General features: G+C 42.0%; 2 protein-coding genes across 3 annotated transcripts in view; one reads left to right on the top strand and one right to left on the bottom strand.

Annotated features, from left to right (window-relative positions):
* Positions 1-14,621: 14,621 nt before the first annotated feature.
* SCLT1 (sodium channel and clathrin linker 1) lies at positions 14,622-127,448 on the bottom strand. The gene is made up of 21 exons (XM_036241553.1): positions 127,337-127,448; positions 114,425-114,492; positions 107,340-107,398; positions 106,698-106,770; positions 100,180-100,235; positions 98,792-98,927; positions 96,274-96,396; positions 93,683-93,748; positions 89,711-89,781; positions 75,815-75,905; positions 73,908-73,999; positions 67,902-68,079; positions 65,729-65,827; positions 62,518-62,589; positions 57,903-57,977; positions 55,526-55,671; positions 54,169-54,361; positions 49,637-49,833; positions 22,654-22,732; positions 19,685-19,780; positions 14,622-14,993 (listed from the first exon to the last, which is right to left on the bottom strand). The coding sequence occupies exons 1-21, from the start codon at positions 127,368-127,370 to the stop codon at positions 14,931-14,933; spliced, it is 2,067 nt and encodes a 688-aa protein (XP_036097446.1). The 5' UTR covers positions 127,371-127,448; the 3' UTR covers positions 14,622-14,930.
* Positions 127,449-131,234: 3,786 nt separating this feature from the next.
* CUNH4orf33 (chromosome unknown C4orf33 homolog) overlaps positions 131,235-132,682 on the top strand; it is a 14,714-nt gene continuing 13,266 nt past the window's right edge. For both annotated transcript variants that reach the window (XM_036240729.1, XM_036240730.1), the window contains exon 1: positions 131,235-131,353. The gene's annotated coding sequence lies outside the window, so the exon portion shown is untranslated. The remainder of the gene's footprint in view (positions 131,354-132,682) is intronic.

The raw sequence follows: 132,682 nt of genomic DNA, 5'->3' as shown, positions 1-132,682 counted from the left end.
GCGTCACTTGGCTCAGTGTCAGCTCCTCATAACAGGAGATTCTGTGGGAACTCCGCCCTGTCCGTGTCCGGCGCCGCTGCTGCACTGTTGTTACGTGTTTCACGTCAGGTCGCAGGGCCCGTGGACGTGGAGTGGGGACTTGCTGTGAATGGATCGATGGCACACGGAAGAAAAGTCTAGGGAGTCTCAGTGACATTCTTGAAGAGATACATAGTTTCAGTGGCATTAATTTATGAATGATATTATATATATTTTTCTCAAGAGGAAGTATTTTTCTGGCTGTATCAAGCTTATTAGAATTTATTTGTGGAACTTTTACGATAAATTCTTCTAAGTAGGGTGTCGTAAGTCAAAGCAGTTCCATTCAGATTCTTGAAAGAATCCATTGATTATTTGGACATATTTTAAGCTTGGGGTGTGGGGAAGGTGGGCAGACCCTCAGCCCAGAAGGAGCTGGTCCCCCCCACCCTGGCTGTGCCCGGGGCTGGGGGCTGTGCCCTGGGCTGGGGGCTGTACCCCGGGGGTGTAGGCTGGAGTTTGTGCCTCTGGCTGAGTTCTGTGATGACTCATCACCTGTGAAGACGAGCGTGAGAGTCACTTGCTGGGGTTTCACTACTCTGCATGGACGTTGCAGGCAGCTCTGCATTTCCTGGCTGAGGTTCTTTGGGTCAGTGGTTGCGACTCTGAGCCAGGCGAGGGTGTGACACCCGCAGGCTCCCTCCCAGCAGTCTGCTGATCTTCAGAAAAGGAAAACCGATCCGCCCTTCCCGCCGGATGCGGGCCCACCGGGTGCCGGGCCAGGGCAGCGGGCGACCCCGTGGGAGGCTCAGCCGGGCAGCGCCCACCCTGGAGGGTGCTCAGGCCCGTCCGTCCCCTGTCCTGTAAGACAGATGACCCCAGGGGGGCAGCGCGGACGCCCTGACAGGCGGGCCCTTCGGGGGCCTGGTCTGCGCTCCGCGGGGACTCAGGAGGGCGGGGCGCTGGCTGGGTGGGTGTCCCCAGTGGAGACGCTGCTGTGGGAGGTCAGACTCCAGAGACACAGGTCGCAGGTCAAGTGGGGAGCAGTGAGAGTTGGGAAACGTCCACCCGTCTGGCTGCTTCCCCACAGCAGGGGAGAAAAACACGCGTGGCTGATGACCTAGCGTTGGGGTGTCGGGAAAGCGCATTTCTAAGCCCGCAGGTTAGAAAACACCGCCTGGCTGGGGACGGGGCCGCGCAGCCGCTCTGCACCCCGGTGGTCGGTTCCCGCCCGGCCGGCCTGGGGCTCGGGGATCCCGTCTTCCTGGGGGGTCACACCCACCGGAGCCGGACCCGAGCGCCGAGGCCTGGCTGTAGGGGACTCAGCGGTGCTGTAGGGCCTGTGGGTGAAGGGTGGCCCGTCCCCCCAGAACAGGGGAAGGGAAGACGTCCCCACGGGACGGCCAAGCGCCGGGAGGGTGAGCTTCGGTGGCCCGAGAGTCCGTTCTCACTGGGATTGGCCTCAAGGGTGTTCGAAAACCTACTCTCATGTTGGGTGACGTTTTCAGTTTAATTGCACAAATGGGTTTTACATCTAATAGTAAACATTGTTTTTTAAAACATTCACTGTGTGTCTGCGCTCAGTTACACGTGTTCATCTGCGGGTACCCCGCGAGGGCACAGGCCTCCGCCGCGTCTGGCTGGGGGTGACGGGGTGACCGCGGTGACCGGCACCGCTGTCCGCAGCCAGGCGGAGGGCGCCTGGAGGCCGGTGCTGCGCGGACCCCCTTTGAAAGCCCGATCGGCAGTGGTGTGGGAGGTACGCCCCTGGGAAGATGCGACCGCAGCCGTGTCAGCGGACGTGGCACAGCACGTGGTGCGCGGCGCGGGGGCCGCCTCTCGGGCGGAGCGTCCCGGGACGTCGCGCCCCGGGCAGTGGGCGGCGTGGGCCCTGCGGGCGGCTGCGCCACGGGGCCTGGCCGGCCGGGACGGGCTGCCTGCGGTCGCTCCCGCGGTAACCCTCTCTGTGCTCTGATGTTGCAGGTGTGCCTTCTTCCGGCTCCTCCTCCCTGGAAAGCATGCTTTTGTTCAACAGCCCTTCGGTGGGCCCCGACACCCCCCAGATCGAGGACCTGAAGTGGCACTCCGCGTTCTTCAGGAAGCAGATGGGCACCTCGCTGGCCCGCTCCCTGAAGAAGCCCCACCAGCGAGCCCTGCTGCAGGGCCGCGCGGGCCGCCACGGGAAGGCGCTGCTCCGCCGGCCGGACCTGTGTGGGCGCCGGGCCGGCCCGGGGGGCCCCGGCAGCTTTCTCGCTTTTGAAAAGACCTTTGCAGAAGCGCGTCTCCTGTCCGCACAACAGAAGAACGGGGCGATGACGCCGGACCCCGGGAGCAGGAGAGACCACCGCTTTCATTGTGACCTCAGCAAGGGAGATGGGAAGGACAGACCTTTCAGACAGAGTCACAAGCCTCTCAGGTCCACAGACGTGTCCCAGCGGCACCTGGACGCCCCGAGGGCTGCCCCGGCCCCGGGCGCCAGGAAGGAGGTGGTGCCCAGGTGCAACGGCTCCCTGGTCCGAGGGAACTACAGCCAGACTGCAGCCAAAGTGCCTACCACACCTGCCAGCCCAGTGAAGAACTGGGGGGGATTCCGGATTCCAAAGAAGGGGGAGCGGCAGCCGCAGGGCGAGGCCCAGGAGGGCGCCTGCCACCAGCACTCGGACTACCCCTACCTGGGCCTCGGCCGCGCCCCAGCCAAGGACAGGGCGAAGAGCAAGTTGCAGTCTGACCAGGAGAACGACGGGTACGCCCCCGACGTGGAGATGAGCGACTCGGAGACCGAGGCCTCGCAGCAGACGTGCGTCCAGGCCGGCAGCCCCCTCGGCAGGAGGGCGGACATCATCAGGAGGAGCATCCTGGCCTCCTGACGGGGCTCCTCGCCGGGGTGCTGGGGGCCCCGCCGCGGGGGGCAGGCAGACACCCGGCTCGCCTGAGCTTCACAAACATATTAACTTGCAATTCAGATTGATTTTTTTCCCCCAGAGTCATTTATAAATCGTGAGAAGTGTGTGTTATCTGCAACTGGTTGAGGAAACACAGGAGTAGGTCGTAACCAGACGGCACTGCTGACCCTAGACGCTGAATTAAACACTAAGTGAGAATGAATGAAGTCGGTTTCTAGAGGGCAGGGCTTGCAGAAGCCTCGTGAGTGTTTATCGCTCTGTTTTCTTCCCAAAGCACAAACTCTTGGTTACCTGAATAGGCCGGATCAGACGTGGTTCTTGAAACCCTCACTTACATTTAATAGCCCAGAACACTGGTTTTCTAGGACAGGGGCCTCCAAAGGCTGTTTTTGTCACATTCTGGTGTACAGGCAGCAGCTCTGCCGCTTCGGGACTCGAGGGCCAGTGTGTAACTCCACCAGATGGGGAGGAGAGACACCGAGGTCGTCCCTGGAAGAGCTGAAGGGACAGGGCCCGGGCCCCGCGGCCTGAAGCCCTGGACACTGGATCCACGGGACTGGTGGAGCCGTTGAGAGGCCTGTGAGAAAGGGCCGCTAGGTCCCAGTTCACCAGTCCCCTTGACCTTCCTCTTCCCTAACCACTGCCTTGTGGGCCAGCTTGGGATTTCTCCGGCCACTGGCGACACGTGGCCACTTGGCTTCCATCAGTACAGTGGTCGTGCAGGTTCAAGCGGTGAACTTCAGCCTGACGACACCTAGTCCCCAGAGCCAGCCACTAGTGACTGTCAGGGAATCCGGGCTTCCAACCGGAACGGATTCCTTACGAACGAGGAAAAAAGGAACAGAAATAAAGGGGGGGGGGAGCGAAATAGGTTATATTTTTAAAACCAAGAGAGAGGCAATAAATTGCGATAACCTCTTACCATTGACCAAGTTTCTACAGGAAAGAGATTTACATGTAGGTTTTCTGGAGTCTGTTCTAGGCTCCGATTCGTGACTTGGACGTTCTAATTGCAAATGGCAATAACTCATAAGATATCAGCAATAATAAATTTAGCATTAAATTCGAGTCCAGCTCTCTGTTTCTGCACTCGCCGCAGTGCGTATGTATTAAGACAGTGGACAGTGTTCAGGTCCTGTTGATTTTCTTTGGAATTCAATGTCGTTGTGCATCAAACTCAAGAGGAGGAAAGTTTGAATAGCAATGAGATGAAGAAGTGTGGGCACTTGGAACGAGCCCAGCCTCCCCTAAATGACCCCTTAGTTTGTTGGTATCAGTGTTCAGATTCCCGACTCATTGATACACCTGTTTCCACGCGGCAGGGACGTTCTGATACTTAATGCTTTGAGTTCTGCAGTTCACTTTCAAGTCTTCCAGAGGACTGTCAACAACAGAAAAGGCTTATTGAATTCCACCTTGCTATGCAAGTTTTATCAGATGATCAAATAGTAGATCGGATGTATCCCCATTGTGTGTATGACATTTCCAAACGGAGTCTTAACTTTTTGAATACATTGCAGTAGCTAATTCAGGGGAGGGGAAAGGATGACCCAGGTTCAGATTGACTCTTTTCGAGCCGTGAGGCTCATTTTGAAAGACTGATGTCCAGATAAGCTGTTGCTACAGGTATTAGAAGTTTCTTAAGAATCCCAGTTGTACGTTCACTCTTAGCCTAATCTAAAAGTCAGATTTTTTTGCATAGGAGCGAAAACCTTTTGCTGAGTACAGAAGGTGGACTCCGTCTAGTTACCTTTTGATGACAGCGGCAGCTCTGGGTGAGAGTCGAGTATATGGGTTTGTCAAGCCATAGAAAGAAAACCTAAATTCTAGTAAGCATATGACCTCTCACCGTTTTAAGAGGTACCAGATTCATTTGCACTATTAGGAATGCTAGTTTTGTGCAAAAATAATGCCTTACCTGTTTCCCCCCCACATTTAGGTTGAAAAGCTTTCAAATGTTCCAAGTTATGCTGAACCAAAAAAAAAACAAAAACAACATAAAACAAAAAAATATATATAAAAAAACCCACAGGAAAACAAACCCCACAAAATTAAAAGGCCCACAGTTTTTTATTTCTGCTTGGAAATGCAGATGGCTGGGCTCCCGCGACAGGGGGTGATGGCTTTGAGTCTCCTGTCCCACGGGCCAGGGGCCACCAGCAGCAGCACCCCCCACCCCCGCCCACACTGAGCGTGGGGCCCTTTGCTCTTTCTTTCTTTCTTTCTTTCTTTCTTTTTTAAGCTTTATCTTTCCTTGTGCACCCTGACCAAGAAATATCTTTGATTATGATCAATGTATTATGTCAAAATGTAGGCTAGTTAAATTTTTGTAAAGTTGCCTGGAATGTCATTTGTTAGGTTATAAACACAAAATCTAAATGAAGGGTTCTATGTGTTGTGTACAAATCTTAATTATTTTGAAATGGACAAACTTGTCATTACATTTGTAACCTTGTACAGAGGGTTTTTCACTATGTGCCTAGCTTGGTGTCCATTCAGCTAAAATTGAAAAAAAAAAGGTGCATGAAGAGTTAAAAATCAGAAATTAAACAAAGTATATGTAGAGATGACTATTTTATATGACATGGCCCAATCCTGTATTTATTTCTACCCCCTTTTTGAAAGTATTTATAAAACTAGTTGAGGACAGCTGTATTTTTTTGTTGAACTATTTAGTAGAATTTGTGCCTTTTTGTCTGTCTGTGAATAAATGCTGTACATTTTGCAATACATTTTAAGTGTCATTTGGAATCTGCTTTTGCTAAACGTTAGAAGATGTATACTCCCGGTCCTGTAGCGGCGTGTGGCGAGGGTGACCCGGTTCGGGTGACGGACGCAGACTGCAGGGAGCAGGACGGAGTGGGCAGCACCCAGGCCCTGGGCTGTTCTCTGCTCAGCTCCGAGACCGACACACTGGAGATCCCGGCTTGAGTTCTGTCTCCCCGCCTGGATGGAGTTCTTTCCCGAACAGCTGTAGGTCTGAAAACAGCCAGTTGTTGAAGCAACTTAGACTTTAGGGTCAGAGAGACCGGCCGTATGATCTTGGCCAGATAGCCTGACCGCCAAGTCCCCATCTCCCGTCTGTGAATAGGGTAACGTCCTCCTAGGTTCCTGGGTGACTGAGACTCCAGCAAGTTCGCAGTGTCTCATACAAAGCCTGTCGTAGGCATTCAGTACATTATCAGGGTTAATAACAAGCCATTTCTCCAACATAGGGGCTGATGAGCCTTTTGAAGCAAAAACAACAACGAAAAAGTTACTCCTGAGTGACAGGAAGATGGTATTTGTGGGGCTCTTTAAAAAAATAATTTTTAAGAACGCAGTTTTATTCAACGCATTCTTAGATCTTGTCTGCATTCTACAAAGATGTCCAAGGTCAGGCCCTCAGGTCAGCAGGCTGGCTGTGCCCCGTCATCCCCAGCACCTGAGTGGGTTCTGCATTCTCAGGAGCCACCGTAGGGTAGCGCTACTGCCTTCATCTGTAGCTTCGTGATCATGTGGCCAGTGTTTTGTGTTTTTAACATGAATTGTTCATAGAGTTGGCTAAAAGTTTGTTTATTTCTCCTTGTTCTTCCTTGGTGACTATTTACTTCCATGTTGCTTGCTCTGAGTAAGACCCCAGAGAGAAATAACTGGGATTCTTCCTACGAGGTCTTCACGTTGAATAACCAGCATGGTCCCCCAGGGAAATGAAGTCCCCAGGAGCCACAGGAAAGGCTTAGCAATGTGGGAGGGGGAATGTGGCACCAGGGACTCGTGTTCATGCTTTCTCCCAGATCACTTCGGAGACATTTCCACCTTCGAAGCGTCAGCCATCTGTGCAGACTTCGCAACCAGCTCCCAGGTTGCTGTCTTCAACAGGGCTTTTGCACGCTCGAAGCAGCCTTCCGAATGGGGGTGGGGGTGGGGCGGAAGAGCGTCGATTGCCCAGTTACTGAAAGGGGGTAAGATCAGACCCATGGTCTACCTCCTTGGCTTAGGCTGTCCCGCTGCCGAGCTGATCCTGGGCGCTCCAGCTCCCGGCCCTTCCTCCTGGATGCACGCAGGTGCCGGAGATTCTGGAACCCACCCTGCCTTATGTCCTGCCTTAGAGAAAGCCACCAAGCCTGGCGTGCTGGGGGAGTCCTTCCTTTAGCTCCCACGGCCAATCGTGGTCCAGGTGTGGCCCGCACTAAATCTCTCTCCAGTACTTTTCCCTTCTCTCGACCCCACTTCCACCTGCCCTGCAGCTCGCGCCCCACCGTTTGGTGCTGCACCACTGCAGCGGCCTCTGGCTTCCTCCACTCCGGTCTCCCTTCCTCCTCCTTCGCTGCAGCCCGGCCCTCACCACCTCCGCAGTGGTCACTTCTGCAACCAAGATCTGGTTTTGTCGTTCCGTAGCCTTCGGGGGAACCTCCGGGCTCCTGCAGACATGACCAAGGGCGTTCGGATGGCAGGCGCCGGCTTTCCTGTCTGCCGGGGTAATCCTGTGTGAGGCAGTGTTGCCCAATCTGCAGACGAGGAAACAGGCACGAAGTCAAGCTGTTCGCTCAGTCAGCAGGTGCAGAGCTGGGAGTCAGTCCCCGGGGCTCTGCGGCCTCTCGGAATAGGGAAACAGTTCCCACAGAGCAGGTCGTGTGTTCCTGAGTGTCCTGAGGACGGCACAGGCGGACTTTAGGGTAAGGAATTTCCATAAAGTAAAGCTGATAACCGTGGCTTAAAACCTACGTTAATGTACTGGTTGAATGACTTTCAACATAACCCAATGCGTAATGATAACCGTCAGCCGGGGCCGGTCCCTGCCACGGGAGAAGGAATGCGCTCCCGTCGCTCATACACGTCTGTACAGCAAACACACACTCACATCGTCAGATAAAACACATGCATGTGAGCAGAGAAAACAGCATTGATGTCAGCAAGTCAATCACAAGTCTCTATCCTGACACGTTGCTTGCAAAGGTAAAAAGAATTATTTAAAGTCCCAGTTTCTTGATGATGAATCTAGTATTAGGACGAACGTCTAAAGACTTTAAATTGATGCTATGCGAAACCTCCAAATCATTATTTTTGTGATAGATGGTATAATAAATCCAGTTAATTTGTACAAATAAATCAAGCAATGCCTCGTTTGCCAAATTAAATAGCAAAGGTTAAAAAAAAAACAACCCAAACAAAAAACGTGTACTGCCATTTCTACTTAACACGGATGTACCCTGACATTCTTTCTCACTACTACGTGGCTGACACATGGCTGCTTTGAAAGTAGTACATTTAGAATTATGGACCAATTATGGTTATTTTACCTACTCATCTGGCTGGAGGTGAAACAATTTCACGAAACCAGTCTCTTTCTCTGGGTCCCCCCCAGGCAGCAGCCCCCCCGGCATGCCCCTCTGCACCAGCCTCACTGGCTGGATTGTTTGGGTTTCTTGTTCATATGAAATACCTGTGATCGTCTCTTTGCCACTACCAGTCCAGGTCCCAGATTCTGACACAGGGAATCACACAATATTATACCAACCGCTTTACACTGCTATACAAAATCTAACCTCGGTTCTCGAACGCCTTGACTTTCGACCAAATCGGTATTCGACCAGGAGATTCGAGAAACTTTTGTCTTGGAATCCGAACAAATATTTGGAACTCGAACTTCCGAGATGAGCCGAGTTGAGCCGAATGGCGTTCATTCGGCCCAGCGCGCCTTGCTTGCGTCATCAGTGTGAGTGCAGAGAGAGAGTCACGCTTTGTGGAGAGTCACGCTTTACACTGAATTTAACCCTTAGACATACTGTACACTTTTATTTCTTGTCGAGACTTATGTTTTTCTACATATTATATACAAATTAGGCCAGTAAATAGGCATTTTCTGGGGCTTGGAACGAATTAATCCAGTTTCCATTATTTCCTATTGGGTTTCATTGCTTCAGTTCTCGAACAATTTGGTTCTCGACCGTCCTCCTGGAACGAATTATGTTCGAGAACCGAGGTATCACTGTATAATTTTTGGCAGACATTTCAGAGGTATATTTTTATTTTTGGTGAAATTTCCACCACCCATTAAAGTAATCTGGAAATCTTCAAAGGAGGTAGACAAGTAAACAGTATAACTTTTTTTGCTTAGATCTATATTTTTCACTGAAGTTGCTTTACTTTTGAGATTATGACTTCTATGCAAAGTTTGGGGAAAAAAAACCCCACCAAATCCCACTATATATATAAAGATGCTTGTCTTATGCCCAGTACGTTTTCTATGTAATGCACATTAATTTGAGGGCCAGAGGGCTTCTTGGGTTAGAGTCAGAGTCAGGAAAGACAAAACAACAAAGGGCTCACAGCTCAGATTTGGACGTTTGATGAATGAAAAAGTAAAGGAGCTCTGGCTGTGTGGCTCAGTGGGTTGGGCCTCGTCCTGCACCCAGAGGTTGCTGGTTCAATTCCCAGGTAGGGGCCAGGGCACATGCTCAGGTTGCAGGAGGCAGCTGATCAATGTTTCTCTCTCACATGGATGTTTCTCTCTCTCTCTTCCTCTCCTTTCATCACTCTAAAAATCAATTTTTTTAAAAAGTGAAAGTAGAATTTTTCAAACCCTATTTTGCATCTGTATTTCCCATCAAGAACACGACCCTTGAACTGAGGACATAACCTAATGGATAGTGTGAGTGATACAGTCAGCTTGGAGCGATGCTGGTAGGTGCTCCGTGAAGTCTAGGATGAGCGAGGCATTTGCGTGACCCAGATGAATGACACCTCAGGGCACTCGGAGAGCCGAGAAAGGCGACTGCCAGCAAACGGGAGAGGTGTCCAAGGTGTGGGTTCTGCAGCTCCCAAGGGGCTGCAGAGGGGAAGGCAGCTGGTGTTGGACGGACCGGGTCTGAAGGCAGGACCACTTCCTGCCCTTGACTCTGGGCAAGCCATGTGACTCTTGTGCACCTTCTGTCTCAGGACAGGAAGACAGCATCTGCCCGGTGGGGTTGTGGGGCCATGTGAGCTACCGAGGGGGTGCCCGGCAGGGCGGCAGGTGCTGGGTGAGCGGGCGTCCTTCACACAGACCAGCGTGGTCGCTGCAGGCCCGGGACGAGTCTCCAACGGACTCTTCTGGTTACTTGCGGAAACGTGGTGAGAGTTTCTCTCATTCCCTTCAGAGGAAAGGAGATCTAGTCTCATATTTTTAATTCTCACAGATCTAAGTGCTAACATTTCCTTACATATCACATTATGCTCTGACAGCTTTTTCATTCTTTCAACAAAGGATGTCAATATTGAATGAAAACTTCCAGGCCGCTATATTAAAGGGCTTACGGGGTTCAAAAACAACAACAACGAAACATAAAAGGAACAAGCAGTAATCACTGGGACGCGGCCGGGATGGACTAGGAAGAACCCGCCTGACCTCGGCAGGAGCCCCAGGTCAGTGCTGGAAGGCGCCGGCCGGCGGTAGCGGGTCTGGGGCTGGAGGACCGCGCCTGGGCCCCGGTGAGTCACCCATGACTTGGGGTTGGGATGCTTCAACAGACTGACGGTCTCGTTCTCATCTTTTCAGTGATTTTCCCCAAAACACGGACGGCGTGTCCATACATCTGTAGATGACATTCACTGTCACTGAAACATGGTCCCGGGGCCAGAGATGCTGCGGTGCAGACACGGGCCCTGCGCGAGGCCGACGGCGCGGGCTGGAGGGCCACGGACCCGGCACACGCGTGACACCGTGGAACCGAAAGGGAAACGTGGCTGAGCAGCGACACCCCGGGAAGAGGGTTTCAGTCAACAACAGGCTGTGTCTGTCCAGCAGCGTGATGCGGCCTCCGGAGACAGACACCCCGATAATGCGGCTTCCGGAGACACCCCGGTAATGCGGCTTCCGGAGACACCCCGGTAATGCGGCCTCCAGAGACACCCGGGTAATGCGGCTTCCGGAGACACCCCGGTAATGCGGCCTCCGGAGACAGACACCCGGGTAATGCGGCCTCCGGAGACACCCCGGTAATGCGGCCTCCGGAGACAGACACCCCGGTAATGCGGCCTCTGAGACAGACACCCCGGTAATGCGGCTTCGGAGACAGACACCCCGGTAATGCGGCCTCCGGAGACAGACACCCGGGTAATGCGGCCTCCGGAGACAGACACCCGGGTAATGCGGCCTCCGGAGACAGACACCCCGGTAATGCGGCCTCCGGAGACAGACACCCCGGTAATGCGGCCTCCGGAGACAGACACCCGGGTAATGCGGCCTCCGGAGACAGACACCCCGGTAATGCGGCCTCTGGAGACACCCCGGTAATGCGGCCTCTGAGACAGACACCCCGGTAATGCGGCCTCTGAGACAGACACCCCGGTAATGCGGCTTCGGAGACAGACACCCCGGTAATGCGGCCTCCGGAGACAGACACCCGGGTAATGCGGCCTCCGGAGACAGACACCCGGGTAATGCGGCCTCCGGAGACAGACACCCCGGTAATGCGGCCTCCGGAGACACCCCGGTAATGCGGGCTCTGAGACAGACACCCCGGTAATGCGGCTTCGGAGACAGACACCCCGGTAATGCGGCTTTGGAGACACCCCGGTAATGCGGCCCCCGGAAAGGCCGACGAGGTTTAAGCTGCATCCACAGGAGTGTAGACTCGAGAGGGGCAGTTGTCGCTTCTCACCCTGGACACGAGTGAGAGATTGTGCGTATATTCCCGTGAATCTCTCAAGGCCTGTGTCCCTGAGAGAGTCAGACTACGGGGTGTGGGGGTCGGTAGCTCGAAGCTGCTCCCACGCGGGCAGCATCCCCCTCCGCCCAGCCCTCAGTACCGGGCAGCACAGAGCGGCGCGGACGCCCCGCACGTGCTTGGCCTGGGCAGGGCTCCCCAGCCCTGTGTGCAGCCGGGCTCCGCGGCTGGCCCTGGGGCGCCTGCAGGGACCCCAGGTGGCCCGAGGACCGAAACCCAGCCTCCGCGCACGGACGCGGGGACGCTGCCTGGTGCAGGGATGATTGTCCTCGCGGCTGACACCTGCCACGGGCCGGCGGGCCGAGGCGGGAGACCCGCAGGGAGCGCCAGGAAGGACTGCTCGTGGTCCAGGTGGAGAGCAAGTGCCCGCCAGTGCATTCCGGCCGCTGGGCTTCCTCACGGACAGCTGGGCTTCGGCTGGGCTTCAGAAGGCAGAGTGTAGCAGATTCAAGGCTGTGCCTAGCAGGGGAGTCTCGTGTGCCCCCATGCCAACACGCCGAGTGGGCGACACGGAGGGGGCGAGAGCCAGCCCGCTGGTGTCTGTGGGGTCGGGGCGCATGCGAATCCTCGCGGAGAGCCCTGGCTGGGCCTAGCAGACCCTCAGCGCACCTCTCCCGAGGGGGTGGGCGCCAGTGTTGTGGAAGATCACCTTCCTATGAGTCTGTCGTCAAGTACATGCTCATCTATGTCCTTGTTCCTTGTACAGGTACCGAGAGCACTGCACCACCACGCAAGCACCACGTTTACGAGGTTTCGGGGCTGGCAAGGGACAGATGTCGGGGGACCACGGGACCCAGGTGCCGGTCCCCTCTCTGTGCACACATCTGTATGTCTGTATGCACTTAAAGGTAAACTAAAAAAATCAGTCACTATGTTCGATAACATGTAAAACGCTCATTAAAGATTTGTTATTTTGGAAAATCTGATAAAACGCATTATGGTTAAAGAACAGAATTTATAGTAAAATGCTGCAAGTGTTTTTCAGGCTTCCTGGACTTGTCTGAGAGTTGGCTTGGCAGACGGTGCAGCTATAAAATAAGGCCTATTTGCTGAATAAACGAATGACTGAATCGTGGCTGATGTCGTCCCCTAGTCGGGGTGGTCACAGTTCTCACACCAGAGGAGAAAGGGGGCTGTTGGCTGCCCCGGTGTGCACACTGTAGTGAAGGGGGAGGCCGTAATCAATGCTCATTTCTTCCGCAGGGAGACACAAAGAAACACGAATAAGCAAAATGAACTCGCTGTGTTGGCCCCAACTTCAGATTTCTATCCATTTCTTTTTTCTCTTTCCTATTCATGTCCTGCCTCCTAAAACAGTTCAGAGAATGACTGATACTGTCCTGGAAACAAAGTCAGCACTGACCAACCTGAGAAATAGCAAAACCGGCTCTGCATTTTTTATATTACAAATCATTGACTGACAAACTTTCCTAAAAGAAAGGTAACCCACACAAGCTTGGTTCTGTTGCTAAACACAGCTTAGTTCTTCTGCGAATTCAGCACAGGTCAGAAGGCCTGTTATCTGCAGATGAGCAGCCCATCCTTAGAGAACATCTAAGTCTTCAGGAAGGCATGAGGGCGTTATTAACATTATTGACATTAAAAAGGAGAGAGTAAGTACCTATGGACAAAGTTTAGAGAAAGTGCTCATGTTGAAAGGTTTTTGCCTTGAAAAAATGAGGCCAGGTAGTTTGATTTTCTTTTTGAAAAACAATAATAATACTGTCCCTATGTCTAGAAAGTTAGTTTCGGAAGGGCTTTCTCCTACAGGCTCATTTTTTGTCAGATCTAATTCTACCATCACTAATTAAAAATTCTAAAAAATATATTCTACACCCCATAAAAATGAATATGAAAATAACTCTCATCACGTGGAAGTTGTTCAGTGCAGGGCAGGGCAAGGACCCAGAGAAGCCAATGGAAACGACCGAAGGAGTGGGAAGGGCAACGTGCCCCTCCACTCACCATCCGGCTGCCCCGGAACACTGGGCTGGCACTGCGGTCACCAGGGCACCGCCCCCCTCCCAGGCCCAGCTCCTCCGGCTTCACCTCCGCCTCGTGGCTCTCTGTTACAGCCCCATCTCCTTCAGACAGGCCTCTTCCTGGGCCTGTTCGTCAAAGGAAGCCCTTGCCCAGGTCCTGTCCTTCCAGACCCCTTTCAGCCGCACGGTGCTCGCTGAGGGCTGAGATCACAGACACGGCCCTGCTCTCAAGGGGCCTGCAGTCTGGCGGGAGGATGGCATTAAAGAAGAACACTCGGAGTTCCTGAGAAATGTCGCTAAGTCCGTGGAGGAAGCGCAGCACACAGGGCCTCACCTCTTCCCGGCAGTGCTGCCCAAGCAGTCATCCGAAGACAGAGCAGGTCTCAGAGCGTGAGCAGACCCTGCGTGGGAGAGCACGTCTGGTGGCGGAGGTCAAAGGCCATCGCTGGGGCGAGGGCAGAAGAGGAGGGAGCAGGGGCAGCCCAGCTCCGGTTCTCAGGTTCTCAGCACCAGTCCTCGCCTCGCCGCGGGCTGGATGCCTCCACAGCGCACGCGACTTCACGTCCCCTCCAACTCGGTTCGTTCTCTTTTCTCTGAACAGGCCAGTCTCCTCGCTCGTCATCCGGATGCGACCTGTCTGCTCTCCGCCCCAGAACGCAGGTTCCAACCAGGAGCGGAGAACAGCCACCTGCGTGGACCTGAGGCCGGCAGGACTGCAGAGCGCGGTGCCCACGCGCGCTCAGAGCCTAGCCCGTGGGACCCGACTGCTCGAAACCGCCCCAACCTCCTCCATTCTTACACATCAGCATTGATGAACACTGGGAATCATGTCCGTGAAACAGAGAACCACTACAATTATACATTAAAATACATGACAGCATCATTTTAGAACAGATAATTTATTATATTTATGAGTTCATAATAAAATGGGGACTTGGGGAACCTTAAAAATGAGTTAGAAGTAACAATCAGATGTAAAATTCTCAAATCTTGGAGACTGAAATATTAAAACTCTATCATTTCCTTAAAATCTCTGTCATGATCAGCACAGTTTAGGAAGTACGCTCTTCCGAAGGAAGGGGTAAAAATAGACACACTGATGGAGGCAGTGATTCTTCCCAGAGGCTTTATTCTCCACTGACGCTCAGCAGCGGGTCTGTTTTCTTGGCTCAAGGATGCTGTCACTGTTGTTCTCCGACAACCCCAGACACAGAATGGAAAATGCTTATGCAAACGACACAAGCCGTAACCATTCTCTGCAGGTTTTACCATGTCAACACACTGCTAGTCCACAGCTTTCCCAACTCGCAAGTTCTGGGAGCGAACCCTGAATACTTTTAAACATTTTCCAGATTCATCATGGAGGCTGCTTTTCTTCTCTGCACTGTAACCACACTGAGCTGCAATTGAAATAAAGAATCAGTAAGCAGTCACTTTTCCTGGGGAAACTCTTAGACTAACACACGGTATCACGCACCACACGTACAGTTACTGGGAGCACGCTTAGTGGGAGATGTCCTGTGAGTGGTCATCTTCTGTGCTCACGTCTACTTTACTCCCGAGATACCTACATGTCTGTACCACACGAGAGAGACACATGTCAAGTATGACATCCCACAGCTCAGTGATACACTGAGAATTCCGAGGCATGTTTCATAGATGGATGAAGAACATCTAGATAAAAGTTAATCGGAAAAGTGGCTAAAACACACACTGAGTGTAGGCCAGCACATCACAGGGCTGGAGATAAAAAGATGGTGTATCATAGCAAGAAAAGTCTAATAGGAGGTGATCTTTAAGTATTCATCGGAATTGATGAAAATTAATATGGAATATGCACATAGTAAAAATAAAACTAACAGCACGTAGCAGGAAGGACAATCTCCATCACTGTGCCACATCTCCTTCCAGATATAACCACTACTTGCATTTCTGAGCATACTTCCTGAAATGTTCTCAGTGAGGATACATGCATAGATTTCCTCACCTCTTTTTATTTAAAAAATGATGAAGCACTAAACGGACTTGGAAATAGTTCCATATCAGACCTACTTTATTTCTCTTAACAGTTGCAAAACTCTGCCTGCATGGATGTTCCATAATTTAACTGGTTTCCTGTTGATGGGCATTTAGATAGTCAATCTTTTTTTTATTTTTTTTTATCCTCATCCGAGGACATTTTTCCATTTTTTGTATAGATAGAGTGGGAGGGAGAGAGAGAGAAACATCGACGTGAAGGGACACATCGAGTGGCTGCCACCCGCACGACCAACCAGGGCCGGGGACAAACTGCAACCGAGGTACATGCCCTTAGCGGGAACCGAACCCGGGTCTCTCCGGACCGCAGGCCGACGCTCTAACCGCTGAGCCAAACCGGCCAGGGCGATAGTCAATCTTTTAAAACGACAAGCAATGCAGAGATTAGCATTTTTCATGCCCCCGTGGACAGACTTTCCCAGGCACAAGTACAAATTCTTCGGACTGCTGGGTCTGGGTTACGGACATGTACGATCTTGGAGACACTGCCCAACTGGACCCCAAAGAGACCGCATCAACGGACATTTGCATCCGTGACCGTGAGCGCGCCAGCACCAGGCACTCTCAGAGCTCAGGCCTGACGGTGAAAAGTGGGTGAACACAGCTTAAATCTGATGGTCTGATGGCTGAGGATGCGCATCTCTTAGAAGTCTGTCCTTTCCTGTCCATGTCCTGTACTCATCTGTCTGAAGCACTGCAGCGCGTTTTGTGACTTCGCCGCTCTGTAGAGACGTGTTGACATTAGCCTCTCTGTCTATGTGCTGCAAACACTTTTCTCAGTTTGTCATGAACTTCATGACATTTTTAATGCAGAAATTTGAAATCTTACCTAGCCAGATTTATTGATTTCTGTCCTAGTTTCGAGGTTTTGTGCTTTTGCAGAGAAAGGCTACACCACCGATTTTGAAGACATGGCACACGGCTAGGGAGAGTGGTGACTTTGGACACGTCACCACAGCAGAGGACGGGTGAGGAGGTAGAGCCAGGACGTCGGAGCAGCACACTGAGAGCAGAGGGAGCCGGGCGTGCGGGGCCCCTGCCGACCCGCCGGCAGGGCATGGGCTGCTCTGGTTGCGTGCTTCGTCAGCGAGGGGCTCTTAGCTCCATCACCGCTTACACACCAGGCCCTGGGCAGGCTCTTATTTCTACTAGCAGTTTCCATTTTTTACAGAAAAATAAGAAAATTAATTAGAATTCAGAGAAGGCAAAGATAAAGGTTTTAAAAACTGAATACATGTCTCATAAAGAAACTTTATAACTTGGATTCTTTTAAAATGGAAAAAATATTAACTCCCGGAATGAACTCCTTTTTGTGATGGGGAGAAAGCGGATGATGACGGTCCATCTTCAAAGGAGAACAAAATGGAGGGAGGAAAGCTTAAGGAACCATTTGTGAAGTGGTTACTGAAAAAACATTTATGGGAAAAAAAAAGCTCACAAAGAGAATGGTGGAAACTTTGCCATTAGAGTTTAACAGACTTTAGGTTTAATTCTGCCAGGAGGGAGATTGAACCAGATGCCAACTGGATTCCATAATTAAGGTTCTGTAACTGTATCCTTTAAAAATTTTTGATTAAATTTTTTTTTATTACAGATGTCCCTCCTTTTGCCCCCCCTGACACCCTCCTGCCTGCTCCCCCCACCCCTCACTGCACTGTGTCCACTGGTTGGACATATGTGCACAGACGGTCTTAGGTTTATCTCTTCCTGCTCCCCCACCACTCTCCTTCACCCTGAGGTTTGTCAGTCTGCACCCCACTTCAATGTCTCTGGATCTACTTTGTTCATCAGCTTATTTTGTTCATTTATATTGCACAAATAAGTGAGATCATGTGATGATACATGTCTTTCTCCAACTGGCTTATTTTGCTCAGCACAATACTCTCCAGGTCCCTCCATGTCTCAAAGGTTTGTAACTGGGCCCTTTTTACTATGAACTCGAGGTAGTTGATTTCAAATAGGCATTTTCCTTATCACATTCCTTAAAAAAGGTAAACTTGAAGCTTTCAGGATTATGACGTAAGACTAATTTCTTATACCTCTACCTCCTATCCATGTAACGACTAAGTCCTTTCTGTGTGTGAATTCCCTCAATCTGGCGATACCTCTGCAAGGGAGGTGCTGTCCTCCACTAGACTTCGCGATACTTCTGCAAGGAGGTGCGGTCCTCCACTAAACCTCGCGACACCTCCGCAAGGAGGTGCGGTCCTCCCCCACTAGACCTCGCGACACCTCCGCAGGGAGGTGCGGTCCTCCCCCACTAGACCTCGCGACACCTCCGCAGGGAGGTGCGGTCCTCCCCCACTAGACCTCGCGACACCTCCGCAGGGAGGTGCGGTCCTCCCCCACTAGACCTCGCGACACCTCCGCAGGGAGGAGCGGTCCTCCCCCACTAGACCTCGCGACACCTCCGCAGGGAGGAGCGGTCCTCCCCCACTAGACCTCGCGACACCTCCGCAGGGAGGAGCGGTCCTCCCCCACTAGACCTCGCGACACCTCCGCAGGGAGGAGCGGTCCTCCCCCACTAGACCTCGCGACACCTCCGCAGGGAGGAGCGGTCCTCCCCCACTAGACCTCGCGACACCTCCGCAGGGAGGTGCGGTCCTCCACTAGACCTCGCGACACCTCTGCAAGGAGGTGCGGTCCTCCACTAGACCTCGCGACACCTCTGCAAGGAGGTGCGGTCCTCCACTAGACCTCGCGACACCTCTGCAAGGAGGTGCGGTCCTCCTCCACTAGACCTCGCGACACCTCCGTAAGAAGGTGCGGTCCTCCTCCACTGAGACGAGCGGGCTGAGGCTGAGGCTGCTCAGCGCCACACGGCTGTTGAAGGGCAGCAGGCTACCTGCCTGACACTACACATACTCGGAGCTGCCCAGCAGCCCTGGCTCCTGCACCTTCTAGTTCACATGAACGAAGGAATCCTTGAGTAATTAAGTAATCCATTAATTCATTATTTCATAAGAAATTAAATGTATTTGACAAAGCTACGGTTACTTTCGAGAGAGAGGGAAAAATTATCACTGAATTTTATTTCAGTGTCGTGTCATGTTCATGCTAGAAGTAGGTTTCAAAAAATCAAAATCTGTAAATATCACACTGAATTCAGTAGAGTTGCTTTACTATGTATAAAATGCTGTAATATCTAAGAGTAATATTAATTTTAATTAAAAATAGTACATTTATAACCAAATATAATTAATAATGTATTAACTTGGTTTGTTTTTATCTGCCTGCCTATCTATACCTATCAATCTGTCTATCTGCCCTTCTGTCTATATCTATCCATCTATCTATCTGTCTATCTATCTATCTGCACTGTTTCTAGCCTATCATTATAGTCACTAAACTGGTCTCATTTTGTTCCCAATAGAAGGGACTGTTGCCCCCACTTCAGAAGAAATGGCCCATTTCATTATGATGTGTGTGCATTATGGGTAATTACCCCTAATGTCAGTATTTCATCGACGTTCTGCATGTTCTAACTCTATTTCCCATTGCAAAACTTTGTATCATATTTTAGATTTATATAGTCACATACAAATGTGCATTAAATGAAATTGACCAATACGCCAAGTAATTTTTTCCATTTAAAAACTACAATAAAAACAAAGTTAGCGCAATTGAAAAGCACATTCAAAGACATTATCTCCTTCCCAATCTGCCAGAAGAGACCTGCGCAGTATGCACACCACACGCTCCGGGGCAGGGCCGCCCCCGGGGCCTCCTGTGGTGACGGCGGGTCCCACATTCCAGCCGTCTGTACACTGGAATCTGCGAGTGGACTGAGGGTTCCAATGTCTAGTTTCATTTAATTTAACTAATTTAAATGGCTGCTGGTAGCCAGTGGCTCTCAGTGGGTGCCGTTCTAGATGTCAGGGTCAACTGCAGGAGACTGATGTTTATTTTCAACCTCAAATAATAAAGAGACTAACTCTAACTAGTTGAATCAAGTAGAAATAAGACTGCTAGCTCTTTGGGAGCAGTTGAGGGCCTGTTCGTGGCTGCACCCCGTCCCACTCTCACTGTCTGGGGTGACGAGGAGGCCCCCTACCTGCTGAGACGCCTCTGCTGCTCTCTGCTCTGCCTGGCTGAGCCGCCTTTGAAGTCTGCTGGCTTTTTCCTGATGCTCGAGAATTAACTTTTCATTCTATTAAGGGGAAAAATAAAACAAGTTAGAAATCCATGGGTCACTGGGAGACGCTTTGTGGAATAATCAATGAAAAATCTGGACATCATTTGACACCTATAAAATGCAAAGACAATGTGTCTTCAGATTTGCATTCTGTCAAATCATGAACTTCAAGGTTGGTTTACGTTCTTACAACACTGTCTTTACCCCTGCATGCCAACAAACAAAGTGAATTAAATGCAAAGAGAAGAACAAGATGTTGACTTTTTGATCTGTTAACCTCGATACCCCAGCTCCCGGCTTCGACTGTGGGAGGTGTGAACACAGACGGCTGGGCCTCCCAGCCGGAGCTCTCCCCACCCGAGAGTTCCCACGTTTGTCACTTCCCCAGGGTGCGGGCGCTGCACAGGTGCCCCCGGAGCCACTGTGCAGAACCAGCCTCTATCCAGGGCAACCGGGCATGATCGTTATTAAAGTTCAAGAAACAGAAAATACTCACTCTAGAAATCCTAGTTTTTATACAGTTAGATGTGCCCTAAATGATTTATATGCTAAAGGTGTTCTTTATAAGGTGAATAACTCTGTTTCTACATGTTCCCCCAAAAGCTGTATACTCCAGAGGGTATTAGGGTCAGCAGAGGTATTAAGACATTGTCATGGGTTGAATTATGTCCCTAAAAAAAATTCACTAAAGTCCTAACCCCCACTACTTATGAGTGGGACCTTATTTGGAAATAGGGTTCTTGCTAATGAGTAAGTTTGACTTATTTGGGCTCTGATCAGCTGTGACTGGTGTTTCCCTAGAAAGGGGGATGTGGACACAGACAGACACGCACAGAGGGGAGACCATGTGAAGACAGGGAGAACCCTACACGCCGAGGAGCACAGCGGCCCTGGAAGCTGGGAGACACGCGTGGACCGCTCTCCTCTGAGCCCTGCGGAACCAATGCGGCCGACTTCCCGATCTAGGCCCTGACCTCCAGACGGCGACAGTGCCTTTCTGTGGTTCTGCCGCTGTCTGTGACCCTGTCACAGCCTCGGGAGCCGCGGCGGCAGCGGTGACACCCGCACGCTGGCCAGCACACAGCTCGAAGACGCTGTCAGGTAGAGTGCAGCGGCCCTCCCTGTGTTCCTCGCCTGGACACAAAGTTTCTGCACCACTGGAATTGTTACTCAGTTTTTCTGGCGCTGGTGGGAACTGAGAGAGCAACCAGTCTTGGTCTCACAGGAACAGCAAGAAAAACACACTTCCTCTGAGAAGGACACAGCCCGCACGCCCGAACGGAGCAGTGATCGCAGGGAATGCCAGGCCCAGTGATATAAAATACTGAAATAACAGCATCCTGTTCAAATGAGCTTATTACGTTTCTTAGTGTGCCCAAAAGCAAAATTAAATTTTATGACGAGAACTATATTGGCTGCTCTAGTGTAGCAAGTTGTTGAAGTACGTAGTCTCGCATTTATCAGTCATGGCATTAACATGAGACAAAACTCGGGGATGCCATCCTCTGTGATCATCGTTTCCATAGTCACAATCAGACCACATACAACGCTTACCTTTCGATGCTGCTACAATAATGAGGCACAGTCCAGATTACATGAATCATAATGTATAGGCAATTGTTCTTTTTCCAATTGCTCATTGTGGTTGTTTCTGATCTTTCAACTATTAACATTGAATATCTTCCTTTTTTTGTATTTTAAATGACTCTCTTACACCAGAATCCTGGAAGTGGGACCCACACCAAAGAGTACTTTAAGGGCCAGTGTTTAGTTGTTTTCTAAATGGTCCGTATCAATTTATAATGCTACAACACTTACGAGTCACGGTGTCACTACAGTACCTGCAGAAGGGCCACCGAGAGAGGTGGGCCATGCAGCCTGTTAAAGAAATTCCAACAAGCGTTGGCCTGTGGTCTGGAGAGACCCGGGTTCGGTTCCTGCTAAGGGCACGTACCTCGGTTGCAGTTTGTCCCTGGCCCTGGCTGGGTCGAGTGGGTGGCAACCGCTCGATGTGTCCCTTTCACGTCGATGTTTTTCTCTCTCTCCCACTCTATCTGAACAAAATATCAAAAAATGTCCTCGGGTGAGGATTTAAAAAAAAAGAAATTCCAACAAATACATTCGAAGTTGGAACATCAAAAGGAGAACTAGAGCCCTGGCAGGTTTGGCTCAGCAGTTAGAACATCGGCCTGAGGGTTCGATTCCGGTCAAGGGCACGCACCTTGGCTGTGGTTTGTCCCCGGCTCTGGTCCAGTTGTGCAGGAGGCAGCCAGCTGATGTGTCCCTCTCACGTCGATGTCTCTCTCTCTCTCTCTCTCCTTCCCTCTCTATCTGATGATAAATGGAAAAATGTCCTTGGGTGAAGATTAAAAAAAATAAAAAATAAAAAAATAAGAAAAGAACCAGAGTTCTAGGATGCCCTGATCATAATCTAAAAATTGTTTACTTTTTTAAAACTTTAAGAGAAAAAAACCCAAACTCTTGCTATATTTAGCTCTAAGTAATCTAAAGGAGTATTTCAATATAAGTCCAGCAGGCCAGAGTATTTTCTACATGTCTCTTGTGATGGATGAAAACAAAATAAAAGGAACAGGTTGAAAAATCATCTCAGACACGCACAGACACAGAGGGTCCTGATGGAGTCTCGGAGACTCTGCACCAGCTCCAGTACCTCCTGTAATTCACACACGACGGTCCCGCCTCTCGGCTCTTATTCACAGTATATTACGCGTGGACTTTTCAGGTTATGGATGATTTCTACTAGAAATACGCACATCTGTATGGTCATTTCCAAGTAGAGAATTAATTTGGACTTGGCTCGAGTAAAATTCTCTCACATGTATATCAGGCTGCAGCAGAAGGATCTCCCGGGGGAGTCATTATCTTACCTCAACTACCTTTTCATTTGCCATTTCCAGCTGAGAAAGCAGCTCTTGGGTATGAAGTTTCTGTCGACTCAGCTCACTCCTATTAATGAAGGGAAGGAGGGAGGGAGGGAGGAGGAGAGGGGGGGAGAAGGAGAGAGGGAGAGAGGCAGGGAGGAGGGGAGGGGGAGAGGGAGACAGGAGAGGCAGGGGGAGGGGGAGAGGGCAGGGGGAGGGGGAGAGAGGGGGAGGGAGGGAGAAGGGGGGGAAAGGGGGAGAGAGAGATAGAGATTGTTAAAAAAACAAAATAGAATCTTTATCAGTGAGATACATGTTCATGTTTCTGTGTGCAAATAAAGTCTCTCATTAGTAGACTATATCTAAAGGACTCATTCATTTCTTTATAAAACATATACGTATTCTGGAGATTGGTTGTACAACAATGTGAATACACCTAACACTATTGAGCTGTGCAGTTAAAAATGGTTAAGCTGATAAATTTAATATTATGTATATTTTATCACAATTTTAAAATGGTTAAAATGGTACATGTTATGTTATATTTTGCCACAGGAAACATATATATGTATATGTATATGTATATAGTGCCAAACTGTCTTCAATATTATTATCTTGAGTACTATGTGGCATTAAATTAAAGTATGTTCATATGAACAGACACAGTGCTTGTTGGTGTAACTCCATGGCTGCTGCGATTCTTAGCCACAGTGTGCTTCTAGACTCATATACGTGCTCCTTAGAGGGGCTCGGCTCCTGGGAAGTCAAGGTGGTGTGACTCGCCCCACCATCGTATTGTTTCAGTGTGGTACACTCAGGACTGGTGTTTTGGTTGCGCATGTGCTATTTTTATACATTCATATTTTTCATGCTTTATTAACTGGAATTTTCTTATGCACAGAACTTTTATTTCTATTCAACATATATACATTATATTGTTTATGGCCAAAGAAATTTCATGAGTCCCACGTTAGAAGTAGATACAATGTAGTCTTAAAAATAAGTAAAAAATAGATCGACTTAATTTCTGAATATTAAAATAGTAATTCAAGAGTGATTTTTAATCCTTTGACCTGACTTCTGCTTCTTAAAAAAATTCAACAGATAAACACTTCCAAAATAACTTCAGTTTTGATTTTTTTCCAAAGGAGCTGCACAAACAGCTTAAAAACATGCTCTCTCAACTGTCCTGGACGTGAGTGAGCAGCTGCTAAAATCAGGAAGCAGCCCTGGCCGGTGTGCTCAGTGGTTACAGCACTGGCCCGAGCACCGAAAGGTTGCAGGCTCGATTCATGGTCAAGGGTACATACTTGGGGTGCTGATTTGATCCCCCGTCCTGGTTGGGGTGTCTCTGGGAAGCAACCAATCTCTCTCTCTCACGCTGATGTTTCTTTCTCTGTCTCTCTCCCCTGCCCTCCCACTCTCTCTAAAAATCAATGGAAAAAATATCCTTGGGTGAGGATTAAAAAACAAAACAGGAAGCAATCTGTTATAAACACGTAGAAGCAAATAATAACGTCCACAAGTCAATTCCACAAATAGTTAGTGGACACCCTTCGGGCCAAGTGCAAGGTGTACGGTGGTAAACACAGAGTTGCTGCCACAGCGGGAAGTCTTCTGGGTCAAAGGTAATTAAAGGTAAACGTGTGAACATTAGTGCTGATGAGAAATAACCTTTGATAGTACTGAGATTGAGATAAAACTGATCATATTTATAAAGTCAGCCAACATTCAGTTTGTAGAAAGCCTTTTCAGAAAACACCTACTGCATAATTTGATGTCTAAACTATTATTCACTTACGTACCCATGACAATTTACCTGAATGATAGTAATAATATCTAATAAATGCTATTCTATAGCAATGATTTCCCACAAAATTAATTAACAATCACAAAGATACAAATTAAGTCTAAGTTACTTTGTAATCTGTGTAAACATCTATTTCGTTGTGTATCAAGCCATCACCCCTACTGGACGGTGAGCACCTGCATGATCCCTCCTGGTCTCCCTTGCCATCTGGTCCTCAGAAGAGGGGACAAGCAACGTGAAGATGGTGATGGGGGGTGATAACAGCAACGCTTCAGAGTGCGTCCGACGTGCCAGACACCATTCTAGAGGCTTTATCTAAATAAATGTATTGTTTTCATGACAACCCTGTAAGACCCCATTCTTACAATGAGAGAATTTAAAGACAGAGACATAGAAAGAGTCAAGTGGCTTGTCTAGAGTCACACAGCTAGTCAGGTGTAGACTCAGGATGGAAGCTGAGCCCGTGGCTTCCACGGCGTGTGCTCTGAGCGGCTCCCCAGATGGCGGGCAGCTGCTGGATGCGTAGGGGAAGGGTGTGCGTGTGTACATGTGCCCGGCAGTCTAGAACATAAAAATGAACACGCTGATTTGGAAACTGAACAAGTTAGGCCATTATCTTTGACGTGTTTCCTGCAGGTGCAATGATACACGCAAACGTGAAGTCGTTAGGCTGGTGTTACGTCATTTTCTGAGTCCTCGTGTTTAGATTTGCCGTTAAGATCCTGCTCTTTCTTTAAGATCCCACCTTGCCTCCCTTCCTTCCAGGCCTCCTTCCCAATTTATTTTAATCCAGATGGTTCTCTTCTTACATCAAAGCTTTATGCTTATTTTATGTACCAGACATTTAGCAATTCTGTATTATAATGCTGATTAGTGATTTATATACGTGTGCGTATGTATACAGATGTATACACACACTCCCCCAAGAATAATGGCAACTTTTAAAACAGGGATTGTTTTGTCCTACCCGGGTAGCTCAGCTGGTTAGAGCATCGTCCTGATACACCAAGGTTATGGGTTTGATCCCGGTCAGGGCACATACAACAAGCAACCAATGACTGCACAGATAAGTGGAACAACACATTGGTGTTTCTCTCTCTCTAAAAATAAAATCAGTACATAAAAAGTTTTAAAATGGGGACTGTTTTTAGTTTCCACAGTATCTACCACAGCTGCTGTACACATAGACATTCAATAAATATCTGCTGATTTGTGGCTAACTTTCTGCAGAAAACCTAGCAGTTAGAAAATTTTATTCCTTATTTGCTCAGCAAACATTTACTGAGGACTCTACCACAAAACACAGTTTAGATCACAGTTATTTTTATTTATTTAGATTTATTTATATTTGACTTCTTTCTACCAGGGATTCGGAGTGGCTACAGAAAGGTGGTTTTTCCGGTAAGCCTTTCCTTCGGGCTCCTCTCTGGAGGAGACGCAGGCGGTACCAGGGGTGAAGAGCGCGGTCCTGGGCTGGCCCCAGGCTCCCGAGGGCCTGCCTGTCAGTGCCCTGCAGCTGCCTATTTCTCTGCCTGGACCTTGACCTGTGGGGTGGAGGAAACACCCAGGGGGATGATCCGACTCTATTATCTACAGCAATGTCTCTTCATTAGGGAAGGAGATTGAGAGCTCCCGGTATCCTCAGTGATCTGGGAAAAACATTGAACAAGACTTCGGGAAGTTTCGCAGTGGTGTTGCAGCGGAATCCCTGCCACACACAGCCCGTAGTCTCTCCACTGGAAATCTGTAACCGCAGGGACACCCTCACCCCAGGGAAGTGCAGCTGGCCAGCAGGTGTCGCGCTAGATGGCATTTCCGGTTTCGGTAGGACACTGTGGTCCTCCGAGAACACTTTACACCAGCTAGAGAATGTGAATGAAACCGTACCCAGGTCCCCTGTAATTTCTGGCATAGTATATGTTATAAGGTTTAAGGACAAAATGACCTTCTACCAATTTTAATGTAAGTCCAGAAGAGCGAGGAATTCCTTATGACACCACTTGGTCCTCAGTGTCCTAAATATTTTTAGGTCACTTACATAATTTATGTGTAGGTAATAAAATGTCCTAGTCGTGCCTCCAAAAGTGATACAGAAATACAGTTGTAAAATGTAACCGACTTGCCACCTTTTGTGTCAAATAAAAAAAACGTATAAACAAAGTAATTGATACTGTATCTATTAAGAGGACGTTAAATACTTCAGTAAACAAAATATTACAATCAAGATTGATTAAGTCATCAAAGCCTTCAATTCGAGATGCGAGCAGGTGGCAGGTGAGCCCCGAAGGCAAGGGTTCTGATCTTCGGCCCACCGACAGGCTTCAGGTCTGCTCAGTACCCCGAAACTACAGGCAAGGCCTGTGAGCTTGTCTCCCTCTTCGGGGAAGAGAGTCCACAGCCTCCCTCAGATTTCCACGAGGTCTGAGGCCTAAGGCAGCATAAGGATTTTGTCTGACTTTTGGACACAGTTTTATACACAGTTGTTGGTTTTTTTTTAAGTATGAGCACACTGGAGTGCTCCAGTGTTGAATGTCTTTCTTTCACAAACCACATCCATAACATTTCATCTATAATTATTTCCACTTTCGGCTTCATGGACATGGTACCAGAATTTGCAGGCACCTGACAAGCAATCCGAATGCAAACGTGTTCTAGGTGTTTACAGTGTTCCCTGTTCTTTCAAACCTACCTCAACAGCAAATTCTCTACGTTTCAAGAGAAACAATAACTTTCTCTTTCTGCGCTCCTAGACCCCTGGCCTATTTGATTAAACTGCATGTTTCAGAAGCAGGGGTGGCTGGCGTAGCCTGGTTTGGGAGCAGACACAGGGACACTGGGGAGGCAAGTGCCAGGGCGGGAGGGGCCAGGCGCGGGGGCAGGGAGGAGCCTGGCGCTGGCCCGCTGGCTCCCCACACCTGTGTGCTTCACCAGTCGGTGTCCTTGGATGAGCAGGTGGACATCGGCCAAGAGGGTTTTCTACTATACCTTAACTTCACCTCCGTACCTTATTGTTACTTCAAGGTTGCAAAGTAGTTATTATTCTCAGCGTATAAACGAAGGAGTTAAGACTCAGAGAAGTTAATGTTCCTACTGTCATAAAGTGACTGAATGAAAAAAAATGGGGTTCACAGCAGTCTTTTAATGAAAACGTTCCCTCACCTAGGTCATATTGCCTCTCATCTCAGGTCCAATCAATTACAAGAGATATTGGTGTATGTGGCACCCCATGACATTAAGATCTAAAAGGCAAAAAGAAGGTTATCTGGGAAAGGAATTTCATCCTAAGTACGTGGCACGATGGCCAGTAAGTGCAAAGATCGTAATCTCAACTTTCTGCACGGTTTCAGAGGCCCTGACGACTGAAACAGGAAATTCATGCTGAGGTCTCAAACCTCATCCAGTTTAACTGAAAACACAGGGCAGGGCAGACAGGCTGGCTTTGGACACAGTGGCACACTCCCGGGCACGGTCCCAGGTCCCCCCTCCCCCCAGCTGCACAGTGCCCCTAAGTGACCTCAGCTAGCCCCTGACCTAAAGGAACATTAACGGGCACCTCGCGTGTAACCTGTCCAAAGTGGAAACTACTCATCTACTGCTTCCCAAGTGCCCTCCTTCCCAGTGAATGTCATTGCCAGCCACCCAGATGCTCCATTGCAAAGCTCTGGCATTATCCTAGCTCCCTCCCTCCCCCTCCTCCCCTGTATTTAACAGTGAGTCCTGTCCTGCCTCCCCAGTACAATGCACGAATGCCCCCCTCCATCCCACCGACGGCACTCTGTGCTAAGCACTGTCATCTACTGCCTGACAACTGTAACAGTCTCATACCTGGTCTCCTGACTCCATTTCTACCTGTTCCCTGATCTGTTTTCCAGACAGTGTGCAAAGCCGGTGTAAAGTGGTCTTTTGAAGAGATGTTTAAAATCCTCCAGTAATTTCCCATCGCTGCACTTTGGCCTTTATTTTAAACTAAAATAGTCTTAAATATGTTACTTCCAACAGCCTACATGACTCTCCCGATTGATCCCTGTGTTGTTCCTCCCCCCAGTGGCCCTCCTTCTCCACTCCCCACACTGTAGCTATGTGAGTCTCCCCTCTAGCCCTGGACTCCTGTACGGGCTACTCTTCCATCTGCCTGGAACATTTTCCTGGCTTCTCTGTATAATCGACTTCTTTCCTCATTCAGGCCTCAGTTTAAATGCCCACTTTTTGGATGGCTTTTTAAAAACCAGCCCAGCTCTTCGGCTCCCGCCCTGTCCCAGCTACTGTCGTCCACATCGCCCCCTTTTTTTTATACCACTGAAGACATCTAAAATTATCGTGTTTATGTGTTGGTGCACCCCCTGGTTCTCTCCCCACTAGAACCAAACCCCAAAGGCAGCTGCGCTCACAGGCTCAGCACGGTGCCGGCCACACAGGTGGTTCTCACCTGGGGAGACTTTAGCTGACGCCCCGTAGTCAGCCCCCCAGTCCATTCAATGGTAACACCTCTCACAGCCCATGACTTGCTTTCCAAAGCTGTCACTGGCCACTTGCTGTCCTCAGAGCAAACTAGACGAGCCCGCGATTCCGTTTCCACGGTAGCCATCGAGTGCGTGTTAGATCTGGGAGGCGACCCCAGGAAAACCGGTGACTCAGAGCTTTGTTTACCAGCATCACTCCCAGGAGGCTTATTTTAAGAAGCTATGTGAAGCATGAACTCAAAGTTTACAAAGTGGGGCTGAATTTCCGCCTATCGCATTTTAAGTGCTGACCTTAGGATGTGACTGGGGAAACGGTCAAGTTCACTGGATTCATTAAATACTGAAGTGAGTGCCAGTGAGATGGGGGGGTCCAGTCACTGCCATGGTGACACCGAGGGACACCAGGAACACTGGGAAGCTACTCGGTTTACAACACGGGCAGCAGGTGCTCTAGGAAGCCGGCAGACTGTGGGGCACACGTGGGGGTGAGGGGACTCATGCCGCTCTCCCGAGGAGGTGGACTTGCAGGCCGACCTAGGATAGATGAACAGAAGTGAGGTGCCGAGAAGCACGGCGGGAACAGTGTCACTGGGATGCGTGTGTGGAGACAAGGGAACCATCGACTTAGAAAGCTGGAAGGGGAGCAGGACGAGCGACACAGTTATTGGAGGCAGGCGTAGGGGGAGAGACGAAGAACATGGAAAAACAAGGAAATATAGATCACAGGGGACTTTCTTTTTTTTTATCCTCACCCGAGGACATTTTTCCACTTTTTTGTTCAGCCAGAGTGGGAGGGAGGGAGAGGAAGAGAGAGAGAGAGAGAAACATCGACATGAAAGGGACACGTGGAGTGGCTGCCACCCACACGACCAACCAGGGCCGGGGACAAACTGCGACCTTAGCAGGAACCGAACCCGGGTCTCTCCGGACCGCAGGCCGATGCTCTAACCGCTGAGCCGAACCGGCCAGGGCTGCAAAGGACTTTCTATGTCTTGAGAGGAAACGGAGACTTTATCATGGATACTGCAGGGGGTTCAAGCAGAGAGGCGACACGATCACATTTGAGTATCAGATCTGGCTGATCACAGCCGGAAAACCAGTAAGGCTCGATGCCACAGTGAAGTAGGGTTATAGCAGAAATCCCGGCGAGCAGTGTGCACACCTGAACCGTCAGCGGGACGTGGACAGTCAGGAGACACTTCGACGGGGGTCCAGGGCAGGACGAGAAGTACTTGATTTAGGGGTGTGAGGTCAGGAAGACTCCTGGAGCTTTGTTTGAGCGACTGGGTAGATAGCACCACTCAGGAAAGGGACACACAGGATGAAGCACACATGTGGCCAGGTGTGGACCAATGGGTTTAGGTCTTGAATGTACTGAGTTCGAGGTCCCTATGAAAATGTTCAGTAGAGAAAAGGAAATATAGATGATTTCAAAAAGGCCACCATTAAAAACTGTTTCGTGGTAACAGCTGGTTCTTTCTGCTCGTCTGTCCTAGAAATGGGCACCCTAACCCGTGCTGAGAGAACATGCACTCGAAACGCACTTGGAGTCTCAGCACCAGAGGGATACGTAACAACCGACAAGGTAAGGGCCAAGATTTCCCTGCAATGCATTCATCTCCTCGAAAACACCGCCAGTGCTTTTTATAAAAGAGCTTATGGCTCCTTGAGGCATGGAATAAGAGTTTGAAATTTGGGCCAGTGTCTCAGGCTTTATAATTAAAGACTGCAGTTGCTCAGATCATTCCCTTGTTACCGAGGCACAATTTGAGGTAAGGATGAGCCGTGCGTATTCTGGTTAATACAGTGTGAGGGCGAGGCTCCGCGGAGCGCGAGGCCCCTCGGTGACGTCTGAGGGCGAACCACGCGAGGCTGCACCCCTGGTGGCCGCGAGGGCCCCGGACAGAGGGGTGCGCTGGCTCCCGGGGCTGCGGGCTGCCCACCGCACAGCCCTGCCCTCGAAGCCCTCTCTCGTGACAGATGAACACAGCCGTGCCAGATGGTTTCCTTTTCTGTTGAATTATACTATAATATGCTTCAGTTACTTTTAGTAATTACACATTTTGTAATCTGCCAGTACCTGCAGCTGCCTCTCATCCTGTTAATTAAAAAAAATAAAAAAATAAAAAAAAACCTTAAAAGAAAAGCAGTATGGCAGCCAAACATTATAGATATATAGCCAAGAATAATGTTTTAGAGATTAAAGAGAATTCCTTGGGCTCAGAGGCTGTGTAATTGCACATATATATGTGTGTGTATGTATATATATATATGCAATTTGGACAGGAGAAGAAAATATTGCACATTGTATATTCATTCACTCATTCGATACAATTTTATTAAACACCTAGAACCCAGCAAGATGTTGGCTCACAGTCTTGTAGAAAGGTGGCCGTGAATGACAGTTATACTACAGTTCAGTGAGTGTCACAAAGAATGAGCAGAGGGGAGTGGGAGTGTAGGAAAAGGAAAGACTCGATCTGTCAAGGGAATTAAGAATGCCTTACAGAAAAAAAAAAGATATTTGAGATGGGTCTGGAAGGAAGAATATGTTTTCGGGTTGGGAGTTGGGAAAAGATATCCCTAGAAAGAAATAGCATGTACAAACTATTCCTAGAATCGTCCTTGATTCCTCTCTTCTCCTCCATACTCCACGTCGAACCCATCAACACCTTCTATTACCTCTCAAAAAACAAAGACTCCCAACGAATCCAGCTTTCTCTTTCTTCTCGGTCTAAGCCACCATCATCTCTTAACAAGACTTCTGCAATAGCTTTCTGAGTCCTTTCCCAACTTTTTCACTTACTTCTCTTTTCCATTCAGAAGCCAGAGTGATTTTTTTTTTTTTAATCTGATCTGGTGAATTCTTTCAAAACTGTCCACTGGCCTTCATTCTTGGCTGGTAAAACCTTCGAGATCAAGCCCTGGTCTGCAGCACTTGGATGTGCTCACCAACATTCTGCGGGCCCCCTACGCATTTCCTAGGCATCCGTGCAGATAGATCAGGGTGGCCAGGAAGGTAAAAGGAAGTGATGTACGTCACCTCACAGCAGACTTAGTTAAGAGCCAGCATTCCCCCCACCCCGCACCCCGACTCCAGTGATCTTGGATAACCACACCTTCAATGTGGCGGAACCTCTGACGGCACAGCCTTCCCGCCAAACTGCCTTAGACATGTACCCTAAGCAGGAAATAAACCTTTTCTGTGTCCAGCCCCTGGGATTTCACAGTCGGTGGCTGTCATCACTTAATCAGACACATTGCCCAAACCTGCCCCTCCTGCCTTCGCTTTGCACGCGGTCTCTTTCACTTCGAACGCACCGAGTGTCCTCCTGCCTTGGGACCTTGGCAGTAGCTGGTCTCTGCACTTGAAATGCTCTTTCTCCTGATGTTTAAATGACGGAATCCTCTTTGTCATCAGATCGCATATGAAGATGAATTCCTTCACAGGATTTTCCTTGTCTACCGGTCTCAGGTGTCCACCCCTCCATCCATTCATTATCACATTGGCTTAATTTTCTGCACAGTACTTATTATCTGACTTTAAACTTATATTTATTGGACAGTTTCCAATTCTCCATCACTAATCCAATATCTTCACGGAAAGGGGGGACCTTGGGCTCTGCTGTGTCCTCAGTACTTAAAGGGTCGTGCACTCTGTAAACACACGAGTGAGTGGTGCAGACCAGGGCTGTGAAGGGCTGGCCAGCAGTCGGTTCCTGGGAGGCTGTGCAGTGTGCCCGGACATAAGCCATGTGAAGGAAGGAGGTAAAGAGGCAGATTGCGATAAAAAATAAGGTGAAGGAAGCATTGTAAAAAGCCTATTGGCAACAATAAAACAGAAGCCGGTAAGTAGGCAGGGCAGGATCGGATGTGCTTTTTAGGAAAAGAATTCCGACAACAGTATGAAAGGTGGAGCAGAGCTGAAAAACAACGACGAAAAGCAACAGCGCGAGCAGAGTGAAGGCCGCTCCTCGAAGAGCACGGCCAGGTGTGCGGGGCCTGCCGGATGGCGAGGACGGGTGGCAAGGACGGGTGGCGAGGACGGGTGTGCTCCTGCACGCGGTGTGGCCGCCTGGCCTGTGAGACCACCTTCGCCGGCTCCTGCTCCCCTCGTACTTGCGGGCGCTGCGCGTTAGCCGCCTTCTACATTTTTGCCAACTGCTGGGTACAATTACTGTTTAAATTTGCATTTCTTCAGCGAATAGCGTGGCTGAACCTGGTTTGATGTGTTGAACGGAGCTTTGCATTTCTGCTTCTGTGAGCTGTCAGTTCACGTGCGTCGTCTATCGTTCTATTAGGTTGTTAATCTTTTTCTTAATTATTGAACTCCTGATAGATTCTTCATATGAAACCTTTCTTCTATTTTTTGTCACTTGTCTTTTATCTTTGGTATCTTCATATAGAATTATAGTTTTTTTTTCTTTAAACCAATTAAGCAATGTTTTTCTTTTTTAGATTCTGGGTTCTATATTTTGATTAGAAAAAATTTTCATATTCCAAAATAATAAAAATAGTCATTTCTTTCAATATAGATGTTATACATTAATAAGCAACTATTATACTGTCTCCTCTTGGAAGCTCAAAATTCTCTGTATTACATACATTTCAAGATAAAAAGAGCAACCAAAAAAGAATAATTATAAATAAATAAATAAATAAAATTTTACAAATTAAAGCAAACTTCAAAATGAAAGGAGATACCACAGAGGAGCTCACATTTTTGAAATGCTTCTGATACTGAGATAAAAAACTTCCTTCTACAGAAAAATAATTTTGTTTAATTAATTTGTGTTACGTTTCATTATGGCAATACTTACTTATGTGTAGATCTTAAGAAATCACAGGTACCTGGTAATCATATTTAATTGTTAGTTGTCAGAAGGAACAGAAGTTTGCTAAGGCAGCAAAACCAGTCCGGAGAGGACTCTAGCATCTTAGGGTTTTACGGCGATGCTGGTAATGGGTTTTGTCTCTAATGTTCTTTAATTGTAGGTGGATACATAGAAGGCAAGAACATGGTGAATGCATCAGTATTTGTTATGAAGTAAAGAGGACACACTTCAGGGGAAAGTTTTGCTGCTTTGTATGGCACAATAACGGCACACTGGGAAGCAGGGTGCTGGGACCTGACCTGAGCAGCTCCCTGCTGACAGTGACGACTAAACACATCTTACATGCATAGCAGCATGCCCGATTGGTGGTGGGGACTCAGAACTCACGTAAGAAGCTCACTGCTGACAGTGACGACTAAACACGTTTTACATGCATAGGAGCATGCCCGATTGGTGGTGGGGACTCAGAACTCACGTAAGAAGCTCACTGCTGACAGTGACGACTAAACACGTTTTACATGCATAGGGGCATGCCCGATTGGTGGTGGAGACTCAGAACTCACGTAAGAAGCTCACTGCTGACAGTGACGACTAAACACGTTTTACATGCATAGGGGCATGCCCGATTGGTGGTGGGGACTCAGAACTCACGTAAGAAGCTCACTGCTGACAGTGACGACTAAACACGTTTTACATGCATAGGGGCATGCCCGATTGGTGGTGGGGACTCAGAACTCACGTAAGAAGCTCACTGCTGACAGTGACGACTAAACACGTTTTACATGCATAGGGGCATGCCCGATTGGTGGTGGGGACTCAGAACTCACGTAAGAAGCTCACTGCTGACAGTGACGACTAAACACGTTTTACATGCATAGGGGCATGCCCGATTGGTGGTGGAGACACAGAACTCACGTAAGAAGCTCACTGCTGACAGTGACGACTAAACACGTTTTACATGCATAGGGGCATGCCCGATTGGTGGTGGGGACTCAGAACTCACGGGGGGAGCCACGTGCATCAAATGAGCCATCTGATTTTTAAATGTATTGCTCTGTAGTTTATTATTAATAAGAGACATAATTGGTTGAAGATTTGGATCGTATCACTGAATCAGTCTGAAAATAAAACTGTTTCTTAGGAAAGCACGTGAAGGAGACACAGAAACACCACCCAGCAGTTAGCCTGGAACACCACTGGGACAATCTCACTGCTACTGTCGATCTGGAGCTCCTGTAAACATGTCCAGTAGAGAGCAACTCCTTCGTAACGTAGTTTTTCATTGGAATAAGCATACATTTCTCCTCAGAAATTATAAAGTATGGCTGACATGTAATTCTGTATTATGACCAATAGGTGAGGTACAGAGAAAATACTTCAGTAGATACTGTTTTACTGTAGAAAGATTTTTGGCTTGATTTCATATCTATTCCTCAGTATTATTCATGTCTCCAAAGAGGATAAAATTCATATATGTAGATAAATCTTGCCTACAATCTAGTGATTTCTAGGACTAGTAATGCTTTCTTTGTTCAATTAAAAATGAAATAAGCATGTAGGCTTCTCATGCACATACCCCATAGAGTATATCATGGTTTACTTGGACTACAACGATCTCTTTGCATTTATAAAGACTATTCCCTAAGCCCTGTTTTTTACTGTTTCCTTCCTAAATATTTTATATGTCGGGCATGGAGTTAACACCTTATATTTATTATATAAATCAAATCTTATAACAACACACGAGGTTTAGAGATAAATGTCAGGGTGGGCTGGATGGGACCCGAGTTAGTGCTCTTAATCTATGGTGCCATGCTGCCTCCTTAGGTGCTAAGAATACTGTGTGTGTTTCTCAACATTATTTAATATAATCCTTTTATGAAAGGAAATAGTCTTAATGCAAAATCTTGTGAAAATATTTTCTACTTTGAAAGTAAATATTTTAGTTTTGACATGCCAGAGTATACTAACACATTTTCAGTGACCCAGCAGAGACAGGCAGAAAGCCTCTCTTAGCACATTGGAATGCATTTCACTTCCAACCCTGTGGTTTAAACAACCAACAGAGGCATACCAAGTAAAGGTTAAGTATGCCCGATGAAACCAGACTTTCCTATGCAAAATCCTAAATATATACAATGAAACCTTGATAGAATATAATGCTTTCTCACATTTTTATAATTTTATAAAAATTATCATGTAACCAAGAAATATTTAACTGAAGCATAATTATTCCTTTTTAAAAAGATTTATAAAAAAAAGGTTAAATCTAAAAATTTCAAACCATGTAGAACATGTAACCTACTTATTTTTGATAACCAATTCAGTTTTTAAGTAATCTTCCTCAACCTACTCAACCTGTCTAAAATGCCATGGACCACGAGGGCTTTTAAAATTTAATAAACATAGCGTTCTAATCCCTGGAACAAAGACTAGACTGTCACACATGCAGGAGAGGCCATGGCTGGGAAAGTCTGGTTCTTTCCCTCCTTTAATGTCTTTAATAAGAGCGTTCAAAGGAGGATTCTTTCCCTATGCAGTTATGGTGGATTTGTTAAAAACTGGGTTACACTGAACTAGAACGGCAGAAGGAAAAGCAGCCACCATAATTAGTATCCATATGAACTTGAAGAGATTAGATCATGATAGAAACTAAAAACTAGGATGTTGAAAATATCTCAAGGACAGTCAAGGACTAGCAATTCAGGGACAGTAAGGCAATTAAAATGTGAGTATAGATAAAAAAAAAATGAGAGTACAGGATATTTCTAATAATATATAATATTTGCATGATACTAAGAGATGGCAAAATTGAGGCTTGGATAAATTAAGTGATTTATATGTATTCACACATTTGTGGGGCAGACCATGGACTAGAAGCTAGTTTTAGATTCTTTACAAAAACTGAATTTATTGGGGGTGATAATGGTTCGCAAAACCATACAGGTGTCAAGTGCAGAACTCAACAAAACATCATCTGCACACAGGGTACGTCACATGGTGCACCCGCTGCCCCGAGCAAAGTCCCTTTCTGTCCCCATTTCCCTCCCCCCAGCTCCCTCTCCCTCTGGCTATCACCACACTGTATCTATGTGTGAAATACACACTTTTTTTTTTTTGCTCCTTCACCTTCTTTCATGCAGCCCCGCCCCCCCACAGCTGTCAGTCTGTTCCATATATCCATGCCTCTTTCCATTAGATTCCTTTTTATATACCTGACTGACTCCTACGTGACCTTAAGCCAGTCACTCATACAGTGGGGAAAACCTGTACGCCTTTAAAATTAGTATTTCAATAGTTTATTGTTTAAGGCTGTTGATAAATACATGATTCTAAAGCTTATGTTTTTCAGTATCTGAAAGCTGTCACATTAAGAGTTATGCATAAAAGATGGAGACTGTTTTGGGAAGACACACACAGTGTTCCAGGATGCTGTGTAAACCGAGAAGGAAACGAACATAATGCCTTCGGCTGTATGTCAAATGGGTAATTTGAAAAGTTTGTATTAGTTCTGAAACATTACTTAATAAGCTTGAGAACAATGTTAAATTCTTAGCAGTGACATACAAAGTGAGTTTGCTATAAATTCAAAATCACAGAAATGGAAAAAAAAATCACTAAAGTAGAGTTCAAATTGCTAAAAAACTTGGTGGCAAAGTAACCTCCACTAGGAGAGATCTTACTCCCCAACTACAATGCCGTGTCTCTGACTGCAGGGTGGGGTTTGCTCATTTTTGTACTAATGTTAAAAGCTATTTTAAAAAATATTGCGCCCTAGCCTGTTTTGCTCAGTGGTTAGAGCGTCTGCCTGTGGACCAGAGAGACCTGGGTTCGGTTCCTGCTAAGGGCACGTACCTTGGTTGCAGTTTGTCCCCAGCCCCAGTTGGGGTCGTGTGGGTGGTGACCATTCAATGTGTCTCTCTCACATTGATGTTTCTCTCTCTCCTCCTTCCACTCTCCCTCCCACTCTATCTGAAGATAAATGCAAGGAAAATGTCCTTGGGTGAGGATAAAAAAATATTATATATATTATATTATATATAATATATATAAATAATAAATTAAAAATACCCAATAATCTTACCCATGTTTGGTGTCAAGTGAACATATTCTTCTCTTGATTTTATTTTACCTTTTTAAATTTTTATTTTTAATTAATTAATTTATTTTTTTGTTACAGATGTTTCTCCTTTTTTACCCCGTTGGCACCCCCCTCCCCACCCCACACCCGCCCCGTCCCTGGCTTTGTTGTCCATGTCTATTGATTATGTATACATGCATGTAAGTTCTGTGGTTGACCTCCCCCCGCCCCCTTCTGATGGATGTCAGTCTGTGCCCTACTTCCATGTTTCTGGGTCTACCGTATTCTTCAGACTGTTATGTTCATTATATTCCGTATATAAGCGAGATGATGTGGTATTTGTCTTTTTCTGCTTGGCTTATTTCACTTAGGATAATACTTTCCAGGTCCCTCCATGTCATCTCAAAGGATAAGAGATCTTTCTTTCTTATAGCTGCATAGTACTCCATTGTGTATATGTACCACTGCTTTTTTATCCATTCTTCTACTGATTGGACACTTGGGCTGTTTCCAGATCTTAGCTATTGTAAATAGTGCTGCTATGAACATGGGGGTACATATATTCTTTCTGATTGGTGTTTCAGGCTTCTTAGGGTATATTCCTAGAAGCGGGATCACTGGGTTAAATGGGAGTTCAATTTTTAATTTTTTGAGGTAACACCATATTGTTTTCCATAGTGGCTGCACCGGTCTGCATTCGCACCAGCAGTGTACTAGAGTCCCCTTTGCTCCACACCCTCGCCAACACTTGTTGTGTGATGATTTGTTGATGGCGGCCATTCTGGCAGGTGTGAGGTGATACCTCATTATTGTTTTAATCTGCATCTCTCTGATGATTAGTGATGCTGAGCATTTCTTCATATGTCTCTTGGCCATTTGTATGTCCTGTTTGGAGAGGTGTCTATTTGGTTCCTCTGTCCATTTTTTAATTGGGTTGTCTTCCTTTTGTTGAGTTGTATGAGCACTCTATATATATTGGAAACTAACCCCTTATCTGATATATCATTGGCAATGATGTTCTCCCATACAGTGGGTTGCCTTTCCATTTTGACGATTGCTTCTTTTGCTGTGCAGAAGCTGTTCAGTTTGATGTAGTCCCATGTGTTCATTTTTTCCTTTGTTTCTGTTGCCTTCGGTGATGTATCAGTGAAAATTCTGCTCTGTATATGATGTCCGAAATTTTGTTGCCTACATTTTCTTCTAGAATTTTTATGGATTCATGGGTCACATTTAAGTCTTTTATCCATTTCGAGTTTATTTTTGTGTATTGTGTAAGTTGATGGTCTAGTTTCATTTTTTTTTTGCATGTAGCTGTCCAATTATCCCAACACCATTTATTAAAAAGGCTATCCTTACTCCACTGTATGCTCTTGCCTCCTTTGTCAAATATTAATTGAGTATATTACCTTGGGTCCATTTCTGGGTTTTCAGTTCTGTTCCACTGGTCTATATGCCTGTTCTTGTGCCAGTACCAGGCTGTTTTGATTACAGTTGCTTTGTAGTATAACCTGATATCTGGTATTGTGATCCCACCTACTTTGTTCTTTTTTTTCAAAATTGCTGTGGCTATTTGGTGACTTTTTTGGTTCCATATGAACTTTTGAAGTATTTGTTCTAGTTCTGTGAAATTTGTTATTGGTATTTTGATGGGGATTGCATTGAATCTATAGATTGCTTTGGGTAGTATGGACATTTTAATGATGTTAATTCTTCCTATCCATGAACAAGGTATGTGCTTCCACTTTTTTATATCTTCCTCTATTTCTTTTTTCAATGTCCTGTAGTTTTCTAAAAATAGGTCCTTTACTTCTTTGGTTAAATTTATTCCTAGGTATCTTAATTTTTTTGCTGCGATGGTAAATGGGATTGTTTTTTCGGTTTCTCTTTCTGTGAGTTCATCATTGGTGTATAAGAATGCCGTCGATTTCTTGACGTTAATTTTGTATCCTGCTACTTTTCCAAATTCATTTATTAAGTCTAGTAGATATTTGATGGAGTCTTTAGGGTTTTCTATGTATAATATCATGTCATCTGCAAATAATGACAGTTTCACTTCCTCCTTTCCAATTTGGATCCCTTTTATTTTTTCCTCATGTCTGATTGCTGTGGCTAAGACTTCCAGTACTATGTTAAATAAGAGTGGCAAAAGTGGACATCTCTGTCTTGTTCCTGTCCTTAATGGAAATGTGTTTAGTTTCTGCCCATTGAGTATGATGTTGGCTGTAGGTCTTCCATATATCCATTATTATGTCGAGATATGACCCCTCTATTCCCACATTGCTGAGCGTTTTTATCAGAAATGGATGCTGGATTTTGTCGAATGCTTTTTCAGCATCTATTGATATTATCATGTGGTTTTTATTCTTCATTTTATTTATGTGGTGTATCACATTTATTGATTTGCGAATATGGTACCAGCCTTGCATCCCTGGAATGAATCCCACTTGGTCATGGTGAATAATTCTTTTGATGTATTGCTGGATCCAATTTGCTAGTATTTTGTTCAGGATTTTGGCGTCTATGTTCATCAGGGATATTGGCCTGTAGTTTTCTTTCTTTGTAGTGTCTTTTTCTGGTTTTGGAATTAGAATTATGCTGGCCTCATAGAACGTGTTTGGAAGTCTTCCTTCTTCTTGAATTTTTTGAAATAGTTTGAGGAGAATGGGTGTTAGTTCTTCTTTGAATGTTCGGTAAAACTCCCTGGGCTTTTGTTTGCTGGGAGAGTCTTGATTACCTCTTCAATTTCCTCAGTTGCTATTGGTCTGTTCAAGTTATTGGTCTCTTCCCGGTCCAGTTTTGGGAGACTGTGTGTTTCTAGAAATTTGTCCATTTCGCTTAGATTGTCAAATTTGTTGCCATATAGTTGTTCATAGTAGCTGTTAACAATCTTTTGTATTTCTGTGGTGTCGGTTGTTACCTCTTCTCTTTCATTTCTGATTTTGTGTATTTGGGTTCTCTCTTTGTTTCTTGGTGAGTCTAGCTAAGGGTTCATCAATCTTTTTTATTTTTTCGAAAAACCAGCTCTTTGTTTCATTGATCCTTTGAATTGTTTTTTTTTGGTCTCTATATCATTTATTTCTGGTCTGATTTTTACTATTTCCTTTCTTCTACTTGCTCTGGGGTTTTCTTTTTGTTTGCTTTCTAATTCTTTAAGTTGTGAGGTTAGACAGTTAATTAGAAATTTTTCTTGTTTCTGAGATAGGCCTGTAGTGCTATGAACTTCCCTCTCAGAACTGCTTTCGCTGCATCCCATAGATTTTGTGTTGTTGTGTGTTCACTTTCACTGGTTTCCAGGAAGTTTTTAATTTCTTCCTTGATCTCCTCGGTAACCCATTCATTGTTTAATAACATGCTATTTAGCCTCCATGTGTTGAAATGTCCTTGCATGTTCTTGTTGCAATTGATTTCTAGTTTCATGCCATTGTGATCTGAGAAGATGCTTGATATGATTTCAATCTTCTTGAACTTGTAGAGATTTAGTTTGTGTCCTATCATGGGACATTTGAGAATGTCCCATGTGCACTTGAGAAGAATGTGTTTTCTGTAGTTTTGGGGTGTAATTCTCTGTAGATATCTATTAAATCCATTTGGTCTAGTGCTTCATTTAGAGTCTCTGTTTCCTTGCTAATTTTTTGTCTAGAGGATCTATCCAGTGGTGTCAACAGGGTGTTGAAGTCCCCTGATATGATTGTATTGCTGTCGATTTCTCCTTGGAAGTCCTCCAGAAGATTTTTAATATATTTTGGTGCTCCTATATTGGGTGCATATATGTTTATCAAGGTTATATCTTCCTCTTGGATAGGTCCTTTAAATATTATGTAGTGGCCTTCTTTGTCTCTAGTTATGGTCTTCATTTTGAAATCTATTTTATCAGATAGGAGTATTGCTAACTCAGCTTTTTTTTTTGCTTTCCATTTGCTTGGAAAATTTGTTTCCATCCCTTCATTTTCAACATATGTGAGTCTTTTGTTGTGAGGTGGGTCTCTTGTAAATAATATATAGATGAGTCATGGTTTCTTATCCAATCAGCTACTCTGTGTCTTTTTATGGGAGCATTCAATCCATTTACATTTAAGGTGATTATTGATATGTACTTATTTATTGCCATTTTTGTTTAGTGTGGTTCTATTTTTCTTCCCATTTCTCCTGCTAATTACAGCAGTGCTTTTAACATTTCTTGCAGTGCTGGTTTAGTGCTAATGTATTCCCTTAGCCTTTTTTTTGATCTGGGAAGCTCTTTATTTGATCTTCTATTTTGAATGATAGCCTTTCTCTGTAGAGTAGTCTTGGATTCAGATCCTTGTTTTTCATGACCTTGATTATCTCATGCCATTCCCTTCTGGCCTGTAGTGTTTCTTGTGAGAAGTCAGCTGAGAGCCTTACGGGGTTTCCCTTGTAGGTAACCTGTTGTTTATCTCTTGCTGCTTTTAGGATTCTCTCTTTGTCTTTAATTTGTGGCATTTTAATTACTATGTGTCTTGGTGTGGGCCCGTTTGGGTTCTTCTTACTTGGGACTCTCTGTGCTTCTTGAACTTGAATGTCTTCTTCCTTCACCAAATTAGGGAAGTTTTCTGTCACTATTTTTTTTTAATATATTCTCTATCCCTTGCTCATTTTCTTCTTCTTCGGGGACTCCTATGATGTGAATTTTAGTATGTTTCCAGTTGTCCCACAGTTCTCTTAAGCTGTCTTCCTGTTTTTTAATCGTCTTTTCCTTTTGTTTTTCTGATTGGTTGATTTTTTCTACCCTGTCTTCTAATTCACTGATCCGGTCCTCAGCTTCCTCTACTCTGCTTTTTAAACCTTACAATGTGTTTTTCATTTCTGATATGTCATTTTTTATCTCTTCTTGATGGTTTTTAATTTCCAATTGGCTTATTTTCAGCATCTCTATGTCCTTACTCATGCTGTTGAGCTTCCTCAAGATCATGGCTCTGAATTCTAGCTCTGTTAACATGCCTAACTGCTCCACATTGATCTCATCTTCGGTGGAGGTCTCTTGCTCTTCCATTTAGCTTCTGTTTCTGAGTTCACCATTTTGGCTATCACAGTGGCTTTTGGAGCCTGTCAAGTTTCCCCTGTGGGTGTTGGTGTTCTGCTGTTTGTGGCTCCCTCTCCTGGGTTTAGATGAGCGAGGGAGGACCCACATTAAACAGTTAAACACCGCTGTCAAGTCTTACTTTCCTGGTTAAAGTTGTTAGCCCAGGAAAGGTACTGTTATCCTCTAGCTTTTTGCCTGGAGGCTAGCAGTTGAGGTTACTTGATGGGTTTTGGGTTGTCAGTTGATTGAAAAACTCCCTCAGGTGCTCAGCATAAGGGGATTTCTTGAGGCTGGGGCAGATGCTGGTTGTTAATGAGCCTCAATTAGCATTTCAATGGCCCACAGGGTGGGGTTGGATCTCCGAGGGAGAGGCTGCTTTCTCTCCCCAGAGCCCTGGGAAGGAGCAATGTGGCCACCGTCCTGCGTGGCAGCAACTCAGCAAAAGCTCTGAGCTCCCTCCAAACCCCGCGTGTCCCGACATAGTCCCAGTCCAGCCTGCCCTCCCTCTGCCGGAGCCCAAGGTGAGTGGCTGTGGCTGTTTCAGCCTCTGTCCAGGCTCTGTGCTGTGGGGCCGCCTGGGAGTGTGACCCCAGGGCGCTGCTCCCAGCTGAGGCCGCTGCCGAGCTGCCGACCGTGGGGCTCCCGGCTCCTGTCTCGCGCCTTCGCAGTCCTACCAGGATCCAGTCAGTGTCCCTGGTTATATGGTCCTCGCAAGCTGCTTTTCTGCTGCTTTTTCCCTTCGATTTGTCTGTGTTATAGTTGTAATTCCAGTTTGGTCCAGGGAGACAGTCTGTGTAGCTTCCGTTCACTCCGCCGCCGTTTTGGAATCTGTATCTCTTCTCTTGATTTTAAAGGAAATATTCTATTCCCTTTTTCTCTAAGTGGTAAAAAGAAATCACTAAATTACTGGAAATTTGGTATTTTCAATTTATTTAGGGTTTGTAAGGTGGTTTCTAAGGCTGGACAGAGAAGGGGTGTTTTTGCAAGTGGGAAAGAGTCCCCGTTATATTTTCTGGGTCCAGGGTCCGACTGCAGAGCAGACGCTGGAGAGCAGTCTCCTGACCTCCCAGGCGGCAGGCTCCGGGTCTGCTGCGCGCCAGGCCCACCTGACCGGCCCCGGCTCCGGCGGGAAGTCTCCGGGGATTCAAGGACCAAGATTCACCCGAGCAGAAATGGTCCTCAGAAGGTGGGCGGTTTGCTTTGCACTGAGCATTCCGCGGGCTAGTTCTACTTCTCTCTCTCAGGGCAGATTACCACTTGATGTTGCTGTTCGGTGTCTTACTTCGTTAAAATTGTTTTCAGAAAAGATGCTTTGTATTTACTGAGACTCCAACAGGCAGGCAGTGACAAAGCAGAGGTGGAAGCCGTGGGCAGAGGAAGAGGTGGCCTCGCGGTGCGGAGCGTCACAGCGGGTCTGCGGGGAAGGCTGGGGCAGGACAGTAACGATGTGACGAGTCGTGAGGTTCTCTCCTGATGGCTTCTCTGTCCTCAGAGAAAAGAACTGAGGCTCTCGGCTGAACGTGATGATGGAGAGGAGTCGCGAAAGGGTTGAGGAAAGACAGGAAGGTGTGACAGCGCCAGGAGCAGGATGTACAGACTGCACACAGTTCTGGGACCACGGACTGAGTGAGCCACAGCACAGCAGTGGTTTTCTCCAGCCACCGTGGGCAGAGTGGGTGGTGGCACAGTGAGAGCGACAGGCTGGTTTAATCCGGGCTCATGTGGCACAAGGAAGAAGGGAACAGGGGCAGGAGAGGAGGGGGGTCACCCCGTGACCCGCGCAAGGCACTCCCTCTGAAAGGAGGGACACTACCCACTCCTCTTCCTGCAGGCCTTTCCCTCAGCACGCCTCATCATCACGTCATGTCATCTCACGTCGTCTCATCATCACATCGCATCATCACGTTGCATCATCACGTCTCATCATCACGTCATGTCATCATCACGTCGTCTCATCATCACGTCGTCTCATCATCACGTCGCATCATCACGTCTCATCATCACGTCATCACATCGCATATTTAATTTCTCTCATTTACTGTCCCGCTCCCCTGCTGTGAAATCTGCATGAAGGCAGGACTTTCTGTCCGTGTAGCTCAGAGTCCCTGCCGGACAGCCGGACAGCAGCTGCTGCAGGCCCTGTGGCCGGCCCTGCCCACCACTGCCCTGTGGTTTCAGAGTGGTTGGGGGTGATACCCAGCAGCTATTTCTAAAGGACTGAGTGGTTTGGATATAACTTTGATTTTTAAATTGGTAACATTAATTTCTTATTCTTATTACAATAAAGGGACCTTAAGGTTATGGAGGTTTCTCTAAAAATTTCTTAAGTAGAGGGAAATAATAAAAAGCGGAAGGTGAGAAATGAGATAGGAACATATGTGAGTGCCAGATCAGAAAGTTCCTTTGGCCAACTTGCTTCCAGTTGGGGGTGGGAATGGATGGGAGAGTGGGATGCATGATAAGATGTACATTATAGAAGTTATCTGGGCCCTGGCCAGGTTGTTCAGCTGGTTAGAGTGTCATCCGGATACTCCAAGGTTGTGGGTTCGATCCTCCGTCAGGGCACACACAAGACTCAACCAACGACTGCATAAATAAGTGGAACAACAAATCAATGTTTCTCTCTCTCTCTCTCTAAAATCAATCAATAAAAAACTAAAAAAAAAAGTTATCTTTGGCATAGTTGGAAAATAGTTCAAGGGGAAATGGATTGGGTTTCAGAAACCAACCAGAAAGCTGTGCACTGACCCAGGTGAGAGAGGAGGGTGAGGGCAGAGGGGAGGGGATCTGGGCGGGGAGGCGGAGGGGGAGGGGGAGGGGGAGGGGGCGGAGGGGAGGGGGAGGGGGAGGGGGAGGGGAGGGGGAGGCGGAGGCGGAGGAGTCGGGGCAGCTGCTCCTCCTCACTCCTTGGTCCCCACCCCGGCTGTTTCACAGGTCCTGACTATTGGAAACTATAGGACTACTTTCATAATATCTGAATTTTTGGCTAAAAATACCATTAAAAACCCCCATGAAAACATAATTTCCAGTGTTCAAAAGAATTAAGTCGTGATGTCATCGCCCCGTGGGGCAGCGGAGCTGATGAGGCGGGACTCGCCTGTGGCCGGGCCATGCCTGCGGCACTCAGCTGAGGGGCTCCTGCTGGTCTGGGCTGCCAGCCAGCAAACCCTTCTAAAGAACCACACTTCAGTAGTTCTCAAACAAGTCACCTGTGCACAGCTACAGAATACCAAGTCCCAGCACCACGCTATGGCTGTGTTCACATAAGTATTTATGCTCACATATGCATATTCGTTCAACAGGTACGTGCCAGGAACTGCTGGGGGCTGGTGCCTGTGGGCACGCATGTGTAGTCCCCCAGGTCTGTGATGTCCGACCAAGATGTTCTCACTGAGATTTTTGAACAGAAGTTCACATGCGTTCAATAATTGGATAAATAATTCTAGCCGCACTGTGTAATATTTTCTCCTCTGAAAGTATGATTATGAGAAGTACTGCCTTTTTTTTTTTTTTTTTTGCATTTATCTTCAGATAGAGCGGGAGGGAGAGAGGGAGAGAAGCGTCCATGAGAAAGGGACACATCGAGTGGCTGCCACCCGCATGACCCAACCGGGGCCAGGGACAAACTGCAACTGAGGTACGTGCCCTTAGCGGGAACCGAACCCGGGTCTCTCTGGACCGTAGGCCGACGCTCTAACCGCTGAGCCAAACCGGCCAGAGTGAGAAGTACTGCTTTTTAAAAATTATTTCACTCAGTCGTAGTGGCTACATCAACAGTCTTCATAGTAATTCTTAGAACAAACAGCACTTTTAAAAGTGTGTAAGAAAGTTTGTAAGGAGGGAACAAGTCTCACTGGAAGGCAGTGCTGTAAGTCTCCTGGGAACTCAAGCCTCTGAGCCATGCAGTCTCTTAAATGGTGGGGAACGAGATACTTGATCATGTCTCACAAGTTCAACTGCATGTCAACATCTAAAATTCTGCAGAAAGAACCAAAGTTGGAAGGAGATCTTGGCCTAGAAAAGAAACACTGCTTGATAAACTCACTAGCTTTCATTCCCTCATTCATTCAACAAGTATGTCCTGAGCATCTCCTAAGGCTGGGCCTTCTTTCAGAGTCTGGGGGAAGGCACTGGCGGAGAACACCAGACACAAGTCACCTTATGGAGCTGACATTCTCGTGGGGAAGAAAGAAAATAAAAACTGCAAGTGAAGAAATATAAAATGCAATCACTGACGGGATGAACGCGGTAAGGAGAAACACAGTGGGTAACGGGACAGGAGACCAAAGGGCACCGTCTTGCCTTAGGCGTCTTCGTGTTTCCAGCGTCTGGCAGAATGCTTAGAAAATATGGTCGCTCGCATACTTGTTATGTAAATTAAAGTGAGATTTTACAAATCTGTTTTTATTTCTGAAAATACTTGTATAATTCTGAAAACTGGGGTACAGGCACTTTAAATTGTAATTCTGAACTTAATAGAGTGAAGAGAGAGAGCCAAGATGCTAATAACCCCGCTGAATACTTTTACAGGTGTACTAAAACCCCAAATCCAAGCAAATATGAATATTTTTAGTTAAGTTTACTAATACAATAAAGCAGGTATGTAAAATATTAATGAGCTTCTATTGCTTCAGGGTTAACATATAATTTTAATAATCTACATGTTATTTTATTTTTTCTTTATTGATTGTAGAAAGATAGAAACATTGATGAGAGAGAACATTGCCTGGCTGCCTCCTGCATGCCCCCCCACTGGGGATTTGGCCCAAAACCCGGGCATGTGCCCTGACCGGGAATCAAACCGGCAACCTCTTGGTGCAGGGGTCAATGCTCAACCACTAAGCCACACCGGCCAGATTACGTGTTACTTTTAATACAATGATAATATAAAATTAAGCTAATTTATTATTTTTTTCCTGAGAACTATGAAAAAAATCAAATGTAATGGGACCCCCAAAAGGGTGGCCCTACTTTTCTCTTAAACTTGATGCAAAATATCTGCCAAGTGACCAAAGCTTTGTCTGAGTAGATTTATAGTGTGAGTCACCAGAGCACACTGGCTGACGAAACAGCTGTGCTAGAGGAAGGGATGATAAACCTGCACAGGACACCCTTAGTCCCTTACTAAGCAAGTATAGTTACAGATTCTGCTCCATTTTTCATGATGTTTTTAAGATCTCAGCCAACACCACAGACACTTTTTCATCTTCCATTTCCACACTGTGATACAAATAAATCAGGCACTCTGGCCCATCTGAACACTGCCTCCTCATGTCCTAGGCCTAGGACGCTACATGTTAGTTGCTTCAAGGTAAACAGTTGTTTTTAAATGCTGTCTTACTGCAGTTTTGAGGCCCTACTAGAGACAGGTCAGTTTCCCTTTGTGAACAGCTGATTAAATTCACACGCTCAATTGCTTCCCTTCCTGGACGCTTAACACTCTGGCCACTGTCCATCGGCCTGAACTGTCCCAGGTCAGATATCAGACCGCAGGGACATCTCTATGCCTCAGAGCCTGCTGAAATTATTCCGATTAGCCAATCCTCCATCTATTCACCTGCCTCATTCCTGCCAGCAGAAGCCACAGGGAAGGCGCTTGCCCACTGTCCCCCGCCCCTCTGCCTAGTGACCGGCCCCAGGCTTCCCGAGTGGCCCTGTGTGGTGTGCTGTGGTCACCCCTGGGAATCTGGAGTACAGAAACTGTACAACTTTGGTTTCTTTCTCTTGATCTGCCTCTGGCCTCGCTATATTTGTAACAAGGTTAAAACACAAAGATATACAACATATTTGTTTTAGTTAAGAAATAACACTAAAATCAACCGCTAATGTTTCTTAATTAGAAGTAATATGTTGTATAATAAGTGCAACATTGATTCTAATGACCCCCGATGTTAATTCCCTGCAACAGTTCTGATTGATTGATTTTGCAGCTACAGTTGATTTCAACTTCTAGGATGCTGTAACTGACCACAGACACATGTACAGTCCGTAAAAGAAAAAAGTTATCCAAAGCCTAGTTTTCACCAACATATATTATCATCAATCACTGCTAAATGAGGTGGGATATTTTTCAAGAGTATGTTTGGATCCACTAAAGTATACCAGGTTATTTAGATTAATCAATCCATTAAAAACTCAACTCTTCAAAATCATTAAAGAGATGAAAATATAGCAAAAAGCTCTGAGCCAATTCTTGAATGAAAGCTCGTAATGAGAAAAGCCGCAGAACACTGGAGCACCAGACACCTGCGCCCGGGACAGCATGCACACGCCCGCGTCTAGGCGCTGGCCTGCTGAACCTTCAAGCCTGCTCACACCACCTTGCTCAACGCCCTCGACGACACCCCATCTCACTCGGCACAAAAGCTCAAGGTCTGGCTGGGCAGGGGTCAGCAAACTTCTTCTTAACAGGCCAGACAGCGAATCTTTTTAGGCTTTGCAGCTCAAACAGATTTCATTGCAATTATAGAACATGATTATGCTAACCCTATATGCAAACAGTATTAGGGTTCTAAACTGCCATGTCCAACAAAAATTGTATTTTGTGGAATATGCATAAAATTTATAAAAACACACATTAGCTGTTTTGATTTATAAATGCTTACTTAATATTTTTATAGTAGTTCAGTGAATATTTGATGAATAAAACATATAAATACAAGGTCCAGAATTATACATTTTTACAAAAAGATGATGACACAGACCTTAAACCTGAGGTTAATTTCTCTGTAAAAAGTATCAGACAATCAACAGTGGACTTACTTCAGATTACTGATTCTAATTTCGGCACTTTCAGTAAGTTTCTTTGTTTCTTCTCTCCACCTACTGGCTGCCTTCTGTTGAGTCACCAGGAGGTGCCTCAGTTCAACAGTGGAGCTGCGATTACTGTCCTCCATCTCTCTCAGCCGAACTTCGAACCCGTGTTCCTTTACTGAGAATTCATGTTCCATTGTACTGATCTAGGGAATAAAATGAACACAGTCTCTTCTTTTTCTTTTCTGTTATTCTAAGGGACATACTGACCAAGGACATACAAGGAATATTCATGGTGTGGTCCACAGCACATAGATGTTTGGATGAGAAATCCACATAAAAATTAAGCTTATAACTGTTTTCATCACACATGAAGCCTTACCCTGTATTACAGGACACATCTAGTGAAGCCAGAATCATGAGCGGCTAGTTTTTTGCAGCACTTTCCCCGGCACCTTGAAAGGGCAGTAGTTAAAATGTACACTCTGTAATATAAAACTGCTCTCACCATGTACGTCTACTTTTGTTACCATGATCCATGGAAAATGTTCATGCCCTCTGTCACTGAAAGCTAGGTTTTACTCAAGCCATTTAAAAAGGTATTTACTGGTCTATTATAAAGGCTACAACGCAGGCAGATGGAAGCGGTAAGGCAGGACATGGCAGAGGCTGTGGGCTTCCGTGCCCTTCTCCGAGTGCACCCCGTCCCCAACCCTTTGGTGCGCTTACCAACTCAGGAGCTCCTCCAGTCACTTTTGATTAATTTACTAAATTTCAGAGTGTCTCTCAAAGGGCTTTAGGAAGTCAAGTAATATTACATATAGGAATTCCTTCACCATTTCAGTTATGGTACAATTTTTTTTTCAGGGAAAAAAGACTATAATAATGATTTTGAGAATCTCATATGCAAATAAGTTCAGTATATTTCTAGACAGTGTACGTCATTACAGTAAAAACACCTTAATGCAGAATGAACACACGAGCGAATGCCCTCGGGCTACCCTAGAAGCTTTCTCAGCTGGGTCCGGGAGAGAACTACGCCCCGTGCCCTACGGTGGGTTCTGAATCGCCTCCCCACTGTGCCCCTAGAGTGAAACTGCCTTTCACCACCCTCGAGGCACCTGAGGAAAGAGTAACTGAACCGTTTCTTTGCTGCAGTCTCAGGACATCTTTATCTTGCTACATTAAAGAATATTATAAAGAACACCTAACTTTGTGATATTTTCAAGTATTCTGCTTTAAAAATGGCCATAGCTGGCATGGCTTCTAGTAATTCATTAAATATGGCTACTTCCAAATTCAAAAAAGGATGAACAAGGGACCCAACTTTACCATTTCAAAAGAGACAAAAGAAAGCCCCATGGCAGCAAGGTGCCTGGCTCATGGGGGGGCGGCAGCAGCCGTGCTCACGCCCTGCGGAACGAGCATGCTTACAGACTCCAAGTCTGCGTTCCCAACAGCATACAGTAGACTTTTGAGACTTCATGAATTCAGGCATGGAAAACAATATTGACGCCTTAACTCTGTATTGTACTACAGCTGGGCAGTCCTCCCGAGGCTCCCCGGCGCCTGCTATTCCAATAATTTTTGAATGATCAGATTCCTCAAATTGAGATTCGAATATGCTCCCCCTTCCCTGACTCAGTCCACTGTCCTGGAGAAGCCCGGGTTCCGGTATCTTAGGTGGAGTTGTTTATTTCTCTTTCCTTCACACATACTTTGAAAAAGGATCTAAGCATCTATACTGTTTTAGAATTCTGCCTGCCAAGTGACTCCCCACTGCCACCTGGACAGTCTGGGACAAGCCTTGCTCAAGGGCCCTCATGATGACCCGCCTCCCCTCCTTGCACCAGCCGGCGCTATGCCACCCTCCCCCTTCTTTCTTTCTTTGTGCCGCGATACCCTCGCATCCCCGGGTCCTTTTCACACCTCCCTCTGCATGGCATCGTCTTCCCCTCTGCTTGCCTCGGTTCTTTCTATCTGACTTTTAGAACTCAGCTCAGTATTGCATCTACAAGGTAATTCTCTTACTATCTACCCAAAGTCAGGCCCCTCCTGAGTTCTCACCGTGCCTTATGTGTTCCCTAAAAAAGTATTCATTAGTTTGTGAGATGTTTAAAGTTTGCCCACCTCCATGCAAATGATAAGCTTTATTTTTTTTCCTTTATTGATTTTAGAGAGAGAGGGAGAAATAGAAACATCAATGAGAGAGAACATCGACTGGCCGCCTCCTGCACGCCTCCCACTGAGGATCAGGCCCACAACCTGGGCATGTGCCCTGACCGGGAATCGAACTGGTGACCTCTTAGTGCATGGGTCAATGCTCAACCACTGGGCCACGCTGGCTGGACACAAATGATAAGCTTTAAAAGGTGGAGACCATGTCCTTTTTGTTCACTGTGCATCTTCAGGACCGGAAACATAGTAAGGTTGTCAAAACACAGCCATAGATTGAATAAACGATGGCTTTTTGGTATCAACATTCAGTCTTGAAACAAATCCCAGGTCCTTTAGTGGATGCGGTTCCGAGTGTTAAACTGGACCGGTCTGCAGTGCAAGTGGAAGGCCAAGGGCCACCACAACTGGGCCTCCTACAACAAACGTCCCGCTGATGACGGGCTTCCAATGCAGGGTAGGAAAAAGGGATTTACGGTCTCCCTCCTCCTTCCGTTGTGTACTCGTGTCTGCTGGGCCTGGGGCCAGGACTATTTGGTACAGTACATATATGTTATGTACAACTTTAAGAGAAACAGCCAAATGGTGGTTATACCAGTTTACATTCCCCAAAGTGTCATGTGAAAGTTCCGATTGCTCTAGAACTGTCCACCCTCGATACTGTTAGTTTTTTCATTTTATCCATTCTGGTGGGTATGTAGTGTTACTTCATCAGAGATTTAACTACATTCCCCTAATAAATAATAAAGTTGCACATTTTTTCATACATGCTTTTTATAATAAAAAGTGCCCATTTAAGTCTTGCCCATGTATGGAAATGCGATGTCTGTTACTTCCTTATTAATTACGTTTTTTCCTTATTAATTAGTAACAGTTTTTATATTCAGAACAAGTCCCCTTTCTTTTGGTTGTATGTATTATAATACTTTCTTCCACTTTTTATTCTCTTGATGTCTTCTGATGTCATTTATTAATTTTAACGAAATCCAATTCATCTGTTTTCATTATGATTATTGTTTTTTTTTGTTCTGAGAAGTTATTTCTTACTCAAGGACATGAAGATGTTCTGCTTAAAGCTCCACTGTTTTATATTTTGCATTTAGGTCTACAAAGCAACTCAAATTACTTTGCATGTATGGTGTGATTCAAGGTTCATTTTAAAAATGTGGACCCACTGATCTAGCGTCACTTATGGTAAAGATAATTCTTTCCCTATTGAACTGCAGGGATGCCTTTATTATACATGAGATTAGGAAAAACTGGTTTGTTCCTGAACTCTATTTTGTTTCATTTATCAAGTTGATTACTTGTATGTCGATTACACATTTTTAATTACTGTAGCTTTATATAAAGTCTTGGTATCTTGCAGTACAATTCTTCCCTTGTCCAAAGATTTCCCAGTGACTAAAGCATGAAGTACAAACTTCTCTGTATGAGCATAAGGCTCTCTTTTTCAAAATTTAAGCTTTTACCAGTAACTACAGTGTTTAATATTTTAATAGGAGGCATTCAGCCTGCAAGTATGGCTCAGTGGACTGAGCATCATCCCATGCACTGAAAGGTGGCCAGTTCAATGCCCGGGGAGGGCACATCCCCAGGGTTTTGGGCTCAGTCCCCAGCGGGGGCATGAAGGAGGCAACTGATCAGTGTTATCTCTTATCAATGTTTCTATCCTCCTCTCCCTCTCCCTTCCTCTCTCTCTAACAATGAAAAATATAGTTTAAAAAATACTTGTAATAGGAGACATTCAACATATATATGCAGAAGTCTCATTGAATGGGAAAGGCAAGACATGTGTTGATGATACTGTGCTTCTTGAAACTCCCATAAACAGACGATCATGTTCCTATTGCCAAAGCATGGGAGCATCAAGGAAGAGAGGATCAGAGACAACGAAGTGGGGTTTTCTTTGGAGGACGGCATGTCCCTTGCCATCTTCCTGGCATGGGATGTCCAGACCACTTTTGAGTGATTCTCAGGGTAGCATCCTCTGTGCAGTGAGTTTTATAGTTCAGTTTTGAGAGGCTATCATAGAGGGAGGACAGAGGCAGTCTATAAAATCATGTAATCTATGGTTTTGTTAGCACTGCTTAAATTGCCTTGGCAGGAATATCAGTGTACTTCAAGGCTGGAAAGAATTCTGTGTGTGCGGATAGTGAAAGCAATCATTTTCAAGTGTGCTTGCCAAGTTCGACAACACAGAAGAGACCGTTAATGCTCCACATTATGATTTAGTGTTATCTGATGAAACGGCAAAAAAAAAAAAAAAAAAAAAGGCCTTAAAAATGTTTTACTAGGTTTCTAAATATTCTCTACATTTTGATTTTCACAAGTACATATTTAACTCTGACTGGTTTTGAAAATACCTTTATTTTTGCCCTTTTTTGAGCTTCGAGAGCAATCTTTCTTAAATCCTCAGTCTCTTTCTGTAACTGTTCATTTTCCTGCTGAAGTTTTAGCCTTTGTTCACTGACTGTTCCACAGTTTTCTCTCTCAGACTCCAAGGCATTTTGAAGTTTCTGAATCATTTCTTGGCAACGTGATATCTCTTCTGAGGAACTGATTAAAAAAAGAAAACAAAAGAAACTTAATGACATGTAATAGACGTCAAGAAGCCTTCTCTGTGTTATTATACAGAAGTTGTTTTCTGTGTCCTGAGCCATTTCTCTTCACTGCTACTTAGCTGAGTGGTTATGTGATGCAGGGAAAACACATGCAATCTGGTAATCTTTTCTGAGAACAGACAGATTGAACTGTCACTACTCACCTAGAAAATCTATCTGAAACTTTCAAATTTTTACTAACATTGAGAACCATTATGTACAGAGGGCTTTGAGGGACAAACTGAAGCTAATGGTAAGAAAGATGAAGTAGGTAATAATCAAAACTCCTTTATTTTATCAAGAAACCCCACAGAAAAACATTAGTTGACCATATTTATAAATTATAAGACCTATTTCATATTTTCCTGTTATAGGTCTTACAAATATTTTTTATGCATTTCTAGTTCTGTAAATTTCTTATTTAATCATAGTTTAAACAGGTTATGTTTTTTAGCACGACAATGGGTTATTGGGTGACACAACCCCCAAACATGCACATTGCTAATTTTTATCCCTCTCCTTTTAAATCTCTATCTTTTCAATTCTAGACAACCGAATTGTGTGAACATTCCTTGGACAAACAAGGTTCTCATTTCCCATAATAATTATAGATCTTTTTTTCTATAATGACCTTGACTGATAAAGTTCTCAATGAAATGATGGATCTAGGCAGTGATCATGAAATGGTGATCATAAAGATGCTAAGATCAGAATCAACCAAACACTGTGTGCCTCCAAAGAGAAGTCCAGAATATCACCACCTGTGAAGAACTCTTACAAAACAAAAGAGGCTGGATCAGACCGAGCCTCTCGACTCAGCTACTGGTTCCCAGGAGCTACGCAGCACAGAGAAGCAAGGCGAACAACACCACGTATCTGCTTACCGACCAGAAAGGAGAGATTAGAAAGATGATAAAGTGCTATTGCATCTCTTCTTCCTGAAGAAATTAGTCTTTAGAAATAATTTTGAACAGAAAAACCTATCTGGTACTAAGCTTTGTTTTTTTTTTTTCTTTCTTTTAAACATAAATTATTAGTCCTATAATAAAGGTTTAGGATCTGTCAAAAATTGTATGCATTCTGAAAATGTTATCACAGAAAATGCTAAAGAATATCTTACTTTATTTCCAGTTGCTTTATTTTATTTTCTGCTGTCTTAAGTCGCAGCTGAAGATCATCTTTTGAACGCTCTGCAACCAGGCACCGCTGGTGCATTTCTTCCAGTTTTCTGTAATGACTTTCATTTGCTTTGCCTTCACGGTACATCTGCAGAAGAGGCTTATATGTATATTACCTTACAGAAGAAAATGGTCTAAGAAAGTATAGATTTAGAAATTGAAATTAATGATGAGAAATCAAAACCCATGATGTGTTCCTCTGTTTCCACTGTAACGTATTAAAACATATCAATAATTAATTTGGGTGTTTCACATTTAAAAAATACAGTGCTAAAATGGACATAAAATAATAACTGCTTATTTTCTGCAATTACTCATGCTCATTGTAAATTATTCCAATAGTTTTAATATTTTAAAAGGAAATGTAACATAGTTGAAGTAAAAAAAAAAAGTACTCTAGATGTCACCACTTAAGAGATAACTGCTTTGACTCTTTGATGAACACCGGACAAGTCAATTCTGTGTTCGAGTATTAAAAACAGATACATGCTGTGGTGCAATGAGCAGCACTATCTGAAGGTGAGTCCAGAATCCCCCTCTGTGTTAGACAGTGGTCTAGCTGGAATGGGGATCCCTCGTCCCCTCCCCCGTCTGCCCAGGAGGAGTGGTTGTGCCCAAGTTCAGCTTCCCATGAGACTGGCCTCCCACAACACAGGCAATAACATCCCCAGAACTGCAAGATCTAAGCAGTTCACATTTTCGGACAAATCCTACACACAGCTTCCCCTCAAACCCCGACTGCCTGGACGAGTGACCTGTGTCTTCTCCCACTGACAAGACTGCTTTGTTGCTCCTGCTCCATAAAAAAGATAGAACAGCCCTGCCAGTGTGGCTCAGTGGGAGCGTCAACCCATGCACCAAGAGGTCACTGGTTCGATACCCAGTCAGGGCACACGCCCAGGTTGTGGGTTAGATCCCCAGTGGGAGGCATGCAAGAGGCAGCCAATCAATGTTCTCTCTCATCAATGTTTCTCTCTCTCTCTCCCTCTGCCTTCCTCTAAAAGTCAATTAAGAAAAAAAAGATAGCCCTGGCCGGTTTGGCTCAGTGGTTAGAGCGTCGGCCTGCGGTCCAGAGAGACCCGGGTTCGGTTCCCGCTAAGGGCACGTACTTCGGTTGCAGTTTGTCCCCGGCCCTGGTTGGTCGTGCGGGTGGCAGCCACTCGATGTGTCCCTTCACGTCGATGTTTCTCTCTCTCCCTTCCTCTCTCTCCCTCCCACTCTATCTGTACAAAAAATGGAAAAATGTCCTCGGGTGAGGATAAAAAAAAAAAAAAAAAAAAATTAAGAAAAAAAAGATAGAGTATCAGCAGAATGTCCTACTACCAAAATGCAGACGTCCACTGCAGTCCAGCAGCTGACTTTGCACACTCGTCTGTGGACAGTGGGGGAACCTCCTGCCTTCAGCCTGGTAGGTTTCGCATTCCCCAATCCAGCCTATTGCTTAACCTATGCCATGTGACATTAAACATTCATCCCAAGCCCTGGTGTATAAAGGTGACAAGCTAAATGGTACATACATGATGAGGACTGAGAAGGCATCAACCTTGACGGAGAATGGTGACCAAGAAGGGCCTACCCTGAACATGACATGTATGCCCCACCCCCAGAAATAAGATTATATGTTTTCTTTATAAATTACTCTTTTATGATCCAATGTTATGATCTTTTTATGCCAATAATACAGATCTATCACGTGTTTTTTATGCTATCCAGCTCTTTGAAAAAAAAATCAAACTTTGACTTCACCACTTACTATTCTTTTAACACTGGCAAGTATGTGCCGAATCAAATTTCGTCTTCCCTTTTCCCCAAGGCGCTTGAAAACAGTGGGATATTTACTGCTAATAAAAACATCATCTAAGTAAGAAAAAATTATTAACTATAGACTTCTTACAATATTTTCTTCTCAAATATCATTGGGGTAAATATTTTTCATAACTATGAAATAAAAATCTGTACTTTTAAAGATAAAAATCATAGCAATATTATAATTTTTGAGTTGGCATAAAATTTAGAAAGCCAGACAAAAATAAAATTTACCATTGGGATGAGGTTTAAGCAAGGAATATAGCTACTTCATAAAATTTATACCTTTCAGTGAAACGTTCAAATAATGTGGCCACTCCTGAAAAGAAACGTATGCCGGCAATACCAGGATCTAAATGCGGATTCTGAATATACTCCCAGCAAACAGAAACACTCACCAGAAGAATACTTATAATATAGGGGTTGCTAGGAGAGAGTGTGATGGAAGCAGACAGTGATGCTGAATGTTTGCAGTGGGGTTTTAGGCAGTTATTTTTTCCTTTTTCTTTTTACCTTTTCTAGTTCTTCTTCCACCGCTTTTTTCTCCTTAATGACTCGCTCGATTTGGCTTTGTTTTTCGGCACACTCCTACAAATTCAAGTGGCACTGTAAATAATATAGCATTTGCAAGTCCTTGAGAAAGATGGGGGAAACGGAGAAGTGAAATGATCTGTCCGTGACAGGACCGCCACACTCGCCCTAGCAGTACGGCAGGACCGCATTCATGAAAACAACCAAACGAGCTCCACCTCCCCAGGATTTCGGGAATCACCTCCCGTACAGGATACCCGGGGTTTAAGTCAACAAGGTGGGTGACAGAGGTTGAGAGATGGTAGGGAGAAAAAACATAAATGAGACCCCTTTCTCATACTCTAGTTCTTATTTTCATATTCTCTCATGACATATTTGAAAGAAAACATAGAGCCAGACAAAGGCACGGCGCCCTGAGGATAACCTGTGACTAAAAGGAGCACAGGTATATAAATTCTAAAACAGTTAAATTTTTTGGCAAAAAAGTAAAAAAGCCAATGCAAGTAAAACTAGAAGAACGAAAAGCAATCATTATAATGACTAGTTCTTTACATTTATTTTTATCTATTTACTTATTTTTGAGAATGGGTATGATTATTTTCTATTAATTATAAATTATGCTCTGGATGAACCCGCTTTGCGGACAGTACACTGCTAATTAATATTCAATTATATATTTAAAATTTTGTTTAAAGCATTTTTATTTTTTATCAAATTCTTAAAGAAAGAAGAAGGGAGAGAGAGAAACATCAATGTGAGAGAGAAACATCCGTCGGCTGCCTCCTGCCTCCTGCACGCCCCCTACTGGGGATGGAGCCCACAACCAGGGCATGTGCCCGACGGGGAATGGAACTGGGACCGCTCAGTCCATGGGATGACACTCAATCCACTGAGCCACACCAGCCAGGCAGTATTCAATTATCTTTATCATAAATGTTATCAAGATTTAAAAATTTTAAAATAAGCCTCTAAATTGTGACCCATAATTAACTGATTATAATAAAGACCTTTAACCCTAGGTTACAAATCAGATGAGTAATCGAAATTTATTTTATTTTATTAAGACAAAGTGTATAAGAAATGAAACTTTAATATACCATATATGTTCATATAGTGAGTTGCTAATCTATGAGAAAGGTAGTTTTACGGTGTGAAACTTGGGATTTCTCCTATGTTCATAACTCATCCTGTGTGATTTTTTTGACACTATTTTTAGAGAGGTTTTAGATTCACAGCAAAACTGAGCAGAAGTTACAGAGATTTCTCTCATAACTCCTGCTTCCATGCATGCACCGCCGTCCCCTTCATCAACACCCCACACTGTAGTGGGACATTTGTTACAAATGACGAACCTACACTGATACATCATCATCACCCAAAGTGCATAGGTTACATAAGAATTAACTTTTGGTAGTGTCCATGCTATGGGTTTGGACACATTTATAATGACGTGTACCCACCAGCACAGCACCACACAGAGTAGTTTTGCTGTCCTAAAAATGCTCTATGCTTCGCCTACACCTATTCATCCTTCTCTCCTCAACCGCTAATAACCACTGATATTATTACTGTCTCCATAGTGTCACTTTCTCCAGAATGTCATATAGCTGGAATCATAGAGGATGTATGTAGCCTTTTAACAAGATTCTCTGACGTAATAATATGCATCTAAGATTCCTGCATATCTTTTATTTATTTTTTATCTTCATTCAAGGACACTTTTTTACATTTATCTTCAGACAGGAGGGAGAAAGGGGGGAAGAGAGAGAGAAACATCGACATGAGAGAGACACATCAACTGGTTGCCAACCATACGACCCCAACCAGGGCTGGGGACAAACTGCAACCGAGGCACGTGCCCTTAGGGGGAACTGAACCCGAGACTCTCTGGACCGCAGGACGAAGCTCTAACCGCTGAGCCAAACTGGCCAGGGCTCCTCCATGTCTTTTTATGGCTTGATGGCTCCTTTCTTTTTAGTGTTGAATAATATTCCATTGTGTAGATGTACCACAGTTTATTTATCCATTCACATAGTAAACTATGTCTTGGTGCTTTCAAGTTTTAGAAATTATGAAAAAAGTTTCTAAAAATCGTCATGTGCAGATTTTTGTGCGGACGTAAGTTTTGAATTTGTCTGGGTACATAAAGAGGAGTGAAATTGTGGGGTCATGTGTAAGAGTATTTTCAGTTTTGTAAGAAACCCCAAACTGCCTTCAAAAGTGGCTGTACCGGTTTGCATCCCACCAGCAATGAATGAGAGCTCCTGTTGCTTCACATCTTTGCTCTGGATTTTGCTGTTCTAATAGGTGTATCCGGCACCTCTCTGGTGTAACTGGTGGTACCTCATTACTGCTTTAATGTGCATTTTCCTGGTGGCATATGATGTGGAGCATCTTTCATATGCTTACTTGACATCTGTGTATCTTCTTCAGTGAGGTATCTGTTAAGGTCTCTGGTTCATTTAAAAAAATTTTTTTTTTAAATCCTCACCCAAGGAGATAGAGTGGAAGGGAGGGAGAGAGGGAGAGAGGGAGAGAGGGAGAGAGGGAGAGAGGGAGAGAGAGAGGGGAGAGACACATTGATGTGAAAGAGACACACTAATTGGCTGCCTCCTGCATGGGGGTCAAACCTGCAACCCAGGTATGTGCCCTTGACTGGGAATCGAACCTGAGACCCTTTGGTCCTTGGGCTGATGCTCTAACTGCTGAGCCAAATGGGCCAGGGCTGGTCTTTGGTCCATTTTTTAACCAAGTTACCTGTTTTCTTTTTTTTTTTTTTTTATCCTCATCCGAGGACATTTTTCCATTTTCTGTACAGACGGAGGGAGAGGAAGAGAGAGAGAGAGAGAGGGAAACATCGATGTGAAAGGGACACATCGAGTGGCTGCCACCCGCATGACCAACCAGGGCCGGGGACAAACTGCAACCAAGGTACGTGCCCTTAGCGGGAACCGAACCCGGGTCTCTCGGGACCGCAGGCGGACGCTCTAACCGCTGAGCCAAACCGGCCAGGGCACCTGTTTTCTTATTGTTGATTTTTAGAAGTTCTTTGTATATTTTGGATAAGAGACTTTGATCAGATATGTCTTTTGCAAATATTTTTCCCAATCTGTAGCCTGAATTTCCTGAGAAAATCTTTTTTTTTTTTTTTTTAAAGTAGTTGAACATGTCTTCCTTCAAACTTATTTCTAAATGCTTAATTTAAACACTTTTCTTTTTATTAAATTTATTGGGGTGATATATAAGAAAAGATGAAATACTGCCATTTGTGACAACATGGATGAACCTTGAGAATATCATGCTAAGTGAAATAAGTCAGACAGAAAAACAGTTAGGAACCATATGATTTCATTCATAAGTGGGATATAAAACTGAAAGCAACAAATGAACAAACAAGAAAAACAAATACTCACAGACATATACCACAGTAAACACTTTCAATTAGTCAGTACAGTTTTCCCCATGGAATCAACATGATATCAGATAATATTTAATAATTGTAGAAAATTTCACTTAGCTAGGAATCAGAATTTTTTTTACTATAAATCCTAAGAAACATATATTAAAATAACCTGAGATTACAATTTTTTTACTCTACAGTGACTTTATATACAGTAGCTCTGGTTGTTAAACACTTAACAGTTATTTTAAAAATCCCTGCAGGTCTTGTCTAGTACATGTTCTTTTGGGAAAATAGAAGAACAAGTGTTCTTGTCCTTCCAGAGTTTACAGTCTACTAAATAATCTCAGACTAAGGTGGGACCTTCTTCCTCAAAGCTGTTAATCCTTTGATAGCTAAATCACTCCATGTAAGAGAATATGCAAAATAACAAGGTGATAGAAGAAGAAATAAAACTGAAAAACCACAAAAAATTAGACATGATTAACTGGCCACACTGCATCCCATTAATTTTACCTAATGCTCCTAAATCCTTAAAAGAAATGACATTACGCAAACAAGAAGTAGCACCGTTCCTTGTTCTATTGGTCCTGGGACTACACAGTGACCAAGTTCCCATCATGCATACTGCTGGGTTGCAGACGTGGAAGAGATGTGCTCCTTCTTTCAGGGAGGATTAAACATCAATCAGATAGCCTCCCCACTTCAGAAGTTCTTGTACCTTTATTCCACTATAAGTAAGGTTATTAAGTTCCATTTCATCAATCTTCAAGTTGAATGTATGTATTTAATCCGCCTCTAGTCATACAAGGACTCTTCGCCTTGTCCCTTTGCCTGCTCACCCTTTGGTACTCGTCCTTCTGGGAAGCTTGTTTCTTCCTTCGCACTCCAGTGTGCACTTCCCTCTCCGGTTCCCACGTGAACCAGCGTGTGGCAGCAGCTGCAGCTGGCTGCTTCGATAGTGCCAGGCGCATTCTTTGTCAAAGACAGGCAGGCAGAGTCGAAGGTGGCCCAGCCCATCCCTCTTTCCCACTAGGCCGTAAGTTCCGAGGCTGTATAGATTACAGGTTTACCTTGATTTTCACTCTGCTCCTGATATCTAGCAAAGTTCTTGTCTTAATAAGTAACTTTTGAATGTACCTTGTCCTTTAAAATAAGCAATTTCATAAGAAAATATCAATACAGTTTCTGACTTACCATCTGATGGGCGGAAATTTCTTCTGATAGTCGAGAAATACGCATATTATATTGTTTTTTTGTGTTTGCAACCTGTAAATTAAGATATTTATGAATTATTTAGGTGTACAATAAAACTAATAATATCCAATATACACATTTAGGATAATAGTTTTGATAAAAAATACAGTTGTAACTTTTAGAGCATGAAAGATAAATGAGCACATGACATACTGAAGAGTCGAGAACTGATCACGGCAGTGGGAGGGGAGACTCAGATAGACTCAGATAAGGGGCAGTGATTGTCAAGTATTTCGGCCCAGGACCCTTCTACACTAAAATAAATAAATAAATAATAAAATAAAAGAAAATATTTTGTTTTATGATGGGTTCTCTTCATTGAAATTTACCATATTAGAAATGAAACTTGAGAAAATTAAAAAATATTTACTTATTAAACAATAACTAAGGTTATTATAGATTAACACAAATAATATATTTTTATAAAAAGTATTACTTTCTAAAATTAAAATATTTTATTTAACAAATTTCTAAGAAATACTTTTGCAGCAAGAAACATTATACAGTGACTCTGTAGGAATAAAAACTCTACCACTTAATTGCTTGAGGAGAAAGCAAACATGTTACTGCCCCCTTTTTTTTTTTAAACAGAAGGGGCTTTAAGAAACCAGTTTACTTCAGTCTACCTTGGTGACAAATAATACCACTTGCAAATATATGTAAGAAAAAGTTAACACTTTTATTTTATACACTGGAAGAATATATAGTGTATCCAACTATTCTATAGGATCTAACTTTATTTATTAAAATATAGTTAACATACAATATTATATTAGCTCCAGGTATATAGGAGTTCATTTTAAAGGAAAAAGGTATTAGTTTTCAATAATTTATGTTAATCATTTCATAAATAGTCTTTATAAATATGTAGGCAAGTGTTTTAATGTAAATATTACAGTAACATTAAACTACAAATTTCTGTTTTTCTGTATATTGTCTCTGACAAAAATGTCAAGCAAAAAAATTACAACCAAAGCTTCTTGAAAAATTGGCTGATTCCAGGTCTGAGGCAGGGCAAGTACAGGATGAGAGAGGAACATCAATTAGGTAAGAAAGCTAGAGAGACAATTTGAGAATAAAAAAGACTGATGGTAATATAACATAAAAAATTAAAAACATTCACAAATCCACAGTGATACTAAAAGGGGGGCAGAGCACTTTACTGAAAAATGACGGCTCATAAATGTATAGAAAGAATAATGGAAGTAGAACATTATCATTTTGATCACTCCACATGATATTAATTTTAGGCAAGCATTATCAATGAGTGCTAAAACCACCGGATGACAGTTTTGGTGGAAAAGAAGACCTGCATGGTTTTCAAGTACTTCCCCCAGTTATTTTTTAAGTAACAGTGGAGAAATCTGGTCTTAGCCCTTCAACCACGTGGTCAAGCTTAGCATCCCCAGTGCACCACCCGAGCGCACAGCTTCCTGGTACGAAGTGGGAGGTGTGCACACCCTCACTACGCCAGGAACGACCTGAAGCTAATCAATAGTCACTCGACTTCAGACGTGGACATTCTGAAAGACACCTGGCCTGAATTCTACAAAGAATTCTTTGTCGTACACTGAGGAAGGCAAGTGACTGGTTTATACTGATGAAGACTACAGAGACACAGCCAAATGCAATGATGCACAAATGTGGGTTGCAGCCTGGATTTAAAAAAACAAACAGCTATAAAGAATATTTTAGGGAAATATGACTGTGTGTTATATTGAAGTAATGTTGGTTTTTTTTTTGAAAGGTATGGTAACAGTAGTGTGGTTATGCAGTAAAATGTCCCTTTCTGGGGATAGAGATACCAAGATATTTATTCAGGAGTGACGTGTTATGATGCCTATAGTCTCTGATCAAATGTTTGGCTTAAGGAAATACATTTTTGTTTGTTTGTTTGTTTGTTTGTTTTGTTTTTAATCCTCACCCGAGGATATTTTTCCATTTTTTGTACAGATAGAGTGGGAGGGAGAGAGGGGAAGGGAGAGAGAGAGAGAAACATCGACGTGAAGGGACACATCGAGTGGCTGCCACCCGCACGACCAACCAGGGCCGGGGACAAACTGCAACCGAGGTACGTGCCCTTAGCGGGAACCGAACCCGGGTCTCTCCGGACCGCAGGCCGACGCTCTAACCGCTGAGCCAAACTGGCCAGGGCAGGAAATACATTTTGCAATTTCCTCTGGTGTTCAGAGTTATCTGGGTGAGGGGGTAAATAAGTGCTCATTGTACAGCCCTTTTAACCTTTTTATGGGCTTGAACTTTCCTAAAAATAAAAAAAATACAAATTAATGTGCCTGAGAGGACAGCCCAAGAATCAAGAGACTGCATCTGCACCCCAGTTCTCCACCTCCTGCATGGGAGCCCTAAGCTAGCCGCTGACTACGCTGCATTTCCGCTTTTTCATCTTCAGAATAGATTTCTGTGATTTCTTCCTCCTAAACCCACATCGCACTTTCAAACTTTACCACACCATTTATAAATAGATTCATATCTGTACCAGAAGAAAGGGGAAATATATGTATGTCTCTGTCTCTTTAGATGAAAGCAAACTTTCATAAGCCTCACTATTCAAACCAAGATTACTTAAACACAAAAACATTAGATCTAGTCTTGATAACAGAATAGCAAACAACCATACAATTCACAAACTGGGTTAAGTATCAGCAGGTTGTGTCTGAAACAAAACAGGGCTCAGTACTGCAAGGAGAAGATGGGGGTCTAGGTTCTGGCTTTACTTAGCATGCAACCGAGTGAGTCAATACCCTCCTGCGGGCTTCAGTTTCTCTACCAGTAAAATAAGAGGTTAAACTAGATCTCTCCAGGCTGAGACTTCAAGATAGTGCCAACAACAGGTTTTCTTGTTTCTTATGCATCGTAAGGTTCTCATGAGCCTTCGCGTCCATGTCTCCTTCAGGTGTGCTAGTCCTCACTGTATTCCCAGTATCAATCCCTCCTTCCCTTTTCTCTCCGCCGCTGCCCCACTCCAGCTCCAACAGCAGGTGCTACTATGCTGAGATGATTTTTTTAAAATTTGGCACAAATGATGCAATTAGCTGACAGTTAAGTAAGTAGGTCCATCAGGCAAAAACTTAGGTAGTATTTGGTATGAAGTTGTAAAATGTTGACTTTTAAATATAATAAAAAACCTTACTTCTTTCGTGATTCTTGTGGAAGAATCTTGCATAAACTGAGCAAACGCTTTTTTGATTTTCTCTATCTCCTCTTCTTTTTGCTTTTCCCCAAGCAGAGCCTGCAGAAGACAATCGCTCAAAGTTATTACAGATCACATCACGAAGAAAGAGAACATAAAAACGTGGGTAAAAACGTATCCACTAACAACCTTCTTGAAAGTAAGTGTCTTATTCTGAACTTCTGAGACCTCACCACCTGCAGTTCTTGCCTAAGTGGCGAATGGCATTTATTCCCTCTACCCCTCGCTTCACCTTGTCCTAACGAGTTTATTCTCTTCCTCTGGTATTTAATCCAGCCAGTGCTGCTCTCTAATCTCTACAGCTGGAGGTCTGAGAGTCACGGTTGAATTTTCCTTCTCCTTCAGTCCCTATACGAAATAAGTCATCAAGTCCACGTGTTACATTCTTGGAACAACCTCTCGGGTTTCCCTCTCTTTTCGTGACTCAGTGTTATTCCAGTTGAGTCCTCTGTCACCTCACACCTCGGTCACTGCAGGCACCGCCCGCTCTGTCTTCCTAGTGTGTTTCCATCCATCCTTGTCATCCCAGTTCTGTTGTGAGTCACACTCATTTCTTTGCCTCCCTGTGGAGCAAACTCCTCCAGCACCTGTGCTTCCTCATCTCAAAACTCTGTCCCTCACTCACCCCAGTAGGCTCTCACCACCATGATCTCCATACTGATAACTCAGGAGTCACATTTTTTGTTTTGGGTTTTGTTACTCCTCACCTGAGGATATTTTTTCCACTGATTTTTAGAGAGAATGGAAGGAGGGAAGAAGAAAGAGAGGGAAGAGGAGAGAGAGAGAGAAACACTAAAGTGGGAGAGACACATTGATTGGTTGCCTCCCAAATGCACCCCGACTAGGGTGGGGATTGAACCTGCAACCCAGGTACGTGCCCTTGACCAGGAATCGAACCTGCGACCTTCTGTGTGTGAGCCAATGCTCTAACCACTGGGCCACATCGGCCAAGGCAACTCAGGAGTCAATTCTGAGTAATTATGTTATTTAGTCTGTCAGCAACACATGAGATGATGGATCACTTTTCCTCTTGTTTTCCATGTGCCCACTTTTGTGTTCCTCCTCACTCACCACCCACCACTCCTCTTCTCCTCAACCTCCTCGATATTAGGCACCTGAGACTCAGGCCTTGGTCCTTCGCTCTGTCTATGTCCATCCTTGGTGGTCTAATCCAATCTCACGATTCTGAATACCACTTAGATGCGGACAATTTCCAAATTTACCTCTCTAGCCAAATATCTTTCGGAGCCCAGAACGCCTCCAACTTTAGGCCTAACTGAATTTCTCTCTTTTTTATCATCACATAATAAGTAGCCCTGTGTTCAGATCCTGCAACAGTAGTACCACCCACATTCCCATCTCTTTTATTTAAAGAAAAGTTTAGCCCTGGCTGGTTTGGCTCAGCTATTAAAGCACAGGCCTGCAGACTGAAGGGTCTAGGGTTTGATTCCCGGTCAAGGGCATGTACTTGGGTCACAGGTTCAATACCTGGCCCTGGCTGGGGTTGTGCGGAAGGCAACCGATAGATGTGTCTCTCTCACATCGATGTTTCTCTCTATCTCTCCCTCCCATTCTGTCTGAAAATAAATGAAAAAATATCCTTGGGTGAGGATTAAACAAACAAACAAACAAACATAGAAATCAATTGTTAGAAGGTTAAGACAAAAAACAGTGACATAAAGGTTCCAGGTAATAATCTTTGCAGCTAAATTTAATTCTTGTCAATTAAGCTTCTGCTCTATTAGAGTAACTGTGTAGGTAATAAAGGGGAAAGGAAGGTGAATAAGATTCATCTGATTCAACTGCATAAGATACAGGGTACACCGCAGTCGAGTGCAGTAACAGATTTTTTAGAGTACGGGACTACAGGGCATGAAGATTAGTTGCACGAGCAGTGTAGACAGAAGAAAAGTCTGATATGCATGCTGACATTCTATCATGTTTTATGAGATTATGTCTTACCATCAATAATGCAGTATGTTACTAATGGGGAGCACAGCAATTTCAGTTTTACCCGTCCATTCTGTAGTTACAGATTCCCTCACTATTAGGTCAGGTGGGGGAATACTCAGTGTTCTATTTTTTTGATAAATATGTTAACTAGTTTTCTTACCTGGTTTTTTTGCAAGTTAGCTTCTTCTAAGAGTTGCATGCTATTTCTGGCTCTTGCAATAGCTTCATACTTCTCATTTTCTAAGTCACTGTATTTTGCTTGCAACTCTATGGTCTGTTTTTCCAAGTGTGAATTTTCTGCTCTTAATCGGGTGGCTTCTTGGACTGCCACACATGATCTAAACATTAACAGTGACATTGCAAAAGTTACACATTTCCAAAGGGAAGGAAGGAGGAGGATATTTACTGAGCATCTGCTACAGGACAAGCATTATTCCAGTTACTTTCACATGTATTTTCTCATTTGATCCACACAAAAGTTCTGCAACATAGATTTTGTTATTTCCATTTTAAAGAAAAACAAACAGACCCATTTTAACAGAGGTTAAACATTTGATTAAGGTTGTATGGCTAACGAGCAGTGGGGCTGAGACTCTGTTACACTTTCCACAGTAGCAGGTGTATTATATAGTCACATGATAATGTTATAAAGCACATTCTTTTTTTATTTATTTATTTTCTTTATCCTCACCCGAGGATATTTTTCCATTTTTTGTACAGATAGAGTGGGAGGGAGAGAGAGGAAAGGAGAGAGAGAGAAACATCGACGTGAAGGGACACATCGAGTGGCTGCCACCCGCACGACCAACCAGGGCCGGGGACAAACTGCAACCGAAGTACGTGCCCTTAGCGGGAACCGAACCCGGGTCTCTCCGGACCGCAGGCCGACGCTCTAACCGCTGAGCCAAACTGGCCAGGGCATAAAGCACATTCTTAAAGAATGACTTGTTATTTCTATTTCTATGGTCTCTTTTTTTCCCTTTCCTTTTTGCTTGGCTCCTGGTTCCTACTCTCTACCCAGATTACCCATGTAAACTTACATCTTTGAATATTTTCCAAGTACGTAAAATAATATACATTTATACACACACACAGGTTTTAAACATAACTTTTTTTGTGTGTTATAAAAATTAAGGTCGCCGTACACACCCGCTTTTGCACTTGCTTTTCTCATTGAATATGTCTTGTAGAAATCCGCTGGCAGTAATCCAAAAGCTCTTTCCTTTTCTACTCCGATGGATATAACTTCATTTCACTATTCATCTGTATTTCCCTGATTACTGGTAGGGTTAAGCATATTTTTGAAACTTTGTTAGCCATGTGAACTGTCATCTTCACATTTTTTCTTCATGCCCTCTGCCTATTTTCCCTGATGGGTCATTGACCTGGCCCGTCCCTTTAAGAACTCCCTGAGCATAAAGACACTGCCCTTTGCTCTGCCCTGCATGCTGCCCACATTTGCCCACATTTGCCCACATGTCCTTTTCTGTTCTTGCTGCCTGTTGACTCTATGTGGGGAGTCTTAACCACACAACACAATTTCACTTTAATGCAGCTATTTTGACTTTTTTTTCAACGTCTTGAATTTCAGCTTTTATAGCGATGATCTCCCTTATCCATAGATTGTTAATGTAAGTTCCTCGATTTCCTCGAAAGATTGCCATGTCTTTCATTTTTCTTTTTCACCCCTAAATCTTTAATAACAGGTTCTGGTAGGACAAGTCTTCCCTCACACTTCACCCTCCCCTTTGTTAATTCCCTGAGTGCAGGAGAAGCCCACCCCGCCCTCTCCCACCCCCACGCTCACCCCAGCACCCCAGTGCCAGGGGGAAGCCTGGAGCGCACAGAAGCAGCCTCCTTCCGTTCCAGTCCTCTCCTTTGTAAACATTTTGTTGTTGATGACGTTTAGTTCCTCTGCTTAATTCTAAATAAAGTAAGTGAAGGTCTATTTAGGGTTCTTAGCTGCCAGCAGCAGGAGCCAATCTAAGCGGAAAAGGGGTTTATTAAAAGGATACTGGTTAAGTTCACAGGCTCACTCGGAGAGCTGGAGAACCAGGCATGAAGTCTGTAGCCAGGAACATGCCCAGAACCTCCCCACAGAATTAGCTGGCCTCCCCTAAGAACTGAGCCCAGGGGATCCCCAACACAGCAGGGAGATGAGATGCAGATGGCCGGAAACAGTGACTGCGACTGCATTTTCATCGAACCACCTTTGCGTTTCCTAGCTTTTGCAGCACGTATTGAGCTGCCCTATTATTGGCTGTATTTGGTTTCTTTAAAAAAAAAATTTTTTTCTCGCCCTGGCTGGTTTGCTCAGTGGTTAGAGCATCAGCCTGCGGTCCAGAGAGACCTGGGTTCAGTTCCCACTAAGGGCACGCACCTCGGTTGCAGTTTGTCCCCGGCCCTGGTTGGGTCGTGTGGGTGGCAACCACTCGATGTGTCCCTTCACGTCGATGTTTCTCTCACTCTCTCTCTCTCCCTCCCACTCCATCTGAACAAAAAATGGAAAAATGTCCTCGGGTGAGGATAAAAAAAATAAAATAAAAATTTTTTTCTTTATTGATTTTAGAGAGAGACAGGAAGGGGGGAAAGATAGAAACATCGATGAGAGAGAATATCAATTGGCTGCCTCCTGCATGCCCCCCACTGGGGATCTGGCCCACAACCCGGGCATGTGCTCTGACCAGGAATCGAACTGGCGACCTCTTGGTGCCTGGGTCAATGCTCAACCACTGAGCCACACTGGCCGGGCTGTATTTGGTTTATTAATGTTATTATCTTTTTCAAAATGGTACCATTTTCATTACTTAAAGGCCCTTTTTATTCTGCTCACTGCTTTTCCCTTTACACCCCACCTTGTGTGCTGTTAACACCATCACTCCTGCTTTCCTTGTCTGCAAGTTCCTAGTATCTTCCACTAAAACCTTCATTTTAGCCCGGCCGGTGTGGCTCAGTGGCTGAGCATCGACCCACGCACCAAGAGGTCGCCGGTTCGGTCCCTGGTGAGAGCACATGCCCGGGTTGTGGGCCAGGTCCCCAGTGGGAGCATGAGGGAGGCAGCCAGTCGATGTTCTCTCTCATGGATGTTTCTATCTCTCTCTGCCTCTCCCTTCCTCTCTCTAAAATCAATAAAGAAAAAAATAAATAAAACCTTCATTTTAAATTTAAAACAAACCCTCTTCCTCTTTCCTCTCTTGGGATCTTTGTTCTAGTTAATTTTTCCGTTGCTTTAGATGTTTACGAAAATAACATATCACTGGGCCTTGCTTTTTAGTAAAAATCTGCAATCTCTGCCACTGAAAGGAATTCCGTGCTCTCCCGTCTTAGTGGAATAACTTCCATGCAGGGCATTGCTCGTTCCACCTTATTCGGCTGAAGCACCTGTGGCAGCAGGCGAAGGGCCTGCCTTTCCCTCAGGGGCTCAGGACACCTGTCACTGTCCCACCATCGGGTCACCCTTCCCTTCCCCACGCCTCCTGCAGGAGGGGCAGGAGGACTCATGCAGGGCATGACGAGCTGTCTGACGCCACGCTAGTCATGTGACGCCTGGCTTATTTAGCAGAGCACATGCGAACCAGACCAGTCTTTCCCAGAGAGAACTGTCATCTCCCGGAGACACTTCCCAGGACCCACCAACCACCTAAACAGCAGGGAGAAAGGGCCTTTCTTTGGAAGATGAAAAGAAGTGACTTATGCCTCTTAGATTTTGTGGCATTTGAAAAGATCACAAATAATTTTAAATATAAAGAATAATTTTAATAACCATAAATAATAAGTACTTGTTGAGGCCAAAATGTCTTTGATTTTATGGGCCAAAGATGATCATTAAAAATATAGCTTTTCAATGTGGCAGTTCCATTAAATAAAATACAGTCACACCTAAACATGTTGGCTGAACATTGCTAGAGATACATATCAAGTACACTAATAACTGCTTTCTCTTATATAAAAATACAAGAGACTTTAAAAAATTTAAAATATATAACCATTTTGGCCCTGGCTGGTTTGGCTCAGTGGTTGGAGCATTGGCCTGCGGACCAATGAGTTGTGGGTTCGATTCCAGTCAAGGGCATGTACTTCAGTTGCGGTTCATCCCCGGCCTGGGTCGGGTCGTGCAGGAGGCAACCAGTCGATATGGCTCTATCACATCAAAGTTTCTCTCTGTCTCTGTCTGTCTGTCTCTCTCCCCCTCCCTCCCTCCCACTCTATCTGATGATAAGTAGAAAAAAATCGTTAGGTGAGGAGTAAAAAATAAAATAAAATACATAACCATTTTTAATCATAATAGGAACTTAATATTAATGTAATAGTGCTGAAAGACAGTCAATGTGAAAATTTCTTTTCAGGAGGTTAGCTGAATACTTGACTTAAAAAAATATCTTCATATTTTCTTACACATGCAGTAATCTCTTCTCTTCTTAGGAAGCTGTTCAGTTGGGTTACATTATAGCTTTATACTAACAGCAAAACAAAATAAAACAATAATGAAAATTCCAAAACCTTCAACACTATAAAGACAACTTAGAGCTTGCTGAATGAATAAACACCTGATTCATCATGATTCAATACTACCAGAACCAAAAGGAAGTGAAATTCACACATTCAGGTTTCACTGGTTTGTGTCTCTAGCATTGACTTTCATAGTATAGAATGTTACTAAAATAACAGAAATAAACATCTATAACCACAGACTTTTCTCGCAGGTTAATACAAAGAAGTCCAGGAAAGCAGTAAACAGCTGACTGTTGAAAAGTTTAGAAAAATGAAAACCAAAAAATTGTCTCTTTCATCAGAATATCAAGTTAGCAGTTAAAACCAATTAGTTCCCAACCTCCTGGGAGCAAAGAAATGACTTTCATTAACATTTTGGAGAAGAGGAAACAGAAGGTAAAAAAGATACTAATTTTTCCCAAACAAATGATACACTGGCCATGGATCTGTGACTAGAATTGATAGCTCAGTTTTTGATGTTCTCATATCAGTAGACTATTTCTGATTATAAAAGATTCCAATCATACACAGGAAATTTTTCAGCTCTAAACCATCATGTGAATTTATGGGTTGTGGTCACGGTATTGTGAAAAAATTACACATGACAATTTTCAGGTTTCTTAAGGAAACAGCTAATAGGAGGAAACAAGAGCAAAACAACGAAAGATTCCAGAGCGAATGTGTGTATTAAGATAGCAATGAAAGACAAAGCCACAGATATATTTAAATAGTAGTCCAGACCTTCGAAGACAACTGAAAAGCACTGCTTTGGAAAACTCCAGGGAAAACATCTATAATGATTTCTCAAATATTTTTCCTCTTGTGTATCTACTTAGTAAGAAATGGTTTTTCTATACAACTTTTTTTTTTTTTAAATCCTCACCCGAGGATATTTTCCATTTATCTTCAGATAGAGTGGCAGGGAAAGAGAGAGAGAGAAAAACATTGATGAGAGACAGACACATCAGCTGGTTGCCTCCCACATGACCTGGACCTGGGCTGGGGACCAAACTGTAACTGAGCTTTGTGCCCTTAACCGGAACTGAACCCGAGACTCTTTGGTCTGAGGGCTGACGCTCCAACTGCTAAGCCAAACCAGCCAGGGCTATTTACAATTTTTACCCAACTTCAATTATTATTTTTTTCTGCTTCAAGATGAAAAGAACATTTTTGACTTTGGGATTGACTAAACTTGACTATGATTGCTTTGGAGGAAAGGTACAGACAGACAGACATGAACTTTTTTTTTTTATCCTCACCTGAGGACATTTTTTCATTTTTTGTTCAGGTAGAGTGGGAAGGGGAGAGAGAGAGAGAAACGTTGACGTGAAAGGGACACATTGAGTGCTCGTCACCCGCACAACCCAACCAGGGCCAGGGACAAACTACAACCGAGGCACGTGCCCCTATCAGGTATCGAACACTGGTCTCTCTTGACCACAGACCGATGCTCTAACCACTGAGCCAAACCGGCCAGGGCAGACATGAACTTTTAATATATGTTCAAAATACACTAATCTTTTGAGTATCGTTTTTAAAATAAATAATATCCAATAAGTCAGATTTTAAACCTATGATTATAGTTTGTTTCGCACTTATAAAATGCATACTGAAATTCTAATGTGGAATACCTTTTGAAAAGTACAGGTAAGTCTAGATGTATGTAACAGTTTACCTTGTTTCTAATTGTTTTATACTAAATTGCAACTGCTGCAAACGCCTATCTGACGCGCCCTCTCTTCTCTGGGCAGACACCATGTCCTCCTCCTGGAAAATAAAGAAACTGGAAGCTTATTTTGAGTATGTGAAATTCAGTTCATCACTCTACAGCATAAAGACAATAGTTCACTCTCTGAAGTTATTACACTGCTAGAATTCAATATATAAGTTTAAAGAAGCAGGACCACTTGGGGAACACATCCTATGTATACGAAAAAAGGGGGAAGAGAACCTCACTGTATTACACACCATCAATCTTGTATTAAATTATTAATAATCAGAACAGTCATTGCATACAGATTTCTACCAATATTTCATACTACTGTATTTCTATAGTGCGGGTCAAAAGACAAGGCAGACTGTATGGAGTCAGCCTGCCTTCGGACACGCTCTCTTAACAAGGTTACACTGCATCCATTACAATCATAGGATAGTTCTTTGACATGATGATGCTTTGAAATATACTAAGGTTTTATTTGAACCATCTTAAAAAAATTACTGTCATCCTTTCCTACTTTCAGGTGTGTTAAACAAGTATATTTTATAATACCATTTTAATTCTTCTATTGGCTTTTAGTTATATCTGATTGAATTATTTTTAAGGTTGCTCTAGAGATTATAATATGCATCTCTAACTTACCTCCATTTATTTAGAGTTAATATTTGATTAATTCAGAGAAAATGTCGGAACCTTGCAACAGCGTATTTGTTTCCACATACCAGCCTGGTCTCTAGTGGCTTGTTTGTCACACCGCACATTTTTGTACTTCAGAGATTCATCAAACACAGTGTAAGTCCTGCTTTAAAGCAGTCAAGTCTTTTAAGGTGTTAATAAGAGAAAAGAAAAGTATGTGGATATGTGGTTTCGTATCTACAAGTCCTGTTGCTCTTCATTTCCTCCTCCATCTGAGTTGCCATCTGGTGTCCTTCCCTCTCAGCCGGAAGAAACCTCCAGCGTGTCTGAGGCACGCCCTGCTAGGGACAACTTCTCTCAGTTTTTGTTTATCTGAAAATGCTTTTATTTTGCCTTCATTTTTTAAGTACAGTTGCACTGCACATAGAATTCTTAACACTTTTTTCGCCTTTAGATTTATTACTCTGGTGTTTTCTGCTCCCCCGTTTCTTCGTGGGCGTTAGCCACTCCTCAGCTGTTCCGTTCACGCCACTTTTCTGTTGTGCTTTCATGTTTTCTCTTTTTTAAATGTAATATTTTAAACATATTTCTACTGATATTTTAGAGAGAGGACGGGAGGGACAGAGACACTGATGAGAGAGAAACATTGACCAATTGCCTCCTGCACACTCCCTGCTGGGGATCGAGCCCGAAACCTGGGCATGTGCCCCGACCTCTCAGTCCGTGGGGCCGACACTCAATCCACTGAGCCTCACGGGCCCAGCATCACGTCTTCTCTTTATGGCTGGCTGTCAGAGTTGGCATAAAGTACCCCAAAGTGATTTTCTTTGTGTTTACCCTACTTGGGGTTCACTGAGATTCTTAGATCTGTTCATGTTTTCCACCAAATTTTGGAAGTTTTCAGCCATTATTTCTTTAAACATCTTATGGGTTCCCTCCCTTCTGCCTTCGCCTACTCAGCCAACAGCTGGGTCCATTGAGAGGGAGTTTCATGACAGCCCCACTGCCAAGTTAAACTTTCCTGGCTAAGAAGTTTTGGTTGGAAACTGGATAATATAATTATTTCCAATATTATAATTTCGCTTCCTAATTTTATATTTAGAGGGCAAGAACATGATTATTTCCTTTTCCAGCAACCCCATTTGACCCCTAATCCAAATGGACTAATAATAAAAATACAAGGAATAAACAGCTTCAGGCAATCAATTGCCTGAGAAATAAGAAGATACCTTCTTCTGCACCTGTCCTTGAAAATCTTCAGTCACTTTAGTTAACTCTTCCACCTTTGCAATGGCAACTCTCAGCTCTACCTTGGCTTCCCTAGAACAGAAAGTAAATACATACAGTTTTCATACACCATAAAGAATTTAAAAAATTAGAACATTTGAGTTTGGTAAAATCCGCACTAACGTCTGTCTAGACATGCACGTTTAGGAAGGATAATCTGCCAAGACCAAACCTCTGTAATAGATGGGTTCCTCATTTCTATCATCTTATTTGCCTAATGATTCTACTTCTAAATTGTCTCTCAATTGTGTAATCCATTTTCACTTCCATTGCCCGAACTCTGGCCCCGTCATTACTTCCCAGGACTATTCTAGTAGATTCCAAGCTGATCTCTTCAGTTAGTCTCCTCTTTAAGTCATCCTCTATAAGGCTTACCTGTAAAAAAGTTATCTAGTGATGAAAATTCTCGTTTAACAACGATTTCTGCTTTCCTACACTTCTTTGGGTACCCAATCAAGACTCCTCTGCATAGCACGTCAGGCGAGCATCATCTGGCCTCAAAGACTCTCGTGTTGCCGATTCCTCCCATGTAATTTATGTTCCAGGTGTAACACATTACTAACTTGCTGTTTCCTAAACACATCCTTGTCTATTTTCCCACCTATTTGATTGGACTAGCTTCCTTCCTGTTTTGTTTTTTTTTGATAAGTTCCTCAATCTTCAGTTCAAAAGTCTCATCTCAAGTCTTCCCTCACTTGTCCTAGGTAATACATACACTTTGTACATTATTAATGGATACACCCTCATGGAATTAGAAGTTTATAAAAAAAAATATATATATATGGCATTAAGATCATTACAGGTGCCTTGGCCGGTTTGGCTCAGCAGTTGAGCATCGGCCTGTGGACCAGAGAGTCCCAGGTTTGGTTCCTGCTAGGGGCATGTACCACAAAAAAAAGAAAAAAAGATCATTACAGGCAAGGATCACATTTTGTTAATTATTAAATCCTCAGTACCAAGCACAGAACCTGGCACATAGAAGAAAATGTATCATGAGTGAACAAGAGAGAATGCAAGAGGAAAGAAGTCACAGGTATATCTTGGTATTTTACTTAGATCTTGCCTATCCAATTTGATATTCGTGTGTGGAAATCCTAGAATAATAATTTTGTGAATCTCTCATTTGAAACAGAATCTCTCTCCTACAGAGTTTAAAAAATAAAATTCAGGCAATGGTCCTAATACCTGTTTTTGTAAGTCATTAAAAGAAAAAGTATTCTGAAAGCATTTGAATTATTATAGTATGTCTCCTAAAACACACACCAAAAAGCCCTATTTTTTGGGGAAGGAAAATAAGTACTAGTTTATATATACTTATTTATTTCTAGGTTATTCTACAAGATAGTTAGAAAAGAAGTAAATAGTTGTTCTATCTACTTCTGGCATGAAATACTGAAAACTATTCTAGAATAAAAGTTGTGCCCTGGCTGGTTTGGCTCAGCAGTTAGGGCGTCGGCCTGCGGTCCGGAGAGACCCGGGTTCGGTTCCCGCTAAGGGCACGTGTATCGGTTGCAGTTTGTCCCCGGCCCTGGTTGGGTTGTGAGGGTGGCAGCCACTCGATGTGTCCCTTCCATGTCGATGTTTCTCTCTCTCTCTCTCCCCACCTCCCACTCTATCTGAACAAAAAATGGAAAAATGTCCTCGGGTGAGGATGAAAAAAAAAAAGCTGTGAGCTGTCTTCTAGACCTGGCTCTATCCCCATAAAAGCTACGTGAACTGATCAACCACTTTACCTCTCTGAGTGTCAGAATTGCAGCTGTAAAAGAGAAATATAGTTTTTCCTGCATAGTTCACAGAATTATCATCTAGTTCAAATAAGTTAATTCATATTACAGCACTTTATAAACTTTACTGTAGCTTTTACAAATGTAAGCTGCCATCATAATCTCGCCCTGTTCTGGCTTTCGGATTGATACAGCGTTACTTTACGGTTGGACTGAGAAAGCTTGGGGCCGCCTGTGTGTCTGGCCCTCAGCCCTGGCCCAGAAATAAAAAGTGGGATTTATGATGTGCTGCTTCAAGTCTGAATCTCCTCTGGTGACCCCCAGCCGGGCCTTGCTCACTGATGGTTTTCACCTGGAACAGTGGGTTGGCCTGTGACCAGAGGGGCAAAAACAGCCTGGTGGGAACTTCTGCCCTGAGCTTTCCTGAAGCCCAGATTCACTGCACACGTGTTGGTAGATCAATCTGGAGACAACGCCGGGCTTTGCAGCAACAGAGACGCGGGGCCCTGAGCCGGGCTGCCCTGCGCCCCAGGCTCGCCTGGGCTCTTTTTCTTGCCCCCCAATACCCTCTGCGTTCACACAGGGGCCCTATGTGAGCAGCTGGGGAGTCCCTTCAAAGGTTCAAACTTTGAATCTTTAAAGGAACCAGGAAAAGAATTCTAATTTTATTTTATGAAGGAACTTCCACAACTATATGTTTATACTATTGTACCTGCAAACATTTTAGATGTGTCTGCTTGTGTACAAATTATATCAAGGTCAAAAATAGTTTCTCTTTTAGAAAAACAAATTTGATAAAAAAGAAACAGGAATAACTAATTAAACAATCTTGATGTCACACCTACCCACATAGTTTATTTTTTCCCCCAAAGAAATATTTTAAAAGCACATTGTTCCATTTTCACACATGCTTCCTTGTCAAACTGTTACCAGTGAAGTGGGTATCCCTTTCCCCACTGGGTGCTGGGGGGTGGGTCCTTATGATATATCAAAAAAAAAAAAAAATTCTGAGATTCACATGGGAGGATGAGTGATTTTTATTTGTGTGGAATTACATCCTCGTTTCCAAAGTCCTATTTCCCTTAGTCCGGTCCTGGAAGATATGCAGCTGAGGATTCAGTAGGGCTAGAAGCCAAGCCAGAGTTCAGAGTTTTCATTCCGTGGTGGAGCTGTGTCCGGGTTAGCATTAGCTGGTTAGAGTCCATCGGTCCATTGTATGGGGTCACCATGGCAACAGGCCATTGGGGCAAATGCAGGGGAGCCCAGAGAGTGAGCCCCCTGCAACAAGAGTCCGGAGAACACAAGAGCACAAGAGCATGAACTGAGGGCAAACTCCTTTGTTCAGGAGATTAAATATATCAGCTCTTCGCACCTTGCACTGGCCAAGCTGACCCTGGCCAGTGACCTGTTCCCAGGTGTAACTGACAGGCAAGTACCATCCCTGTGTCACCCAGACCTTACTGGGCATGTGTCTAAACTGCAGCTTCCAGGCAAAGCTGCATGGGTGGCATGTCTTAGCTCCGCTCCTGCTATTTATAACTGGGTTAAATTATAGCAGTATCAAAATAAATTTTTGTTTGTTTGTGTAGAACATGCCCCTAGCAGGAACCGAACTCAGGACTCTCTAGTCCGCAGGTCGATGCTCAACCGCTGAGCCAAACCGGCCAGGGCTGTATCAAAATAATTTAAAATTTCTGGGATTTTTCTTTAATGTAATCTTTCATTATTTATAAAAAAACAAAGCTTTGCTCTGCTACGCAAAGTATAACCAAGTATAATATAAAAGACAGGATATAATACTACATTTAAGTTATAGCATTAATTTGGACACACATTAAAATGCTTTAACATTGTTATATTCTTTTGAAATTTAACATCAAATACAATGAGTCTACTTTATGATAAATTTTTATCTGTTTCTTTTACAGTCTCATATCAAGGAAGTCCTAGAAATGTTTACAAGTAATTCTTTCATACAATGAAAAATGCTAAGATTCTGAGTGAGATGAAATGCAGCTTTTACTTATTTGATATATATATTCTAGTTTTCCCCTTTAAAAGAAAAGAAAAATGCATCCCTTGGTACTTTAATAAATGCTTCTATAATTACCCAACACTGTAGTAAAGCCAATCATTTATGTTTAAAAACTTTGGAGAATCCCCAAATAAAATTTTAGAGAAAGTTCTGAAACTTTAAGATAACTTCTGCTTTAGGAAATCAATGGTAAACAGCAAAACTGTGAACATTTTTAATTTTAATTTTTTTTCTTCTTTCGATCTTTAGTGCCGTCGAATGATTAAACCTATTCAAAAGACAACCCACCAAGAAACTCTAAACGCAATGGATATAAATAATCCTCGTCTTGAGCTGTGAAAACTTTAAAACAGAGGCTCCTGAGTCTTTCCAAATATAATTCAAAACTGTACACAGTTTAAGGTAGTTCAAAATTCTAATTTCTATGTTAGGATATAATTTTCTAATATGCTAGTAATAGTTCTCTATACTCTCTGGGCATGAAAGTGAGCTTCTGTCGACTCCGTGCGTGCGGGCCTCGGTCTCGTCCGTGCACAGCGTCTGGGCCGCGCCGGGCGTCAGTGTTTCAGTCTCGGCCGGTGACGCCGAGCTCAGCCACTGCCTCGGACTTCACAGAATCACTGCACAAGCCACACGTCCACCTTCCCCAAAAGACTTAATAATGACTATAAATACAGTTTAGAGCCACATAACTTTGGGTATCACTGACAAACTGGAGAATATATTAATTCATTTTATTTTTTTAAAAATATTTTTTTATTGATTTTTAGAGAGATCGATCGAAACACTGATGAGAGAGAACATCGACTGGCCACCTCCTGCATGCCCCCACCGGGGATCGGGCCCACAACCTGAGCATGTGCTGACTGGGATTGAACTGGTGACCTCTTGGTGCATGGGTCGATGCTCAACCACTGAGCCACACTGGCCAGGCTAATTCATTTTCTATTATGTAGGCTTATGCAATGGACATGCTCAAAAAAGTTTATCAAGTTGTGATGTTTGGGACACACAAGATGTTTGTAAGGTGGTACAAAACACACAGAGGTAGGGGACACACAGAGATCTTTAGGAGGGCCACAAAGCACATTACAATCACCACAAAAGTTTAAAATAACATTTTATGATTCAGACTAGGTCGTACATTTGCATGTAGTTCAAAGAATACTGAAGTGGGAGGTATTTAAAATAAGAACTGGCAGAGGAATAGTAAATCTCACAAACAGAGATAAAAAGGTAGCTTCTAGAAGGAGCAAAATAAGTGTGAGCATAAGGTAGGAACCTGTTGGGCCTATTTAGGGAAGGTAGGAAACAGGACAGGAAAGGTGATGGGGGCTACAGCGTCAATGACCTTAGCTGACAGCTGAGTAATCTGTATTTATGTAAAGGCAAAGGGAAGTACTCAAAGAGTGGGATCAGAGCTGCACTTGAGGGATTTAAACCTGACATCTGTGAATAACAATGGGACTAGAATGACGGTTCTGTCTCTCTAACCAATGTATCATGACAAAGGAGCAAAGGGCAGAAAACATCTAATCCAGAGTGATGGCAACAACGAATGAGCAGTTCCACTGGGAGAGATGGCACAGATTTTACAAAGACAGAAGTTAAGAGATCCCATTCAATCATTCTTTGAACAAATATTTACTGAATGCTTATAATATGCCAGGCACTATGAATACCATATGGACATGTTGAGCTTCAAGTGCTGGTGGCTCTCTCTCTCTCTTTTTAAACTGTATTTCAGGAGCCCTAGACTTTTTGAGCACCCACATAAACTAACTAAGCACTGTTGTCAGCACTGGTAGTTTGGTGGTAAACAAGGGAGACAAAGTCCTTGGCCTCATAAAGTTTACACTGTAGTGGAGGGAGACAGATAATACGTACACAAATAAATTAGGTAATTTCAGAATGAGAGATTTGGGTCATCAGGGATAACCTGTATAAGAAAGGGATATTTGAGCTAAGGTATAAAGGATGATGAGGTCAACTTAAGAAAATCTAGTGAAAGAGTTAACAATAAATGCTAAGAGTATGAGAAAAGCGCTTAAAGAAATGATAATTAGCAGGATGTATCACTAACAGAAAGGTAGAAGGTAAGGGAGGAAGGCAGAAAATCCTCATTTAAGGAGAGTCAAAAATTAAGGAGAATGGAGGATTTTGTTTTGAGGCAAAAAAGGGCCAGTAATCTTGAGGAAAAGAAGAATAAAATGGAAAAAAATTCCAAAGAGAGACTGCAGCAAATACACATTCCTTCTACGTGATTTCAAAGACTAGAGAGGAGAAACCATTGCAAACTGAGGAGTCATCAGGCGGAGGGAGGTCTTGGAAGAACCCCACAAAAAAGAGACTAAACTTGTAAAATGAATGAACATAACTGAAGGAACAAGCTACGTGAAGAAACAGGAGATTTGAGGTTGTGCCGACGTAAGAAGTGGGAATGGCGCTCGGCAGAAGGAAGGACCAGGAAGAGAAGGAACGCCTTCTCTGGTCCCGGGCCTCCCCCCCCCCACCCCCCAGCGGCAGCGCAGGCATGGCTGTCTCCAGAGCCAAGAAGGGAGATACCGACTGTCTATTTATGACATCAATACCAACACTCAAACCTACTAGCATCTGCTTGTAGGTATCAGACGTGCCTATCTACTTGGATAGGTAGTATACTAAAGTAGAACGGAGGACAGCAAAGACCACGAGAGTCAGAGTACTACCATGCTCATCCCATTTCCATTCTAGAGATGAGGAAGCTGAAGGCCATTCTGTTAAGCAACCTGCCCAAGTCAATGAACAATGAACCAGAACCAGACTACAAAACAGAAAATAAAAAGAAAACGAAACTGGAGCTGTCTGATTTCAAAGCCTATGTACACTCTTTATACTTCATGTCACACAGAAGCACATTTTTAGGTTAGATGTACAAATGTGGGGTATATGCAAAATACAATCATTATCAATAAAATGCATATTTTGAAATGAATCACTAATCAATTATTAGAGGCAAAACTTCTAAACAATGAAGTTATGGATTTGTTCCTACTCTTGACCAATATGTTCTGGAAGTCAAGTCTAATATTCTTTCTGCCCCGTAAAGATGAAGTCAAACGACGCAAACATTTGAGCAAGGGAGGGTAACCCCACGACAGTGTGAAGAGACGAGGAAATGACAGCGCAGCCCTATGTCTGGACGCCCGGAGGACAAGCGGCAGCGCAGAAGGCACAGCCGGGCAGTTCCCAGGACTACGCACGTCCGCTCAGGCCATTCCTCACATGGCGACGTTTCCAAGGGACACTGTGAATCAAACAGTGACCCACGGATCCCGGATTTCCAGAGCATGCTTATACTGGAAGACACGATAGCATTCCAATTAAAACATGAAACAGCTGAGAAAAAGCTGCTATCTCAGTTAAAATATAACTATTATCTGGCAAAGGTACATAGATGTAAAAAAAAAAAAAGAGAGAGAGAGATTATATAAAAATTACTGGCACATACAATGTTTTTGAAGAAAACGGATGCGTTTGTAAAAAAAAGATAAAAAATGAATACAATAAATATATAGACTGATTTATATAATTCAGGCTTTGCTGTATTAAACATGAGTGATATCAAGTATCGCACTTCTATCAAGTCACTCATGTTTTTCAATGAAACTGATTCTTTAAATATCTTTTCACTATCACATTTTAAAGATTTCCTGGATTTTATTCATATTTAAGTAGAGCACTAAACATTAAAAAATACCTGAATGCATCTATCATGCATTTTTTTTTAAAAAGATTGTGACTTTTTTTTTCCTTTATTGATTTTAGAGAGAGAAGAGGGAGAGAGAGATAGAAACATCGATGAGAGAGAACATCGATTGGCCACTGGGGATCGGGCCCACATACTGGGCATGTGTCCTGACTGGAAATCGAACCGGCGACCTCTTGGTGCATGGGTTGACGCTCAACCACTGAGCCACACCGGCTGGACTCTATCATACATTTAAACTTTGAGATAATTGGTACTAAACACATATTTAAAAGTCACTATGGCTTAAAGCCTGGATCCATAACTAGAAACACTGAAAATATTTTAATTCATTTTGCAGAGCTACTGTGAATTATAATAAAAACATTTTCCCTGGTATGTTGTTTTGGAAATTTAACTACTAAGTGGTCACATATTATTGCATAACTGAAGACTATAAAATATACTTTTTCTAAAGAATGACATTCCAAGAAGACAGGTGTGCTTCCACAAGACAGATCAATGACAAAGCGCACAAAGAGAAAACCCACGTACATTAGTTTAGCATTGCCCCTTCGATGAAGTGCAATTCAATTAATTATTTAATTAACTGAATCACTCAAAAATTGTTTTTGAGCACTTGCCCCCATGTCCAGCACTGGGCTAGATGATGGCAGATAAAAATGACTAAATTATGAGCTATACCTTTAAGGATCTTAAAAAGTAGTCAAGAGAGGTTAATTTGTAAAGAATGAAGTGTAAGGAAGCGTGAAAACGCTGTGGGAGCAGTCATCTGCAGTCTCCAGCTGAGGCACAGAGGCAGGCACGTCTGGGTCCCCCTGGGGAGGAGGAAAGCATCTCGATTCCGAGAAGGACTCCGAGAACACGTGACACTTGCAAGCGAGAGGATATTTATCAGAGAAGGGCATTTCAGGCAGCCTGAACAATGTGAGCAAAGTTAGGGAGTTAGGAAATAGCATGGCTTGTTTGGAAAACTAAAAGTAGTTCAGAAAATTGAGGTGAGGAGTGACAAGATCTGAAGTTGCTAGGGGCCAAGTCACAGAGGACTTTATGTCACACTGAGTGACTGGGCTTCTGTCCCACAGGCAGTTAGCAGTCACTGAAGGACAGTGACATGATCAGATTTCATTTACAAAGATCATTTTGATGACACTATGAAAAAAGAAGACAGGGAAGGAAGAAGCCAGTTTGGAGGTTACTCAGATGAGATGATGGACGAAGCAAAGGCAATAACAAGACAATGATGTAGAAGTGAAGGAGCTGAGAGACATCTGGAAGGTAGAGTTGAGACAAAAGAATCTAGGGTACCTTCTCATTTTCTGAAGCAGGAACTGGATGGCACCATTCAAAAACATAAAGACAAGATTCAGGATATAAAATAGATAATAAGCTCAGTTGAGAGCACGCTGTTTCAAGTGCCTCTGGGCCATGTGGGTGGACATAACGAGGAGAACCTTGAGCTAGACAAGTTTAATGGGGTCTCATCTTTATAGAGACTGTTGAAGCCACCAAAGTGTGCTTGAGATTAAATGGGTCAAATTAAAATAATTTGAGGCTATCATATCATACATAAACATACTAAAGATCGTTTCTACCCTCAGAGCACATTTGTGTATGTTTAAGTTCTCAATAAATATAAAATAAATTGATTGACAAGTTAGATTCTTTATATGAAGCTACTACCTATGTCTGCTAATAGGATCATTTGTTAGTGGCTAACATTTAAAAAAAATTATCATTCTGATGCTGCTCTGATGACAGGGTAACACAGAGCCCTATGCAAATGCTTTAGTCAGTCTGTACAGTACATCCTTTTACCAAGATAATATTGGTTATCCCTGAAAAATATAAACAGATGGCAATCTTTTCCTTCAAAGACTTTATAAGGAAGATGTAAAAACATGACTTGAAAAATCACCATTTCCATAACTCAGCTGGCCATACATTAGAAACAAATACATATGACAAAAAGCACCCAAAGAAAAAGCGTAAGTTTTGTTTAAAGAGTAAAAATCTAGAGGAATGAATGAGAGAAGTGTTCTGGAGAAGGCAAGTTTTAACCAGGCTTAGAAAGTTATGGTTTCTGACACATAGAATAATGATCAAAGGCAAAAACTTATTTTAGGAACCAAAACTTATTTTATGAGTAATAGAAAAATAACTAGTGTGAGGAGTTTGTACATAACTGGAGGGTTGGGGAAATCCAGGTGAAGGAAGATTCTTGGAAAATGGGCTGAAGAGTTTCTCCTATTATGACAGGGCATCACCAGAAACTCTCGAAAAGGAAAATGATGAGATGCTTTAATTATAAATTCAAGATTCTAATTTTTTTGTACCATAACATCAGACAACAAATGAAACTAGTATGTTTCAGTATAAGTACAAACTTAAACAACACTGGTGTTTAAAGAGTTTTTGATTTAGTTATTCTTGGCACGGTTATATAGGGCATCTCAAAACCTAAATTCTGGTAACGTCAATATGCCCATCATTCAGAATCTGTCAAACTGGAAAGCAACACCCTCTTCCCTAAAAGAAGCATCTGCTTATCCTTATGTTCCTTCAAGTCTGTGTCAGGAAAAGCAAGCATAGTTTTATGTATACAACTCTGAGCTGCTTAATGTTAAGCTATGGAGTACTGCCAATAAATATTATGTCAAAATTGCTCATGGACAGTTAAATTTAAGATCTTTTAGGCTTTAGAAAACCAAAATCAGCTTTATCAATCTATAAACTCTATTGATAATCTTTGGGCCTGAATGTCCAAAGCCAAATGAGACTTCCACACAGATGTCAAAAACAACGTGCCCACTCACATCCTTTCTTTAACAAGCAGCTCTCCTTGACTTCCTTAATGCTGCGAACACTGCGGAGAACCACGTATGGAAACTTACTACCTTAGCAATTATAACATGTGAGTACCAATTTGGCTCTTCGTGAATTTTTGTTCAACCCTGAACAAGACAAATAATTCCTGAGCCTTTGGTTCATTTTGGTTTCTTCTATAAAAGTAGAAAATTATGCCCTGGCCGGTGTGGCTCCGTTGGTTGGGCACTGTCCTGTGCATGGAAGGGCTGCTGGTGCGATTACCGGTCAGGGCACACGCTCAGGCTGCGGCCTGAATCCCCAGTCGGGGGCGCGCAAGCTGGAGGCAGCCAATCGACACTTCTCTCTTCCTCTCCCTTCCTTTCTCTCTAAAAATCAATAATAAAAAAATGTATTTTTGTATATGTGACAGCATGAATGAACCTTGAGAATATTATGCTAAGTGAAATGTCAGTCAGAGAAAGTTAAGTACCACATGATTTCACTCATATACGTGGGATATAGAACTGGTGGACACAGACAGCAGTGAGGTGGTGACCAGAAGGAAGGGGGTGGGAAGGGGGTGGGGGGTAGAGGGAGCCTAATATATGGTTGCGGAAGAGCATCTGACTTCGGGTGGTGGACATGCAGTGCAATATACAGATATTGTATCATAGATGTATACTTAAAATCTATATGATTCTATTAACCAATATCACCCCAATAAATTTATCAAAAATTTTTTAAAAAGTAGAGAGTTAAAGTAAGATGATCGTTAAGATAGTTTTAGCAATAAAATTCCATGATTCGTCCCTAGCCTTTTATCCCAATATCACTGTAGTCTGACCATTTTTCCTATATCAAAATATTTTATACACATTTTTATTTTCTATTTCCATTATCATCACATGACTGCAGATCTTTATAAACCAATTCCGTATCTTTCTTCCAGGCACTCCACACCCTGATTTATAGTATGTACACCACACATCTTATGTTCTTTTTCCTCCTCCACTCTTTTCTGAACCTTGACTGCAGACTTAAATTAGGCACGCTGTTCCTTCCATGATCCGTTATTCTCAGCTGTGAGCGATAGCTCTCATCTGCTTTTGTTTTCCTGTGCACTCTCAAGTCCTCTTATTCCCTTCATTTTGTGATTCACATTACAATGGGATATATGCTTGGATATATGTGTGTGTATATATAATTGTATAAATAAATTATATATTGTTATATCATATGTTTTTATGCTTTAGATCTTTTTTTTTTTTTACTTTTTAAATACAAACCCTGTTTTATAGATCGATGTTGCTTTAACTACATCTTTACATGTAAACACATTTTTAAATGATACAATTACCGCAGGTTACAATTAGTGCATTATGCTTATTTATTTCCTTGGCTGCCTAGGCTGCCTCCAATTCCCTTCTTCTACAAATAGTCTCATTCCACAGAAATAATCAATCACTAATTTGAAGTTAGGGGACATCATTTCTGGAAATGTTTTTATTTTATTCTTTATAATACATATGCAATATACAGACATTTTATTCTTTTACTCTATAAGTTGATATATATATATCTAAATATGTATAGGATATATGTGTGTGTATATATATTTATATATATACATATATATATATCCATAATCAACACACACTATTATTGAAAACATTTAAAATGTATATAGCCCAGCCAGTGGGGCTCAGTGGGCTGAGTCCGTCCCACGGGCTGAGGGGTTCTGGTCTGATTTCTGGCCAGGGCACATGCCCTGCTGAGAGCTCAATCCTCAGTGGGGGGCATGCAGGAGGCAGCCCATCGGTGTTTCTCTCTCACGTGGATGTTTCCATCTCCCTCTCTCTAAAAAATCAATAAATACATATTTAAAAAAAATAAAATGTATATAACTTGCGTCATTCTTTAAGCTCCTTTTGCACTTGTTATTACATTCCACATTCTATTTTTGACACTGATAACTGGGTGTGAGGAAGTGTCACATTACTTCAACACGCAGTTTCCTGACTGCTATGACTCTGCCCAATGTTCTAAGAAACTGTGGTCTATGTTAAATCAATCCTTGGAAAATTGTTAAGAATTGTTTTACCACCCAGAATGAGTTCAATGTTTTTAAATTATTTGTAAAGATATGAAAAGAAAGTAGATTCTGAACTATGCTTGTTAAAACCACAATGACCTCTGCAGTGGGTTGAATAGTGTCCCCCCCCCCAAAAAAAAAATTCAGGTCCACATGAAACTTCATTTGGAAACAGGGACTTTGCAGAAGTAATTAAGGTAAGGATCTTAAGATTAATCATTCCAGATTAGGGTAGGCTCTAAATCCTCAAACTTGTGTGCTTATAAAACAGCAGAGGGCACAAAGAGAGAGACAGAGAACAAGGCCATGTGAAGACGAAGGTAGGAAGAGATAAGAGTTATGCTGCCAGAAGCCAAGAAATACGTGAGGCTACAGCAGCTGAAGGAGCAGGGACAGATTCTCCCCCAGAGCCCAGCAGGAATGCGGCCCCACTAACGCCTTGATTTCAAACTCCTCGCCTCCAGAATGATGAGGAAAACATTTCTGTTGTTTTAAGCCATCAGTTATCATGTTATGGCAGGTGAGAAACGAATACAACCTCTATGTTGTCTGTTTCAATGGTCGATTCTCAGAAGTCCCCCTGCTAATCTGTCACTGACTGCACTTGACCCAGCAACCGCTCCTCCTCCTCGATCTCCTTCCTTCACCCGACTTCCAGGCCGCCACACTTCCTGGTCTTTTCCTCTCACTGGTCTCTTCTCAGCCTCTCTGGCTGATTTTCTCCTCTTCACCCTTACTTCTCTGAGCTCAGTTGTAGGCTCTTATCTCTTTTCTATATGCACTACAATTTAAAGATATTTGTAAATGATTGCAGCATGGAACAAAACCTAGGATTACATGTCTTAATCTTAAGTATCACGAGTGAGAAAGAGGAATAAAAAGTGACCTTTTTTTTTTTTTGGTCATCTGGAGTTTTTCCTGTGAAGTCTATTAATGCAATGATTATTAAACCACTGGACCACAATATATAGGCACAGCATTAAATTGCTGATTAAAAACCCTTTATTGACTGCTTTCTGTTCCTCTTCCCTGTCTCATTCTCCACTTCCCTAATGGTGTTCCCTGGTATTATATCTAAATAAACTACATGCTCAGAACCTTTTGCTTGGGGTCTGCTTAAGGGGAGATCCAAAGGAAGATACATGTAAAAAGATTTTATCTAAGGAAATTGATTTTCTTCCATGAGCACTGGTTTTACTATCATGAAACATCCCTTCTTTATATATATATATGTAATATATAATATAGTTGCCTCCTGACTAATCGTTTTGATTTTAGTCTCTTGCCATCCCAACAGAATATACATACAGATAGCTATTGACAGAAAGTTAAAAGGGAGGGGGGAAAACCCATGGGAAAAATTATGGCATCATCAGTTCCTCTGAGGAAAAACAATTAATATTAAAATAACAAATTTCATTAAAAATATACCTAAGTTGTTTTCGCAGTCGCTCAATTTCCACGTTTTGTTCAGTTAACGTTTTCAGAAAGTGTTGGTTAGCCTGCCACAAGAAAAAAATAAAAACATTCAGTATCCGAACATCTACGACGACTTTGCAGATAAACCACAGGGCACGCAGTAGGAAACTAAGATGCAGTAATGAGCACAGTTAGGTGCTCGAGGGCAGAACAGAGCCCTGGCCCGTGTCCTCCCTTCTGCGTCCCTCCAGTGCCTGCATCCGCACGCCTGTGCCTGCCGCTGGCTCTCTGGCCCCGAGCCTCCCTGAGCCTCCCTGCGCCCCTCACTGTGCAGAAGCCTGCAGGTGTGCGGACTCCACTGCTCTGGGACGGGGACGGGGACGAACCGGGACCTGGTGTGCACTACCCCAAGCTCTTGCACCCCACGGTGGGATAACCGCGCCTGCGTCTGCACTGGCTTCCACAGTTCATTAGTGGGATGAAGTTTCAGTTACCCACAGAGTTAATTGGCTTGACTGTCAGAAACCCTTCACGGCTGCCTCTTCCCTCCCCGTCTCACTCCCCCACTCCCCCAAAGGCGCTCCTTGGCGTTCTCTCCTGAATACACCACGTGCTCTGAAACCCTTTCCCAGGGGTCTGCTCAGGGAGGGAGACTACCGTAAAATAGGAAGCAGTTCTCCAGGTGTGGAAAAAATCTCCCAAGGGAACTGACTTTCTTCTGTAAGTGTTGCTTTTACCACGACGGTACAAATTCCTTACCCTTCTCTATATGCCTTCTATGCAAATCATGTAGATGACAGTGCAGTTCTGACTTCAGTCTCTCCCATCCCAACAGGATCACACAGACCTCTCTCCGACAGATGTCCCGGAAGCAATTTTCATTGTGCTTCCCTTGTGCTCTACCCAACTCCACCGACTTGCTATTTCTACCACACGGCCGCCTTCCCTCTGCCTGGGCGTCCTCATTCCGCCAGCATTCACCCTCCACACCCTCTGTCACCCACTCACGCTACAGCGGAATGAACTGTTTCCCTTTTGCATTCGGATAAAACTTGATTTGTACTATGATAAAGCACATTGCGTTGTATTTAAATACTATATTTAAAGTTTATGTATTTCTGGCTACAGTTTGAGCCTTTTTTTTTTGAGGACCAGCTTCTTCCGAACTTTTAGTGTTTGGCATATGATTCAGCACATTCTAAGTACTTGTCCCTTTGGGGAAGAAATGAATGTCTTTCTGAGACAGGAACAGAGCCTCTGGACTGCACCTTTATGTTGGGAAGTAGCTACTGCGAACCAGAATTTAGTGTTCAATTCACAGGCCACAATTTAAGAACCAACTATCACATGCAGAAAAAGAACAACAGAATAATAAGTAGGCAAATTATACCACATTAAATTAAAAACAAAAACAACAGAACCTCGGTATAACAATGGGAATGAATCAGGAGACATGATTATATGCGATAACTAAAGGCTGACTTGAAGAAGTGAGCTTTCTATGTTACTCCAAAAGATAAAACCATGTATCAGTGGGAGAAATCTGATGAGAGATTTTTTAGCTTTTCAATAATCAGAGTTGAAAGGAAAAGGCTATTAGGGGAAGTATAATATCTCTTACAGGGGATATTCAAAACAGAGGCTAAATTATCATTTAACTGAAAAGTATTTAACAGAAGGATGTCTATTTCATTTGGGGAAGTAGATGACCTTTAATATAATTCATATTCTCCTGTGAAGCTATTTTGACTTCACCCCGCACTGATCCACATCTCTGAATTCCTCTATAATATCTGTCTTGCACCATTAATGTTTTTTATTACATATACTGTCTTGGCACTAGCATAAATAACGCTTGTGTTTTTTTTTTACTATTTGGGAGCACCTTAAAGATAAATGATGTAGAATAATTAGAAATATATATAGGATCGTGAACTTTACAAAGCTAGGTTGGTAACTAATGCACTTAACTTGGTAGCAATCCTAGCAGGAGCTCAACAACCGCATCTGAGCGTGGCCTGGTTCTGTGTTTGTGACCAGACACACGTGGGAGACGCACAGGACGTGGAGATTCACACAGATCCAAGGAAGCCTCCCTTTCAGTCACCCTCTACTCAGCACTGTGCTCACTGACCGTCTCAGTCTTTCCTGTTTCACCAAGTAGACGGGGCTCTGTGGATAGATGCACTTTCACTCGCAAACTAGGAAGTCTGTAACAGTGCAAGGAACTTAGTATCTAATTAACAAATCTCTTTGAGTAAATTTATAGAGATGAGCAAATCTCAAAAAGAATATGATTTCAGTAAAGAGAATTTGTAGGACATATGAACTCTCATTATATCTATAGTTATAATAAATAAATAAATGTACTTTTATGTACCATTCAGGTCCTGGGCATTTTACCTTCCGTATCTTACTAATGTGCACTGGTCACAAAAGCTATTTTATTTACTTTGTTTATACTCATCAATTTATTGTACATCTATAGAAACCTATTCATTTAATGAATTTATTCATGTAATCAAAAACTTTTAAATAGAAACTGCTTAATTTGTAAAGGACACTGTTCTACAAATTTATTTTGACCAAAGCTTGTCCTGGGCCTATGCTCTGAATGCGCTTTGAGAAGTACAAGGTCATTACAATCACCGAGTTACTACCTCCCTTCACACTCAGCAGTCTTGTTTGATACTTCGGATATACATTAAGAAAAACCCTTACACTTTAAAAATTTCTTTTAACTATTTTCCTTATTTTAACCACAGCATAGTTTCCTGTTAGTGGTTTATTTGCTCTTTATAACAAAACTCTTTTGTCCATCTTGTTACTCCTTTATCACTTGTATCCACAGTTTAATTTTGGCCTGAAACTATAAACTCTGTGCTTTAGAAATTTTTTTATGTATTTCCTGTGATTTCTCAAATATTCTTTTCTCACAACTTTCATTTCATCACAATGCTTTTGGGTTGTTTATAACAAATCGGGCTTTGTTGCATAACATACCAAAGAATTATATAATCCCCACAATTCTAGGGGATATACTGAAAGAAAGAAGGAATAATTATGATGTTAAACTATTAATTTCATGTAGAAATAGGATTTAATTATGAAAATCAGCCATTTTGTTCTGGATTTTAACACCATTTTTAAACCCTAAGACATATATAAAATATTATAAGTGACTGGAAATTCTAAATGTTAACATAAGAAAAATAGGAAGAAACTGATTTAACATTTTTATATAGTTAAAGAATAAAATTGGATAACTTACTTTTGATGGCATAACTCCACAATTAAACAGACATTTCTATTAGATACTAACAAGGATTAGCAGAGTAACTAAGTAAAGCAAAGACAGGAAAGAGAGTAATTACTTGGGATGTCACAATCCTATTACTCAACAATGAGGTAAAAGAAAATTCCAAGAAGGAAAAGAAAAGGGAAGGAAAAAGGGAAAGAAAAAAATCTGAAAGAAAAGTGAGAGGAAGAAACAGACAAGAGCACAATTGAGAGGGCTAATTATATTTGTTTAGGAAAAAAAATCATAGGGAAATGTAGATGTTCCAGTTAGTATGGTGGCTGGTTAACTAACAAATGCTTCTCAGTTTCCTGCTAGTTTTAAGAACTGAGGCTACCCACTGATTTAACAGTTCTCCTCCTATGACATACCCAGCAAGGCATGAGTCCCTTTCCTGAAGAGGTCACAGGCTAGAGAACTCTCAGGAGACCCTACCAAGAACCCTGTGAGTATCTGCAAATGAAAATATATTCAGATAGAGGTTAGCTTTACATCTTCAGAAGGTACTATGAACTCTGTCATGTTACTAAATGTGAAAGAAAAAGTCAAAGAGAAAAGAGTACTGCTTATCTATTTTAATTTCATACAAGTTTTTTGTTGTTGATTTACATTAGCAAAAATAAATATTTATAGTGACAATTTCCAATTTATATAAATAATTACACTGAATGGATATTTTCACTTACCATTTCTGTGTTTTCATTAGTAACATGAAGTTGCTTGGTCAGTTGTTGAAAACCGATCAGCTGATCCTACAGTAAAAAAGGTAGGCGGGTACATAAATAGCATTTGATTTGCAACGTTTATTTAAAATTAAACTAAAATCAAGTTTTAAATGATCATGTTTAAGTCCAGATGAAATCAATGGTATTTCTTCTATCATTGTGTATCAATGAATAGCTGATAATACATTTTTAAATAAATGATTACAAAATTAAATAAGGTGGCAATATGAAAAGTAATGTAGCTATTTCTGTTTTCTGTGAAACCATAATCTAGAAATCAATTCATTAGTAGTCAGACATGCTAGAGAAGTCTTGTCCAATATTGGAAAAGCACACTAAAACCTATTCAAACCTACAACGCTAACCATGACACAGGAGTTAGGGTCCCACTCGCCACTCTCTCAAATTCTCACAGCTTGATTATCTGTTATGCTCCTATTAAACATTACATATGCTTGTGACAAGCAGTTGGGAGGAGCTCTTAATATGCCAGATGACAGAATAGATTGATAGATAACTGGGGAAATAAGAACTAAGCATTATTTGTGAAGTTTTGTAAAAAAAAAAAAAAAAAAAAGATTACTGCAAAGTTACAGGGCAAACAATCTTGCTCAGTGACAAACAAACTAAAAACCCTAATGGCTTAGTTGACTGACTAATCAAAGAAAAACCTTTAAGAACTTGCTTATATGATAAATGGTTTCTAGATCTCAGAGGTAAAAGTTTTATGGGTCAGACCACATAGGTTATTTTCAAACCAGGGCATATAGAGAAAAGCTACTTAGTAAACTACAAAGCATCATGTCAGTATTGTTATGACCAGTTTAGGTAGAAATTCTCAATTACCAACAGCTGCCTTCTCAAATACTACAGAAAGCCATGAGAGTTGGAGTTACTCCCAGTTTTCAATGTACCTAGCAGAAAAAGAACAAAAGCATAAAGGAGGCAGATTTTCCAGTGGAATGGATGGCCCTGTGAGACAGTGAGTTCTTGTGAACAGAAGTATAAAGGGAAAGCTAGTAGTCCACTTTGGAAGAATATAAAATGATTCTTGCTTTGGACAGAAATAAGTCTTTATTTAAGCAACCATTAAGATACCTTCCTACCATAAACTTCTATTCTGATTAATTTATGTTAGACCAACCAACCTGACATCTATTTTAGTAAAAGGTCACATTTAAACTTGTCAATTTTCATTTTGCATAGTGTCATCATTAATGTTGAGCAGGTGCCTTCATTGGTTACGATCCAAACAGTTTTTGTCTCTTTTTTTTTATAGTTTATTTATTTTTAGAGGGAGAGGAAGGGAAAAGGAGAGAGAAAAGAACATCTATGTGAGCAACAAACATCAACTGGCCGCCTCCTGCACGCCCCCTGCTGGGGATACAGCCCACAACCCGGGCAAGTGCCCTGACCAGGAATCAAACCAACAACTTCTTGTTGCAAAGGACGACACCTAACCGAGTCATACCAGCCAGGGTTTTTTCGTCTCTCTTTAAAAAAAATCAATTTTTCATCATTGTTGAAAGTATTACAGATATCCTTACTTTTTTTCTCCCATTGACCCCCTTCATCCCGCTTCCCCACCCTCCTCAGGCCTTCAAGACACTATTTGCCTGTGTCCATGGGTTATGCATATATGCACATTAGCTCTTTGGTTACTCTCTTCCCACCAGCCCCATTCCCTCTGAGAGTCATCGGTCTGTTCCATGCTTCCATATCACTGGCTCTATTTTGTTCGTCAGTTTATTTTGTTCATTAGGCTCTCCTTCCCTTCTCTGTTGCTCTGGATTAGGGATCCCTGCATTAGGCTGAGACCCCATGTTTCTAGGGTGTGGGGGCTCTGCAGCGCCACTTCCCCTCTGGCTTCCCAGCCTCGCAGGTGTGCACCTTGGCTCACCCTCTCTTCATTCCCCAACTACAACACTTTGTATCAGCTACACCTCAGCTGGTTTTTCTTAAGCCAGGTAGGAAGCAATCAGGAACGTAAAAGCTTCAGAGGTCCATTAACATAATCTAATAGATGCTTCTTTAACACTAAATATGACTTTCACTGCTAATCACACTATAAAATCCAAGGTACAGTAGGAACTTCTTTAACTATCTGTTTTAAAAGATTTCTAGCCATCAAAGATCTACTTATTGTTAACAGAAATGACACACTAGAAACTTAGGCATTCCTCTCCAAAACTGAGTTTCTCCAGAATGTGATTTCTTATTGACATACAAGAAAACCGTGATAACCTGGCCGATTTGGCTCAGTGGTTAGAGCGTTGGCCTGAGGTCCAGAGAGACCCGAGTTCGGTTCCCGCTAAGGACACATACCTTGGGTGCAGTTTGTTCCTGGCCCTGGTTGTGTCATGTGGGTGGCAGCCACTCAATGTGTCCCTTTCACGTCGATGTTTCTCTCTCTCTCTCTTCCCTCCCTCCCTCCCCCCCCCTCTCCTCCCCCCCCCTCTTCCTCCCTCTCTATCTGAACAAAAACAAAAAAAAATGGAAAAATATCCTGGGGTGAGGATAAAAAAAAAGAAAACCACGATAGCCAATTTTACCTTTTGTTTTTGACTTTCAGCTACATGAATGTGGGCCTCAGTCATATGCTCCTGGTAGAGTTTCTGCACTCTGTCCAACTCCTGGGAAACAGTGTGCCAGAGTTCCAGAACCTGATTTTTTTCCTATGAAACAAAAATATTTGAGAACTCACTAATTATTAGCAGGCTACTACATAGTACAACTTAATCATATTCTTTTACAGAATGAATTCTTCTATACCAAATCACAAAGTTAAAATAGAACATGGACAACAGTGTGGTGATTATGGAGGGGAGTGGGTGGTGGTGGAAGTGGGTATAGGGGGATAAATGGTGATGGAAAAAAAATAGAACTTGTGTAAAGATGGAATCATTGTACTATTTTTGATATATGAAGTTGTATATATGAAGTTGTAATTAATAATTGAGAGAATAAAACTAAAAGTGAAAATTTCTTTCTTTGAAATTTTCTATTTAGATTTCATAGTAAAATTAAAACCCTTAAATCAGAGATATGGATAAAATTACTCTCCTGGTTCTTCAGTAAGTGTAAGCCTTAGAAATTACTGACAAAGAAAATTGGCACTGGGAAAGTACAATATTTTTTTTGTGACTGTAAAAGTAATAAATGTTTATTGTAGAAAATTAGAAAGATACAGAAAAATGGAGAAGAAAATAAGAATTGCCTATAATTATACCAACTGACAGTAAATAATGCTAACATCTGGGTATATGGGAAAAAAAGACTTCAAGGATAACTATAAAATCAAAATTACAGTCAGCCCTGGTTTATCGCGGCTAATCAGTTCCAGACTCTACCGTCGTAAATGAATTTCCGCGAAGTAGGGTTCTTTCTTTATACAGTGGTCCCTCGCCACTCCGCGCTTCGACTTCCGCGCTTTCACTCTAGCGTGGTTTTTTCAAATACTGTACTCTACTCTACTCTACCCTACCCTAGTCTACTCTACCCTAGTCTACTCTACTCTACTCTACCCTAGTCTACTCTACCCTAGTCTACTCTACTCTACCCTAGTCTACTCTACCCTACCCTAGTCTACTCTACCCTACCCTAGTCTACTCTACCCTAGTCTACTCTACTCTACCCTAGTCTACTCTACCCTAGTCTACTCTACTCTACCCTAGTCTACTCTACCCTAGTCTACTCTACTCTACCCTAGTCTACCTTACCCTAGTCTACTCTACCCTAGTCTACTCTACTCTACCCTACTCTACTCTACTCTACCCTAGTCTACTCTACTCTACTCTACTCGAAAAAACCGCGCTAGAGTGAAGCCACGAAAGTTGAAGCGCGAAGTGGCAGGACGACTGTATAATACGGACTTTCTAATCCCCATTTATAAATGAGGAAACTGAGGCACACAAAAAGCAGACGAATAGATATTTAAATCCATATAAGATATGAGATACCTAGGATATAAAATTGTAAATTAGAATAAAATTCCCTTATGCATAATAACAAAAAATTAGCGTTGAAACAGGGTATATATAACATGGCTTCCCCAAATACTTCAATTTACTATAAGGGAGGATAAAACAAGCAAAAATGTAATTCTAGAAGTATCATATCAGAAAATTTAATTCTATAATCTTTGAAAATGGAATAAAATAATACCAGAAGAAAACACCAAAAAATAAAAAACAGCCCCACCAGTGTGGCTTAGTGGATTGAACATCATCCCATGGAATGAGAGGTCCTGGTTCGAATTCCTGGTCAGGGCACATGCCTGGGTTGTGGGCTCGATCCCCAGTAGGGGGCGTGCAGGAGGGGGGCAGTCAATCGATGTTTCTCTCTCACGTCAATGTTTCTATCTCTCTCCTTTCCTCTCTTTCTAAAAAAATCAATAAAAACATATTTAAAAATAAAAACAAAAAACATAAATTTGGGAAGTGGATAACTGGTGATTTTTCTCTTTAAAAATTTCCTTCGACATTAAAATATTTTTATTAAGATACATTCAAATCAAAAGCTTTATGATTCAATTAAAATATATATTTTACAACTATATTTATAACAAACGGTATTATTTAAAAGTTTTGTTACCTGTTAACTATTGTGCAAATTGTAGAAATTTATTAAGTGTTAACAATTTTGTTGTTTTTATTAATCTTCATCCAAGTATATTTTTCCACTGATTTTTTTTTTTTAGATAGAGTGGCAGGGAGGGAGGGAGACAGAGGAGAAGGGAGAGCAGGAGAGAGAGGAAGAGGGAGGAGGAGGGAGAGAGAGAGTGAGAGAAAAACATTGATGTGAGAGAGACACTTCCATTGATAGCCTCCTGCATGACCCTGACCAGGGCCAAAGATCAAACCTGCAACCCAGGTATGTTCCCTTGACCAAGAATTGAACCGGAGACTATTTGGTCTGCAGGCTGATGCTCTAACCACTGAGCCAAACCAGCCAAGGCAAGTGTTAACAATTTTGTTATTCTGTTATCATCATTCATAAATAATTATTAATATAGATTTTAAAAAACTGTTTATTCAGGATAAATAATTTTAAAATATATTTGTCACTCACTTGATTGGCTAGCTGTAACTGTTCTTGAAGATTCTTGACTATTTCATCATCTGCATATATATCATTTCCCATCTCTGTGCCAAAGGGAAAGGCCTCCAACTGTTTTTCAACAACATCTTTTAATTCACTGTGTAACCTTTGGAAAAAAACAGTTAACACAATAATAATCTAAATTAATTTTAGTAACAGTAATTAATGTTTCAGGGTTAAATAACCATTTGGGTCAAAAAATCATTCTTTACATAAAAATCATTTTTAAGTAGACCTAAAAAATTAGAAGTGTTTCTTCACCACTAAATACTGTGTTATAAGAATAAAAACATTATCTTACAATTTTAAATGCATTAAATTGCTCATAATTAATTTAAGTCTAGTTCAGTTTGTCCAAGGGAGTTTTTAAATTTTCAAAAAGGTAAAATACAGATACTATACCTTATTAATGGATACAAGACATTCAGAAAAATATTTAAAATGTGACAGTGTTTTCATCTAGTCAATGGAAATGGGATACTGAATCTTACAGAATTGTTTAATATTTTCTTGTTTCACAAAACCACGTGACTTTTGCTCGTCCCAGTGAACAGAGCGGAAGAAAGTGCTGGTGGAGAAGTCAAGCCGACTGAGGCTTCATCTTTCAGCCCATTCTTACATAAGCTTGACCACGATTTTGAAAACTTTAAATTTGTCTTAAAATCTATATTAAACTAAATTACAGATAGTTCATACCTTGAAACAACTAAAGAAAAGCACAGGAAGGCAACAAATTAAAAGACTGATTAAGTGTTTTATTTTAAAATGACACAGACTTAGGAGGAAAAATGTTTTATAATGTCAGAAAAACTTCAAAACAGTTCACATAATTGTAAGCAAAAAATATTTACAATAAACACAAAAATAATAAAACTAAAAACTAAAAAATATATTGTTACGAATACATATACCTATGAAAAAACTTTTAATGGAAAATGACAAATACAAAATTCGAGACAATGTTAACTCCTTGCAGAGGGAGAGAGATGGGGGAGGGAAGGAACACATGGACAGGTGCCCCAGCTTCGTAACACAATAGCTCTTAAGGTGGATGGTGCTTCACAGGTTTTTGTTTTTTTCAGTATATTTCACAACATACACACCATACACTGTACTATTAGTAACTGCTAACATTTACAAGGTGCTCATAATGCACCTATTTCATGTACTTTCTAGATGATGAAACTGTTATACAAAGAGGTTAGGTAACTTGTCCTGGGTCACACGGCTAGTGGGAATGAAGCCAGGAATCAAACAAGAGAGCAGGCTCCAGTATACTATATAAATAAAACACCAAATAACAACAAAATTTATCTAAGGCAATAATAAAATAAAGAAACAATAGTTAATTGATATACCTTTCATTTTCCTTGATAACATTTTCAAGTTGTAGTTTCATCTCGCCCACCTGTTTCTAAAAGAATGAAATATGGTTGTAGTCATTCATTTCCCAAAAAATTAGATTTCTATTAAGTCATCCAGTCATATTCTATACATATTCTATGTCACCAGTCTCTAGATAAGAAATATTTATTCTTGGACTTCTGGTCAAGACGGCGGGTAGGTAAACGCGGTATCGTGTCCTCCCACAACCACATCAAAGTTACAACTAAACTACAGAACAACCATCATTCAAAACCGCCTGAAATCAAGCTGAATGGAAGTCGTACAACTACGGAACTAAGAAAAAAAAAAAAAGCAGCCACATCCAGACCGGTAGGACAGGCGGCAGCGCGAGGGGTGGCGGCGGCGCGCGGCGGCGAGACGGGCTGGTCCCACACCCAAGTGTGGTGGATAAAAATCAGGAGGCTCCCGCGGCTGGGAAGGTCCTTCCTGAGGACTGAGAGGTCCCCGTCCCACACCAGGGGCCCCGCTCAGGGTTCCAGTGCCAGGAAGAGAGTCCCCATCACTTCTGGCTGGAAAACCAGCGGGAACTGAGGCTCAGGGAGGCTGAGGCAGCTGGAGCGCCCCAGGCAGCTCCTTAAAGGGCCCGCGCACGGACTTATCGGACTCTCTCCCTCTAAGCTCGGAGGGGAGGCAGCTCGAGGGGCACCAGAGACACACAGGGAAGAACTGAGCTGTTTGGCACTGGAGCGAGGGCTGGAGAGGGGGCTTTCTCCGGGACAAACGTGCTGTCAGAGGCCTTTGTTCCTTTGGTGAGCCCTTCCCGGGGGCGGCAGACAGAAGCCTTATCTGGGACTCCAGCAACCTGGCTCACACTGGTAGCCCCGCCCTGCTGACTCCCTGAGGCCCCGCCCCACCCCACACAACTTTCAAGCCCACCCAAGCTGTTGCCACTTGCTTAACCATAGGATTGGCCGGTCTTGGATCCTGCTTCAGGTTTTTCCTAAATTCTTTCAAACGAGCAGCATCTGGTCTCAGCGAGCCCCATACCTCTCATTAAGTAATACACAGAAACAAACACAGGGAGGCAGCCAAAATGAGGAGACAAAGAAACAGGTCCCAAATGAAAGAACAGAACAAAACCCCAAGAAAAGAACTAAGCGAAAGGGAGATAAGCAACCTAACAGATACTGAGTTCAAAATACTGCTTATAAGGATGCTCAATGAACTTAGTGAGAACCCCAGTGAACTTAGGGAGGGCCTCAAAAGCATAAAAAAGGACCAGTTAGAAATCATGGATACACAGTTAGAATTAAAGGAGGCATTAACTGAAATAAAGAATAATTTACACAGCTTCAATAATAGAGTATGTAAATCCAAGGAGCAAACCATCGATTTGGAATATAAGGAAGCAAAAAATCCCCAATCAGAACAGCAAAAAGAAAAAAGAATCCAAAAAAATGAGGATAGTGTAAGGAGCCTCTGGGACAACTTCAAGCGTGCCAACATTCGCATCTTGGGGGTGCCCGAAGGAGAAGAGAGAGAACAAGAAATCGAAAACCTGTTTGAAACAATAATGGCAGAAAACTTTCCTAACTTGGTGAAGGAAACAGAAAGACAAGTCCAGGAAGCACAGAGAGTCCCAAACAAGATGAACCCCAAGAGGCCCACACCAAGACACATCATCATCAAAATGCAAAAGGTTCAAGACAAAGAGAGAATCTTAAAAGCAGCAAGAGAAAGGCAGCTAGTTACCTACAAGGGAGTACCCATTAGGCTGTCAGCTGATTTCTCAAAAGAAACTTTGCAGGCCAGAAGGGAGTGGCAAGAAATATTCAGAGTGATGAAAACCAAGAACCTACAACCAAAATTACTCTATCCTGCAAAGCTGTCATTTAGAATTGATGGACATATAAAAACTTTCCCAGACAAGAAAAAGTTAAAGGAGTTCATCACTACCAAACCGTTATTATATGAAATGATGAAGGGTCTTTTTGAAGAAAAAGATAAAATGTATGAACAAACAAAATGGCAATGAATACATATCTATCAACAATGGAATCTACAAACAAAATGAACAGGAAGAACAGAAACATTCTCATAGATACAGAGAACATTTTGTTGGTTGCCAGTTGGGAAGGGGGTTGGGGGAATGGGTGAAAAAGGTGAAGGGATTAAGAAGCACAAATTCATTGCTAGACTGACAAACCTCAAAGGGAAAGGGGTTGGGGGGGTGGGAAGAAATAAACCAAAGAACTTATATGCATAACCAATGGACACAGACAATAGTGTGGGAAAAGGTGGGAGGGGGGCGGGAGTGGGGAGGAGGGGGTCACTGGGGGAAAAATGTGGAACATCTGTTAATACATTTTACATCCAACAATAAAGATTTGGGAAAAAAAGAAAAAAGAAATATGTATTCTTTACTTCTAATAAGCAATTTAAAATGTGAATATTTTAACGATACACAGAACTTGAGAAAACATTCATTTTGAAAAGAATATAAAGCATTTTATGTAACACATTGAGAAATATTTAGAGGCGTAATTCCTATGATTTGTAGATGTTTATAGAAAAACAGATGAAAGATATTCCTCGTTATAACAAATATCTGTGAATGCATATTTTAATTAATGCACCTTAGTTTAGGTGAAGCCCATATAAGTGCTTGTATTTAAAAAAGTAAAATGCTAATGGTGAAAAAGAAAATACATAAAGATCTTCTTTAGCATTATTCATTCAATCTCTGACTCACTACCTTTATTAATTGTCTACACCCTCTGCACTATACAAGGCTGCTATCCATATGGTCACTAACATATACTTTAGTAGGAAAGAAGGTAAAAAGTTACTAAACTATGAAGAAGAATAAAATATATACTGTAAAGGGAATGAGATGAAGGTATGATTAATTTCCTCTGAGGGGATAGAGATAATAGGATTTCAATAGGAAAGGAAGATCACTTCAAATAGGGAGAAATGTAAGTTAACAGCAAAGAAGCAAAAAATATAGCCCTGGCCGGTCTGGCTCACTGATTAGAGTGTTGGCCCATGCATGTTCCATTCCCCGTCAAGGGCACATACCTGTGTTGCAGGTTAGATCCCTGGCCCTGATGGGGGTTGTGCGAGAGGCAACCAGTCCATGTGTCTCTCTCACACTGATGTTTTTCTTTACCTCTCCCTCTCCCTCCCTCCCATTCTATCTAAAAATCAGTGGGAAAAAATCCTCTGGTGAGGATTAATGAAAAACAAGAAGAAGAAGAAGAAGCAAAAAATATAGATAACACAAGCATAGTAGTCCGTTCTTAAGAAGAGTGAAGGGAAGTGAAGAACTGAAGAAGGCCATGTAAAATCACGTGAAAACAAAACTGCAACTGACTCCTGACCTGTCCATTAGTCTTGATTGGGTACCTAGGCTGAAGGAGAGGAGCCAAGACTGGAGGAACCTGGCAAGGGAAGGTGGAAAAGGCAATGGTCCCAGCCTTTCTCTCTTTCCCTTCCTACCAAAGCTCAAGGCAGCTTGGCCCAGCAAATCAGTACCGGCCAATTCTATGTACAAAGCGGGCTCAGAAGGTGAACTTTTTCCAGGTCCCTACTGTGCCTGAATCACAAACAAACCAAAATGAATGAATATACTACCAGGTAATTGAGAACCCACCATACCTGGAGCAATGGCTCTGAGAGATACAATTAAAAAGACAGGTGGCAGGTCTTGAATGCCGTACTAACTAGGAGGTCTGGATTTTAGTGTAGCAATGATCCCCACTTTGTAATTTAAAAAATTGATCTTTAAAAGTTGCAACATGCCCTGGCCAGTTTGGCTCAGCAGTTAGAGTGTCAGCCTGCGGAACAGAGAGTCCTGGGTTCGGTTCCCACTAAGGGCACGTACCTCGGTTGCAGTTTGTCCCTGGCCCCGGTTGCGGTCGTGTGGGTGGCAACCAGTCGATGTGTCTCTCTCACACCGATGTTTCTCTCTCTCTCTCTTCCTCCTGCTCTCTCTGAAGATAAATGCAAAAATGTCCTCGAGTAAGGATAAAAAAATAATACATATATTATTTTTTAAATATATATATTATATATATACACAAAGAAGTTGCAATAATGTCAGAATATCTTGAAAAGTACTTATTACTCGAATAATTTTTAGGTAGAATCTATATGCATTAGCTATGATTAAAGGTAGATCATTACAGTCACACTAAAGATATTTTTAATGTAAAATATTTCAAAATTCTTAGCAGTCGTAAGGAAACTAAATCTCAGCAGTACGTCTCATATCAATTTCTCCCCTATTACTTACATTTTCTGGAAGAAAATCTTTCATATAGGGAATTATAGTGATACTTTTCTTGCTTTCAAGCTATACTATTTTTTGACTGGGTCAATAAGATAAACCATAAGTACTAGTTCTACTCAATAATATCTATGTAGCTATCAGCATCTTTTATCTTTCTAAAAGTAGCAACTATTCTTATCATAGACCCTCGGGTTTTCAGCTTTCTTGTCATTAATTTAGCAATCACTCTTAAACAGAGAATGCCAAATGGAAAAATGATGTTAAACCTCTTAGTAAAATAGTTGATTAAAGAGATATATGACTCAGATAGGTTATGAAAAATTAAAAATTTAAAACAGTTTAATTTCAAGATAACAAGCTGTTCCATTTTATAACAATGGAAACCACATATGTCATTATAGCAATTTCAAGAGAGGGAATCCAGCAGAAACTGAAAGCATGCAGGTCCTAAGAATATAAGCAAAATGCCATTTGTGCAAAAGACAGCTTTCTGTTGCTCTTGTCAATTAGAAAGACTAAAAGACATCACTACAGGTGGCTTAAAACTTAAATGACTGCAGGCTAAAGAGCACACAGTAAAGACTAGGAAACATTTAGTTAACTTGTGATAAAACAGAAACTGCAATTTTATGAAATGTTTGTTTTTGAAATTTGGGTCCACAGAATCATTTTATAAGTTTATATATTAGAGGATTAACCTTGGAAATGAAAGTATAAATAATTTCAAATGCAATGGAAGGACTTTATTTTTAGAAGATATAAGCATTTGTGTGTTCTTTTAGTAAAGCTATATACATATCAAACCATTATTTTAGAAATAGGAGATTGTTATTCTAGATATAATCACCTTATCCAATAAATCCTGACATTTATTCATTCATCAAAAACTGAGGGCCTACTATGGGCTAGCCTTCAAAGCATACAGTAGGATCTCTTGCTGTCAATGAATGAAAAAAAACAAGAAAGATATAAAGTTCTTAGTGCTTGCCACATTCACAGCCCCATTCTGAGGAAATCAGTCTCAAGGAGTTGCTTTTCTATAATGTTATACTTTATTCTATTTGCATTATATCAAATCAGTTCTGCCACCCTTGTCACAACTAAATTGATTCAGGGATTGGTATCTGAATCCAACACAATGGAGAGTATATTAACAGTCCAAGAGGTCATCACTTCTTGGTGGGCTTCACTGGAGACATACAGCATCTATTTAAGAAACTCTTCTACTGCATGGTATCCAACAATCAGAAAGGTCAAAATTTGAGGGGGAAATTAAAAAAACATTTTCAAGACAAAGACACAGATTATAAATATTAGGTATACTCTAAAAATGTAGCTAATTGAAATTCAGATAGTATCCCAAACAATGATGTGCTATTATTCTAGTTCTCCTTGAGCCTGCTATATACCCTAGTCTTAGATATTCTGCGACCACAATGATAATATGTCTATATGGACAGCTTCCTTGGTTTCTTCATTCCCCTTCATGCCTAAAATAAACCCTAATTACTAAGAGGTTTTAGAAAAAAGCTGCTACAGCTTAAGCCTATATTAGGAGTGGATCAATAGCTTCTAAAATCTGACAGACATAATATTTGAAATTGGGGGATACATTCATTCTGTATATAATGGGAAATACAGATAAAATGAGGGCAAAGGGAAAGGTCTAAAAAGAATGTGATATGGTTTGGGGTCTTTCTGGGGGAAAAATAAAGATGTAAGCAAATAATAGACTAAGGGATGCTTCTAAGCACCTAAGACTTGCTCTTGCCAGATAACAGGAGCAAGAAAATACTGGATTAAAAAACAAACCAAAGATAACCTTCAACACATACACATACTCTTTTTTTTTTTTTCTTTTTTTTTTCCTGTCCTCACTCGAGGATATTTTTGCATTTATCTTCAGGTAGAGCAGGAGGGAGAGAGGGGGGAAGAGAGAGGAACATCGATGTAAGAGAGACACATCGAGTGGTCACCACCCACACGACCCCAACTGGGGCGGAGACAAACTGAAACCAAGGTACGCGCCCCTAGTGGGAACTGAACCCGGGACTCTCTGATCCACAGGCCGACGCTCTAACTGCTGAGCCAAACTGGCCAGGGCCATAGACACACTCTTAAGGAGAGTTAAATATTTTCTTCCTTATCAATGTTTTTAGAAAGAAAGGGAGTCTATTTTACTTTTTTTTTTTATAATACAATATTACAAAAAGCTTGACAACTATGATGTCATACCTGATAATATTCCAGCTGCCCATTTAGCTCTTCCAGATGTTTATCATACTCAGTAATAAGAGATACTAAAAAGCTAAAGAAAAAAAACACAAAAATACGGCATATTCTGTTAATTTGGTGTAATAAATATGTAACTTGTGAAATAAACTGTATATCAAAACTTTTACTATTCTAATTTTACCCATAGCAATCAATAACTTTGCCTTTTCCCTAAACCAGTGGTTCTTAACCTTAGCTTAATTAATATTTTGTGCTAAATACTTCTTGTTTTGGGGAGATGACCTGTGCACTGCAGGACGTTTAGCAGCATCCCTGGCCTCCACCCAATAGATGCCAGCAACACCCTCACCCTCCACAACTGTGACAAGCAAAAGTGTTTCCAGACATTGTCAAATATCTGGGGAGGGGAGGGAGCAAAAGCACCCCAACTGAGAACCACTCTTATAGACTATGATACCAGCTTTTATGATACCAGCTTTTATGATACCAGCTTTTTTTTCTTTTAAATTCAATGACAGATCATTCAAATCTAACTACTATATAGCAGACCACAAAATAAACATTCTTAATACTAAAGGAATTATTTCGACAAGAATTAAATATAATTAATAAAATAACATTTTTCTGGTGACACAACCTTACCTTTGGTCAACTACTGAGTTTCCTAATGTGTCATCTCCTTCTCCTTTGATGGCAGCTTTCTGTAAGAGAGAGGACTGACTTTTAATGTTTTCTCAAAGCATTCCAGTTGAAATTGCAGTAGTTTGAAATTAAATACTATTAAAAACTTTATAACCTTAGAAAATCTACTAATGTAATTAAAAAGAAGATAAAAGAAAAATCATCTCAATTGATGTTAAAAATATATTTGCTAAATTTTAACACCCATACAGAATAAAAACACTTGGCATACTAAAAATAGGAATAATTTTTCAAATTGTTAAAAAATATATTGACCAGAAACCTGCATCAATTATTATTTCTCATGGTGAAACATAAGAAACATGGCATTAAATTCACTAATATAAGGCTGCTTCATCACCACTGCTAAAATCCAACACTCTCCACCGAAGTTCTAGTCAGTGCAGTCTGCTGAGGGAGCAGGCGTTGAAGATTCAAAGGTGGAGAAAGAAGATACAATACTATTACTATTTAGAGACAATTTGACCATTTACCTAAAATCTACCAATTATTGAACTAATAAGAGCGTACACTAAGTCATCAGATAATCAACATAAAAAAGTGGCTTTCCCAAATACCAGCAATAATTAGGAAAAGTAAGAGAAAAAATATCCTATTCATTACTGTAACAAAAGATAGTATAGTTGAGAATTAAAAAACAAAAAATGAGAAAATGTTGAGTTAACTTTATTGAAAAATTAACTTTCCTGAAGGTCATAAAAGAAAATCTAAATAAACAGAATACTATACCATATTTATGGATGTGTGGAATAGTCAATATTATAAGCATATTTATTGATTCTCTAAAATTCACTACAACTACAATAAAATTTCAAAAATAAAATCCAACAGAAGAATTTATAAAACTTGATTAAACAGATCCAGTGTACGAGTAAATGCGCAAGGAGAGGCAAGATAATCTGGCAAAAAGGGGGAAGGAGCGAAGGAAGGACTTGACCTTCCACATATCCAAACACTATAGTGCTGGAACAATATGGTACAGACACAGAAACAAACACCACAGTATAGGAAATCCAGAACAGATTCAAGCATTTATAGGTATGTGTATAAGAAGTGAAATTATAATTAAATGGACAAAATACTGCTTTTCAACTAATAATGCTGGGTATCAAAATAAAATGAGCACATATTAAGTGGAAAAAATGAGTATCAGATAGATTAAAGATCCAAAGTTTAAAAAAATATTTAACAATTATTAAAAAAAAATGTGTTGGCCCTGGCCGGTTTGCCCAGTGGTTAGATCATTGGCCCGTGGACCAGAGAGTCCCAGGTTCGGTTCCCGCTACAGGCACATACCTCAGTTGCAGTTTGTGCCCACCCCGGTTGGGGTTGTGTGGGTGGTGACCAGTCGATGTGTCTCTCTCACATCAATGTTTTCCTCTCTCTCTTCCCCTCTCTCTCCCTCCTGCTCTATCTGAAGATATATGCAAAAATGTCCTCGGGTGAGGATAAAAAAAAAAATGTGCTGTTGACCTTGGGATAGAGAAAGCTTTCTTAAACTCCAAAAGTAAAAAGGTTTTTGTCTGTTTTGTTCACCAACATCCCAAGCAGTGCCTGGCATACTTTTACTCAAAATACATTTTCTAGCTGGAAGACACCATGGCTAAAACCTAAAAACAGAAAGACTGACATATTTTACAACATCTAAATTTAAAACATCTATACAGCCAAAGATACCATAAGCAAAGTTAAAATGCCAGCAACATTTGTAGCATGACCCAAAATTTAGTATCTAATATAAAGATGGAGAAATATTCAAACACAAGGAGCTGTATAAAGATGTTCAATGCAGCTTTTACTGTAATAAAAACAAGAAGAAAAAGTCCATTCATAGGATAAATGAGAAATAATACAACGGATCCCATGAGTAGTTCAATGAATTAACAAGATTTATATGCATCAACATGGACATATCACAAAAACAAAGAAGTTAGTTCTATGGGTACAGGGAGGGGAAGGGATAGAAGGAACAGGGGTTCAAAGGGATCTGTAAGTGCATTTGTAATATTCTTTTTTGTTTTTAATATGTTTTAAATTGATTTTTTAGAGAGAGAGAAAGGGAGAGAGACATAGAAACTTCGATGTGAGAGAGAAACATCAATTGGCTGCCTCCTGCATGCTCCCTACCAGGGATCGAGGCCATAACCTGGGCACGAGCCCTGACTGGGAATCGAACCGGGCCCTCCCAGTGTTTGGGGCGATGCTCAGTCCACTGAGCCACACTGGCCAGCTGGTTTTTTTCCAAGGAAAAATGTATTCATGATCACACACACAACTGAAAACTAATAAAAGACACAACTGAAAGAAGCCTCTGAATTCTAAAGTTTTACATAACTAATTTCCAACATTTTAACTCTAAACACTTATTTTACTTCCTATGTGCAAGGGCTCAAGTTAGGCAGAGTAGGTAATACCAAGTTGAACAATTCATGGACCTTACTAATAAGGTAGAATTGTAGAAGAAAAGGCAAATAAACAAGAAATCAAATAATAAAATAAAAATATGCTATATAAGAGGCACAGAATGTGAGAATGAGAAGAAAAACGGAAGATACTTTTTTATTTAGATACTACATACATACATATAGAAAAGTACACAAATTACAAGTATACTACTAAATTTTCACCAAGTGAATATACCAGCGTAACCAAAACTCAGATCAAGAAACAAAATGGGCCCTGGCCGGTTTGGCTCAGCGGTTAAAGCGTCGGCCTGCGGTCCGGAGAGACCCGGGTTCAGTTCCCGCTAAGGGCGCGTACCTCGGTTGCAGTTTGCCCCGGCTCTGGTCAGTCGTGCGGGTGGCAGCCACTCGATGTGTTCCTTTCAGATCGATGTTTCTCTCTATTCCTCTCTCTCCCTCCCACTCTACCTGAACAAAAAATGAAAAATGTCCTCGAGTGAGGATAAAAAAAAAAAAAAGAAACAAAATGGAAGCAGTCTTCACATTTGCACAATAGGTACTATGTTAACAAAAATGTGTGCATACCGGTACCAGCGACTTCACTCTGCATTTCATTTCTCCGGAAACATCAAATCAAAGCAAGCACACAGTTCTGATATGTGAAAGTTTAGTCAACCTGGTGCCATGGGAAGTGAGAACTGCTTATATGACCAGCAAACCAAAACCCCACAACTGCTCTCTTCCAGGCACTGTCCCCGGTCCACCAAGCGTAACTAATATCCCGACTTCCAACGCCGGAGATTAGCTGGCCTGTTTTTAAATTTATAAAATTGTAATCATTCATTATATTCTCTTTTATGTCTGAATTCTTTTGTTCAAATTGGATTTATAAGATTAATTCTTCTTGTTGCAAGTGATTTTGGTTTGTTCACTCTTACTGCCATGCACTATTTAATTCTAAGAGCATGCCCCAGTGTATGTATGCCTTCTACTGTTAAATGAACTGTCTTAGAAAAAAGGTCTTTTCTTACGGGCACATGACTCCTAGGGTCTGCATCAGGCACTACTAATAGCAACTGTACCAATTACTCTCCCACAGGCAGTATTGAGAGTTCCACGTCTTTGTCAATAGCTCGATTCACGTCTTTCACTTTCGTTAGTGGGTGTTTAATAGTATCTCGCTGCAGTTTTAATTTGTATTTGTCTGACAAACAATGAAATTGAACACCTTTTCATAAGTTTATTGACCATTGTGAAGTAAGTGTTCAAGTCACTGGCCTGTTTTTCTGAGTATTTTTTATATTGATTTGAAGATATTCTTTATACTAACATGAATTTTTCTCAGATTCAAATCTGTTTTGCTATTCATAGCTTGCTTTTATTTTCTTAATGGTTCCTTTTAACAAATTCCTTCATTTCAACTTGTCCAATTTATCAGTAACTTACTCTATGATTAGTTTTTGTGTTCTTTTGAAGATAACATGACTAGCAAGTTGACAGACTTGTTCCCATGTGTCCTTCTAAAAGTTTTATTAGTCTACCTTCTATATTTTGATATAAATCAATCCAGAAGTGATACCTGAGAACAGTATGGGTTGGGATCAAGATTAATTTCTTTTTTCGAAATGGAAATCTGACATATGTAGAGCTATTTTTTAACTCTATTCTGTTCAATTGGCTTACTTCTCTACCCCTAGACAATATTAAACTATCTTAATTATTAGTTTTACAGTAAATCTTGACATCTGCTAGTATATGTTCTCCAGCTTTGTTATTCTCCTATAAGACTGCCTTAGCTATGCCCTGGCTGGTTTGGCTCAGTGGTAGAGTATCGGTCCGTGGACAATGGGTCACGGGTTCGATTCCGGCCAAGGGTACGTACCTTGGTTGTGGTTCATTCTCAGCCTTGGCTGGGTCGTGTGGGAGGCAACCAGTCGAGGTGTCCCTCTCATGTCGATGTTTCTCTCTCTCTCCCATTCTTTCCCTCCCACTCTATCTGAAGATAAATAGAAAAACATCCTTTGGTGAGGATTAAAAAAAAAGATTACCTTAGCTTTTCTTGGCCTTAAATTTTTTTTTTAAATCCTCACCCAAGGATATGTTTTTATTGCTTTTAGAGAGAGGAAGGGAAAAGAGAGATAGAGAGAAACATTGATGTGACAAAGAAACATTGATAAGTTGCATTCTATATGTGCCCTGACCAGGAATCAAACCCACAACCTTTGGTGTATGGGATGATGCTCCAACTGACTGAACCACCTGGCCTTTTGTATATAAATTTTGGAAAGAGCTTGAGAAGTTTGAAGAAAAAGAAATCATGCTACCATGTTGATTGAGATTTTATTGAATGCAATTAATAAGCCTGGCAATCTATGAACATAGTACATCCTTACATTTATTTTATTCTTCCTTAATTTTATCACTATTTTACAGTTTTCTCATCTTAGACTTTTTTTTTAGAACCATTTCTAAAGACTTAGTGTTTTTTTCACATTACTGTAAGTAGCATCACTATTTAAATTTCATTATCAATGGGATTACTGCTATTTATAGAAATAAAATTAAATTTGTAATTTTGCCTTGTACCCAAAGACACCACTAAATTCATTTATTAAGTCTGACAGTTTGGAAGAATTTTTTAGATTTTTCTACATACACAATTTTATTTTCTGCAAATAATGATAGTTATTTCTTTCTTTTCAGTTTTTATGTATTTATTCATTTTGCTCAGACTTCAGTATGATGCTGAATAAAAGTGATTTTAGCACGCATCTATGCTTCATTTCCATTATCAGGGGAAAACTTTTTTTTTTTTAAATCCTCATCCGAGGACATTTTTCCATTTTCTGCACAGAGTGGGAGAGAGAGAGAGGAAGAGAGAGAGAGAGAGAAACATTGATGTGAAAGGGGCACATCGAGTGGCTGCCACCCGCACGACCAACCAGGGCCGGGGACAAACTGCAACCGAGGTACATGCCCTTAGTGGGAACCGAACCCGGGTCTCTCCGGACCGCAGGCGGACGCTCTAACCGCTGAGCCAGACCGGCCAGGGCGGAAAACTTTTATTTAACCTTTTACTATCAAGTACAATGCCTATCCAGTTTTTTGTAGCTAGTCTTTCACAATGAAGAGGTTTCTTTCTATTCCTAGTTTGCTGAACATTTTTATCATGACAGGGAATAGAACTTTATCAATTATTTTCTAGATCTCCTGAGATAATCAGACCATTTTCTGCTTCTTCTTCCTGCCATTATAGTGATTCCCACTGATGTATCTTCAAATGCGAAACCATCTCTGTCCTGCGCTCACAGCACCCCTCCTCCCCCATGCAATCCCGGCAGGGAGAGGCAAGACCCACGATGAGAGGAGTTCTGAGACAGCCACCTGTTCTGAAGAGACAGACTGCAGGAGGAACCTTAGGCAGTAACATTATACTCCGACGCGAAATAGAGATAGGAATGAAGATATGATTGTATAACTATAAGAACAGTACATGTAAGGGAAACATGTATACTTTCAGAGAATTAAAGGAGCTATAACTTGACCACAGAGTAACCTATTAAGTAAGGAAGATGTGTCCCTACTTGGTATGTTACCATTAGGCTTTAATGAATTATAATCACAATGTATAATGCAGGTACATCTAAGTGGCTCACTAGAGTCACTATTTTATCTGGTAAAAGCATCTTTCATAATTAAACCAGCCATAGTTTCCAGTAGATATAACACCATCACAGAAGTCTTTCCGGGCTTTGAAATCAATCTCTTGTTTGAATCCTCCCTTCAGGCATAGTCTATAAGACATTAAGCACAACCAAAATAACCTGAGAATCAGAGCAAACTTTAGAGGCTACTAGATTATGAAAGATTCTCTATCATCTAAATGCTAATAGTTCTTAGTTAAATGTACATGAGAAAAATAATATGATTCATACAGTAAATAGTGGATGGATAGTTTCAAGACCCTTGGGCTCTGAGTCTGGTCTTTGAAAATCAAAACAATGAGCAGCAGCTAAATTTTGAGTATACATTAGGGCAAAAATAATACCTATAAGGACAACTATAGTTAAGTCAATCAAGCTAACTATTCCTTTTGTAATACTTTAAAAACAACTTTCTTTTCAATACCTTAAAAACAAATTCAGTTTTTTTTCTTTATTAATTTCTGAGAGATAAGAAGGGAGAAGGAGAGAGCGATAGAAACATCGATGAGAGAGAATATCGATTGGCCACCTCCTGCATGCCCCCCACTGGGGATCTGGCACACAACCTGGGCATGTGCCCTGACGGGGAATTGAACCGGCAGCTTCTTGGTGCATGGGTCAACACTCAACCACTGAGCCACACCAGCTGGGCTAGAACTCAGACATTTTAACACCATGCATAATATGAAAGCTCCAACTCTAAAAAATAAAAGGCAATTTCTATGGTCAACGAATTTATAGTCATTAAGCAAAAACAAGCTTTCCCCCTTACAAGAATCAAAATTGTAAGTAAAGTTTCAAAGTGCTGTAGGCAACTTCACTTGAGAATAATCCAAAGTAGGATTCAATTTCTCTTCATATTTATGTAGATATATTTACAACCAAAATGAACCAATTTGTTTGACTTTAATTTACATACCTGTACTGTTGAATATTTGGAAGAAAATTCCATTTGATACCGTTTAAGAACTTCATTTAGTCTTTGATCTGAAAAAAAACAACAACAACAAAAATCAATTTGTAGTTCATTGAATAATTTTCAATTTTTAAAAACTACAAATAAGTCGCCCTGGCCGGTTTGGCTCAGCGGTTAGAGCGTCGACCTGCGGTCCTGAGAGACCCGGGTTCGGTTCCCGCTAAGGGCACATACCTCGGTTGCAGTTTGTCCCCGGCCCTGGTCGGTTGTGCAGGTGGCAGCCACTCGATGTGTTCCTTTCACGTCGATGTTTCTCTCTCTCTCTCTCTGTTCCTCTCTCTCCCTCCCACTCTACCTGAGCAAAAAAATGGGAAAATGTCCTCGGGTGAGGATAAAAAAATAAAAAATAAATAAAAATAAAAACTACAAATAAGTAAGTTATTATTTGATAAAATCAATGTAAAACTGTTAATCTCCACTGCTTCTTAAAATAAAATGAATCAATTTCAACACACCACTTTAGAGTTTAAATATAGGGTTCCTTCTACACACCTAAACTAACTATTGCCAACAAGAAAAAGAACAATAGCTGCTAAGAACTAATTTTTCTGATCTCATAAATTTTAATTTTCTGTCTCTTCTAGTTTTCTCTTTAGGTTAGCAGAAGTCAAAAAAATATTCTGCACACTTCTTTTCTTTTTCTTCTTTGTTGCTTTTATTTATTTATTTTTTTTTATCCTCACCCGAGGACATTTTTCCATTTTTGTACAGATAGAGTGGAAGGGAGAGAGAGGAAGAGAGAGAGAGGGAAACATCGATGTGAAAGGGACACATCGAGTGGCTGCCACCCGCACGACCAACCAGGGCCGGGGACAAACTGCAACCGAGGTACGTGCCCTTAGCGGGAACTGAACCCGGGTCTCTCCGGACCGCAGGTGGACGCTCTAACCGCTGAGCCAAACCGGCCAGGGCTCTTCTTTGTTGCTTTTAGAGAGAGAGGAAGGGAAGGAGAGAGAGATAGAAACATCGATGAGAGAGAACATTGACTAGCCACCTCCTACCTGTCCACCACTGGGGATTTGGCCCACAACCCGGGCATGTGCCCTGACTGGGAATCGAACCAGAAACCTCTTGGTGCATGGGTCAATGCTCAACCACTGAGCCACACCAGCCGGGCTGCATATTTCTTTTAAAATTCCTGATACTAGAATGATTAGCTGTAGCCATATTCTTTAGAACTGATAAAATCTGCTGAAATTCTTTTTCAGGACAAACCTCCACGTGGAGGAGAAACTACAGGACAAAGAATCCAAATTACGGAGGAGTAAGCAAGAGATGATAGAAAAGGAGGTTCAGAATAAAGCCAAAAGTTCTCAGTGAGAAAAAGGTGATATTTTTAATTCACAGTAGAACACAGCACCCAATAAATGTACAATACTCATTCTTTCAAGATCACCTGGAACATCTGAAACTACAATGGGGCAAATCTCAACAATTTTCAAAAGACTGAAGCCAAGGACAACATGTTAATAGCACTATTAAAGTGCAATAGAGAACCAAAAAGTCAAGAAACAATCCCATAAATTTTGAAGTTAAAAAATTACTTTTCAATAACCAACAGGTTGCAGGAGGAATTACAAAACAAATTTGAAAGTATTATGAACTGAATGGTAGTGAAAATGTAATACTGTGAAACTTGCTTAAAGAGAAATTTATAGCTTTAATCTTGCATATACTAGGGGAAAAAAGGCTGAGGTCAATAAACTACACATCCATTCCAAAAAGTTAGAAAAAGAACAGCAAATTAAACCCAGAGAGAGCGAAGTGAAGGAAATCACAAAGATTAGCCACCCCAAAAAAGAAACAGAAGTACACCAATAAGATCAACAAATATAATCATTTCAAAAGTTACAGAAAAAGCATCTGATGAAATTCAAGATATATTCATGATAAAGCTTTAGAAATGTAGGAATAGAAGGAAACTTCCTTAACTTGGTAATGGATTTCTATAATGGATTTCTACATAAACCGGCAACAAATGTTATACTCAATAGTCAAAGTGTTAAAAACTTTTCCTTGGAAATTGGGAATGACAGAAAATAAATTCTTTTGACATTTATTCACACTCTACTGGAAGTCTAAGTTAACACAATAAGGCAAATTAAAGAAATAAAAGGTATGAAACTTAAAAGAAAAAGCTGTCACTATTTATTGTTAGAAGTATATACATGGTAAATTCAAAAGAACACAAAGATAAATTCTTAGACTCAATAATTAAGTTTAGCAAGGTTGTTGGGTACAAGCGAATATACAAAAAGCAATTCTATTTCTATATACTGGCAACATAAAGTTAGTAAATAATAAAACATAATTGAAGTACAATAAAAAATCAAGCCCTGGCTGGTTTGGCACAGCGCTTAGAGCGTCGGCCTGCGGTCCAGAGAGACCCAGGTTCGGTTCCCGCTAAGGGCACGTACCTCGGTTGTAATTTGTACGGGGCCCTGGTTGGGTCGTGTGGGAGGCAGCCACTTGATGTGTCCCTTTCACGTCGATGTTTCTCTCTCTCTTCTTCCTCTCTCTCATTCCCACTCTATCTGAGCAAAAAATGGGAAAATGTCCTCGGATGAGGATAAAAAAAAGAAAAAAAATCAAGGTCTAGAAACAAATTTAGCAAAAGATGTGTAAGACTGTTGCATAGAAAACTATGAAAAATATTCCGGAAATTAATAAATTAAAGACTTAAAAAGTGGAAAGATATTCATGGTTTATAGGAGTCAGTACTGTCAAGATGTCAAGTCTCCTCAAATTGATGTCTAGGTTCAATGCAATCCCAATTAATATTCTCAAAGAGGATTTTTCAGGAATGTAAAGGTCAACTCTAAAATACAGGTGGAAATACAAAGAGAATAGCTAAGACTTTTATTTTTAATCCTCACATGAGGATATTTTCCCATTTATCTCAGATAGAGTGGGGGGGGGAGGGAGACATCAACGTGAAAGAGAAACATCAACTGGTTGCCTTCCACACGACCCCAACCAGGGCCAGGGATGAACCGCAACTGAGGTATGTGCCCTTGACCAGAATCAAAGTCGTGACTCTTTGGTCTGTGGGCCAACGCTCCAACCACTGAGCCAAACTGGCCAGGGCAAGCTAAGACATTTTTACGAAATAAGAACAGGGGATGACTTGCTCTACCAGATATCAAGATTTATTATAAAACTTCAGTAATTTAGGTAGTGTGATTGTCATATAAGAATAAACAAAATTGACCAGTGAAAGATAATCCAGATATATATTCATGTATGTATTAGCACTTGAATTATGATCAAAGGTGCATTCCAGAGCAGAATGGGAGAAAGAATAATCTTTTTTTAAGTGGTTCTGGTTCAAATGGATATCCTTGTGGAAGAATAAAACATCATCCATAAAAATTAATTCTAGGTGAAATGGAGATCTAACTGTGAATGTAAAAACAATAAGTTCTAGAAGAGAATAAAGATAATATTTTTATAATCTTAGAGTAGGGAAAGATTTTGAAATAAGAACACAAAAAGCACTGGCCAGCCCTGGCCGGTTTGGCTCAGCGGTTAGAGCGTTGGCCTGCGGTCCCGAGAGACCCGGGTTCAGTTCCTGCTAAGGGCATGTACCTCGGTTGCAGTTTGTCCTCAGCCCTGGTCAGTCGTGCGGGTGGCAGCCACTCGATGTGTTCCTTTCATGTCGATGTTTCTCTCTCTCTCTGTTCCTCTCTCTCCCTCCCACTCTACCTGAACAAAAAATGGAAAAATGTCCTCGGGTGAGGATAAAAAAAAAAAAAAAAAAAAGGAAAAATGTCCTCGGGTGAGGATAAAAAAAAAAGCACTGGCCAGCCCTGGCCAGTATTCAGTGGTTAGAGCATCTGACTATGGACGGAAGGGTCTTGAGTTTGATTCCCAGTCAAGGGCACATACCTGGGTAGCAGGTTCAATCCCTGGGCCTGGTTGGGGTCTTTTGGGAGGCAACCAACTGATGGGGCTCTCACACATCAATGTTTCTCTCTCTCTCTCTTTCTCTCTCTCTCTCACCCTCCCTTCCACTCTATCTAAAAGAATCAGTGAAGATCCTGTGATTACACTGAACCCATCCAGATAATCCAGGATAATCACCCCACCTTAAAATATTAGTTAATTAATTAATTTAAAAAATCAATGAAAAAATATCCTCAGATGAGGATTAACAACAACAACCACCAAAACAGCACTATCCATAAAAGAAAAAACTGATAAATTGGGCCACATTAAAATTAAGTACTTCTGTTCATCAAAGAGACTGTTAAGAGTAAAAATGCAAGCCATAAACATGGAGAAGATATTTCCAACACATATAACTGACACAGGGCTTATATCTGGAATATACAAAAAAAGAACTTCCATCAACTAAAAGGCAGACAATCATATGGAGAGCGGTGACATGACTTGAATGAGCACTCCCCAAAAGGTTACCTAGGTGGCCAATAAACATAGAAAAGCTGTTCAACCTCATTAGGTGCCAGGAAAATACAAATTGAAGTTACAATAAAATAAAGACTTAAATTTAGAAAGCAAATGTTGGTGACAATGTGGAATAAAGAAAATAAAGAGGGAGTGTAAATCAGTACAAATTTAAAATTAAACATACACACAATTCCTAGGAAGATACCAAACCAAAATGTGTGCACTTGAGCACCAAGGGTCATGACAAAAAAGGGTAGATAACCTTTATTGATAAGCAATATTCTCAATGGTCCCGAACTGGAAACAAATGCAAATGTCCATCAAAAGAAAAATGAGTAAGTATGACACATTTTAAACACTGAAACACCGTAGAGGAATGAGATTAACAAAGTACATCTACATGCAAGAATATGGGCAAATCTCAAAAATATAATGTTGAATGAAAGAAGGCAAATGCACAGGGATACACAGTTTATGGTTCCATTTATATAAAGTTCAAACCCAGGCACAACTGAACTTTAGTGTAAAACTAAAGATATTGGTTATCTTCAATTATCTTTGAGGAGGCGGAGACATTACGATTACTAGGGGGCTTGCTTCTGGGGTCCTAGAAATCCTGACCTGGGTTGTAGTTATATGAGTTTTGAACTTCGTAATAATTCACTTACCTTTATATTTGTTTCTTTACTTGTCTGTATATGTTATGTTATACATAAGCAAATATGCATACATATGAAATATATACGAACTGTATATACACATGTAAATTAAAAATGTATATATAATGTACACAGTGTATACATTCTATGTTGAGAAGCTCAGACAATAGTTTCTTCTTTAAAAGTACACAGAGCCCGGGCCGGTTTGGCTCAGCAGTTAGAGCATCGGCCTGCAGACCAAACAGTCCTGGGTTCGGTTTCCGCTAAGGGCATGTATCTTGGTTGTAGTTTGTCCCCGCCTGGTTGGGGTTGTGTGGGTGGCACCCACTCGATGTGTCTCTCTCATATCGATGTTTCTCTCTCTCTCTTTCCCCCCTGTCTCCCTCCCGCTCTATCTGAAGATAAATGCAAAAATGTTCTCAGGTGAGGATAAAAAATAAAAATAAAAGTACACATAATTTAGTGGAGAAATATGATAGATAAAGGAACAGTAATTATAGAGTATAAATAATATAAATAATTTTTAATTTTTTATTATGTTTAAAAGGAATCATCCACAATTTTTTATTGTTATTCTCCAAACTTTAAAGATAACACTAAAATTTTACCAGCAATACAGGATCTGTTTCTGCCTATTATTCTTCTTCCCTCTCCGTCTTAAAAGGAGGTTGGAGTTTTAGCTATGGATATACTAATAATTCCAATACAAACTACTACTTTTTTACCCTGATAAGGTTTTCAAATAAGAAAAAACAAACAAAATAAAACTAAATCTGAGTCGTCAGGGATTAAAATATGTTTAAAAAGTCAATTGTAGATTAACAATGAGGGAAACATGCAATCTTCACAGACTGACTACTAAATGAAGAAAATTCTACCATAACTTAAATCTAGCATTTTCTTTACTCATTCAACATGTACTTATCACGCTATTATTTATTTTGCATTTTCTAGATGACTAATGAGATTGACATCTTTTCATATTTTTGGTAGTTTTTCAGGTTTAACTTTTATAAATGGTCTGGTCATATTATTCAACCATTTTTCTATTAGTGTAAATGTATTTTTGTCTGTGAAAGATCTTTCTAAATTCTAGAGATGCTAATAAACTCTGTTGTATTTACTGTAAATGTGTATATTGTCCCCTTCTATAGCTGGGCTAGTCATTTATTGGTGACATCTTTTATGATATCGAAGTTTTTATTTATAATGTAGTCTATCCATATATCTTTCCTTCCAGTCTAAAATGTTTGTCTGTGAAGAAATCTTCTATCCGAGATCATAAAAGTACCCCTTTATATATTTTTTTTCAGGAAGTTTAAAGAGAATTTATCCTTCAATCAACCTAGAGGTGATTTTTCTGTATGGTGTATAAAAGGCAGCTTTATCATTTTTTCTTTCCTATTTGGATAGCAAATTAATCTAGCACCATTTGCTGAATAGTCTATCCTCTTCCCACTGATTTGTATTGTTTATTCTTTCTAACATGTCCATAGACGTATGTGTCTTTTTCTGAGCTAATTTATTCCACTGATCGATATATTTACCAATCTGCCAATATAATACTGCTTTAATAATTGGATGTTTATAAGTCTTAATAGCTGGTAAAAGAAATTTCCCAACTTGATATTCTTTAAAACTCTCTTGGCTATTCTTAGTTCTTCCGCGTAGATTTTAGAACTGTGTTGTGAAGACTAAGTTAGGGATTACAATGCATCTACCCATTAATTTGTGGGAGATTTGACATATTTACCACAATAAGTATTCTAATTCACAAATTTGGTATGTTTCTCCATTAATCTAGGTTTTCTTTTATGTACTCTATAATTTTCTAATGATAACTATCCTTCCAATGCTGGGATGAACCCGATATGAAGACAACTGTATGGATACGTATACACACACATTCATTGTTGGATTTGATTTATTAATATTTTATTTAGTATTTTAGTTTCCATGTGCTTAAGTGAAACAGGGCTATAATTTTTCTTTCTAACAAGTGTCTTTGTTGGGTAGTAGTTCAGAACATGAACACTGAAACTAGACTGCCTGGGTTCAGTCCAGGTCATCACTTAGTAGTTATAAATTAAATTTGCATTTGTGGTGGTACTTGTCCAGAAAGCTGATACTTTATCTGTAGTTACCAAACAGCTGGGTGTGAGAACTGCAAAGGTAAACTAAACAACTGACCTATGGAGGTATTATTGGGCATGTGCTGCAAAAGCACAAGTATACTCTTATTAAGATTACTGATAAGAAAAGCAGATGAGCCCTGGCCGGTTTGGCTCAGTGGTTAGAGCATCGGCCTGCGGTCCGGAGAGACCCGGGTTCGGTTCCCGCTAAGGGCATGTACCTCGGTTGCAGTTTGTCCCCAGCCCTGGTTGGGTCATGTGGGTGGCAGCCACTCGATGTGTAGCTTTCGCGTCGATGTTTCTCTCTCTCTCTCTCTCCCTCTCACTCTATCTGAGCAAAATATCGAAAAATGTCCTCAGGTGAGGATAAAAAAAAAAAAAATCAATTAAAAAAAAAAAAAAAAAAGAAAAGCAGATGAGTTAATGGGCAATGGTTATAGCTTGTGTAAGAAAGCATAAAAGCAAGCTGAGGAAGACTTTAAGAAATAAAGAAAATGAAGGGTTCAAAGATAAAGGTCTTAAGTTGAAGAACAGTTATAGTAAAGTAAGATAGTTATGTTTAAGATTTCAAAAGGCAACTTGAACAGGACCTCTGGTTATGCCCAGGATGAAGTAACAAGAACTATCTTCCCATCTCGCACAACCAAAAAAGAAAAGAAACGATGATTTGCAAGACACTGGACATCAGACAATAATATGAGAGACATAAAACAAATAAGGTGAAAAATATGACTGCCCCAGTTAATGACATGAGAGACTTTTCAGGCCATGACACAGGGAGGGAAAATGCAGGCATAAGTCTGCAGACTTTCTGAGTTAAGGTGAAGGAGCTGAATAGATGGAGACCAAGTCAATTAAAACAGGCAGCTCAAAGTGTAAAGAGAAAGTCGCACAGAGGCGGACTTCTGGACATATGAGATCTGCAGAGGGTCTCTCTCAAGTACAGAACAAGTAACCACTTTATCGTTTAAAATCTTTCCACAAGGAAAATTCTAGGTCTAACTGGCTTCAGTGGTGAATTCTATCAAACATTTAAGGAAGAAATAATACCAATTCTACATAAACTCTTCCAGAATACTGAAGAGAACAAAATATTTTCCAAATAATTCTATGAGAACAGTTTTATCTGATACCAAAATCAAAGACATTAAAAGAAAAAACATAGTTTTTTATGAACATAGATGTTAAAATTTCAAATAAACTTTTAGAAAATCAAATTTAACAATATATAAAAAGGATAATACATCGAGACCAAGAAAGAAAGGGGCTTAACATTTGAAATTTAATCAATGTAAATCATCCTATGAACAAAATAAAAATGAATAAACATCTTGTCATCTCAGCAAATTCAGAAAAATCTTTTTTTTTTTTTTAAATCCTCACCCAAGGACATTTTTTCATTTATCTTCAGACAGAGCAGGAGGGAAACAGGGAGGAAGAGAGAGAGAGACACATTGATACGAGAGAGACACATCAACTGGCTGCCACCCACATGACCTCAACCAAGGCTGGGGACAAACTGCAACTGAGGTATGTGCCCTTAGTGGGAACCGAACCCAGGACTCTCTGGTCCGCGGGCCAATGCTCTAATTGCTGAGCCAAACCGGCCAGGGCCAGAAAAATCATTTGAAAAAATCAGACATCCATTCTGATAAAAATTCTCAGAAAACTAGGAGTAGAAAGGAACATCTTCAGCCTTTTAAGAACATCAATGACAAACTTACAGCTAGTATCATACTTAATTTTTAAAGACAGATGTTTTCTTTCTAAAACCAGGAAGAAGACAAGGATGTCTACTCCAACCAATTCTGTTTAGAACTGTACTAGAGATTCTAATCAGTGTTATAAGGCAAGAAAATTAAATGAAAGTAATTCAAATTGTAAAGGAGTAAATCTGTCTTTATTTATAAGATGAAAAGATTGTTTATGTAGAAAATCTCCGGACTTTACAAAAAAAAAAAACAAAAACTACGAGAACTAATAAGTGAATTTAGAAAGGTTGCAAGGTACAATTGGCGAAAAATAATTTCTATATAGTAGCAATGATAAATCAAAAAATGAAAGTAGCCCTGGCCGGTTTGGCTCAGCGGTTGGAACGTTGGCCTGCGGACCAGAGAGTCCTGGGTTCGGTTCCCGCTAGGGGCACGTAAAAAAAAAAAAAAAAAAAAAAAAAAGAAAGTAAAAGAATAATACCATTTATGATAGTATCAAAAACAGCAATACACAGTGATAAATCTAATAGAAGATATGCCAAACCTATGTACATACTAAAAACTATCAAATATTGCTGAGAGAAATTAATGAAGAGATATATCAATAGATACACAGTCCAGCTGGTGTGGCTCAGTAGTTGAGCATCAACCCATGCACCAAGAGATTGCCGGTTCTATTCCCGGTCAGGACACATGCCCGGGTTATGGGCCCAATCCCCAGTGGGGGGCATGCAGGAGGTGGCCAATCGATGTTTTCTCTCATCGATATTTCTATCTATCTCTCTCTCCCTCTCACTTCCTCTCTAAAAATCAATAAAGGGGGGGAGGGGAAAGGATATACAGCTTTTCACTGATCAGAGAACTTAATATCATTAAGATATGAATTCTACACAAATTGGCTCCATGCAATGCCTATCAAAATCCAGGCATCTTTTTTGTAGAAATTGACAAGCTGTTTTTAAAATTTACATGGAAGTGCAAAGGACCTTGGATAGCCAAAACAACTGTGAAAAAAAGAATGAATTTGAAAGGCTAACAAGTGTCTGATTTTAAGACTTACTATAAAACTTCAAACAGATTAATGGAATAGAATTGAGTCCAGAAATGGATTACACAAATACAGACAAGCGATTTTTTAACAAAGGTGCAGGTACTCCAATGGAGAAACGATATACTTTTCAATAGGGCATCCATATGCAAAAAGATGAGCTTCCAACTGTATAAAGTTTAACTCAAAATGGACTGTGGATCTAAATGTATAACTTTAAAACTACAAAACTTCTAGAAGAAAACACAGAAGAAAATCTTTGCAGCCTTGGGTTAGGCAAAGGTTTCTTAGATAGGACACAGATCCATAAAAAAACAAATTGATGAATTGAAATTAATCAAAATTAGAAAGTCTGCTCTGTGAAAGACACTGATAAGAGAATGAAAGGAAAAAATAAGTCGATCTCTACTGCCCAAATCCCCATTGCCCATATCCCCACTACAAGAACAGATTCTTCATTTTTTAGGTGTAGGTGGAAGAATGGTGTACTACTGCAGATATGCTAGGAGTTTACCAAAAGCCTGGGTGGCTATGACGTGTAAGCTAATGTTTTATGGTAAGGAGGCAGCATGTGGAGACACCAGGTGAAAAGTACCAAATCAAATTGTCTTGAGCGAGGCTATCAAATCCAAATGGAACAAATGAGAAGAGGCAATCAAGATCTATAGAAGCCAAGGTAGAGAAGGTCAGAGGTAGGTGGGAGAAGGGCAAGCATCTGTTTACCTAGTCGATGTTTAGGTGGTTTGTCTAGTAGGGAAAACTACCAGCTATAATGGGCATCTTAGATACAGTTAAAGGAAAAGAAGTGGAAGGTCATCGACATCCCTCACTGATCCTTATCTCCTCATGCAGACAATTTCCTGAAGAGGCAGTTATTTCAAACCTCAGAGCCTATGCTGCTTCTGCTCTCAGTCTGAGATTCCTTTCTTCCGCTCAACTTCTCTTCTAGTAAATGACCACTCTTTTTTCAATAAATAATTTACTCTGCTACTACTATCTTATTTGATTTTTGGACTTCATTTTTATCTAACAATTTTGGCTGGCTCAGTCCCACAAAACTCATAGTTTCTGACTGCCTCAGGTACTCTCCCCATTCAGCCAAACTCTTCACCACCCAACTCATGCCCCTCAACACTCAGATGGTGTTCAGCTAGTCCTCCTTATGGGGTGGGTGATATTCCCACTTCAAACCTGAGAAATAATGCTAATGTTATAGTATTACTGTGTCATTAATGATTTTAGATAATATATACTATGCACTTAATATGTGCTATACACCATGTAGAGTGCTTTATTTGCATCATCTCATTTAGTACTCCCAACAACCCAATGAGGGTTATTGTGCTATTTTCCCATTTTTCTTTTTTTTTTTATTATCCTCACCCGAGGACATTTTTTCATTTGTTGTTTAGATAGAGTGTGGGAGGGGGAGAGAGAGAGAGAAACATCGACGTGAAAGGGACACATCGAGTGGCTGCCACCCACACGACCCAACCAGGGCCGGGGACAAACTGCAACCGAGGTACGTGCCCTTAGCGGGAACCGAACCCGGGTCTCTCCGGACCGCAGGCCGACGCTCTAACCGCTGAGCCAAACCTGCCAGGGCTATTTTCCCATTTTTCAATGAGAAAACCAAGGCACAGAGAAGCTAGCTAACTTGCCCAAGGTCAAAGACCTGGAAAGAGAGAGCAAAGGTATGAGGCCAGACTGAATCCAGAGGTTCAGTTCTTCACCACTGGTCTATAATGCTTCCAAAATGGAACCTACCATTTTCCCCTCTGTCTTCCCTCTTGCTCAAACCAAAAACCTGGTTGCCCTCTACCTCTTTCTCCCAAATCCCCTAATCTCCAACCTTACTGTACCAACCTCAGTTCATTTCTTACTTGGATGAGAGTCACCTAATTGCACTGTGCTATAATGCATGTTCCCCATAACAGCCACTCTGGGCTTTCCAAATCACAATTTGATCTTGTTATTCTCAACTGATTTCTTTTCAGTGGATCCTGTAACCTGTGCAATGGTCCAAACTCCTTAACACACAGCAAACAATGCCCTTGACCACCTAGCCCCATTCTTCCCGTTCATCTGCACCTGTCATTTCTCTGTCTATATAAACCATATTCCATCCAAGCCAACCTCCTTGCAAGTCGTTAGCTAAACATACTCCTAGTCCTTCAATGTTGCAAATACTGTTCAATTTGGGATGCCTCGTAAATTCATATTAGTACTTCAAATCCAACGGCACCTTCCTTGACCACAGTTCATAATAAGCCAACACATTACTAGTTAATATTTGTTTAGCACGATGTGTCAGATACTATTCTAAACCCTTTACATATTTTTAACACTATTTTAATCATGCCAACAACCTATGAAGAAACTGAGGCAGAGGAGCTAGCCGTTGTTGCCACTTAAGTGTATGTATGGAATGTATATATTTCCCTCCTAGATTAAAGAGGGTAGAACTGCTCTCTTCATCTTGGTAGCAGGTACGCTTACATAGCGCAGGCACGTAATTGGAAAAGGGGGACTTCAATAAACATCCTCTGAGCAAATGCCCAGAGCTGTGCCCCCAGGTTCTAACTGCAGACTTGGAAACTCTTCCTGGCCACGGCCATCGAACGTCCCCAGAGCATGTGAGAAGCATAACAAACACGTTTAGTGTCTGGAAGAGTCCCGTGGAAGCTTAAGGGGGACTTGCAAGTATTTACCAAACGGTTCCGCCTAAGTACATACACATCCTCACATATACCACCAAGCTTTTTCTGCAGCTGACTTCTTTAAGTTTCTACAAATTTCCACGCACCCAAGAGGCATGCAAAAAATACGAGTTGGTCAACGACGGCGTTAAATACCACGTATAAGCACTCTCAATAAAGACACATGGAGCTTACCTTTCTCTCGCTGAGAGTCGGTGTTTGTGGCCATTTGGAGGAAATCTGAGTTTGGAGCTTTCACCACCTTTACTTTTCTGAAAAGCACGCAGAGCTCGCCGTGCGGGGAAACACAACCGCCGCGACGCTCTGGGGGCCGTCAGGCGGCGCGATCAGCATCCCACTCACGCGGCGACCGCGCCTCCGCTCCTCCCGAGCCCCAGCCGAGTCCCTCGCTCAGGAGGGACCGGACCTCAGGTGCTGGGGACCCGCCAAGTGCATGCTGTTCCACGTTCACACGAATCCCAGCCGGGTGGACCGGGATGCGTCCCGCGGCGGGTCGCTCGGGGTCGTGTCAGGCCACCTAGGAGAGCGCGGAGGGAGCCGGCGGGCGGCCCGGTGGCGGCGTCCTTCGCGGATGAGCGGCGACTTCGGGCCGGCCCGGGCTAGAGCGGAAGTCCACTCGGCCCGCCCTGCGACTTTGAAACCGGTGCCCGGGACCGCTCCTTGGAGACGGTGACGCCGCCTGCGTCCTCACGCGGGCGTCAGCGCTGACGTCATCACGCTCCCCAGCGTCCGCGCACGCTATTGGCTGTCTGTTAAGCGGGGAGCGGAGCGGTGAGAACCTGGATGACAACCAGCTGAGCCAGCAGAGTGGCGGCGGGAAAGCCGGCGGGCCTGCGACTTCAGGTGGCGGGACCCAGCTGTTTGTTTGTTTGTTTGTTTAAATAAAACCCCCCAAATGGAAACCTAGGTAGGTCATTAAGCACATGTTTTCACTTCCCCGGTATCTTTGCTACCGAGCACGTCTGGACGGGGAGAACCCGCTCTCCAAAGGGGGTGGGTGGAAAGGATCCGGGGTTCTGTGGCTGGGGGCCAAACCCCGACTGGCGTCCTCAGAGAGCACCAAGGCTCACCCTCTGGAGGGCTTCTGAGTGAGGACTCGGTCGTCTCCAGAAACAGAGTACCGTCCTAACCCCCGTGTGTCTTTGGGAAAAGGAAACAGCTGTTGTTTAAATATTTAACTGTATGGCAATGAGGCATGCAGTTAGAAATACCTCAAAAGTCCCGCAAATTCAGCAGTTGTTTCTTTGGAGATAAATTTGGTTCCTCAAAAAAAAAGGAAAGACAAAAGATACTTTTTTGCAAGAAGAGATTTAGATGAAACTTTATTTTACATTTATGGATGGGTTACAATTCCCATTGTTAAAAATTGATTTTGTCTGCATTGAAGCACTACCATTTTTTTCCGATGATTAACAGTGGAAGAAATTTCAGTGCTAGCAATACAAATGTTAACTTGAAGTTGGCCACTAGTTTTAGTGCCTTTTTTTTTTTATAAAGTTTTTTTTTCTTCCCTTTATTTATTTTAGGGAGAGAGGAAGTGTGAGGGAGAGAGAGACAGAAACATTGATGAGAGAGAACATCTATTGGCTGCCTCCTGCATGCCCTCCACTGGGGATTTGGCCCACAACCTGGGCATGTGTCTTGATCGGCAATCGAACTGGGGACCTCTTGGTGCATGGGTTGATGCTCAACCACTGAGCCACACCGGCCAGACTTTAGTGCTTTTTAATAGATTGTGTTTTTATGGGTTGAACTAGTTTCACTAAACAGACATGTCATAGATGTAGCTCAATTTGGCTTTCTCTTTAACAGTTAAATTTTGGTGTCCTGTACTCATAATGTTATATACACCAACTAATGTTAGCAGAATGTATTAAGAAATTTAAAAAATTAATCCACCTGTGTCCAGTTAGGTCCGTATTTGAAATGCTGTTATGGGCTTTCTCTATACTCACTGTTAAAGGAATAAGGTGGTCCCTTCCTCTAAAGAGCGTTAAATATGGAGGTATATCTAATAAACACAAAAAAGTTTAATTTAGCTTTGAGTCAGTGAGGATTGAACTTGATTTGGTTTTTAGCAGCCATGAAGTTAACACAAAAACGTGTTGGAAGGAGAAATTGAGTGTGCAAGCTCCAAGTCTTTCCATGGATTTCTCCCTGACTCCCCAAGGACCTGCTTGTGCCTTCTTCTACATTTAAACCATCATATTGTGGCTTCAATTGGCATCAAACAAGTAGTTATGAACTTGACTCTATATTTACAGTCAAAGTTGATAAAATATGTTAGTGTTGGTGAAAGCAAAGAACACCTCCTGGATATAGCTAGTCCTATATAGAAAGAATAAGTCCACTCTGTCATGGGTAAAGGAGACACTAAATGAAGAAAAATAGGTTGATAAATGCCGAAACTTCTCGTATAGTTGGGACTGAACTAACCAGAATCACGTTGTATATCTCTAGAACACTTAACCATATTTTATGATATCAAGAGTCAGACTATCCTGTTTCATGGTTTAGTTTTCTATAAACTAACCACTTCAGTTCAAAACGCACCAATAATAACTACTGGCACAAACATTGAAATGAATTTATTTTATGAACAGACATATAACAAGTAGAGCAATAGGGTAGATTTTTTTTAAGGCATTGTAATTAAGTGAGGATTATGGGACTGAAAATATCCTTTATACTAATGTAACTGAGTAACATCAAAATTTTTAGAAAACACGTTTATAACTAATATATTATGCATATAACTTTAAAAACAATGAAACTGTATAAAGGTGAAGTTTAGTCAAATTTTTACCCCCTACCTTTTCTATGTTACCAAACACAGCAGCTGTTACTTTCTTTTAATAAAACACTCATACCAACAATTACTAAACAGTCAAAGAACACTAGGACTTTTACTTTTCACTGTTGTTTAAGTCACACATATAAAATGCTTCGTTAAACTAGACAGTGCACTGTGGTTACCTGAAATTGTTTTCTCCCCTTAGAGACATCGCTATAACCAAACTTTCCCCTCCTCCCACCCCACAAGCAAAACTGGTGAAGATATGGAATTCAAAGCTCCAATAAAGCTTTTTCAGTGGAAGTTGTGACCTATGTGGATTTTACACGGGCCTCTTCATGGGAGAAAATGAATCTATTTAGTATTTGTGCATTTTACTAAAATGGCAGCTTAAAGTTGTGTATCTGCTGTTGTGATGCGAATGCCCATGTTTTAAGTGAAAAAAACAAAAAGAAAACAAAACTCTGTGCCATGTATACAAGTTTTCTGGAAAAGTAAAGAAAAACCCTTTTTTATGACTCACGTAGCTTAAAGGTTCCTGACAGTCAAGTGTGCCCTTCCAGATGAGCTGCTTTTCTCTTATTCTAAGTAGTTTCTTTTTGAGGAAGAAAAAGATAACCACCTCAGAAACATGTAGGATTAATGATTTGAACAAAAACAAATTTTTCTTTAAGCAAACCTATATACTTTAATAATAAATAGATAACCTTTTTTGAATACGTGCTATGTGCCAGGCACTGCACTGTTCTCAATAATGTGTGCATCTATATCTATATGTATGTCTACATCTATATCTATATCTCTATATATCCCAATTTAATTCCTACAAAAGCCTTTTAAGGTAGGTGCTATTTTTTTTTTTTTATAATAGCTTGATGATGATCACAATTGGAAAGTGCCCGAATTGGGTTTGAATCCAGGCAGTCTGGTCCCATTGTCACTATCATTGTCCACTAGGTAGATGCCTCCCAGTAGAGTAATATAATTTATAGCTAGGGTAATGTTATTTATAGCTAGTATAATATAATTTCCAGGTTTGGCTTATACAGATAGGTAAGCCTTTAGTTGCATTTACTGAATCATCACTGTACATGTTCTATTCTAATCTTAATAACTTACAGTTGATTTTCAAATTGTTGCACAGGATTTATATTGGGGGTTACTCTTCCATCTAGAAAACCACTCACACTTCAGTAGAATTAAGAGTCTTAAGATGTTCACTGGTGATCTTTCAACACTTTTCTTTCCTAGAAAAATCAGGCGTGTGCATCAGCCCTCCAAGTCCCTCCCCCAGAGTGCAGGCAGCTGGGCGGAGCCTAGGGCGGAGCCTAAGGCCGAGCCCTGTCCAGGGATCGCAGGTGGAAGGAGGGAGCCAGGTGGACTGAGCAGAGCTTCCGGTCTGTGTTCTCTTCTTGTTATGCTTTCTCTTCTTTCTCACTCCTTGCGCCTTCCCCCAGCCTTGTCCTTAGCCTTTTCTCTGGTAAGGCGCTGCCTCCGGCTGCCTCCTGCTGGCACAGTTCCCCCCACTTTCAGCCCGACTTCCTCCTTTCTCTCTTCTCTTTTCATTGGAGAAGGGGGGGGAGGGGTAGAATGGAAACTGAAGAGAAATCTTTTTTTTTTTTTTTTTTGTAGAAAACGAAAGAAAATTTCATGATTAGAGGCCTTTGGAGATTTTCCTTGCAAAGCATTGTGTTGAGAAAACACCTTTTCCACAACTTCCTTCTTTTACCTTTCGTGGAATTTTTTTCTCTCCTAAACTTCTGATGCTCCGAGGCCCTGTCTCTTTTGTCTTCCTTCATTTCCTTTTAAAGGTCTTTACACAGTACAGGGAAAGCATGAAAATAATTTAAAATTATTTTTTACTTTTTGATGAGAGAGTAATTTGAGGAATAGCAGTTATAAGTGTGGGGGGGGGGGAGATTAACAGTAAACATTCTTTTAAGAAAGTCTAAACAGCCAACATTAGAATTACGTAACAGGGTGGTGACCTCGAATTAATATATTCTGTAAGTAATGTTGCTAATATGCATTCTGACTTTTTAGACATGTTCAGCATATATAATATAAAGGGGAAAAGAGATAGCCACCATACTCTTTAAAGAGACCTAGTCTTAAACGGGACTTTAAAAAAATAGTTTAAAATTATTCATTTATTTTTGAATAGTGATGCGTGTCTGTCATAGTATAAAATTCAAATAGGTAAAAAAGCAAAAGTGATACAGTTGAAAGTAAGTCTCCCTTCCTCCCCTGTCCCAGGCAGATCCGAAGAGGCAACCACTGTTACCACTGGCGTCTTGTATATGCTTTCTGAGATAATGTACGCATCACAAGCATGCATACAAATGGTCTTCCTTTTTATTAAATGGATTCTCTTTTTGCACCTTGCTTCTGTTCACTTAGTATATTTAGGTGTATATATAGAGCTGCCTCACTCTTTTTAACAGCTATGTAGTATTTCTTTATATGATATAGCATAATTTCTCTACCAGGCCTCTACTGATGGGTATTTAAGTTGCTTACAATATTTTGTTCTTCTAAACAATAGTGCAGTGAATATCTTTATACTTCTGTTGAATACGTGCCGCTCTAATAACTCCTAGAACTAGGATTGTTGAGTAAAAGGATATTTGCATTTTTTATTTAGATAGTTATTAAGGGATCACCCTTGACAGAGGCTGTGCCAGTTACACCCCAAAGCAGTATGCGGTTGCGTCTCTGTGTCCTCA

This window comes from Molossus molossus, unplaced genomic scaffold (genome assembly GCF_014108415.1).
Source record: "Molossus molossus isolate mMolMol1 unplaced genomic scaffold, mMolMol1.p scaffold_m16_p_4, whole genome shotgun sequence".
Taxonomy (NCBI): Eukaryota; Metazoa; Chordata; class Mammalia; order Chiroptera; family Molossidae; genus Molossus; species Molossus molossus.
The sequence above is the reverse complement of the archived record's forward strand: the minus strand, read 5'-3'. Positions and strand labels throughout refer to the sequence as shown.

Excerpts from the sequence above, each read along its gene's own strand:
- SCLT1 (XM_036241553.1), bottom strand. The coding sequence starts at position 127,370 with ATGGCCACAAACACCGACTCTCAGCGAGAGAAAG. Across the intron at positions 55,672-57,902 it reads TGGAAGAAGAACTAGAAAAG|ATGTACCGTGAAGGCAAAGC; the intron begins GTAAAAAGAAAA and ends CCTCTTCTGCAG. Across the intron at positions 14,994-19,684 it reads CAGCAGAGGCGTCTCAGCAG|CTCAGTGTGGTTACAGTGCA; the intron begins GTAGGGGGCCTC and ends TTTCAATTGCAG.